The 144,179-nt window shown below is 39.9% G+C and overlaps 3 long non-coding RNA genes across 6 annotated transcripts; 1 reads left to right on the forward strand and 2 right to left on the reverse strand.

Annotated features, from left to right (window-relative positions):
• Positions 1-5,215: 5,215 nt before the first annotated feature.
• Positions 5,216-53,251, forward strand: LOC135579056 (uncharacterized). 3 transcript variants are annotated; one of them, XR_010471370.1, is made up of 5 exons: positions 5,216-5,414; positions 10,773-10,855; positions 19,740-19,841; positions 22,350-22,516; positions 48,419-53,251. It is a non-coding gene; the product is annotated as an uncharacterized LOC135579056 (long non-coding RNA). The 3 variants fall into 3 exon arrangements; XR_010471369.1 differs by lacking the exons at positions 10,773-10,855; positions 48,419-53,251 and adding an exon at positions 22,713-23,717 and having other exon boundaries at positions 5,224-5,414; XR_010471368.1 differs by lacking the exon at positions 10,773-10,855 and having other exon boundaries at positions 5,226-5,414.
• Positions 53,071-61,897, reverse strand: LOC135579057 (uncharacterized). Its single transcript, XR_010471371.1, has 3 exons — positions 61,601-61,897; positions 56,305-56,369; positions 53,071-53,197 (listed from the first exon to the last, which is right to left on the reverse strand). It is a non-coding gene; the product is annotated as an uncharacterized LOC135579057 (long non-coding RNA).
• An 8,624-nt stretch (positions 61,898-70,521) lies between these two features.
• LOC135579058 (uncharacterized) lies at positions 70,522-102,860 on the reverse strand. 2 transcript variants are annotated; one of them, XR_010471373.1, is made up of 4 exons: positions 101,728-102,860; positions 97,676-97,837; positions 93,008-93,129; positions 70,522-72,678 (listed from the first exon to the last, which is right to left on the reverse strand). It is a non-coding gene; the product is annotated as an uncharacterized LOC135579058 (long non-coding RNA). The 2 variants fall into 2 exon arrangements; XR_010471372.1 differs by lacking the exon at positions 70,522-72,678 and adding an exon at positions 87,970-91,098 and having other exon boundaries at positions 101,728-102,856.
• Between the last annotated feature and the right edge of the window lie 41,319 nt (positions 102,861-144,179).

Consider the following 144,179-nt stretch of genomic DNA (forward strand, 5'->3'; position numbering starts at 1 on the left):
AAGGATCATCTTCATGTTCAATGAAGACATGTAGAGTGTTTAATCACCACTCGTCTTTGAACAGTTCTTGAGTAAGACTGATACCAGCACACCACCCTTAGATTCAGGTCAAGTTGTATGTTTGCTGCAGTCACCGTTTTGTGAGGGCTGAGATGAAAACACCAGTTCCTCCCCTCTGTTGTTCATGCACTTACATATCCCCATCCTTTCCTTGTGCTGACATGGCAGGTCTTCCAGCCACGCAGTGCTGCAGGAGCAAGGTACAATGAAGTGGAGAGAAAGCTGTTTTTCAGCTGGATCCACTCCCTCATCTGGCTCCCTACAGAACTTAACAAATTACATACAGCCACAAAGGCACAAGTAGCTTTGGGTAGATGAGGAAGGGGAAAAGGCCCACCCAGCCCACCCCTTTTCAACACAGCTCAGACTTCTGGAATAACATAATCATGGAACTTCAGCCACAGTCAAGCAAGCAGAATTACCTGCTGAGGCTTGGGTTTTGGGGAAATAGAAACAATAAAAGTTGAAAGGGAGCTGTAGGGTCTGATGAGGTTTGTCTGTGTTTGGCAAAGACTTTTTCCTTTCTTAGAGTTTCTTGGAAATGTCTTCAAAACATTCCAGAGTTGGTTTTTCTCCTTAAATACTCTTCAGTGTTTTATTTAAACAGTGAAGAGCCAAATTCTTCCTTCAGATATGCATGCAAAATCTCCCACATAAATCAGAAGAATTGTCTGCACACATCCTAAGTGCAGGAGGTTTCTTTTTTGGTGTGTACTTTGTTTCCTATGGAGAAGTAAATTCTGAGCACAGGCTTCCTCCTGTTCACACAGATGAGAAGAAAATCTTGTGTGCTTCCAACATGTATTGGGGACCAGTTGCTCTCATCTGGCAAGGAGCACTAGCATATTTCATAAGAAGCCCCAGTGGCTACATAAAGACTGTGCACAGACTGCAGGGTATATCAGGACAGTTAAAATGCAGAGTCCTACCCTCTGTTTTGTGAGAAACAATGGACAGATAGGAAGAGCTGCATGCAAGAATAAGACATTAATTCGCTGAAGAGAAATTGGTATATCATACTTGATTTAAAATGCACTGACTGAAATACTAATGTAGGTCTTTAACCTCCTTGATAAAACACTAGTGGACTTAAAAATAGGTTTAAAAAACTGAGCTGCTGTTTTGATTTGTAAAACAAGTTAAACCAAACTTGACAATAAGGCATGTGCTTTAAATTTTCCTGGTTTGAGGCACTGTTTACTCTGGCAGATATACCCTTAAGTGAAGCTTTTTTTCCCCCCTCAAAGCTGTTACATGGTAGACTGATGTTGGCTGACCCTGAAGCAAAAATTTGAAAACAGCACATTTATTTTCCTCCTAATGCTAAACACACATGCCATGCAGCATTTTTTGGTCTAGCTGGAAAATCTTCAAATCTGGACTATTTGTCCCTTTTACCCTGACTTTAATGTTTTCATGAATATAAAAATAACATAAGGAACTTGGGGGACGGGAGTGTGTGTGTTTTACAGCAGGAGTGCAGTTGTAATTTGCAGGCTGCAGACTGGAATGGGCAGACGGGAAGAGCGGGCGGGTGAGCTCAGTCCCACACCGTGCCAGTGACAAGGGGCTTTCCCACGTACCTCAGCACCCAGCAAAGCTCTCTGAGTGCCACCGGCCAACTGGCAGAAACGTCAGAAGATCTGTAAATTTGCTTCTCGGTCATGAGCTTGTTTAGGACAGAGGCATACAAAAATAATTAACGCTTCCAGCACTTAACCGTTGGATTGTGGCAGGAGGGGCTGGAGGACTTACCACCCTTTACTTCAGCTCAGAGCATACAGAATCAAAGAATCATTTTGGTTGGGAAAGACCTTTAAGCTCATTGAGTCCATGTTTAGCCTGTGGCAAAATATTAGGTTGACAGTCATCTTTGCTGCTGCTTGGAAAATCCCTTGGGGGAAAAAAACACCTGGCAGATCACTGCGTGCAATACTGATGATATTTAAGGACAGCTCTGAAGGAGTTTTTGGGATGTAGGTATTGCTGCGCTAGTTTAGAGTATAAGCTATAGAGAACTTGTAGAGGCTGTATATGATTGCCTTTTTTAACAGCTTTCATGTAGGTGTAAATGAAGCCAACACACCAGTAGAGCCACAGTCAGCCTCAGAGGCACTGATTTCTCTCTCACTGGAAGCCCATTAACAAGGTTCCCAAAGTATTGCAGGTGTCAGACAAAGGTGTCAGGGTGGGTTTCCAGAAGAAGGAGCAACACGAATTTGTTGACTGAAGCTGCCATTCTTACTCTTCTTGCTAATGGAGCAGTGGTTTGGGTAAAACACTGAGGGTCTGTTCCATGCAATTCTTGAATGGATTTGACTGGATTGGACTTCAGCTAAATGGATTAAATTGTTAAACCAATTTAAGAATGTCCATGTTTAGAGATGAAAGGAGTTGCTTAAATTGGTGCCAATCCTCACATCAGTAAAAAGGGAAAAAAGATTTAAGAAAGAAAGACTTATAAGAGATCATTCCTCTTGATGAAATTTCTAACTCTTTGCCAATGCTAACTGGAAGGAATAAAAAAAAAAGAATCCTCTGGAGATCTTTTAGCAATTAGTTCCTGTTTGCAAAGAATCTGGGCCTGTGCTGCACTAGGGCACTCAGCCCAGCCATTTTTTTTCGTAAGCTGCACTGCATATCGTTAGAGATGCCCAGCTGTATTTTTCTCTCTCTTTCACTGCCGTACACATCACTTTTCATCCTGTCCTTTTCATCACCTACTGCTTCTACAGAAAGTAAAGCAAGTGAAAATGTGGCACAAAGAAATCTCTTATGTATTTAGCAGGTTTTTTGTGCTGTTAAGCAGCTGGAAACACACAGTTTAATGCAGCACCTTGAGACACAATGCTGTGACCATCACCCTTGCAGATATTCTGCAGCCATCAGTGGCGCATGGACCACAGCTCAAGCAGCTGTTACATGACCAGTGACCATGGCTCTGGTATACACAATCTATTACTGTATTGTAGAGGGCCAAGCTGACTTTGCTTCTTTCTGAGCTGATGTATAAGTTAGGTCTAGTCTAGCAATTATCCTCTTGCCTTCTTGCAAGCAGCAAAGATGAGGGGAATCACACACTACTATGTTGTTACAGCTTCTGAATGGAGTCAGTGCTACTGAGTTAAAACAAGATCTGCTAGTCCTCATCTAGGTAGAAATATCTCCAGCGGGTTATGCGTGAAACCTGGAAGAGCCATATGGATTGTTGTAGCTCTGAATAACATGCACACTAAAAGCTATGGGGCTGGTCGCATAACCATTTGGGGTGTGGGAGGGTTGCTGTAGCTGAGGGATATTCATGCATTACTGTTAAAACCATGGGTATCTCATGTTTTCCTCCTATGGGGCTGGCCAGTAGAGGTGCTGGTAGGGTAGGTGTGTGTTTCTGGTCCCCCTTGGAAGAGCTCGCAGGATGGTTGCAGTCCACTGGGTCAACCGTTCTGTAGGAGGGAACTACTGCAGAAGTACTCTGGGGAGATGAAAGAAGTACGACCAGTATGAAAGAACATTTTGCAAGTCTGTGTAGGAAAAAAACACATGGCAAAAGACACTTACAGTTTTCTACCTTTACATTTTGCAAGGACAAAATGATGTAATAGTCAATATACATTATAGATTGTGGATAATTTTTTTTTTTTTTTTTTTTTTTTTTTTTTTAATACCAAAATTCCCACTGCTGGGCCTGAACTTAAAAGGCTGTGGTGAAAGACTTGCTCTCAAGTGCAACAACTAAACCAATGAGTGCTGGTGTCCTTAAATGCAGAGATGTGGTCTCTGAAAACAAGATGTGCATAACAGTACCCTTCTGTTCTGTAGCTTAACAACTCAGGATGTAAATGGATACTCTTCAAAAGAAGATTTCTCATTTTAATTGGCAAGAAGAGAGATCCATGTTACAAAGTTGATATTGTGTTCTAAGCTGTCCAGTGTAGATGCAATTATATTTGTACTGAACTGCATTTTAGGGCTCAGTAAGAATTCAATGTTGGCTGCATTTTTATATATTTATTCTGTCACACATATATATAGACATATATATCTTCATGTGTATTTGGGGGTATGCGTACGTGTGCATACATATAAAAGGTATGTTGCTGTAAAAAGCTTGTTTTGTATTTTGCTATATTATGTGAAGTATTTCCACTCTGTATTTAGCTCCTGTCCAGATAAAATAACTTGTTTAATTTTAATATTGAGGTTATTTTTTTTCATTCACTACATTTACAAATCAAATGTGCCATACTAAAGATTTTTTACATTCATACAATCAAAATGGAGCCACCATTTCATTTGCTGCCAACATAAAATGAGCTCTTTGCCTATATTTACTGCCTAGTTGACTGATCTCTACACAGCAAAAGCAACAATCCCTCTGGCTCGTGCTCTTAATAACTCTCCCAGAGAGACCAAACCAAAAGACAACTTTAAATGTCTTTACTGCTATATCAGTTTCTAATTAAAATGTACATAGTCTTGATAGCTTATGCCTGAAAACAACCACCAAAAGAAGTTTTCCCCCTTGATATTGGCTTTTTAATCCATTTTGCTGTGTCACATTTCTACTTTGTATTTGGTGGTACCTTCCTGAAGAAACCATCTTACAAGAACTTTAGAGCTGCTGCCATCCTGGGCAGGGACTGCTTTTAGTAGCAATAAATTCTTTACCAGAAAAAGGTGTTTCAGTCACTCTGTCACTATTGGTCTGAGTTTGCTAAACAGTTTTATTTAAAGAAGTCTTTTGGTATCCAGCTTCATGGTACCAACAGTTGGAGAGGCGGTGATTTTTAAGGCAGTTTCCCTTAGCTATGGGGAGCTCCAGCACCCTCTGCCTATACACATGAGCAGGTGGGGTGGGAGATGTTGGTTCATGTTTCCTCAGGGAAGGGCCAGAATCAAGCCTGAGAATGCCACAGTGAGTGCCCTGGAGACAAGAGCTCACACCGTTTCCCTTGGCACCCTATTTCAAAGGGCTTCCAATCTCACCTGTAAGCTTTCCTAATACACTCTAGTTTGGAAGCTGCTGCCTTGATCTCTATGCTATTGAGTGAAAAAAAATAACACACTTATGTAAGGGTGCCAAAATATTGCCCTTTATTTCATTTGCTCTGTTTCTGTTCAAGAGCCCTTAAATGGAATGGAAATATTTTTAGTCTAGCAAGAACCTCCCCAAAATTTATTTCATTTGGAGCAAAATATTGCCCTTTCTCACTCTCCTCCCATTTTCAGCAGTGTTTTATTTAGGACTTCAGACAAACAAAACTTCAGTTAGTCACTCAGCTCTGTTGAATACCAGGAGACCTCTTCTACCAAGTGGCACAGCTTTCTGTCAGTCCTTTGGCTGGTTATCTAAGGTAAGTGTCACTCTATTACCAGTATTTCATGTTTAGTGCATATTTTATTCCAAGGATTTTTCCTTTCCAAAGTAAATTACTGATATTTAGTTACACTAAAAATCAGTGCATCACTACAGAGCTCAAGCTGGCTCTGAAGTGGAGCCTGGCAGACCCCTGAGAACCAAGACCAGCACAGCAGTTTAGGAGGAAAGACAAGGATTGTACCCAGAGGCTGCAGGAGGGAATGGACTGAAAACACCTAACGAGTTCAACACCTCATGGGGTCAAACATTCAGTTTCATGTGTTATTCTACCTTGTTTTGACTTGTAACCATGGGCGAATGACAGATCTAAGAGACTACTTAATTCAGATTTTGATTCCACTGTATGCACTGCCCCTTCTGTTGGAAGCTTGTATCAATAATCACCTCCATTATGTACAATAGCAGGAGCTTGCAGCAAACCCTGCATCTCAGGTACTCTTTGCACTGGATGCCACTCGTCAGATGGACTTTGGCTACTGCTCACCAGGAGAAGCACCTTGCCACAGCCTGGCAATTTCTTTATTAGGTTTGGCACAGGCTCCCCCAGGCTCCTGGCAGCCCTGAGCACCAGCCACTGTTTAGCATCCACAACTGGGAGACTGGCTTCTTCCTTCCCAAGGGAGATGACGGGAGAGCATGCATGCATGTGCAAGTGTGCAAGTGTGTGTGCATGCACGCGTGTGTGTGCCTGAAGAGGTAATGCCAGCTGTGTTGGTGCTTGACTGGGGTTGTGTTTGACAGTGATGATCCCCTTTAGTCAGTCAATTTTTTCAGTCAGCTTATGGATTTGGGAATATTTTAGTCACATCTTTCCTCCTATTGTTATTAAATGTGGAACAACCTGAAGCATCTGCTTTTATACCCCCTCTCTACATGAAGAGGAATGAAACAGCCTTTTTTGCTGACGAGTTTATTTGCAGGGGACTGGGCTATTTATTTCCCTCCTCCTGCTTGAGTGTGATTCACTTATTTATCGTGTTCTTTATGGCATGTTCCTGGCTTCTACCTTCCTTCTTCTGTTAAAAGCCACTGTGCTAAAACTTTGCATATCATACATTTTAGCAAGTCATAATCACACCTGGTTTAGTGTCATGGCTGGAATCAGCTATTCTTACTGACTTTAGAAGCTAAACATTGATCAGGGATTAAGGCACTGTTCAGTAGAGCCCAGACTGATTGGCACCTCTCTAGCACCTGGTAATTATAAGACATACAGCTAGAATTAAAGAACTATATTCTTATTTTTTAGGAGAATAATGGATTCACCCAATGGTATGAGAATGCACACATCCCTTGAAAACTAAAATAATGTTGATTATATTCATTGATTTATTTATAGAAATGACTCTTTGATCAACATGTAATTATAAAACACTAATTTTTACTGTTAAAGTGTGTTTTGCTGGAATGGATTAGAGAAAAAGGAGATTTGTGCAAAATCACTTAGCACTCCATTCTTGGGGGGAAGGAGCCTCAGACACAAAGTCTTGAACGATATCCAAACTACTCATGCGGGTGTTGTTCAGTAGCTTTCCTACGGTCAAGGGAACAAATTCTAAGTTCAGACCTTAGTTTCCCTAAGAGCCAAGGAAAGGGAAGCTTAGATTCCAGTCCTCTTTCTAGTATTGATGCACAGAAGACAAACGTTAACAAGGTGGAAAGTTTGCAGACAGCTTCTCTGGCAGGAAAGCTAAGTTTGAAGATCATCATTTGGAGTCTATCATCAGAGGTTATGATAGACCTCAGAAGATCAGTCCCACCTTGGTCTGCTAATGAAACTTTTGTGGAGCCATACTGGAGTTTAGATTTTTTTTTTTTTTTTTTTTTTTTTTTCTGTGAGCGGGATTAAAAGAGTGTAAAACAATGAAGAAAAACAAAGGACAGAGTTGCTTGTTGTTGTCTGAAATTGTTCCATGGTTTGTGGAATCACTTTATCTCTGCTGTGTAAGAGCTCACAGAGGATCGGTTGCCATTTTCATCTGTGTTTTGTGCCACAGCAATACAGGTATCTTGGACAATAAGCCCTCTCTACAGATTCAGGCATAGCAGGTTAGTATAATTTCAGAAGTCAGGTTTTGGTGTAGACAAATCCTTGGTCTGCTGCATGCAAAAAAAAACCCCAAAACATCCATCCAGGCAGAAAATTAGTTGGATTCTGTTACGGATAAATTAACATGACAATATTTCTTTTTTTGTTTATCTACAGTTTGTGTTAGTGTCTTCTGAAAAAAAAAAAACCAAACCAACAACAAAACCCAGTTTGATACTTCCCAGCAGAGAACTGCTGTGCTAGAGATTTCCTTTGTCTATTCCACCAGTTGCATCAGATAAAAATTAAGTGAAACATGACATACTGACAGTGAGACCAGCAGACAGAAATTTGGCTGGGTCTTCAGTTACACTTGAATTTCTGCTAAGCATGTAATGAATTGTGGCAGCTGGGGGAGGTTGGTAAAATATAAATAAAACCCCCTAACAAATACAAATCTCAGAGAATTAAAGCTCCTCAGTTCTGATTTCACTGGGAAAGCAGAGATGCTAATGGTGTCTTTAACTTTTCCTACTGAATATCGACCAAAAAAAGTGCTGTTTAAATGTTCTTGGTGTGACTGTTTGATTATTGGTATTTATTTTACCTTGTTTTATGAAAACACTTTAAAAACAATACATAAGATTAATCATTAAGCTCAATCTCTTTCCCATGGTACTGATTACTGTGGCATCCAATCTTAAACATATTTATGACTGAAAATAACTGAGTTCCATGGGCATTTTTGCGTGTGTCAAAATCCTTACAGGCAGATGATTTTGCAACACTGGCTTTTGTGGGCAGGATTTTCTAAGGCAGCATTGAAAGTCTGACTTTTCCCACAGTGAGCCCTACACCCTTCTGCCTATTGAGCCCTCCAAGTCCTCCCCTCTTCTGTCATCTCCTCTGCTTTGGTTGCAGTCCTGAGGCTGCTCTAGAATAAACACAGAGTGAAGGAACATATTAACTCTAATCCTATACTAGTATGTTACATGATAGATGCCTGTAGCAGTGTGGCATATCAGCTCTGCAGCATTGTGCCCTAGTCGAAGCCCGTCAGCTATTTCCCGGCAAACCGCCCTGTTTGGATGTGGCTGTGCCACTGAGAGCTGAGGGTCCCCCTGGAATGCATTTGAAAGGCATGTGGTTATGTTTTGTTTGACATTATGACAACTCCCAGCTGCACAGCTGGCTGTAGGGCTGTGCTGAAGGCAGAGGCTTTCCTGGCCTCTGGCTTTGCAGGCTACTGGGGAGGGCTATAGTAACAAAATTATACTTTGCTCCGTATTTTTCCCATATGTGAAAGAAAATCATATGGAAAAGTGTCCTGCCCACATGTATCAGGACTTTTGAACTCCTGCTGCGCTCAGGATAATTGTTCTCAACTTGTATTTAATTTTAAAGCTTGCTACTTCTATTTCAGACCAATGGTTTGTCAGCCATTTCCAACTAAGAAAATAAATATTTTTAAGTACAAACCTCACCTTGCCTGTGTATTTTTACTCATCCAAGCATACACAGGGCTGAGAACAAGTGGACAGCAATTGTTAAGGTATTGATTTTGTGAAGTTGTACAAAATGCACTGCATTTCATTCACGTAAGTCTCCGCATGAACTTACAAGCGGTTTCACAAGCCATATGCCTTGAAAGGCCTGTGCTTTGCAGGCAAATGTCACAGGATAATTCCTCCTAAACTCTGGTTTAGGGACTCGAAGAACATGTCTGTCTATGCAACAACAAGACAGCCTTATGCTTGGAGGCAAACTAATATGGAATGACATCTCTCTGACAGTAATTTCTTAACACAGAGAGAGGTGTGAAAATGAGATGGATGGTTCACCCATTTCCAGGTTAGAAGAGACAAGATGCACTGCTTGCATCCAAATGAGCACTTCTGACCCTGATTACTAATCCTAGATGAGATAAGGAAAAAAAATCCTATAATTTCTTAAGTTTTCTCTAGCTAGTGATATTAGAATACCTTCTACTGCTGATAGTAGTAGAGTCATTTTCAGACTTACCAGGCTGCAGAACAGTTTTCTGGCAAGTTCCCATTTTTGTCCTTCACAGCAGCATTCAAGCACCTAGGCAATAGCCAGTCTAACAAAGTCCACTTCAAGGCTCAGCTCAGCGACTAGCACAGAAGCAAGATAAGACAGTAAAGAATAAACCTCAGCAAGATTTGCATTTCGAGTGGAAAACCACTTTGGCTAACAAGCAGGAAATATCAAGCAGAGACTATTGGGAACTAAATGCATTTCTACACTCAGTTTGCATGGCAAGGAACGTTCTTGTGTAATTAATGCCAGAACACCTCCTTCCTCACAGAAGTATGGAGATACAGCAGATGGGCAACCCTTTCACAAGAGAACATAATGGTGAAAGCAAATAGAATCTTGGATTCTGGAGAATGGATTTGGATCCAGGTCCTCCATGTGTCTGAAGAGAGGTCCAGTCATTGGCCGTGACACACATGCCAGTGGGTGCATCTCCTCACAGTTTGCATAAGCCATTGTATAAGCCTCTTGGTCTGCAGAGAACATTAAGATGAAATAGGGCCCTAGGGAGGAAGGGCAGAGCATGTGTCTGCCAGTGGCAGCGCAGGCACCAAAGAGTTTAAAATTTGAGCCTCATCTTTCCAACATGAGGAGGCATCTGAACGTGACTGAGAGGCACTCCACCGTGAATGCAGTATTTCATGGACATTGTAAAATTCTTTAACATAAGTAGTTAAGAAGGATCCAAAAAAATAAACGAAATTTCTAGAGTTATTTGGAACATGCAGTTAAAATAGAAAATTTCAATGAAAGAGCTTTGCAAGGTTTATAAATACTTTGTACTTTCATCTATGCAGTCAAACTCCAGGAACTGGAGGAAATTTCTCCACTAGTTGGGCCACCCCACAGATGCCCATCCACGCTGGTACTGATCAGTACCACAAGAGAGACAAGAAATAGGATTTCCTGATCTCATGCACTCTGGCTGAATTGCTTTGTAGCAATTTGAAAAACAACCAAAAAGGTGACATATTTTCTGACAATTCTCTTCCTCTGTCCGAAGTAGAAACCAACTAGGAAAATATGTTTAACATCAGACATACTTTTTCCCTGCACATGAAGAAATCCAGAAGATGAGTGTTTCATTATAAAAATATTTCATACTTAAGAGATAATGTCTGTATGTCCCTGGTTGGGTACCAGAGTAAACAGTTGCATAAAAGTGAAAAGATTTAAGATGTGTTAAAAGGAGGTTCATTTTAGCCACACTATAACTACAATAACATACCTTTTTTTCTTCCTTAGCCATGCCAATCTTGTATGAACACTCTCCCTTCCTGTTACTCTCTCACGTTGCCTGAATAGGAAATCAAACACAATGGAAATGGGTGAGACCAGAAAAGTTTCATATTTTATTGAATTTTGAGGGGTTTTGTAGCTGGTGGCTTGCAGAGGTATCACTGTGGAGGATTTCACCTGTAGCTGGGTGATTAGCAGTTGAAGGATGGACCATGTGAATGGACGTGAATGAAGAAGAACTACATTTGGCCCTGGATTTGTCTGTTGTAACGCAGGAATAATTTGCAGTTTGAACCACTTTTGTTTGACTTGTGTGTAGCAAACATGGCATTTCTTTGAAAGAAATGTAGCTTTGCTGACTCCTGTGTTTGGAAATTACCTTTTTGGTTACTCAAACAGGAAAGGATAAACACTGGAAACGTTATTAATAAAACATTAAAACCCCCCAAAACCCCAGCTCTTAATTCAGCAGAGGTCAGACAATAAAGTTTACAATCACGCACTCCACGCTGCTCGGTGCTTGGAGCCAGCACACCAGTGACTGCCCAGATTAGTTAATCTTCCTCAGCTTCGTCTTGGGCCCTATAACTACTGCGACAGGTCATTAACCAGCTGGTGAAGCCCCGGCACATCGTACATTTATTCCCAAACCTTAGCAGCCGTTGTTGAGTCCAGGAGCCTTAAAGAGGTATTTCTGATGTTGGCTGACAGAATGATAATTTATGCTCGCTGTAATTCAAAGGGATTCCAAGGCAACTGTAAACTAATGAAACCTGAATAGCTTTCCTGGAGAAGGTTCCTAATTTAATCAGTTGAACAAAAATGGAAATATGTAAAATGGGCAGTTGTTCTGTATTTTAAAAATATGGCCCTTTTGTGAAAAGGGAGATAAATGAGATCATGTTGAGATAGAGGAAAGAAATGCAGGAAAATGTTTGATGCAAAACGCTTATTCTCCCTATGTTTCTTGATTTTTTTAACCTTGCTGTTTATCACTGCCAAAAGTAAAAAGTGAATACAATGATTAGCAGGTTGGGTAACCTAGTAGAGGAATTGCTTTCAGACAGGACTTTTTTTTCTTTCTTTTTTTTTTTTTTTTTTTTCTTTTTTAATCTGAAATGAAAGGCTCTCTTTAATCAGATAATTGACTGGCTGGTAATTTTAGCCTTTTGTGATACACAAGTTGGCAGGTACCATGGTACGTAACCATCAGCCTTTTCCTACAGCCTTCCCACCCTCTGGGACACTCACAGACGTGCCTCTGTCTTATCAGTCCCAGGGGATCATTGCCAAACATTTTGCAATGAAAATGCAAGGGAGGGGCCTTTTCCCTCCCACAAAGGAAGACCAGCTGTTGGAGGTAATGACTGCTGGTAGACACGCACATGGCACTAGAGCTGCTCCCTCAGCCCACCACACACCTGAAGAAAGGGGGTGTCCATTACAGGAGCCACACTCTGCCCTTCTTCCTGGGGCTCAGGGTCCTTACCAGGCTTGGGAGGTATGGGTGGCTATGGACATGGGTGTTCCCAGAGTGTGGCATACTGGTGAAGAACGCACAGCCCCAGGAGATCGTCCTTTGCAATTACTGCCTGCTGCTTGCTCCCATCCCTACTCTGCTCATTGCTTTCAGTGGCAGCCGGGAGTGAAACGTAACTTGCTGTGTGACTGACAGCCTTTCAAGCTCCTCGGCAAGCCTTGGGCCTTATTTTGAAAGGCCTCTGAAAGAAAAAGGATTGTATGCTCTCTGTATGTGAGGCTGCTGAACCGCTGCCAACCCCAGGCTGCTCCATTCAAAGGGCTGAGTGAATAAATGAGAATAACATCCTTGGGGACCTCGAGGATCGGTTTACTCTGAAAATGCTCAGCCTTACAAAGGGTCAGAGTCACAAGGTAAATGAAAATGGCTGGGAGGGGACTTTGATGGACGAAACACTGTAACTGTAGACATCTTGAAAGAAAACTGTATTTTTTAAAAAAGTGAGAGAAGGAAGGGAGCAAACAGGAGGAGAAGATGGTGGGGAGGGAGACTTTAGCCCGCCATCTCGCCAGAAGGGAAAGGGGGCAATGGGAAGAGGAGAAGAGAAAGAAACTTCTTCACTTTGTTAATCCACAGGAATCTAAAAAATACTGCTATTTAGGGTATATAGGCAGTGGTTGTAGTAAGGGAGAGCCTCTCCCCATGCCTGGCTGCCTCATTGCTGCTCTCAGGGCACAGAGGGCTGAGCAAGTGGCGCTGGGGACATTACTGCACCCTGCCCTGAGAAGCTGAAAAGCACAGCACTCAAATATTAAGACAGTTTGTGCAGTTCAGTTAAAAAAAAAAATGCCCACATAACTTAATTTGGAGACATTAAAAAAGGGCATTTGGAAATAGCCTTGCACTGCCACGTAGAGCAAATGATGTGAATGTGTGCACTTGCTTTGGATCTGTTTAAGATTTGCTGTGTGAATGTCAGTAAGTCATATAAGGCCAGATCCAAGTTAACATCTTGAGACCGGTGGGAATTAGACACCTAAACACTTCAGTCTTGAAATCTCTGGTTCTCATTGGTCTCATCTCTTTACCTTTAGATCTCTGAGCAGCTCCATTAATACTGACAGTAGTAAAGTTAAACACATTCCTAAACATTTGCAGGATCAGGATGTAAGTTACGCAGAGCAGCGGCCATTTCTTCTTAGATGTTTGTATAGTGCCTGGCATATGGGCCCCATCTCAGTTGGAATTACTGTAATTCATGCCCTAGTAATTACAAAAATAGGTTAAATACTGAATTATAAGTTTTCTGTCAGAACCTCTTCTGCTGGTTAAATATTTTTAAAAATCCTTTAAATTCAAGATGCTCAGCTGACAAGTGCATAGTTTTAGTCAGAGGGTGTTGCTTTCTTAATGATGTACCTCAACTAAAGGAGAAGCTGTATATGCTGAGCTAAACTCATCTTGACTCTCACATGCTACAGATGATACCTGTAGACCACTGGGAGAGATAGAGGTATTTATCCCCATTCTGCTGTTAGTAAAGACTCTGCTATCTATAGATAATTTTGTTTTGCAAATAGTTTTTCTTATCTGTAATGGAGGATGGGAAAAATAATATCCTACTGAAAACTAAGAGAATTTCAAGCTTGCTGCGTTTAGGCATTCAGATCAAGATCTATACTCCATCAAAAAGAATCTTGCCTTTAATTTCTACTAGGCTTCATGTAATCTTATAGAGTCTGTGCTTTGTAACTGAGTTAAATTCTGTTATTTACAACACAATTTTGGGGATAGGAATGTTAGTGCCCCCCATACCAGTGCACAAAATAATGGTGGGCACAGAACATGCAGAATCCTATTTTGTGTTTCCTATCTGTCAACTGCAATATTGTTCCTGCAATATTGGGATCCAAGTGGAGAAGGACTTGTCAGCCCCAGAGAGCATCATAGGCTCTTGTCCAAATCTGCTGGTGTTTTTTAGGGAGAAAACAAGAGGTTTTAACTCACCAGTAGTATAGGCTAGTAAGCAACTAGACCCTGCATCTGAAAGTAGAGATAAAACCTATTTCAAACAGTTCTGTTTTGTGGGTTGCTAATAGAGTTGGTGGGACTGAAGAGTAAGTAAAATAATGGCATCCACAAGGGCAAACACTCATAGGAGATTTTTGTAAACCAGAAACCTGGAGGCTTTTCTAAAGCTCCTTTTTTCCTTTTTTTTTTTTTTTTTTTTCCCCAGAAGGTCCACAAAACAACATTTATGCTGAAATCCTTGTACTGAGCAGAATAAAGATATTGCTGCCTTGTGATCCAGTTTTTGTGTAAACCACTAGAAGCTTCAGGGGGCCTCATTTAACCTTTCTGTGCCTCAGTTTCATCTTCATAGTGCAGAAACAGGAGCACTAGTTTAATCCTACATACTGTACAAAAGAGGTACAAATAAACTGTAGAAATCTTATTTTGACAGATAGATTAATGGAGGAAGAAATTACTTTGTTACAGAGCATATCAGTGAAGGAGGTGTTTGACCGTTTATGTTTAAATAAAAGCAGGTAGTTCACAAATCTCAATTCAAGTTTTCTAATAGGGCTGGGTGCCTAACTTGGCCTCAATCTCCCTCATGGATTCTCTGAAGTCTAGTAAGGAGCAAAGTTATGATGAAGCTTGCCCAGGGTGTGGGCATTAATGGGATTTCCTTTTAGCCTGCCACCTGTTTTCCCACACCAGTGGGAGCTTTGCTGTTGTTGAGATCTGTACCACCGTTGTCAAATTTAGCTGAAACGGGCCAAAGGGTTCAGAAGTTACTGGAGTATCTCATGTTGGTATAAGACTCATTTCCTTAGGAAATCAGGCTGAGAAAGCAGTTGGGTTCACAGTGTGCTCACAGCTATAACATGCCATAATTCACTGTAGCTGTGAGCATCATTGTGTAAATGAACACACATGCACACACATTTCCTAATGCCTAGCGGAAGCAATAAGCAGAACCAATCAAGTATATGTAGCTGTGTTTATTTTTCACAAACGTCTTTTTAAAATTGATTCTCTTAAACCAAACATTTGAGAAATGGCCCAAATTTGGATTTATCTCAATTATGTGTGTTTAGAATTGTATGACAGACATTTTTTTCCGAGAGAAGAAACTGAAATGGCACATGGAGTTCATTAAAATCGAGCTAATGGTTTCAATCACATTTCTAATAGTGTAGAATAGCTAGCTAGCAATATGGGCTGGGAATAAATCTGTGTGGTACCTTACTGAAATGTACATGCTTTTGTTTTCCCTCACCTCAGTGGACAAACTGTCTATTTCTGAAATGCTTTATTTTTACAAACATGAATAAGGAGAAACGTGAATGAGGAAAAATGTGAATGAACAGAAAGAATGAACATGATATGTCTATACAAAGTCTTGCTATAGATACGTTCAGATAGATAAGGACAAAGAGGCCTGTATCTGCTGTAGGATGGACAGTTCGTGGTTCTCTTAATGCAGTCATACATAAGACAGTGTCAGGGCAATACAGGTCATATTTCTTGTATAAAGTGCCAACTTGTTCTTAGACTCAGGAAGACAAAAAGTAAAGCGGCACAACTTATTAACACAGTCAGTGCCAACATTTACTTTAAAGTAGTCCTTACTTTCCCAATTCCTGCAATCATACTTTTTTAAAGCATACTTCAAACAATTTCCAATATTTCAGTTGTCTTTGGGACTGCGAGGTTTTTGTTAATATTGTTAATGTGAGGGCAGGGAGCAGTTGCCCTGCACACATCCCCCTTCAGGCTCTTTTTTTTTTTTTTTTGCTTGATAACTTTTGCAAATGCAGCTCTCTGTATTTTGCTTTCCCAGTGTTTCCCCGCAGCAAAACTTCGGAGTTCCCTCCAAATGATTTGCTCGGGAGGCTGAGAAACGCTTTTTCATCCAGCGCTGCGGATTTCAGTTCGGCCTTCAGAGGGCAGCCCCGGGCCGCCGGCAGCCCCGCACCGGAGCAGCCATGTGCCACCAGCACCGAAACCTCCTCTGGGGTGAAGTTTGCACCCTTTTGTCATGTTTTATTCTAAGCACTCTCCCAAGGTCAGTCTGGACGGGGCTCTGAGCCACCTGATCTAATTGAAGATGTCCCTGCCCATTGCAGGGATGTTGGATTAGATGACCTTTGAAGGTTCCGGTCAAACCAAACCATTCTATGATTCTCCACATGGTGTGCTTCTGAAAGATGGTACCCAAGCGTGGCTCTCTGCATAGACATAATGGCATGTCACAAAGCAAGGTCATGACTGTAGAGCTGCTGGGCAGGCTGTTGTGGGAGATCTGTGGGAGAGCCAAAGGAAGCACCTTTGCTGAGTTGTTTCTGCACAACAGGAACAACCTATGGACGTGGGCACCACACTTTTATTTTCAGAAGAGAAAACTGCAAGTCATTTCTTCAAGAATTAATGTAAGACCATCTCTTTCGTTTAGAGTTTAATTATTATTAGTTTTGCTGGCATTATAAGAAGAAGATGGAGATGATGAGTTCAGTGTGCATCCCCCAAAACAGAACATGACTTGTTTAATTTAATTCTAAAATCCCATAAAAGTAGTTTAAATGCATGTTGAAGGACCTATTGGCTACCACTGGGCAGACTACATAAGCAGCTAGTGTCCTATGTACTACGCTCATCTTGCTTTTAATTCTGTCTTTTCCCTCACTTTCTAATATCAGCTTTCACATAACTCTGTATTGCTGCAGGCCTGCATGTTCTATAGATCAAATCACTTTTAATAAGAAAAAGTGAGTTGATTTATAAGGGAAACATTTCCTCGATGGGCACTGGGGAAAAAAAAAAAAAAAGCCCAAAGAATTTTCTTGATAATCCATTTCACTTCCTAGTTACTGTTCCTACAAGATAACATTCCCAAAAAATCCTTGAGAAAATGCCCCTCTAAACTAATGCAGTGATTTCAGTTCCAGTTAAAATGATTCATTGGCTCCTGCTCAGTCACTTTTGCTGCAGTTTAGAGTGATCACAGAGCTTGCTTCTGCTGGAAAAACTCAATGTTTGGGCTTCTGAGCTGGCCTGCCATAGCACACAGTGCAGAGAAAAGGCTGGAATAAAAAGATGCTTTTATATCACTGTTTTCCCTCTATTATGAAAGCACTGCAGAGCCAGGAGGGAAAAGGAAGGTTTTACAATTGGGAGACTACAGTTTGGGGAAAAAAACTAAGTGTCCTTGAAAATATCTCCTGGGTTGTATCACATGTGCTCATGGATGCCAGCAACTGGAAATGGAACAGCACCAGCAAAACGGGATGGATTTCAAAACATAAAAATGCAAAAGTGCTGTAGCACTGTGCCAGGGAACATGATAAAAATGCCTGACTGCACACCTAGCTGTAGCAGAGAAGAATGTAGACAAAACCGTAAAGTCTGGACAATTCTCTGAGGGACAGAGGAACTGCTTTCCTGGAACAGGCTTGTGCTTCTCTCCAGACTGAAATCTGGCTCCAGGGCTGACCTCCTCCAGATGCTCCAGGAGAAGACAGAAAAATCTCTCTGAAAAGCATAAAACTCAAGGAAGACATTAAGGGAATAGTTCACCAATAAAGTAGAATTCTTCATAATTGCCTTCAGTTGGTCACTGTCTTACACTGAAAACAGGAAAGCTTAGTTCATTTCCAAACCACTTTTAATAAGTAAGACGCACTAGGATGCATTAATTCTGTAAGTTAACTGCTTCTGCGTGTATTTAAAGAGGACCTATTGCATGTAAAAGAACACATATGCAGAAACAAATTACGTATCTTTAAAAGCTGCAACAGCTCTGTTAAGCAGAGAAAAGCTGAAATAAGTGTGCATTGCCCTCATATTTTACACTGACTCCCATTCCCACATTGTTCCATTATGTTCCATTTGATATCCAGTTTTTAACCTGCAGACGTGCCTCTGCAGAACCCGGTATCTGTGTCAAGACTTCCCCAGCAGCAGGACAATTACCAGTGGACTAAGATTACAGCTTTAAACGTGCTCACAATTCCTCCTCCACATGATGGCCCAACTCTGGTCCTTGGCATGTGATGCTGATGTATCTGTGCTCACCTGTGCTGGGGGCTGCAACCAGCCTGCCAGGCTGCTTCAGGAGCCAGCACTGGCCACCAGCAGTGAAATAAAAGCACAGGAGAAAACTCTTTTGCTACATACACGTCTGCAATACATTTTGTCTGCTTTGCTGGCAGACAGGCCAAATGATACCTTTCATTTTAGGACAGCAAAATGAATCATACTTTGTGTCTTAGGAGTGACGTTTATGTGTCTCTGGGAATGTGATCCTTATTCTTTCCATTAAAAACATGAGCCAGATGCTTTCCTGGTGTTCAGATATATGCAAAATACCTCAATTTCTGTTTTTCTTTGTTTGTTTTGTTTTTTTTTTTTCCTTCTCTCATTCTTCCTTCCTTTTTTCTTTCCTCCTCTCACTTTTTTTTTTTTTTTCTCTTGGTGTGTGTGTATATGGGGTCCTTCCCAAACGAAAGGAGTTTTCTCTTTTTCATAGAAGGATGGGGAAAGTTGTTGCATGAGTGAAAAAGTGCTTCATTCTACAGTTTTGAGTGTGGATTGTTTCCACGTTGGTGTCTCAAAATGTGTTTTAAATGCCATTGTACTTCCAAGGGAATGACTTATGTTTGGGTAACTACAAATAGCACTACCTGAAAGAGATCTATCTTGTAGGGAGTTGTAGGCACCTACTGCCTGGGAAGTTACTACAAGCTGGATACAGTAAATCATTTGAGTAATCTTGACCTCATTTCTGCTTAAGCCTGGGGAGAAGCAGGAACACCCTTGGTTGTGTTTGTGACCAAAGCAAGACTTTGGCCTCAAGAATAGAGTGATGGACTACAGGAGAAAGCCAATGCAGAGGGAGAACCAGCAGAGGCAGTGTCTGTCAGCCAGACAAAGAGAGGTCTCAGCCCATCGGAAGTCTTACTGGTTTCTTTCCTGAGCATAACGGCAAAGGTGTTTTAATAAAAGGCCTGAAAAACAGCTGACTTTGTGGATGTTTACAGCAAACTCTTCCTAATGTGAGGAATCATACAGATGTGGTTGCTTACAAATATAAAAATTCAACACAGATGGATTAGGGGAGAGTTGAGCTCTTGGTGCTGACTCTGAGTCAAGAGTGGGCTGTGAAATGAAGCCTTCTAGCTTATGTTTGACATGGCAGAGGTGAGGCAAAGAGCAAAATGATCAAAACAGTGAGGTTGGGAAATGATATTTGGAGTGGCATTCTCAATCACCATGAGCAGGGAAAACTGTGTTTGTCAGGAAGAGAGGAAAAGCTGTGGCTTCCGTGGTCTACGTGCTTCATCCAGACCAGGACTGAACAAGGCTTTTAATCTATGCAGTACTCACTTTACTAGACAGATTTCTATAGTGTATATGTGTTTGGGAAAGGTTGCCCAGCCAGTATTTGTTCTAAATCCTTCTGTTTTTTTTTTTTTTTGTTTTTACAGTGCACACAAATGCCCATTAAAATCAGGATCTCATAGATCTAGTGGATACCCATTTTGTTACAACTACAGACTATGTGAGGAAACAGCAGACTCCTCATTCAGGTGAGTTCCCGTGAGCTGGTTCCTGTCACTGTTCAGCACTTGGGACACACTGGCAGGGAAAGGTGTCCCCATGCCCAGTTCCTTTGGCTGCTTGTGCTCAGTGCTCCCCTCATGCTGTCTCTAGAGACTGGGTGGTCTTCAGGTGAGCCAGAGTAGACCCCATGTCTGCCTGAACCATTTATAGGCAGCCATTCATGGTGTGGTTGTGTGGGCACAACAGCTGAGGTGGGATGGGCTGATGGATTTATTCCTTTTTCCAGCAGCCCAATCTGTGTTGGGTGAGCCTTCTTCACCCTGATGTTTATCTATTTCTGCTTTAAACACTTCTGAGAATTGTAAATAATAATGTTGAGATCCCGGAGGGTTTTTGTGATGAATCACAGTGGCATTCGAAGTGAGATGCACTCTGAAGTGACAGAATGAATTTTGAAATCTCACTGATGCCATTGGAGAAGCCCTTGATGGGATAGAAAATATAGCTTATCCAAATCAAATTATTTTCAGAGTGTCATCCTGCCTCCCATATTTCGGATGGGTGCTCTGTTTGCCTCCATCATGCAGCCACTCCCACACCACTGGTGCTGGCTCAACCCAACACTCCTCCATTCCTCAGCTGCCCTTCTGGCTTTCTCTTAACTGTTTGTTTTCTGAATACTTTGCAACTTGTTGGCATTTTTGTGGTATTCTCTCTAAGGTGAAAGAAATAGGCTAAATGAAGTAGGAAGGTTATAAAAAACCACTAGACATTAATAATTTAATACACAAGAGAGAAAAAAATGAAGTCTGGTTTTAGATAATCTGCATCTCAGATATTTAATGACATGGATGGAGGTGAAAAAGTGTGATACCCAGCTAGAAAAATTGGATATATGTCTTTCAATCCTTGTAATAAAGGATTTATCATACAGGAGAGGATAACTATTTAGGAGGATCAACACTTGGCTCAGAATCTCAGGCCTTCAAAAGAAGACCCGACAACTGTTCACAGGGAAGTCAATTCATTCTTGCCTTAGAGAGTGAGTGCTACAGTTCCCTTCTGTTCCTGTCTGAACAGGACATGAGTTGTTGGAGGCTCCACTTGAGTCCTCAGGTTGAGCTTCAGTAGGTCTTCTTTTCCAGTCTGGAAGAGCCTGTCTGATCCCTGCTGCATGTGACTCATAGCAAAAATAAAACAAGTATTCAGGGTAAAGGAATTAAAAAGAACGCGTTTATTCTATGTCATTACGTGCATTTTTGAGAAACAGTTATTCAGTTGTTGTATTTTAGATGAGAAAAAAAAGTGCATCTAAAATGTTATGTGCCTTAAGATAGAGCTGGTAAAGGCACATGCTGTGGAGTGTCCCTGTTGTCTTGAGCTCACTGGCCCCTTATTACACTCATTTGTTCTGCACAGCAAGGGCTGAGTTCCGCAGTTTGCTGTTGGCAGCTGAGAGCTATTATTGGGCTGCAACATCTGTTTCAACAACAGTGGGTCCCTGGTCAGCAAAACTAATTAAAAAAGAAGTTCAGAGTCAAATACCATGACCTATTTGGTGTGTCTATGTGTAAACATGGTAACTACTGGAATAATGAAAACTTTAAAATGCAGAGGATAATTTACAAAAATATGACAAGTGATGAAAAGTCTCAGAACTGTTCTTCGTATCAAACACAAACAGCACAGGCAAAGATTAGGATTCCTGCAAATGCTTAAATAAGTAGGGAACTTTATGCACATGGGCATTGGTAGTAAACTCACTGAGGCCAGTCAGCTGCGCAGCCCTTCTCACGTGGCTATTTACAGATTCAGATCACAGGTTCTCTCAGTACTTTGCCAGGGTTTTGTTAATTGGTAATAGTAGCTATCAGGGTGCTCAGGTGTATGTTTAATGGCTCCAAACATTCATGGGATTCCTCCTTTTTTCTCTTCTGTCAAGATTTCAGTCATCAAGACACAAGTAACTGGTGCTGGTGAGTTCCAGCATGTTAAATACTTCCCTCTGACCCAGTGAGGAGGAGTCATGTTTATATTGGGCTGATGAAATGAGATGACTTGTTTGAGGAAAAGGCAGTAGACAAAATATTCAGGAGAAACTGGAAGCTGTCAGAGCACGGACTGCTTGGTTGTCAAAGTGATGACTGACTTAACTCCACAGCATCCTAATTTTTTTCCAGGTTTGCAGAATAATTCCAAACTTTTAAAATCTAAACTGAGGCTGAAAACTGACCAAAAACTCCCTACTGCATACACACAGATAAAAAAGTGTGATTTGTTTTCTTTTTTATTTAGAAATAGGGTAGATTCTATGCTAAAAGTTGTGCTTAAAGAAAGCCCCTTCATAGTCCCTGCATGAGCTATATGGGAGGTGGGTCCAGATGAGTGATTAAAGAGAGGAGTGTAGTAGATAGTGCATTATGAAGCTGCTGCTTTCCAACACAGCAAATGGGCAGGAGATGACAGAGCTTCATTCTCCATCCCATCTTCAAAATATGGACCAGGAGAAAGTAACTGTGAGGTCCTTTTTCCAGGGCACAAAAGGAACCATAGCTCTCAAGATGGCAATTTCCAATCCATACAGCTCCCAATGCTGTTCAATATATCCCCTCTCTGGGTTCATGGTGCAGCTGCAGTCAAACTTATCATTACTATTAAATGAAGATATCAATGATTAATAGTGCCTCAGAGATTTCTCACAGTAAGTCTCTATATTCACAGTTCTTTCCTTTTTCAAATGTATTTTGAATATTTCCAGCCAACAGGAAAATTGCTAATGGATTCTTATGTCTGGTTTTAAAATACAAAAATTTGTCTTTATTTAGCTCTTTCCTGAGCAAACCTACCCTGGCCTATGATTTCCCATACTATGGAATAACAGAATCCTTTCTTTTCAGGGGCAACAGAGAGATTGAAATAGTGTACTGAAGATGGCACACCTGCATAGTGATTTTTTTTCTGCAATCCATTCTTTCTTTAGAAATGATGGGAAATCAATGTTTCTCTAGAGATTTTTATTGCCAGTCTGTTTATCTGCCAGAACCTCTTCAATATCCATCTTAGCTGGCTGAGAATTATCTTTACAGGGTGTTGAGATGAATGGTTTGTCAGACCTTCTGCCTGATGATTTTTACAAACATTTCTAATCTTTTCATTGAATAATAGGTTAGCAAAAAGTAAAATACATATTATGTGCCATTATGGACTGTCAAACTTGCTGTAAATCCTAATTAAATTATGAGATTGTACCCTTTAAAAGTATGGAAAAATACCATTAATTTTAATGTCTTATGTGTCCAAAATAATGAGTAGATTATGTTTTTGTCACACTCAGATTATTTGTCAAGAAGTATATCTTCCCCACAGGCTGACACTGTCTTTGATGAGAAAGAATGATATTCTTGTTGATGATTTTCTTAATATCACTGGCAAAATTTTGATTATCTACTGCTAATCCTGTTTGTTTAAGCTACAAATCCCGATCTGTTCTTTCTAGCTGATTTAACTCGCCATCCTGCCATGTAGTAGGTCAGATGGCAAGGTGTTTGATCCACTGTTCCACATCTCCTTGGACTTTTCCAGATTTTTTCCATCAGCTCTTGTAATCTCTTCTTAATGTTACTTGGTCATGCTTCAGATATAGCACCATTCTATGAGAAATGAGTAATTACATTATTTATCTTTTTACCATTCTGCCAGAAACCACATGCATCAAAACCAGATACTAGGAGTTCATATTTCTTAAAATAATTGAAAGAGCTCAGAAAAAAACACAAAGGAGCAAAGAAATCATCAGCATGCATTTTGCTAGAAAAACGTCATGAAGTTAAGACCTCGCTTGTAGTATTGGGAGCCTTTTTCTACATTGTGCCTCAGTTCTAAAGAAAGCCCAGAAAAATAACAGCATGTATCAAGCTGAACTTTTAAATTTTAAACTTAGTACCTTCCATCTCCTCTAACAGATGTGGACTCTGGGTTTTTGTCCATCTCTAATATAAAGGTTGCTACTGAATGAAATAAGAGGTGCTTTCAAGCCATGTAATCCAGTTTGTGACCATATGTTCCCCATTTCTGTTTCACACTGTGCTGTTTTCACTTCATGACACTAAGTTTTTGGGACACAATGTCAGTAATCGCCTTCCGCACAAAGACTGTGGTGAGGTGGACACGCTGCTGAGCTGCTGGAGGGTGTTTGGGGAGATGGTGGGGCCAGGAAGGCAGAGTTGCCTGGGCAAGATGTGGAGGTCTTTTGTCAGGGAAGGATGCTGGTGCTTCACAAACAGCGGGCAGGTTCTCATCACACCCGGTGTGCAGTGAGGTAAAATCACACATAGACATGACGTTAACATTTTTGGTGTGCTATTCTGGCTGGTGCTGGGCCAAAAGCAGTGGGGGTGACAGTTTGGGGGATCTGCCTGGGCTCACACAACCCTGCCCTGGGACCTGCCTGTCTGGGGCTGGCACGGGATGAGGGTGTGGGAGCAGCCAGCACCGGCTGTGGGGACAGGAAAGTCACTTCCGAAACAGCTCTGCCTATTCCTCTCTATTTCCTTGACTGCTGCAGGGGCAGCAGGAAGCCCAGCTGCCCACATTTCTCCGTCTTAAACATGCCTTTCTCCTCCTACTGCCTTTCCGTTGGCAGAAGGAGCTTGTCCCTGGACCCTTGTCCACTGGAGAGTGACATCCAATTTCTCCTACGCTGCTGAAAAACTTGGAGGCAGTTGTGGCTATGTTGATCTACTTAGTTTTACTGGATGAAAACTGTAATAATAATAGTGCTGATGCAGTGCAGAACAAGACTTTCAGCTGTTGCAGTCATCACAGTTCTGCCAGCTTTGAAGAAAATAATCTGTTCATGCCAGTCCAGTATCTGGCTGCCTTCTAAAGAAATCAAGTAACACTGAAATCACCAATGTCCCTCTTGAACAACATTGCCTTAACACAATTACTGTTTCTTGCAAGAATACCTTGCACCTCTTACCCTCAAATTTGAATCAAATTCTAACCACAAACCACAAATATATATATATTTTTTCTTTTTGCCTTATTTCCCTTGCTTGGATTATGCTATTCAGGGTTCTGAGTAGCTGATGAACCCAAATTCTTTCATGCACTGATTGCAAAGCTAATCAGCTAAATGAAATGGGACTGAAATACTGCTATTTGCTCTGATTTCCAGGAATAGAAATAGCAACCACAGCTTTAATTCTTGAGCTGAGTTATTCTCAGGATGCTTGCTTACACTCACCTGAGAGCCAGCAGGCATCTGGCTGCAAGACTTCATGGACTCACTTTTAAAAATCAGAAAGAAGGCAGGGAGGACAAGTACGACAGAGCTCTATGGGATTTCTCCTAAATTAGAACTCTCACCATGGGAGACTGAGCAGCTTGGGGCATTTGGTAAAGGGAAATTGAAGCCATGCACCTTGAGGCTGCCAATCTGTATCTGATCCAGGACAGTACTGTCTGGAAGCCTTTAGCATCCAACAGCTCTTCTCTTGCCTTTGTGAAGCTGCTAGTGGCCTCAGCCCCACTCCTGGTGGGTATACATCCACAGCACAAGGCCACCTTCACAGCTGGCATGAAGCTGCGGCCTTACTCATGGTCACAGCAGAAAGGTGAGGTGAGGATGAGGTGGAGACGAAGCACCTTCCTGGCCTTAGAAGAGTCCCCAGTGGTCAGGGACAAGGCGTGTAAGTGAAGGGGTGTGAGGAAGACACCATTACTGGTTAATGTGCATCGAGGAGAGGAGTTTGGCTCAGAGAGACCCTGGGCTGGAGGGGTGTGTGGTAAAGGGTGGTAGAGAATTGGTCAGAAAGCATTGGATGGGGCAGGGCAGAATAAGTAGTGCAAAAATGTCACCTTAGTAAGAAAGCTGTCTGCATACAGTGCACATCAACAGCAGTCATCTTCTGTCCCTATACAGCATTTCTCATGTGAGAATTGTGTGCAAGAGGAGCACGTTTCTGGTGCACAATTGGCTAATTTCTGTGAAAACTGGTGGGAAGGCAGGGGATGCTCCCTGTGTGCACTTTTGCAAGTCCTAGCATCCACTGGAAAAGTGCACACATAGTTACTTGTGCCCTTGGTTTCTCATGGTGCACAATTGCTTGTCCCTCACAATACACATTGATCTTCCGCAGCTCTCCAAATAAATGAAAAAGAAGCAATATCAGGACTAACAGCAGCTCCAAGATCATCACAGATTAGACTTGTTATTGGGCTAGAAGTGACAAAGAAGTAGAACAGCAAAAAGGAGATCACACACAGCAGCAGGAGGAGAAATAACTCATTGCAGCAGACCCCCATTTCCCAGAACAAACCGAAACATTCAGTTCTTACTTGCTACCTGGGGATAAGATTTAATTGAACCTTGGGGCTGGCCATCCAAACACAGGCAGGTGATCAGGTAACGTGAGCCACTTGATACCTACCCGAAAAAAGAATATGGGTTGGGTGTGCAGTGCCTAAACTAATTACTCCAAAATGATTGCCTGGATTTGGGCCAAGCATTATCTCACTTGTCCTCAGCGCTACTGCAATGGCATGAGGGGAGCAGAAAATGCAGTAACCTGAGAGGGAGATAAGAACAAGAGAGAGGGAGAATTGAGAATGCTCGTTAGCTGTGAAGGAGATGTTCTGTCTCTGCACCACTCTTTTGTCCAGCTTCAACAGCAGTGAAGCAGCCAAGCAGCCTTTGTATCTTGTCTCTTCCTTTTAAAATGGATTAGCAGCCAGAAGCATTGTCCACACATACATAGTTTAAACACCATGAATTATTTTTTTTAAATTTTTTAAAAATTTTTTAGGCCTTGCTCTCCGTAGAGCTAGGCTCATAGCCTCATCCTACTGAAGAAGAAAATGTAGAGATTCGAGATTAATTTTTACAATGGAGACCACAAATCCCTGGTCATAAAAAACCTGTCATCTTAACTTTTTAAGCAAGTCACTGGTTGTATAGTGAATATAATATTGGCTCATGCTGAGTAAAACAGAGAAGTTCTGATCCAAAGGATTATTTGGCTTGATGAAGAGTTCCCTTTCCTCTCATAGATTTAAAGCAGAGCTACAGATAATGGTTATTTTATTGCAGGTGGAGAAAAATATTCCTTCAGTTTCTGATATAGTAGAGATATATAAAGTATAGAGAAATATAGAGTCCCCTCTAGGAATGTAGGATGAACAAAGAAGACAAAATTAGAAAGCAAAAAAAAAAAAAAAAAGACAGCAGCAAGCACATCTTTTATCGTTCATTTACTGTCATCTGGAGAAAATGTTATTTTTCATCTAGGAATTGGGAACACAAGTATTGTGCTTAAAATGTGCCTGGAAAGTGTGGGGTCAGACACTAACACAGATGTATTTATGGGGAAAGAAGGCACCTGACACTTACCTTGCTAAGGGCTGTACTTCAGGTCGTTCAATGGATGCAGAACTTATTGTGTGAAGCCCACAACAAACACCAAGTAGGAGGTGAAATAATATTTAAAAGCTATAACTTTTCCTTCTGTTTGCTGTTCTGGTTTCAGTGACACTTCATATATGTGAATAAAGTAAATGAGTATTTTAGTAATAAATAAAACATCAGAAAAGAATAGGCAAGACTGTGAAATTGATAAATTAGTCTTTACAAGAAAGGACAAGTAGGACTCTCATTAAATGAATCTAATAATCCATCCCTAATCCACTTAGTCAATGCTTAGAAAGCCAGTAAATGCTCATTTTTAACTCTTGCTCCATAGTGACATACTCTTTCAACTTAATGTAGATTTGTTTAAACCTGCAGAAGAGCAGAGCCACGAAACGGCTTCATTGCTGCCCTAGAACCTGCAGGCCACATTTATCCTAAGAATAGGTAAACCCTGACCATTTATGTGTGGTTTGCCTGGCCTTCTGCAGGGTGTTGGGTGTGAGCTGGACACATCAGTGTTGTCTTTGTTCCAGACAAAGACAGAAGACATTCAGCTTTAACCAAGAGAGCACAGCTGAAGGCTGGAGGGCAGGACAGTTTCTGTTTCTGAACTTCAGTCTGGCTCTACCTAGGAGCTGTAGTTGACCTTAATACTGACATAGAATACCATGTTGTTTCTTGATCAAGTTATTTGCTTCCTCTTCCCCTGCTCTTGCTTATTTTTTTCCTTTTTCCTTTTCTTTTTTTTCCTTTTTCCTTTTCTTTTTTCCTTTTTCTTTTTTCTCTTTCTTTTTTCCTTTTTCTTTTTTCTTTTTCTTTTTCCTTTTTCTTTTTTCTTTTTCTTTTTATTTTTCTTTTTCTTTTTCATTTTCTTTCTTTTTTGTTTCTCTTTTTTCTTTCTCTTTTTCTCTTTCTTTTTTCTATCTCTTTTTCTCTTTCTTTCTCTTTCTTTTTCCATTTTCATCTTTTTCCCCGATCTTTTTTTCTCTGTCATCTTTGGTGGTCATCTATATTTATAGACAAAGGGCCCCAATGTGCTGTACATGCCTGCTGCTTTCAAGGGAACCCACAGCCAAAATCACCTGTGACCTTTCCCAGGAGCACAGGTAGAAAACTCTTCTTGAGTGAGATAAAGAAATTAGAATTTCATTCTTCTGTGGTTTACTCCTAGGAATGTGTTTTGGCAAGATGCTAAGAATAAACCAGTTATTGAAAGGGGGATCTGGGAAGTTGACAAGCATGGCTAAGTCCAGCAGGGAGGGAAATTTGATGAGGAAACAAGATGCTTTGTAGATCAGTGTGCAGTGATCAGTCTTTTGAATGCTGGTATTATTATATAAGCAAAAAAGGAGGGGGGTACTTATTGTATCTGACAGCTACCACCTATACAGGTATTCTTCAAACTAATGAAGAACATAATGGTGTGTCTGTTTATAAAACTTGAGTGAGACTCCTGCATTTTCCACAGGCCAATTAAATGTGATGGAAAAGTAAAGACAACTTTTATTTTTCTTTTCTCTTGAATTAGAATCACTACAGAAAGAACAGGTAAAAGCATCCAGTGAATATCCTGCCCTATCACTGACATACTGCCTTAAATCTTGGAGACTATGCTCATCTCTAAACAAAAAGTGTGTTACATATTTGAAATGCAGACACCACATTTTGTACACTGTAAACATGTTCTGAGAATACCAATACCCAAGGATCCAGAAATCATTGCACACTGGTATGACTGATATTACTTGCTATCACGCTATACAAAAGCAGACAAGTTAGGAAAAGCCAGTAGTAGAAAAATCAATTAAATTGACTTCTGAATCCATCACAAAGAAATGCAAAATTCTAAAATGTCCGATAAAAACAATAGACAAGCTTAGATGTAATAGTTCTGTTCATTTTTTTCCTTTTTCATAAACAACTAATTCTTGTTTTGAAAACTATGGTCTCTGTATATTTTAAAAATTGAATGATAAATATTATTTACCCCTCTACATCTTCCTCTCCTGTCATCATATGCAGATACAAACAAAAGTAACTCATTAAGCTTACTTAGAAGTTTGCACCAGGTTCTGGTAATAAGCATTATGTCTTGGTGTGTGCATGTGTGAAAAGAGAGAAAAAGTGAGGCAATGCTTTCAACTTCAGATAAATCTCTGGAATATTTTACAGAAGTTATTCACACATGACAGATAACACCCGACATTATTAATGCAGAAAATGCTTAGGGAAACAGAATCATTTACATACTTCCCTGAACAGCCTGTAGGTTTGATTCAAAAATAACCTATTTGCAATGTTATTTGATTATCCTGGACATTAATAGGCATTTTTGTTTCATTTTCTTTACTGTAGCTAATAAGTTGGCAAAGACCACCTGGAGCTAGCTGGAGATCAGTGTTTCCAGTCCTGTCTGCAGAGCCCTTTCCCTTACATATGGACTGATTTGTGTGCAAGCAAGATTTATCATGAGCCTAAGCCTCTCTTTCTCCCCAGGACATTATCTTAGGAAGTGTTTTTTTAAGTAGCAATTCCCAAGTTCAAGTGAAAAACACTTATGGAGTCAGCTTATTGAAGGGAAAGCTGAAGTATATTTATGAATGTTTACACATAACATACGCACATACTTATAGACATGCTATGGGATATAACACCACCTGGACTGAGGCCAGATCTCACTGTTTATACACACAGAATGTATGGCCTCATTTTGTTCAACTTTTTCTGAATTGCAGGGATAATCTAAGTGTAAATGAGTCCCTGCCTGAGTTATATCTTTATTGAATCAGTTGCAGGAGTAAGTACTTAGTTATGTTAACATTTTATAGGTGGAACTTCCAAACAGAAAACAAAGGGGCCATTTTTCCAAAAATTCACTGTTGCACTCATATATTAAGTGCAGAGTGTGGTTCTAGTAAACCCTATTTTGAAGAGTATATTCAGTGCTACCTGCCACTAGTGATCTTGCTTCTTAAGCCACAGTTGACTGAGTACTGCTAAGGAAGTCCTTGAGTTTTGGAGTCTCACATGAATTATTATCATAGAGCTAGTTTAGTCCAGGTAGCATTGCTTTACATATTTTTACTTTGCACAACAGTAAATAACTCTACAGAAGTTTTAAGGGTGTGGAAAACCTAAGTTGAATTTGCATGGATGCCCTGTCATTCTATTTTTCTGCAATTTCCCTTCATCTTTACTGTAAGCTTATTAGAAACAGTCTTGTATAAATTTTCCAGTGTACTGTGTTTTCCTCAAACAAATAATCCTACCTTGTTGGAGGACTGTTGGAAATTTTTAGAGTGCTTGCCACAGCCTATTCAAGCACTGTGTGATTTTAGGTAGAAGAAAATTTAGTTCCAATAGCATTCTGCATATTATTGTCATCTCAAACACTTGATTTGTTGTCCCTCTCTGCACACAAGTTTTTTGATCCTTTAGATTCTAGCTGAGAAATCAGTATCTATAGAGGACTTCAGATTATGCCCACAATTTACAGCCAGTGGTTTGGCTTCATGATTGCTGGTGCAAAGTATAAAGCATGTCTTTGAATTGGTTTCTATCATAATTTTAAAGCTGTTGGTTTTTTTTTGTCTTACAGTCACTGCTGAAAAACCTGGAGGTTGTCCAGATCCTAGACTTTTCATAAACATCTTTGATATAAATCTTTTATGACTCTTCTCCACTCGTCTGTGTTATACTGAATAGTGAATATAAAGGCAGACTCCCCAGATAGTGACTCACAGGAATGCAACATTCAATCTACACAAAAGAAATATAATACCCTAGCAGCTAATTAAAAAAGCATTACCTTCTACCAGTGCTGACCTACAACTATGCAGGGAATAAAGATGGGTGCCTGTCAATCAAGTTTACCTAACAAACCCTGGCACAATATTATGATGAATGGACAGATCTAAAAAAGGGTGATATTGCTCAGAACTCTAAGGTACTCTTAATACCACGTTTAAAGAAGCAGAAGGCCTCATCAGTAATTTGAAACCTCAGCCTGCATGCTAGGGATATACCAGTGCTAAATTTGCCCAGTACTACAGATACTAGACATGCAATATGTGGAAGGACCATTATAGACAGCCATGGGGATTTTGATATACTCAGCATCAGGGTGTTCAAACCACAACAGTATCTACAGACACCCTAAAGTCTGTGTACTAATATTTAACATTTTTTTCATCATTTCAACAGCAGAATAAGCACTAAATTTTAAGTGTTTTTTTTGTTCCAAAGATATTTTGTTGTATGTTTGCAACTTCGCGACTGCTGGTTTTGGGTCACTCTCCATTTCTACTTTATCATTAATTAAGACAAATACACCTGCCATATTTGATGTAGAAATAGCATCCATCCACACTGTTTCTGCAATGCATTTAATCCCTCTATCCTACTGACCATGTATTTCTTCATCTAGATTTGTATCAGGCAGCCTGTTGCCCCAGACTTCTGTGACAATCCAGCCACAGCACCCTTTGATACAGTGAGAAATGGCTTGTGGAAAGTGTACCTTTTGTTTTCCTTGAACCAGTTAAGAGATGAGAGAGTAAATTCCTAGTCATTTATATTAGTTCCAGAGTACTTACCTGAAGAGCAATATAAAAATACGGATTAAAATGTAATTTAACAATGCTTTAAGTGAGAATACAAGGAGCAATCACCTGCTCTGTTCTCATGAGACCTTTTCTTTGCACAAGTGTGTTCTCTCTAGATTCAGGGTGGTGTAAAGGGATCCTACCATGAGAGCAAGACAGTCAGGCATTTTGTGATGTTTCATCACCTTGTTTCTGGATTTCTTTTCCCGAGTTCCCTTTTGTATTGCTCAGTTCAGACTGGAAGAGGAAAGCCCTACAAAGCAGAATGATTGTCTTTTTGCTATTAGGACACAAAAATTTTTGAGTCACACAGATCTAGGAGTGTGTGTAGAGGCAAGGACAATAGTAGGGAGGGAGAGAGGATTTGGGGAACAGGATTTCTCTTCCTGCCCTGGTCCTACCATACTTCCTTGTTCAGCTATGGCCAACATCTATTGAACTTCTCCTGGAAAAGTGAAAAAGTCCACTCTTTGTCCCCACCAAGCAGGGCATCAGTATGGTCATACTGAAGGGCAGGCCTCTGTAATTATTTTGTCTGTCTTAGCCTATAGGATGGATACCTGGAGTATAAAATGAACAGCTGTAGCTGTTGCTCCATTAAATGCAATGCATTAATGAGATAGAGTTAGAGGCTCAATGGAAAACTTATCACATCCAGCAAGGGAGAGGAAGGCAGCAGGCTCCATATCACTGTTTCAGTGAAAATTAGTAAATCTTTCCAGCTGTATCAATCTCTGTGGGGCTTTTCATTCCCTTGAATTAAGATCTGTAACTGTATTAACACGCAATACTTAGTTCCATCGCTACTGATCTACATGTTTGGGATTATATTAGACCGGTGCTTGAGAGGATAACAAATGGACAAGCATGGCATGATGAACTGAGGAGAGGGATGAGGGAAAATGTAATTGCCACAAATGTAAAGCCCAATTAAAGCTGACTGGCTGTGAGACTTAGTTAATCACCTTAAGGAGGAGGAGATGACTTTTCAGGGTTACGTGATGTCACTGTTGAGGTTCTTGGTCTCCAGGACACAGTGGAAGTGACCACATATGGTGGCTAATGGTCAACAGCAGCACAAACAGGAAGGCATGGAACCAGGGGTAACCAGAAAACACAGCAAATGGAGTGAATGGTATCTGAAACCTGAAAGCAGGCAGATGAACACTGCTTCTTTATCCAGTCATACAACTTTCTGTTGAGTAAACGGAATTGTTCCAGATGAAATTTTCCATGTAAGAGCTGTTGTCAGGATGGGTGTTCCTGGGAAGCTGCAGTAAAAACAATTAAGCTTTCCTTCAGCTATTCTTCAGGCAGAATATACACCCACATATATGGCCTTCTCCTTGACCAATATATTGCCAGAGTTTGAAACTTGGTAAAGGTAAGGTTCTTTGTCCAAGCAGTGTGCTGACTTTTGGCATCCTTATGAAAATCTCCCCGAGTGATGCCAACTTGCAGACCTTTCACTTGCTGCACTCTGCACATGCTCAGCTGTGAACCCTTGAATTTTCCCAGTTGTATTTCCAGAATATTCCAGTTGCTCCACGCATGCTCCAGGACTCTCTGTGCAATTGCAGCTGTGGGTTCCTGTCTAAGGATACAGTTTCATGGTCAGCATAATTTGATCTAGCTGTGGGCTGCTACCCAAAAGGAATGGCCCCATTTTCTCTGGGATCCCCAACTGTGTTCTCTGAACTCTGCCTTTAAATCAGATCTAGCAACTGTACAACTGAACAGCTCATGGGGATGACAAAAAAAAAAAAAAAACCTTCCTATTTTTTCCTTCCCTCTGTTTTTTCACACTCAGTGCCAGTTCCAAGTATGTGAAACAAGGGCAATATGCCTGACTCTGGCTTTCTCTCATTGACTGCCCTGCTTGGGCATGCACTGCATGGAAGGAGAGAGCTGCTCACCAGGGTGTAGCAAGGGCACAGGCCAGAGCTAAGGAGCAGACAGTTGTGTAATATAGACTTATGAATTAATACATGTAAAAACTTCTGCTAAGTAAATGAGAGCAGTAAACTACATCTAGGGTACTGGATCTGCAAGTGCTTGTCTAGTACATAAGCCACCTGGGTACACAGTATCATACCTGTCTGTGTGCAAGCATTTTGATGGCCAGCAGTAAAGAGAAGGAATGAAAATATTACTATTATTAGTTCACCAGCACATACTGAAACAACATGAGATACTCTACAAATATCTCAGACAAACAAGCCTTCCAAGAAGAACTTACACAGTTGATGCAATGAGTATGGGCAATATATCTGCTGTCCTATACATGGTAAGAGGAACACAGCTCATGGTGCTGAAGGACCCACTCTTTCCCTGGGTTGGTGTTCTGGAGGTTAGCTATGTTTTTTTCCCTTTGATGTTCATGATCTGAAAAAGCCAACATTCTGTGATTTTGTGATTCTGTGATTCTGTGAATAGGGTGTCTTTATCTGAAACTGAAGCAAGATGAATCAGTGGTCTCCTCTGTGCTTGGAAGTACACTGTGCTGCCCTCTACTCAGCTGCTCGGAGTAGCGTGGGGACTGGCAGATATCACTAGCAAACTTTCCAGTGGTAAAGGAGAGATATCCCAAAGCTTTGATTTAATGTGGAGCTCTCAGCAGAGAAAGTAGTGCCCTGCTTGCCAACTTCTCACTTGGTGCTCTCTGTTGCATTAAAATGAAAGGGTTCCTTAACTCTTCCATAATACTTTCGGATTTTTACACACTAGTTCATGTATTCATCACAAGCTTTGTAGCAAAAGAATCCCAGGGAATGACCTTGATTTCTAGCAAAATGACTAGGAGAAGCAGCTTTTAGTTGTTTTATGCATATACAAACCCACGGTTATAAGGAAATAATGCACACACATGCACAAAACCCAAAGGCACTACAAGAAATATGGCTTTCAATATATTACCTAATCCAATTCAGAGCAACTCTCTGAGTACAAAGGCTGGGCTGGTGTGATATGATTCCAGCATATGGATGTAAAGAAATGCAAAAAGAAATGGAATTAGGTTGCTTATTTATGTTCTCTTCTACCCAGTGCACAGCATCGCTATCATTTTATCAGGATCCCCTGACACTCCTGATGAAGTGTGAGCAGATTGACTCACCAAAGCCACAGCCCAAATGAGTCTTTACTCTCTGATGTTCACGGACAGCTTGTGAAACTTTCCAGTTGATGCCAAGATGTCCTCTGGGAATACTACAAGGAGTTCAGGAAACCTTTTTTTTTTCCCTTTCTTTCTTCCTTTTCCTCTTTCTTTACCATGATGTCTTATTTTATAGCAGAAGGACTAAAATCTCACTATGGGAAATAGAAACTTGTGATAAGAGCAAGGGTCAAAAAACAAAAAAAAACAATTTTCAGAATTTTTCCAAATCTGATCTGTCACTAACAGCAGTGAATTTGGGTTCATTCAGATTCCATGCTCATTTTTGTCTAGGGGAAGGTGAGACACTTCAAAGAGTTAAATCCTTTGTCACAACACAGCTTGCCTCAGATCTGCACTCTAATATGAATGAGACCTACTTCAGTGTTATTTGATGGTTCAACAAGATATTTGTCAGTATTATCAGATATTTGTATGCTTTGTAACAGTTCTTTATATCAGCTAATGAGGAGTCATTTATTGAATTTCAGCAGTACTGAGGAAAAGAAAAAGGAGTTTTGAAAAAGGTGTTACAGTTTAAGCTTTACGTCCGGGCTGTGAGTTCGGTGTTTTACTGTTTCTCCTTTGTGGTCATCAAAACCTCACTCCTACTGAAAACAGCAGCAAAAATATTCAACCAGCATCAAATATTGTCAGAGACAAAAGGGATATCCATGCTGTAGGCTTCTGTCACCAAAGAACTTCACAACATATGGCACAGGAATCAAACCTGCTTGGTCTTTAAACAAGGACACCTGTATGTGTTAATGTGGCTGTTATATCTATAGTACAAATAAAACTTCAGTATTTTACTGTAACAGAGGCTTTCAACCACAGCCTCAAAGCTACAAACAGGTTAGGTCTCCTCTACAGTACAGTGCAAGAGCTATGTTTAAATAATCATTAAACCAAAGATATATCATAACTAGATCATCCAATATTGTTGGCTTTTCTGTCATTCTTTTTTTTTCAATGCAGATGAGTCCCAAAGAATAAATGTGGTTGATGAAGACTGAACCAAGGCCTGTATAGAACAGTAGAGAGAAAAGCCACTCTTTTTCTAAAGAAATGTGAACAGATTAAACTTGAAGGTTTGGGTTTGCTTGTTTGTGGCTTTTTTTTGTTTGGTTGTTTTTTTTTTTCCTTGTTTGTTTTTGTTGTTGCTGTTATTGTATGGGGTTTTTTGTGTTTTTTTTTGTTTTGTTTTGTTTTGTTTTGTTTTGTTTTCCCCTGAGTACCAGGGTGACTTAATTTGCCACCTGTTCATTTCCATCATTAATTCGTGAACAAAAACAAAGAAAACACTTTTCAGGAATGCTTTTCTGTCCAAATAATAAGCCATTATTTTGACTCAGAAGGCTCTCATGGAGGACAGGGGAAAATAAGTCTGCAAAATGCTGCACGACATTCAACTAATGAGTGTTGCTTCTCACGTCTAAGATGTGCTGAGGTTGTGATGAAAGACTGGTAAATGGTTTTTAGTCTGCTGAGGCCTGAACTCTCGTTTCTGGATTTCTTCTGTAGTTATGGATATTATTCATAGCTAGGAAATGCTGGGAGTTTTAATTCCTCTTATGCTTCTGGTCCAAATGCTTTTTAAGGGGAAACCTAAATGAAAAAACCTTCACCATCATCACCTTTTTCCAAACAAACCCCTGATTTTTAGGTCTTTGTCAAAAAGCAAGTTACAAAAGTTGTCAATATGTTGTTATATTTTTTAAGGTCACATAACTCCAACAACTAACAGAAACTGAAGACCAGATAAACCATTTATTAAACCAACCACAGGACCTATTGGGAAGTGTTGTTATCTATCCTTTGAAGAGTCACATCCTTGTCCCTTTAACTTTCTAAACAGCTGAGCTATGGATCATTTCCATGTTGCATTACCTAAGTCTGCTCTCCACAGTCTGACTTGCCTTATCTGCTTTCAAAGGCCAGGAGGACATCTGCTCCTCTCTGGGATGAGGGTCAGGAACTGGGAAGAAGGTGAGGAGTAACAGTCCTGCAGGATGGCACAGGCTCCCTATCAGCTGAGACCAGACCCTGCAACATGTCTCCCACCACCCTGACCAACCTGTCTCAGTATCCTCTCATGGCAGATGGGATTTAAGCTGGAGCTAATCATCCGCCACTGTTTTAATCAATCAGGCCACTGCAGAATTTGGGGCACAAAAAAACACTCAGGAGCTGCAGCAGATTTCCAGCCCCAGCTGTAACATTTTCCTTTGCAATTCAGGGCGGTTCTCAGCCTGGAGAATGCCGTGGAGCTCATGTGCCAGGAGAGAGCTGCTGGAAAGCCCCAGCCTTTCATGCTCACAGTCTCGTGGCAAGAGTAAATCAGAGCATTCAGTATCTCCTTCCGCAGAAGAGCAGGTTCCTGCTGCTCATTCACAAAAATGCTGTGAGTCCTGCTAGCATGAGCGAAGCCACCTTCCTCCGTCATCTGGCATCCCAGACTGGCACTGGTTACCCACAAGGAAGGCTGTAAGAGAAGTTCATCTGTTGCACCTGTTAGAAAAAAGTCCTGTAGGCAAGCAAAGATGTTGGAACGATCCCTTGTGTCACAGGCAGTGGCACTTCAGGAATGATTTCATATGCCAGCCAGACTCCAGCTTCCCTGATTCCTCAGAGTCTTGTCATGGCTCACATACGCCATGTGGCACTGAACATGAAAAACTGGAGACCACTGATTGCTCTAGAGAGCAGGTTTAGGGCATTGTGCGTTAACTTGGTTTTCCTTTGGTAGGCTTCTTGGATTGCTTATTAGCTTGTTTATTTGGGTCTTGTTCCATTCCCTCCTGTGTCCTTGACCACACCTTCACTATGTTTTTGGGCAACTTTACAGAGTTTGGGGCATATTGAAAATACTTATTAATTTATGGTTAGACTACAGCCTTGATTCTATTGTGGTAAAGGGCAGCACACAGCTTTCCTACATAAAGGAAAAACCCAAAGGACCAAGTGACTCCAGGGCTTCCTGAAGCTACAGGGGAGGTTGAACACCCATAAGCATGAGCAGCAGATCAGTTCCCACTCTGTTGTTGTGAATCTCTGCCTTTGTCTCCGCTAGAAGGAGGAGAAAAAGTCTGCCAGGGTTCCTAGTGATTCATATGGTGATTTAGGTAGCTTGTGCAGACAAGGAACGGAGCTCTGGGGTCCCTTATTCTATCACAGCCATTGTGTCTTTTCCACAGCTAGCTTCAGTAAAGAACTAGTCTGCAACCTGACTTGCATGCATACATTTTATGCCAGTGAAACCCAGCTCTCCATCTGTCTCTTTAACACCTTTTTGTAAATCATGTTAGAGTGATAGCCCTAACTCATATGTATCGGCATAAAGCACATCATTTCATCTTGAGGTAAATCCTTCTCTCCATGTCCCTTGCCCAGAACGGTTGCTGTGCTCTGCACAGAGCCTCATGGTTCACTTGCAGGGGGAAGCACTGCATGTTTATAGCCACTTACCACTTCAGTGCCTGGAAGCTAAACTATTTGGAAAATACACAAGTAAGACTTGGGATTAGGAAACCGAAGGCTTCTCACAAAAGCATCCAACAGATTAAGGCAGCAGCAAACACGAAGCAAACCCCAAGCAAAGTAAACAGTGCAAAGAGCAGACGAGATTGGGCCAGAAATGCTGAATGTGTTATGATCCTGAGCATCATAGGCCACTCCGGGACAGCAGTAAAAACATGTCCCTTTAAAGAATTATGGCCTAATAACCTCTTACTGTCCCATAAGTCAGCATATGCTGGCTCAAAAGACAGAACAACAGTGAAGTGTGATAACACTCAAGATGCAGGAACCTACATGAGATTTCAAAGGAGGAGCATGAGCTACCAGAAGAAAGAGTATGAAGGAGATAAGAAGAAGGCAGGCAGAACATGCACAGCTAAAGCACCACAGCACACACACACTATGTCTGCAAATAATTGTCCTCATAAGAAGAGATTTTATTTTTAGAAACTAGGAGCCTTCTCATTTTGTTATCCAGAATTTGTTTACTGAAATGGGATTATATAATGTATATGCAAAGCCTGGTTTGACACACCCTTGTTACTTGACTGGCTACATGTGCGTTATCACGAAAAATTAACATATCATAAGTAAAGCATATCCCCTCCAGGCATCATTTGTGTCGTCTACACATGTGACAGCTGTAAAGGATTTTCATTGCAGTGACCGTCGCAAAGGATATGCATCAGGTTTTAACACAACTACATTCATTTTGAAGCATGTTGACTGCTTGCTGATTCTGAGTAATGCAAATGTTTTGCTTAGTGGGCTGACCTCAACAAGAAAATAACTGGTTTTCCCAGTGGACATGGAAATTTTTTGCTTTGAATTCTGATGCTGCATCTCTTCTGTAGCACAGAATTCTGTAGTTTTAAACAAGAGTATTTCTGGATCAGGAAGAAAGCAGACTTTGTGTGTTTGTAATCGAAATTCTACCTATAGAGAATAAACAAATATTTCTACTTAGATAAAAGTACATATAGCTTCAGAAAAATGTAGATAATATCTATATTAGTAATCACTGTAAAGACACAGACACCATACTAATGACTAAGTATCAACATAGTATCACATCTTATACTCAGAGCCTCTGCAAAACTGAAGTTTTGTGCATGTGAAACTGTTACACGCTGGAGACTTTGGGCCAATAATGAGCTACTTCTTAGAAACTCTTGTGTTTTATTCTCTTATCATTTCTTTGCTGCCTGATCTCTTAGTGAGAATGAATGCATCCAGAGCAATTGAAAACATGAAATAAGAAACAAGTTAGACCATAAACAACGAAACAATTGTAAGAGTAATCAGGAGAGAATGCAGCCCTAGCATGAAGGGAAGAGACTATGTGACCGCGATCCATCACATGTTGTCAAAGCACCCACAGCATTAGCCCATGCTCTTGGCAGAGGGGAGAAAATGCTAAAGCACTCAATCCACATTTGGTATTGGTGTATTTCCTGGTATGCTTAACAAGTCTTCACAAAAGAGAAGGTAATGAGGGGTTCTGTATTTTGCCCCCGTCCCATGAACATATGAAATGATCCTGAACAGACTCTGGACAGGAGCTGGTTAAAGCTCCATTCCAAAAAAGCACCACTCTTTCCTGCTGCTACCTGTGAGGATGGACTAGAACCTGTCACTCTTGAAACACCAGTTAACTGGAGTTGATGGAGTTTTCCCTTCTGGAGCTGATGATCAAGAACATTGCTGCTAAAGCTTTGTCTTTTAGTTACTCATAAGTCACAAGTGCTATCCTGTAATTCAGGCTTCATTACTTAGACTGTCTCTGGGCTCAGCAATGCAGAGCTTATCTTCTGGTCCCTTGGCATATGCCCCATGGGCAATAATAAATAGGGTCTGAAGAGCGTCTGGAGGATTTAGGTGTGCAGAGAATTTAAAATCATCCCCTGAACCACTCATTACAAACCCTCTGATTTCCTGAACAAACGAATTTCCCTGTGTGTTTCCATCCACATTTAAAAACACCCAGAAACACTCAAATGCTTTCTTTGACAAGGTAATCATAGCAGACTGGGAGTGAGAATCAAGGACTGAGTCCTGAGGTCCCTGACAAAGGAATCCATGTTGCTTTCTGACTCATTTTCTCCTTTGCTAGGCCTGTTCTTCCCCTGGTTTTGAATGATTGAAAATTACTTTACAGGATGTCTTAAATGTTAATCAGTAAGGATAGCTGAATGAGCTGCGCGGGGTTAACCATAGTAGGTGCCTTATTCAACAGGTGGTAATTTTGGTATTTTAGAGACAATCCTAAAAACTGCACTATGAATTGTGTAGCTATCAACATGGTCATTAGCAGTGGTTAAAGATTCATTTTCCAACGGTGAAAATTACCTGATTAATGAACAAAATACTAATGGCATGGATGGATACTGAATCGTGAGTTTTAGTCCCATCAAAGACTTATCCTGGGTCAAACTTGCCTACTTCCGTTAGACGGGAAAGAATACAACAGTGCTTTTAGTCCTTTTTACTCCTTTCATCTGAAATTCACTCAAAATTTCTCCCTCACATTTTTACTTCTGTTCTAAAGTGGGCTTGAATGGGCCAGAGAATCGTGTTGTGTAAGAAAAGCAGAATCCCCCAAGGTGGTGAAGTGAGAGGTGTGGAGGACGAGGAGGTATCTGGATCAAGCTCTCCTCCGTTGTTCTGCTGTTCCTCACAGGCTTTCTTGAGAGACGTCTTTTAATGTCCTGCCCCCAGGTAGCTTTTCAGCACATCAGCTATCCTGTGCTGGGAGTGCTTCCTAACATCTGTTTCAGATTTGTTGCTCCTTTGTTTCCATTTATGTCCCTCCTCAAGCATTATTGTTTTTAGGCCAAAAATATTAAATTATATAGAAAATGTCCAGATAGTCTAAGACTGGCGTATGCATAAGGTAAATTTTATTTTAATTGTTGTTTTCTATCATATTAGGCACTGGAGGTCCAGCTGCTTTGTTGACAGGAGAGAGAATATTTTTATCTGTCTTCATTTAACAAAGCAAAGCCTGTAGAGGGTTTGTCTTTTATAGACCAGCTATTGCAGCCAGAAAAACACAACTAGGTTTTGAGCTTAGAGTCCTCATCACATCACACTTCTAGAATCAAATCAACACTACTACAGCAAAACGAACTGATTTAGAAATGAAGCAATTTGTTATCATAATAAGTCTCTTGATTACTGCAGTCTTCACAGGATGACAGTGCCGCAGAGACTGCACTGTTGTCCTAGTACACATCTTTGGGTCTGGTTTTTAGACTATAGCAGGGCTCCCATTAGTGCAGGGCTCATCAATGAGTACCCAGATGCTGAATGAAAACACTAGGGGGTTGTTATGGCTCCTCACGATTACCAAGCAACAGTACTATTTTGCAAGGTGTCAAAAAAATGAGATGGGAAGAGAAGTGCTTAGTTGTTACAGTATATGGAAGCAATTCCGTCATTGCAAAATGAGATCTTAATCTTGACCCAGTATGATAAACAAATAAAAAGTAAAGGTTTAAATACTATTCCTAACAGATAAACATTGTACTAAATAAGCCATATCATGCAAAGCAAGACGACAAAATAAATGTAGGTGTACAGCTAACAGATCTCTTCAGCTTCTGTTCATGTTCACACTTTATTGCTGATGATAATTTCATTTTTATTTTCACATCCTCTACCCTTCACGCACACATTTCTAGCTCAGTCACCTATACCTATTGAGAGGTAGGTGGCAGAAATTAAAAGTGAAATGGCTCTCTTTCCATTTCCCCGTCCAAAACATTTAATGTACCCTAAGATGGTGCATTAAAGTTTAGTATGTGGCTTATGCTTTGGGGATCCGGCAACCAAGAGAAATAAGCACCTCACTGTTTGCAAGATTGTACTGTTTTTTTCCAGTGTAGCATGTCTAGTATTTAAGCTTTGCCCTGATTCCATACATTGCTCCAAGCCACATCCCGTTCAATGGAGTTAGCAGAGCCTCTGTGTAACTTCTCTGTGGGTCCATTTTTATGTTCCATGCTGGTAGGACATCAATAGCTCTGTACCACAGACGTGGTTTTGGCTGGGGTGAGGAGTTTGGAGGCAGCCTCCAAAGCAACTTGCTGCATTCTTTGGCAATCAAACTACAGAAGCATATGGCACTGGGTTACTTACTGGATAATATTAAAAATAGTATAAGGCTCTGCATTTTAACCAAGCAACTATATTGCTGCTCATTAAACACTTCAGAAATGTCCATCTTCATAAATATAAAATATAAAATTACATATGCCAAAGAAAGGCATTATTACAATTCCTTAAAATTAAATCTTCCAGGTTTTAAAATGCTTAGTAATACTGGCCCACTGACATCCTTCTTGTGACCTCAAAACAATTTTTTTTTTGTTTCCTTTAAATAATTTAGTGAGTGATTGCTCAGTGATGATGTTTAAATAAAAACACAATGTGATAGTTAATCTGCAAGACAGATGCTATTAATATTGGATGGCTGCAGTTTCAGAAGTATTCTGCCTGAATCTGAAGTACTAAACTGGATATAAATAGTGGTGGATTTCCCTTATGTGGAAAATGTAATAGCCCCATTAAGCACGTCTTCACTGCAGAGCCAGCCAGTACATTGGCCCTTGGCTTTGAGCACCACCTTCAGCTGAGGCAAAGTGTGAGGAGCCAGGCTGCCAAGCTACACTGGGCTAATGAATCCTCATTGCTTGAGTGCTCCCTGCTCCCCTAGATATTTCTACTGGCCTTCACAGGGCATCTCCCCTAATCTTTTCTCATTGCAGTAAGTAGAGTTGTTCCAAACCTAATTCTTTGGGGGACTTTGTTGCTACAAATAGTGGATAATGATGTCCATGGCATGGCCTTGGAGAGGGGTCATCTGGCTTAAGGTCACTAACCAATGGCCTAGGAACAAGTGTGATGCCTTCAAGCTGCTTCCGAAAAGCCTCTGTGCGTGTGAGCCGTGTCTTCACCTGTAAACTGGGAAAACGAGAAAGTTGAAAGAAGGTGAAAATCTGCCTCTAACCTCTCTTTTCAACCCCATTATCCCACAGAGACTGACAGCATCAGAGTTTGTCTGTGGACCTGATGAACAGAGTAAAACGCAGAGCTGAAAGAAAAGTTGAAAAACAACTTTGCTTTGAAGACGTACTGTTACAGGGGGCTGCTATATGGTCAGGTCACTGTCCCAAAATGCCCACAATTTCAGCATAAAATAGAAGTGATATTTCTGCCTGTGTATGTGGCAACAAAATGTCAGCAGATATATATCATACTTCTTTCCTGCTGACCCTTCTTTCTACTCTACAGAGGAGTAATGTTATAACTGCTGTTACTTAACATCGTAAACTATACCCAGAGCTACACATTCAAATATTTTTAAACAGTTCCAGTTACACTTCCTGTAATGGGCTCCTTTTTTCCCTTTGTCCTTTGTTTTTGACTTTCACTAACAGAATAAAAGAAAGATCAGCTAAGGATCTTAGTTTAAATATTATTGGCATACAGTAAATTTAGTGATACTAGAGTTAGTCCCGGAAGGATATTAATAAGATTACCAATATTACCTGTGCACTTAATAAATTTTTGTTGACTACTGCTGCATGCTCTGCAGCTCTAGAAACTTGTACTTTGAGTTAGGAAGGTTCCCAGCTCAGAACTGAGAGGAAGGTTGATTAGTTACTGCCTCAAGTTTAGGAGGTGCAGCTGCAGTTGTTTCCTTGCTTTACCAGAGACATATTTCCACATCAAGCACATGGGCTTCAGTCTCACACAGGCTTTAGCACAGGTTTTTCCATGCTAAGGAGGTCCAGACCTGCCACCAAGAGAAGCAGTACAGTCAGCAGATGTGCCACACGGGGACCCAAGGCAGGACACACGTGCTGGAGATGCCCCAGCCATCTCCCTCTCAAACAATGAAATAATTTCATTTTTAACACAAGAAGGTATCTATCTTAGGATTTGATTGGTGGTGGTACAAATGCTTCTAGTGGCACACAGAGAAGGGTAATGCTGGGGTGGGATGAGATGAAGGAAGGACTGATGTGTTTATGTCAGTGGCAGTGTTTGTGAGCAATGAACCACTGTCCCCCTCTGACCCACCATCCCATCTGTAAAATGGGGCAGTAATACTCCACTTGCCAAAGGACGTTTGAGGATCGACACATTCCTGCTGCTGAGGCACTCAGGTATTAGAGATATACAAGTATAACCTAGATTAGGCCTCCATTTGGTATCATTTTCAGGATAATTTAATATTTTTTCTTCTTCCTTGCAGTTCCTTTCAAATATTTGGACAATTCTAAAAACAAAAATACTGTGCAGAAAAAAATTTTTCTGTACTTTAACATATTCTATTTTTCCCAACATTTTGGCCAAAAGCAGTCTCACAATTCAATACTAATCTTCTCCTCACCATACAAAAAATCTGACATTCACAGAATTTATTGTCTGCTGAAAAATATTCTCTGAGTCATATAGTATGGAGGCCAGTCTGAAAATCTCCATCTGAAGACTTCAAATTTTATAATTATGAATAATGATGGTGGTATTTATGATAGATATTTGCACTACTAAAAGTTGGGACAAGGCAGTTGTTTTTGGAAGCCAAGTCTGGAGTTAACACCTGGAGCATTTTTATTGGTGAAAGAAGCTGGGAATATTCCTACGGTGAAAAATTTTGGACTCTTCTAAAACAGCTATCAGTGTGTAGCATGTGTAGGTGACCATTAATGAAGGGACACAATGATACATTGCAAATGCTGGAAAAGTGATAACACTAAAGAATATGTGGATACCATGATGATGCAAGAGGGGACAACCAGGAAGAATAAGACTTAGAAAGGGATAGCATAATTCAGTTGGTAATGAAAATACCTTTGAGGTATATCACTTGGGAGAAAAGTCTGCAGAATTCTGTGGTAAAACTATCCATCTTGAGTTTCTAAAATTAATCTTGTATTTTCATTATAAACAGCACAATGATCTGGAAAATTTTCTGTCTTACTGATACAGAAATAGTAACCTTACTGTTTTCTGGTACTATGATCTCAAAAACTTTTAATACAGAACTTCTGCACAGTGATGTTAATTCTTCTGTCATTAGATTTCATTTTCTTAGGCTCTTTTGCAGTCTACCAAATCCTGGTCTGAAGATCACTGCTGTAGGGAAACAGACTGCATAAACCCACACGTTTCTACTGGAAGAGCTGAAACTTAAAATGGGTGAATCACATTTAGTGATTTGACAAAGAAAACTGAATGACAAATGTGTTATAAATCTTCATTTTCCCACAGAGTACATTTCATTGCTATATGTAAACATTAGCAATATACATTAATATTGAATAAGAACATGGTACAGCTGGTTGAATGATTCATTGCAAAGAATACCTGAAAATGTAACACGTCTTTCTGCCAGTAAGTCAGCCTAATTTCTACAAATACATCACTTGTTTATAATATCTACCAAAGAATTTCCAGCAATTGATTCTACATGGTATTTACATACTATTCAGTATGACTAATACCTTGCATTTTATTGTCATTCATTGCTGCTCAAATGGACGACCTGAAATTTCTAGCAAGTTGATGTAGGTAAAATACTTGGCATTTATTTTCCTACTGTAACTTTTGTAGCTAAAAATCTTTAATGTGGCAACAATATTCATTTATCACTTTATGTTGTTTCTAAACTGAATAGTCTGATAAACTTGTACATTTTTCTTATTAAAAGTTTTAGTTCTTCATGCACACACAGTCTTCTACCTTCATTTTGTAGCAGAAATATTTTTAAAATGTATGTACTACTTGTAGAGGTTTGTATTTGTGTCAGTCATACCACGAAAATTCAAATATTCACGGTTGGTTTCATTTTTTTCATAACTTGTTTGCCAAGAAGTACCATACTAGCATAAGCAACAAGTCAGACCCTTTAAATGCTTTTTCCCACTCCTATGATACATTTCGAAACCATTAGAAGCTAATCTGACAACGTTTTTATGTGACATGGTTGTCAGTAGGAAAAAAAGAAAAGCATGGGAAAGCAGTGGGAAAAACCTGAAAATAAGAGACTTCATATGTTTGGGAACAGCTGCTAGTGAGATACATGTGTGTAGAGGAAATACACTGCCTTAAAGGATCAGGATTTCAGTAGATGTTGGGTAACACTTTAAGGTAAACTGTACGTTGTCTACTTTTACTGTACTTGCAAAGAGAAACACAGAAGATGGCAGCTTGATGAAGCAGATTGCAAACTAAATGAAAATTACAACCTTCTCTAAGAAAGTTGAATTTGGAGTCCATGAACAATTAAGAAATTAAAGTCCTGTTTCAAGACAGTGATTAAGGGCATAAGTAACACCACGTATTCTGAAGCAACGGTTAGTATGTAGCCAAATCAGTGTGGAGGCCTGCACAGAGCTCTGAAAAGACATCTTGAAATTCCAGCATCCCCTTCGAGCACTTCCCTGGGTGGAAGCTAGTGACTGGGGTTGTATGATGGGCCAATGACAATGTTAAACACAAGATCACAAAAGCCTTTCCAGTTCTGGCCTAGTTACTATATCTACTATCTGGTTTTGCTTCTAATTTTCACTGAACTCTCCACTGTGGTAGAATTATTATTACTACAGTGAATTATTTAGTAGTATGGAGGAATTTTCTGAATTTAGTTACATGATCTTTGTAAGACTGATCAAAAGAGTTTGCAAATGCATCACAAATTGTCACACATTTTGGGTGAACTAGCGGCAAGATGTTGTCTTTCACAGTATTAGGGTTGCAGAAGCAGTACAGACTTCTGAATAGCATGGAGATCGTGCTCAATGTGACATGAAAAGCACCAAGAATTTGTGTACCAGGACTTGGTTACTTACAAAGCTGAAACTGCCAATAACTTCCTAAAAAAATTGTATTTTTGAATCAATAGGCTGAATTTAAGAAGGTTGTATGTCTCTTAATGCTACAAGGTATGTTTCGAAAATCCACTGAAGGCATTTAGTTGCTCTGCTCTGCAATGTTGATGACAGCGCACACCTCTTTTAAAAAACACTCACTGTGTTTTGCATACGTTAGAGTTGTCCAGCTCCGTAATCTCCCAGAGTATATTGCTATTGCATTTTTGACAGCTGGTTCACATACCAACAGTGATGTTACCCAGCTGACCTTATACCCTTTGCAGGTCATGCATGATTCTTGTCTACACAGTTTAATAAAGCTAGGAAACAAGACTTGCAGAGAAATACATCCTTTCTTGTGCAAAGCATGTTGCAGCAGCTCTAAATTGATTTAATGATATAGTGGAAACAGCAAAGTATCTGTGTAATTTTTTTTTTCATGGCAGTAAACTACCATGTGGACTTTTATTCCAAATCAGAAGAGAATATCTAGAGTGTCACAATGGATGTGGCAGGTAGAAAGTGAGTCTTTCACATTTCAACACTGGCTCATTTATTTTTACATCATTTAAAGTACCTGATTTTGTCATCTCCTTTACTTCCTATCTCCCAAAACACATTAACTCTCCAAGTCTGAAAATTACTGAACAGAATTGTTTTGCTGCTCTTAAATGTCTCCAAAGTGATAACAAATTCCTCTAGATAGTCCTCTTCATCATCTTTATTTTTTAAATTTCATTCATTCATTTCATTTTCTGTTGGCTATTTCTCAAAATTTCCTGTTACTGTTAATTAGGTTTGTAGAATGTTTGCACAGAGGATTATGTGAAGTCATGTACAAATGTGTTGCCTTACTTTGCTCTAAGTAAAAAAAAATATAGTTTCAGATGTGTCTTCATGCATACAAAATGTCATAGGAGGCTACACCTGCTCTAGACAGGGTTTTGAACAAATGGACTCTATGTAACTGAGATTTTCTTTTAGTTTTCTCTGCTGTATGACCATGGTTTTGTTCATCTACTTCAATGTCTAGGATGATGGAAGATGTTAAACATCTCAGTAGCACATCTGCAGTCTTTGAAGAAGCCTTTGCCTTGAGTTGCCCTGACTGTTGGAGTGGAAGGGAAGTTGGAAGACACAAAATAACAGTGACAAAGGAAAACAGAGAGGAACAAGAGCCACGAGACAACTTCTGACAGCTCAGTGCACTGCACTGACACGAGACACTGATGACTTCATTACTGACTAACTTTCTTCTAAGTGGAACTGATGTGCCTGCAGTTTCAGTGCAGGAAGGTAGTTTAAATGCCAAAATAATTCAGCAGGCTCTGCCTACTTTATTTTTCCTCAGCTATCTAGTTGTGAAGGTGTAAATATTGTAACCCCAAAGGGGTTTTAGGGATCATTAGTGGCACAGAAGGCTGAAGACATGAGTGACGCTTGGCTGAAAGCCTGTGACTGATTGGTAGCCACAAATATGGTTTTGAACTATGGAAGAGGAGTGAAATCATCATCATTAGGAAGGAAATGGAAGATGGAAGCAAGATGACTTTTTTCACAGGGAATTCAATGATTTTTACCTTTGCCTTCAGCTTGTGTTTCTGGAAGAAAATTTTAAAAGATAAGGGAGAGAAAATAACCGTGATAACATTTAAAAACCACAAAGACTAGAAAGATTAGCAAGGGCACAGGTAACACAGTGAAACATCACTACCCTTTAGTGAATTTGTTCTTATGTTCCTATTAGTGAAGCCAAAAAGATGTTGTTTTTCTTTTTCAAAAGTATTTATAAAGTATAACTTATAAAGTATAAATGAGAGCAGGAGGGAGAAAGTAGCTAGTAGTTGACTTCTAGAAACAATTTCCGGTCAAAACACAGTCACTTTATGAACTGTTTAAAAAAAGTAACCTTCCACCAGAATAGCAGTACATAAAATACCTGTCTATGTGCTGAAAAAATCCTCACTTTACGTTTCATTCTACAGTGTAATCTGCTTAAGTCCAACTTTAACCTTCAGAGCATGACAAACAGCTGTCCGTTAAAAAAAAATTAAAAGCACTCTAAAGTAAGCACAAAGAAGAAATAAGTAACTTATTTTATTTGATGAAAGAAGAAAAAGAGGGAGGTGGGAGAAAATGAAGTTTCTCTGAGGCCTTGTAAAGGTTGTCTTTCTTACTGTGCTTTATCTACAGCTTCATTCACTCTGTTTTCATGCATTTCACTGGTGAAAATTTGCAGGGGAAAAAAAAAAAAGTAACTCCTTTTTGACTTTTTTCCAAAATAATAGCTATAAAAAAGAGAACTATAGAAATAAATAGGTTATTACATCAAGAACAAGAGTCTTGCCTGAAGTGAAAGGAGAGTTGCACTAAATGAAACACAATTGACTACACTAGACACTGGACCAAGTACTGTGTGCTGTTGAGTTAAAATAATGTATTTTCATCATAAATCTGGAGCCTAACCTGACCTTTACAATACATTGGAAGGATTTAACAGACTGATCCTGAATAAGGTGTTTGGGGAAGACATCACTGAAAGCCAAGGTTTCTTTTATTTTATTCTCTTTTCTTGGCTTTTCCATTCCAGCCCCTAACAAAATTAAAGGGACACACAATGCAGATGAAGCCTACAGGTCACTTATCAACCCCTCAAAAACAAGCTCCTGTGTCTTGCCCTGTTCTGCTTAGCTGACCTCAGTAATGGGAGGGCAGTGAAACCAGCCACAGATCAGGCAGCGAGAGGGTTATGGGGAGCCAGGGAAGGGGAGGGATGCTATCTGCACCTAAGATCTTAGTGTTTTTGAAAAGTATGGAATCTTTTGTTGTGCAATTGGAAGCTGAGTTGAGGGTATACTGGGATGAAAAAATTACTTATTTTTTACCTTGGACAGTGTCCAGAACTTCAAAATAAAGCACAGAATAGTAAGCCATTCTAGAATTTACTAACGAAATTTGTAAGTGTTCTGAATTAGAGGAGGATGAGGTGCTCTTTATGTCTTTGTCTTGTAGTTTAATTAAATTTGCCCACTTTGGAAGTACTAATTCAGGCATGGCATAAGTTATTTACTCGTTCCATTCACCATAGCACATGAAGATAATAACACAACGCCAGTGACTTAAGAGAATGAGAAAGCAATAATGCCTTTCTGATTTTTTTTCTTTCCCAATTTAAATCATTAAACTCATTGGGAATCACCAGCACAAGCACAAGAGCTCCCTCCTTTTCAAAGGAGCAAAGAGACACCACAGACAAGTGGATGCATTTTGGGGCATATAAGTAGGGGAGGGAAAGCCAGCTTCACAGCGTGTATGTCTTTCCCTCTCATCGTGCCAAATTACCTCTGAACTACCTGAAGGAGTCTGGAAAGCCAAGGGGGGAGAGTATCTACTGCCACCTTCTCAGGTTAGAGGGGGTGATAATTAAGACATCCTCCCTGGATGATTGCAGCAGACTCTCTTGTCTCCTTTGCCGTCTGTGTGACACTGGTGGCATGACTGATCCTCTGGGCCGTGTACACAAAGTTTTGAGTGTCAGCAATGGGAAAACATTCAGAACAACTAAAAAACGCTTTAGCACATATGAGATTCAGACCAATGATGGCTAAATTGAATATCAGTCTTATCCGTCCAACTGACATGTATTTGGGTTGATCATCCCTGCTGCAAACCTCACCTATAAAAATGAGCCACAAAGAAATGTCTGCATAGCCCCCATCTTTGCACAACCTGCTGCTTCACAATATTGGCAAGCCAAAGATGCTCATCATCAGTGAGCTGGGTTGTCAAAACTGGCTAAATGGCAGTCCTTGCTGAGTGTCCACGCCCTGGTGAAAGGAAGCCTTCTAGCAATAAATTGCATCATTGCCTTAGATAACTGTTGGCACAGGCCTTCCTTGAAGCCATGGTCAAACACTAACATAAGGTCTCACTGTAACAAAATAGCAGGGCTACATGTTTCATTGCCTTGAAGTCAGCTAACAACTCTGTAACCTCTCCAGCCAGCAATAAAAAAAGGACTAAATGTATTTTGAACCTAACTGCAACTTTGCCTCAGAGAAGAAGCCAAGTTAATGACATGAAAAGCAGCAGGTAATTAATACTGAGTAAAGGGTAAAGGAAAAGGCTGTATAACAAGGGAAAGGCCACACTAAGACAGCAAAAAGCTACCATCTTCAGGAGTTGTCTTGGTCAAAAAACCCAGACATATAAATAATGAATTAATCCTGCAGGTGGGACTGTTGATGCTCTGGTATCATAAAGTTTTGTCATGTCTAGAACGGCCACTGTCAACACCTACAGTGAAGAGATTGATTTACATCCAGTGAATGCACTAGCAACCTAATAATAACAATATGTTTTCCAAATAGGTCACTCTGGAAAACCTGGCTTTATTATAATTATACATGTTGGACATACTGGCATCTTGAATTATGGGATCATAGGCTATACTCTCATCAATTACATTATGTTGCTGATTTTATACATATATTGTGGTTGTAATTTATGTGTCAATTTATATTTATTCCCCCACCTGACATTGTTCTTCAGTTTAAGAATGATTTGTTTTTTTTGTTCCAGTGTTATTTTGACCTTAATAAGGATTGTCTTACTGCAAAGTGAATTATTAGTATGTGGACCTCTTGGGCAAAGGTTGGTGCTCAGAGGAATACAAACCACTTTTTTCAGGTGTCCCCATTGTTTGGGGTCTTTGTTCTCTTAGTTCACCATGGAAGCCAAACTGTACAGATCAGATCCCATGGCCAAAGCTGTGTCAGGAAAGACGCCTTTGAGGAGGTTTAAACTTTGAGGTACTGCTTTCCTGAGAGGCACTGGGTACAGCCCTTTTGGGGTTTGTCCCCTAGACCAATGTGGTGCCTACCCCAGCCTTGTTCACACAAACCTCTCTGTCCACCTGCTGTTTTCTTTGTTTCCAATGGGGATCTCAGCAAGCAGCTTTGTAGCTCCTTACAGAAATCCTTCACTCTCTGGTATCCTGTGATTTCAAGACCTCTTCTACTGCTGCTGGCACTGAAGGGAACTGAGAAATCTGTCACTGATGATGATTCTTCTAATTAACTTAATCCATTTTAAAGTCTCCATTTTTAGACAGGGAGCTTGTGTGCCTGACTGTTGAAGATGACTTAATTCAGACAAGATCCAAACACCATTTTGGAGTTGTTGAATGCTACAATCTGAAGTCAGTGGGAAATTCCACAGGGTCAACTCACTTGAACAAGACCCGTGAAAATTGTCTTTAACTGTCCCACAAGAGGCTGAAAATGTATAAAAACACAGCTGAGAAAAAGATAGTATGTACTGTGGAAAGTAAATTCCACAGGTAGTCAAGTCTGTTATTCAAGAAGAATTTCTAATTTCTCTCTGCTCTCAGCAAGCAAATGCATGTTCAGCCATGTACAGAAACAAAAACTGCTGATATTCTGAAGGTTTAAATGAAAAATACAAAAATGATTGCTTAAAGTATTTTAGTCTATTTTGTATTTAAAATGGATTTTTGTGTTTTTATTTTAATTATATTTACTGCATAACTCACAAAGATCAGTTTATTCATACAAATTTTTCTTTTAAGGTAACGTAAAAAAGTCAATAAATATCTAAAACTATTACAATAGGCTTTGCAATGACATAACACCATTCAGTTATGCTGTGATCTTTTTAATATACCTCTTTCTTGTGTTACCGCCTTTTCAGGTTTCTCTGTACTTCATCATTTCCTTCTGGATTATTGTAGACTGCAATTGTTCTAGATGGTGTCTTGATGTTGCCTATGTCATGTGTAAAACACCTTTTTCTGTGTGGCAAAGAATATGACAAAATAATTAAAAATATTATTTACTATTCTCTATACGTCTTTAAGGGCAATATTCTCTTAAAGCTTGAGTATTTGCAATGACTTTCTCAATATTGTTCTGGAATCCAAATGTAATACCTGAGCTGGAAGCCTGGACCTATCAGTATTCTCACATATTAATCAGTATAAAAGATTGCATCTATTGTCTCAGACTTTTATCTTGAAATGCCTGGATATATGTGCATGAACATCAGTTATCGAGTGGGACAATTTTTTTTTCCCGGTTGTACTAATAAAGCAAATCCATTGATTTCATGAAATTCAATATAAATTTATATAATAATTATTGAGAGCATTGGAATTAGGTCCCACAAGCCTTCATGTTGAGGGATTTCCATTTTTACAATATGAGGGGTTTTTAAAAGTTTTTATTAAGACTCCAGCTTTCTTTTTCTAAAGCTCAGGTTATTTAATATGGATATATTTCTTCATAGAAATACTATACCGTATATCTGCATTCCATAGAAGCTTAATTGCTAGCATTATGCATTTTCTGTCTATAATCTCTGCTTAAATTTGTTTTATTCTATCACATTTACACCTTTTAATTTGACATGGTTAACTATATAGAATAGAGAGCTAAAGACTGCTGATCCAGAATGAAGAATAGCAATCTACCAAGTCATTGGAAAAAGAAATTGAGGCTAAGATTGTTGGAAACAGGAACCTAAATTAATCTTGTGTATGATTTTTGCAACACTGGTCAGCAGAGTCCTAAAGCAGGAGGTTCATCTCCACTCCAAAGTGTGAGAGGACTTAAGATACGCAATACAAATTCCTTTTTGATAGATATGAATCTATCTCTGTACAAAATTTTGATGTACGTTCTGCCAAGATGTTTAGTACATAGTTCATCTTCAGGGACAAACATTAGCCTGACATTACACAGGCTTTCTCCATCAATTGCTCCATGATGGCTGTCTAATGTGGATGGGCTCCTTCTTTGTGCTTACCAAGACATATATCATAATAGTCTCATTAGTATGCTCTGAAGTTAATTAAAAATATTTCTATTGACTCCATGCAGCCTTGGATCAAGACTTAATGGGGAAATTAAATGATCTTTAGCAAGCTACGCAAGCTTGGGCTAGAAGCACTGAGTAGCTCCAGCCACATTTACTCAGGAAATATAGCCATATACTATTAGTCTCTGCTTCCCATTCCCTGTTCATGACTATTAAAAGAATACATCTAGCCAGTAATGTAGTTGTAGTTGCTCAGGATGCCCAGTTTTCAGCTTTAGTGGCATGTGCTAAACACATGAGGGAAACTGGCAGACATGACATGTTAAATGTCTTACCTGGGTATACCACAGCCAAGATACAATTGGTCAGATTTAGACTTAATTCACATATATCAGCCTAACATCATTAACTGCTATTTCCTCTGCTGAAGATCATGACACACATCTGTTGCATTAATCATTTTCCTTTTCTTTTGTCTTCTCTGAAATATAGTGTCTGCAGGTTGATTTTGCTTTGTGAAGTACTTCCAGTAGGTACTGGAATATGTGCCAGCAAGACAGGCAAGTCTTCACACTTCCCCAGAAGACTGGTCTTGCTCTTTGCTCTGGCCCAGTTTGCTGAGGTACACACTGCGAATTGCTGCTTTCCCTTGTTTTTTGAGGTCTGCATGCCAGCCTGAAGCATGAACCTTGCCCTTGAATGAGGAACTCTGGTTTCTTTTTCACCAACAGCTGGGAAAAGTAGTTAAGCAAAACAATGTTTAATTCCAGTTCAGTAAACCAATGCTGAATTCAACTAGCTCCCATGGGGAGGAGTCACACAAGACAGTAGACGTACTTGAACGAGTCATGTGTGAGTTCACAGCCTCGTCTCAAGTAGCAGAAGAGGAAGCACAGTCTAAGACTTATACTACTCTTACCTTCTACTGGTGCCGAGGCATGCCCAGTCCATCAGGTAGCAGGAGACTAGGATGATCTGGTGTTTTTTCTATAATGTTCTATTTAATAGACTGTCACCAAATGGAAAGATGGGGACAGTACAGGTAACAGAGAACTATGCTAACTTGCATTTGAGGTGGTACAAACAGAAGCTGAAGAGCTTGCACAGAAACAATGCAAAAGGTGAGAATCTGTGAATATGACCATGGGAAAAAATAGAGGAAAAAATGAAGAAGAGAGATGCTTATTCACAGAAGTTAAAGTCTGTAAGTGGAGCCAGGCTGACCTGAAATGTTAGCCTGTGAACTACGTGGACTTTGGCCTCAAGAAATAATCCACTGCAGCTGTAAGCAAGACTTACAGAACTATTGCAAGGTGAGAAACACAGCACATTAGGAAATGTTAGCTCCTCAGTAAAAGCCTAAGGGCTGTTCTGCTTAGTTCACACTACCTTCTCAGTGGGGATCTGACAAACACAGGTCCCCTGTTCAAGGCAGTGTCAGGGACAGTCCAACTTGAAACTGGGAAAGCGATACCAAAGAAATAAGCCTAAGCAGTCAACATCCTGAAAACTTTTCCTGATTTAGGGTCTACAGTCCTATCATTTGCATAAGTTACCAATATGTATGCATTTTACTGATGTTTTATCATGTCGACTTTGATACCTGTAATTATGTTGATGCATTTATAAATTATAGCACTTGCAGCAATCCCAGTACAACTGAAAGGTGAGAATTTCCCGGCTGTAGAAGCAGAAAGTTTCCGGTGTTTTCAGAGACAGATATAAGTTTAAGCCTTTCAAAGAGCTGGCCAAATACCTTCCATGTTCCTGGTCATAGGTTTTGCATTTGAATCCAGATCTCTGGATGAAGTTGAGGAAAAGTAAAAGAATATATATATATAAATATATATATATATATATATTTTAAATCTATATTTCAGAAGTACTTGTGGGAACTGCAACAGCTTGCTGGAATAAATTTAGTCTCAAAAGTATCCATTTTGACACAAAATAAAACTCCTTAATTATCCCTCCCTACCCAAAGAAAGAAAGAGTTGCCATCCCAGCTGAACCTTGTTGCCACCTGAGTAAAGCTCAGCAAAGAAGTGTCATAGAAGCATCGTATAATCACTGTGTACTTACAGCTCTTTTGCTCTCCATGGAACTCAACACCTTATGCTGGAAAAAAGACACAGGATGGTTGTTGGCTGAAAAGAAAAAAAAAAAATATATGTATATATTTTTTTTTTTCTTGTTAAAATTAAAAACATCATGAAAGAAAGAGGAAAAATAGAATTGCCATAGCTTGGTGGCCCACAGCTCAGTGGTTTCCTGTCCAAGGCATTGAGCTTGACCTTCCAAACAGTTGCACACAAAGGTTCGTGGGCAACATTTGACCATGTGCTGCCATGTGAATGGAGGTGCAGGTACAGGCATGAGGGAGACGAAAAGCAGGACAAAACCTTGTTTGACTGTCCTTGGTGAACTGGTGGATCAGTAGGCTGACAGTGAGGGAAAGTGGGCAGAGAAGCAGAGCGTGGGAAAGGAGCTGCTGAAAGCTGTTTGATCTGTGAGCAGAGGTTCTGTATAGACTGCACTGATCTCTGCAGCTTTAGGAAAAGCTGGGGTTTGTATCATTACCTTTTGCCCTTTTCTGTGGGCAAATATACCAGGAAGATCACTCAAACTTGGTTTACTGTTTGATGTTCTTCAAACCTATCTGCTTTAGGGCATCCTTCCCTGACCCTGAGCATGAGCTCTTCCACACTGTGATGGACTCATGTTCACAGACTTGGGTCTTGTAAGTGCAATTCAGAGTCAGAGGAGACTGGTCCAAGACATCATCTTTCTGGTTTCCTAAAATAATATGGTTTCCATGTGAGATCTCACTGTAGATACTTTATCAGCTGAAGTAAGCATGGAAGTGGCATATTATAAACTATTTATGGCCCAACCTACCAACTATCTTTAATCAGGAGTTACATCTTACTTTGTGGTCAATCGTCAGTGCTTATCCTAAAATGTTAGACCTGACAGCCAACCTCAGGGCTCACCAGAGGTTCCTTATCTGAGAGTGCAACTTAATTTATGGGAATACCAACAAGACTGTTCAAAGACGCAGGGAAGGTGAGTACTTTCTTCATTCATCCAGAGTAGACTGCAATCTTAGAAATGTATTGTGAATCTATGCAGTGAAGAGGCCCACTCAAAATAAGGATCAAAAAGTTAAATAACTGGGCCAAAAACTGAATTCTAAGCTTTTACGGCTGAAAGATGTAGAAGAGCTATTTGGCAATAAGGTTTTCCTTGGCTATATTAGTCATTGTGTACATTTTCCATTTGAGGCTTCACAATAATAACCCATTGGTTTGCACACACACTAGGATGTGTAGAGCTGAGAATGACAGAGCAAAGATCTAGGGTTTTTTTTTACATTTTCTGGGGAAGAGGGGGAGGGAAAGGACCTGTTCATGCACTGGCTGTAACCAATCAAGTTTTGCATGATGCCAAAAAATTAAACACAGTAAAGCCAGACCCTGTCAGCAATGAGTTGATTGCTTTAAATAAGGGAGATTTCCTGAATGTTTAAATTGAAACTTCTACTATGATTAAAGCAAAGAGAAGTACCAGGATGCTTCCTAACTATTTAGTTCCTAAAATTCCTGTGAGGTCTGGAGATGACAAATTCAATTCTGATGTGCTGTGTTTTACACTCTGCAGGCTGTAGTAAAAGGTAAAACTAATCAAGCTTGGGTTTCCCATGGGCTGTGCTTTAAGATGTTTTCTTATTTAAAGTCATGGAAATATGTTAAAACCCACATAGACTGGCTGAAGTTTACACAAGGCAAAATGTATTCGACCATACTTCTGCACAGTGTGCATATTTTGACTTTTCATTATTTTTTGTTCGTTTAATCCTTCATCCTGCTTAAAACTGTACTCCAACCTTATTTGCAGACTGAACATGATGAAGAACAATTTATAACTCTCTCAAAATGTTGCTTAAGACTGTTTAGAGCAAAGAATACCTTGGTAGTGAACTGAATTTCTTCTATAAGATGCTAAATCCAGCAAGAGAGAGAACAGGCATGTACCCAACAAAAAACTTTTAATTACAGGGGGTGAAATATTCATGCTACTGTTACCTTTTTTTAGGAAAACCAGAATTTTATCCCCAAGGCTGTATTTTATGGGAAAGTTTAAGTTCACCTACAACAATCCTTCCCCACTGTTTCAGGCTACACAAAATGAATAGTCAGATGGAATGTGCCTAATTAATCATCATATGTACACATTCAACATTTTCTGTAGCAGGGAAAATGATGGAAATTGGCCTTTTCAGAAGACCTATATCCATCAGAAATTACTATGAATGTATTCCTCAAGTGGATATTTTTTGAAATGATAATTTCTAAATTTCCTGAATGAAATGATGTTTCCCACTGTGAATAAATGAAGCACTATTTTTGTGCAACCACATACTTCACCATATAAAATGATCTCATAAAGATTTCTATATCCCACCAGAAGGAATATTTATCTTCAAGTCTTCTGTATCTCAGAAGTTTTAAAGCTGGTTTGAATTGTTATACCGTTTACATTTCCAAAGTTTAGCAGTCTTCGTTATGGTTATTCATTGTGGAGATATTTTTTTCAGTTCATAATTAAAATCTCCACATGCAGCTTCTTTGATGTGATTTCTAAGTTTAAGTTGGAGAGAAAGAAAGGAGGAAGGTATTTTTATCATAATTTTTGTAGTGGTCCTTTACCAAATGAATGACAGCTGGATGATGAGTATTATTTAACCACCTGTGTCATCATTTTGCGTTCTGCTTGAAAGCTTAAAGTATGCTCATAACAAATAAAAAATACAGACAAAGAAAATTCACAATTACCTAGTCTTTGAGACTCTGTTTTGGTACGTATTTGGCTTTGGTAGGCCCAATGGAACTCCTGTGGCTATTAGCAGATACCTGTATGAAAATTACAGGAGCATTTCAGAGGCAAAAATTGCTGTCTCTTCTAAATGCAACAGTTTGAACACATTTGCATAGATGTGATTTGGTCCAGGTTTATATTTTCTCATTGTGGCCAGCTTTCACTGAGTGATGCTGCAACTTCTGAGAAACTGTCTCACTTTATTACTGCAGCCTACATGCTGGTTTTAAATAACATTTTCTATAAACAGGATTGTTTTGAGCAGTATACCCTGAAGAACACTTGTTGACAAGTTGGCTTTGTAATTCCTTTAAATTACACTCCAATTAGCTCATTTGGTAATTGACAGTAGGGTATTGCTGCAAGCTCCACCCGCACAGGTCTGTCCCACACAGCCAAGTGTGGGAGCTGAGATCACGCTCTCACTTGACAGTGTTTATGTATTGCTGCATTTGGGATTAGGGTGGTTTTCAGGTTTAAGTCCTCATAATCAGATTGTGCCCCTGTGGAAGCAAATTATGAAATGCCTTTCTTTCCAAAACAAACAGATACACATGGTTAATGAGGGAGCAAGTGGGTTTAAGCCTCCTTCATGTGAGCTCTGCTTGGCCACATGGAAATTTAATTTTTCATGTCCTGCTAGAGAGAGCTGTCAGTATCTATGGTGAAATGCAAACTGGTGTTGAAGGAGCAGCCAACAGAGGAAGGGTTAATGCCTGCTGTGCTCCCTGGCCTGGACACGATGGTGAGAAGACACCAGGAACACGGTTGGCTAGAAATGGCCTTGTGCTTCTCTCTGCCTGTGGTCACGGCATTGCAAGGAAAGAACCTATCAGACCTGTTACCTGACAATATCATGGTATTGATGTAGGTCTGCATGGTGAAGATGCCTTTGCGCTGGCCAAGGCTGACCTAAGATACCTGTGTTGCCAGCAGCAGCAAGCTGGGCTTGCCAGGATGGCCCCAGCTGCCCAGGCTTGCTGCCAGACCATACTGAAACACCAGTGAGCACCAGGATGCCAGAAAAAGCCTGGGATGCCTCTGTGGATCCACTATGCTGCAGCTGTACCTTTGAGCTACCCAAGGTAAGTGAGGAAGCACAAGTTGCAGCTGCAGACAATTACTGCCTGTATCCAGACTAAACAAGGGGAGGCTGCCACAGCTCCATGATCCCAGGGATAGGCAGCCCTGGCCAACAGAACTGGGAGGGAGACTGACCCCCTTCAGCCCAGATCCCTTGCCCAGGCGGGTGTTCTGCACGGCTAGGCATGTGAAGCCAGTGAGTTTTGGGTAATTGTTAGTGACAGAGAAAGACAAAGAAAGGGGAAAGAGCAAGTTCAGCATTGTAAAGGCATAAAAGTGGTTCTCCCCTGTGCGGCATTGTTTTATTCCCTCCTCAGAGGCAGGTCTCACTCTACCCGCATGGATTTCAGGCACTTCTTTTGGGGAGAAGAAAGGGGTTTCTGTGTTCTTTGAAGACCGTGTATTGCTGGTCAGACAGGAAGCCGGAGCTTCTGTCAGTCAACAGCACATGCAAAATTTATCAAGTATATTACTTGACAGAGGTTACTCTGTCATTACTAGCTAACAGGGCTCTGCCAGAGAATTTTTTTTATGGAAGCATGTGCTGTCAAAGGCAAAGTGTCCATTGATTGATTGCCACAGCTGACCTAAACATACAGAGATCACTGTGTAATAACCCCTTTATCATATATAAACCACCAAATGCTAAGTTAAATAAAACTAATGGCCTCACTTAAACCCCCAAAGCTGGGCAAATTCAGAGCAAGAGGAAAAAATGCCATCCTTTCTGTAACCACTGCAGTGTGATGTGGGGCTGCTGCCCAGGAAGGAGATGTGGGACTGCTCAGCAGGAGCACCAAGCGCTGTTGCCTGCAGTCAGCTCAAGGGAGAGCACCATCCAGCCCACGCGCTGAGATTGCCAAGGCAGAAAACATACTTATACATATGTATTGCTCAGTTCTGTATTTTCTGCTAAATAAGTAATTTAGAAATACTGTGCAACAGTCAGGGACAGTAGATCCTAAGTCTGAAAACTGCTTTAATTTTCTTAGAAGGCTCCCTCTTGAAGGAACTTCCTGGCGGTTAAATCTCCTTAAAAAAAAAAAAAGAAAAAAAACCCACCAAAACGAGTAGTATTTACCAAAGTGGGAGGAGAAAGATTTTCTAAACTACAGGCCAGGCCTTAAGATATCTATCAGCTGTATCATATATGTATCATATAATTTCCTTCAGAGATAGAAATATAGGTAGCAAAAAAAAAAGCCCAAATGTTACATGTGTTGTGGTTTTCTTAGGGAAGACAAACAGGCCTGAATGAGAGAGGGGAAGGAAACTGAATATAATGTTTGCATTGCAGAGTATTACAATACTAAGAGTTTGAGAAATACAAGGTTTGACGGGCAGGAAGTACTATTACTTGAAAAAGTCTGAAAACAACTCAGATACCATTATGATAAAAGTAAGTAAAGGCTCTTACTGTTCTTGTGAAAAGAAAGTATTATTTTTCTTTAAATGTTGCTACGAACTCTCTCTTCAGTTGTTCCATGGCTGTTAAAATCTTCTGCTTAGCTGTAAATGCAGCAGCTATTTAAACACAGATCAGTGGTAATTTCAATAGCCAGGAGCCAAGCCCTTGTCCCCCTGAGGTCAATGACATAGCTTACTATAATAAACACATGCATCAGGCTGAGAGTCATTTCTGGTGTGGAGGTCTAAGGTCCTTCTGTCACGGTGTTTCCTGGAAGGCTATGAAAGGACTGCAGCTGGGGATGCACAGAAAGATCCTACAAAAGGAAGGAGCACTGCAAAGAATTTCCCACACAAAATACTTGGTATTTGGATTAGGCTTATGAGTAGAATAGATTTTTGTTTTTCTTTTGGTTAAGCAGACAAGCCAAAATGATGCTTTGGTTCTGCTCAATCTGAGTGTTCATGTACCCTAAAACGAGTAGTTTCAGCCTCTCTTAGTATATGCAGAGAACTAGATGACCCTCACTGTATTACAAATCACCTTTTGGAAATCAAATGTAAAAATCAAGACCAGTCCTATATTATTAATAAGTACTTTATAATAACCCCAAAAAACAGAAGAAAAAAAAAAGCAGGACAGATGCTTTCTTGCTGCTGCACCTGTTGTTCTCTTGCCTGTTTAAGGGAAGCTCAGAGTAAGCGCTGCTGCTAGCAAAGTCACGGAGGGGGTGCAGAGGGCTCTCTAGGGATACTACAGCTCTCAGGGCAATTTACTTCAGGGGCAACTTACACCCATGTAACACTAGCTCAGCTCTGCAAGCCAGGCTCTACTTCAGTGCGAGTCACAGGGCACGAATGGGAGGTCCACAAGGGCTAAGCCTAGCTTTCCAAGAGGGTCGAACATGCAGAAATTTCACAGCTGTAAATTTGGGTTAACATCACCTGGGCAAAATTTCCAATGAACTGGAAAATATTACTGCTTCTAGTGGAAACTGTATACAAATAGATTTCCGTGAAAGCAGTTTCCTAGAGTTACAAGTTGAAAACAAAATGTAGTCAATGTGTTAATGTAATAATTTATTCAGAGTATGAGATTCATTTGAACCTGAAGTGAAATGCAGTAGTTGGAGACCCATGTGTAGTTTATTTGAACACTCCCTCATCAACCCCCATCCCCTCAATCCCCCAGTTTGTTCTACTAATTAGTACCAAGAGATGACATTACCCACCCTACCCTACTCTGTGTGTAATTTCTCTGCCAGTTGCTCTTGATGGTCACAAAAGATGGATTCAAATATCTAGCATGTCTTCTAAAAGCCTTCACTAGCTAGATTCATTTACCCATGGAAAAACTGAATTTTACCTGAGTGTCTTGTTACTAAAAGGTAATCCCTCCTCTCTAACATGCAAAGTATAAAACAGCAAAACATTTTATTCGGGGATACAGTGACAACTCCTCAGTAATTCAATGATATACAGATTAACACAGTACAAGTAAAAAGTCAACCACTAATAGCACAGTGACTTCAGCTATAATGAAGCACAATCACTCCAATACAATGACATTATTTTTATGTGGAAATGCTTCAGTGGGATCTGGATAAAAGGCCAATGCACACTGGGAAAATTTTGAAATGCTGGAGGACATTCTTCCTTCATTATGATGATAAGAAATTCCCCTTGGTCAGATCTATGGGATTTTGCATATGCTTTGCATGTCCCATATCCTGTTTTCTCCTGAAGCAATTAATACACTGCACCAGTTATGCTTGTCTGTTTTTATTCACTGCTTCCCTAAAGGATGCTTTCTCTTACAGTCTTAGAAAAAGAACTCAAGTTAAAATCAGCTTCAGATCCCCCTTCTCAAAATAGCCAGCTATTTCATTGCTGGTGCAAGTGCCCCATAGTACCTGGGAGGACAACAGAGTGGTCAGTGTTAACCAGCTCACACCTGTCACCTTTCTTAAAAATAGCTATTGAGTCAAGCTTTCTCATGGTTTCCCACTGGTGCCCAGTGACATTGTAAATAAACAGAAACTGATTCTGGTGATGTACTGCAAATTCCTGCAATGTCCATGGAGAATCCTATCCATCCAGTGGAAATGATTGATGCTCTCCTCTTTCAGTTTATTACATGCCATGTCAATTTCTACATTCAAGCGACAAACTGTTAAGAGTCTGTAGTCCTACATTTGTGTGTGACCCTAGTTCCTTCATAGTGGTGATGCCTACAGATAACACATATGGGAAACTCCTGACACGGGTACTTGCCCAGAACTCCACTGAGGAGCAGGTAAATGTATTGTACAGCATGACTTTGTGATGTGATGACATATGGAAATGTATTAAGTGACTTAACCTGTCATTTCCTTCCTCTCTCCTGCCCCTTTTTGTGAGAGTGTACTTTGCAAGAGATGCAGGTTCTTGTGATCAGTCTCTTACCACCAGAAAAAGATGCAATGAGGACCCTTCCATGTGGCTTTGGCCGCTGGGTCCTTCACTGCATTCAAGGACTTCTCAAGCCCAAGGGTGTCAGACTTTGACTGGAGGAGTTAGAAACAAGGGGTAAGCAATCTTCCAGGTGTGGGGAGAGAGCCCCAGTGGGAAAGGATGCATAACACACACTTGGAGAAGAGTCAACCAGTCTGAGTCAGTGAGCAGCTGAGGGAAACAAAATGATGAAGGACGCCTAAATTTGGAAGCAGAACAGTGTTTCAGGATCCAAAGTGCAGTGAATCAATATCATCACCATAAAGCAAAAGGTGGAAGGGAAGCCATGGAGAGAAAAAAAAAAAAAAAAAAGCCAAAAAACCTGGCTCACAGAGGTACCTGGCTCTGCTGCAGGTATTATAGTCAATTTGCACATCTTCTCTCTGAAAAGAGCTTTCTAAAAACATCTCTTTGAGAGATGGGCTTGCCAAAAATAACATTTTGTCAGCAGCACAGCTTGTCAAAACCAGCATTTTAGCTAGGGCAAGCACTCAGTGTGCAAATAATGTTTTTCCAGGAGCAAGGCTTCCCATATTGGAACGTAGAAACTGTTAGCACAGTACTTTGACTAAATCCATCCCTCCTCCTTTCTTTTTGATAAAATGTTATTTTCATCCATCTCTAACCCTCCTCCTCACCCCCAGTAACACATTATTTTTGGAAAGTTCCTGCCCTTCATGAAACACCATTTTCCTCAAGCAAAACTTCTGATAAAACTCCACTTTCAGCAAGCCTTTCTCCTCAAATTGCCGCGGTCCTCACTCTTGATAAAAAGGTGTTTTCTGTTAAGTCTCCACTTTTGATAAAATGTTACTTTTTCCAAACTTCTGCTCCTGATAAAACATTCATTTTGCCAAGATTGGCTCCTGAGAAAATGTTATGCTTGGCAAGGGCTGTTCCTGATAAAACATTTATTTTTGCCAAACCTCTACTTCTATTAATTTTTTTTCCTCTGAAAATTATTATTATTTCCCCTAAAGCCTCCTTAATGTAAGATATTGGATATGACACAACAGTGGGTGACAGAGTATCACTTGCCAAGCAGTCTTTTATCCACAGCCATGATCATTAACAGTGAACCCCCAAAACACTGACATTGAATGCCTCTTGCACAGTGTGATTCTTCTGGAAGCCTTGGAAGGAACAATGAAAAATATATTTGCACCCTTGAGCTGAAAATGGGCTTAGTTATCGTATTAGCTCCTCATATAAGCCAAACCTGTTCTTATTTAAAAGTGAATAAAATCAGACCCACCAACAGGTTACCGGCGAAACACTTACGGGGATGTTCAGAATTTTTCCACTTCTCTAATACTTCATGTTCCAGTGAGGTTAAATGAGGTTAAAGACAGGAGATTCCTGTTTGTTCACAACAAAACTTGAGACTGCCAGCAGTCCTGTGTCTATTCTGCCTCATCCTGCCCAAGTGCACATTGGCAACTGTGGTACTGTCCCATATATTACTCAAAAAATGTTTCTTGCATGAGCACATGCAAAAATCTGTTCCTACAGTTGTGAGGTGCTATAGGAAGGGGTGACAATGTAGAGGGCCCAGGTCTGATGATGTCATGGGACAAGAGAACTTGGGTAGCACGCTCCACCTTTGTACTGTCACATGTCCCTCTGTCTGGCAATGTTCAGCCTGAATCCAAGGCTCTTTACCTACTTCTGTGTCAAGTCTCATTCAAGAGCTAGTAATGAACCGCCTGATGTTTTTCACATGTTTGTGCCAAGTGCAGCTGATCACTTACATGTGTGATTAGGTGGCTGCGGCACACAATGTGTGAAGAAAATGTGAGGACCCGAACCTGCCTATCCTGGAGAACCCTCAGGTCTCTAAGTACTGCCTGCAGCTACCTCAAGGGGACATACAGAAGACAGACCCAGACTCTTCTCAGAAGATGACCTCTGCAAGGTCAAAAGCTAATGGACAGAAGCTGCAGTAAGGAATATTCCACTTAGATGAAAGGAATAATAAATATGACCGTGACAGTGGACGGGCTCTGGGACAGGTGCCCAGAAAGCCTGTGGACTCTCTGTTCTAGGAAACATTCAGAACAGAACTGGACGCAGCCCTGAGCAATCCAACTTCTACAACAGCCCTGGTTTTGGAAGGAGGTTAGATAAGATGAACAGACGACCCTTCCAACTTGGATATATGATTGTGCTGGTTTGACTGAAAATGAGCCAGTTTTCTTCATGCAGTTAGAAACCTTTCTTTTTCATAGCTAGCACAGTCATTATTTGGACTTAGTTTAAGTACAAGAAGACAACACCCTGGGACAGAGTTAGTGTTTTTAATTGCTCTGGTCTGAGAGCCAAGGACATTCTGAGCACTGTGCCCACAGGTGTGAGGCATCAAGGCAGAGTGGCATGGATGGGGCAGAGCTTGACTGACATCCAGACTGAACAATAACAGTATTCTATCCCATTAGCATCATGCTTCATATTTAAGGAGAACGAGGATCTTCCGGTCTCTCTTACTTGCTTCTTCATTTTCTTTGCTCTCTTTGTTGGAGCCAGGGTAGTTCTGTTCAGGATTTTCAGTAATTCAACCCGCGGCCATGCTGCCATTTTGCAGAGGCCTCTGGGCTTTTCTGCCTTTTTCCTCTTTTCTCTCTCTGGGATTGGTCCCCAAGCAGCGGCCAGGTGCTGCTTCCTGGGACTGGCTGCTCAGTGCAGACAGAGTTCCTGAGGAATTGCATTGGGTATCTTTTATTTTATATTCAATTTCTATTACATATATTTATTTACTAGTAGTGTACTAGTATTTTTAAATTTTATTAAACTGTGTTTATCTCAACCCAAGTTTCTCCCCTCCCTTTTGATTTTCTCCCCTATTTGGGAGGTGCGGAGGAGGGTAAGTGAGAAGCTCTCATGGTTGTATTGCTAGCTAGGGTTAAATCATGACAATGATTTTCAGTGTATGGTAATTTACATACTGAAGCTGGAATTCAGACAACGGAGAACATTTTCTTCACAGTGAATAAAAAATTTACCTTGAGCTGAGTTGAATGTTAGATTGTAGTTGGTGTGTTTTGTTTAGTCTTAATAGTTAATGTCTTATCTGAGTTGTACCTTCAATATATTAGCCTTCTGAAGGTTAAATGGAAGACAATAGATAATTCATGGGAACGCACATTAAAATTAGTCATCCTGATTAAACACCTCATTTATGAAGCTTCGAAGATGGGGTGGGAGTTAGAAATGCTAAATCTCAATGCAACCTCAGAGAGAATGTGGAGACAGCCCTTGCATGGAGGCCATGGAAAAACATGGACAGAGGCAGTCAACATGGCAGTAGAACCCTTTCCAACAGCAAAAGACACTTTGGTCAGTTTCAGCCAACTGAGAAATTGCATTTTCAGGAAGTGCCCACTGGATCTGATCTGAAGTTTCAGCAGCAATAGATGTTGCTCTCTCTTGCCTCTGTACCTCTGTTTCTAAACAAAAGAACTGTTTAAGAGTTTTTTTGGCTTGCAATATATAAAGTCATTCACTTCAGTGCTTGTGCTGTGAGAGCTCATTTAGGGTGAGACTGGCAAGCCACAAGCATCACATTCCTTTTCTGGTCTGTCCTTGCAGTTCCCGTTCCCAGGCTCAGGGACACCCAAGACCTAATGCAATGTGCAATTGTGTGACAATCTTCCCATCACACAGCTTTATTTAGGCACTAACAACGTGAGGCTCCAGCTGAGAGTGTCATCTGCGATGCTGAGCACAAGGCAACACATCTTTCACAAACAGCAGAGCAGTGTGGAGCAGGCTGGGTCCTTTACATTGTAACCATCTGCATCAGGAAGACCCACTGTTTATTCTGGACAACAAAGCTGAAAAGTAGCATATGAGTAAGGACCCATGGGCTGGCCTTGAATTCATCTCAGTTTACCAGCCACTGTGCTCAGCAACCAGTTAGCCCTAGTAGTAATGAGAAATGTAACAGAAAGAATGCTGGCTCAATATATTTCACTGTTCCCTTGCTCACCAGAGTGAGAAGGAGCCCTTTGTTTTTACAGTCTAGGAAAAGTTAGTAACTTTGCTTTACATTGTAAAATAAAATTTAAAATCAAAGGCACGTCTTACTACCAAGTTGAAGTAATTAATGAGCTCTCTTGTGCTTTCTTGCAGTCTGATTTTAACAAAGTGACACTGGACAAGACGTAGTGACATGCAAATCCTTAAGTCATTAAACTGAAAACATGACAGCACTACCTTTATTCCATAAAAGAGACTGGAAAATCGGTGTCGATCCTTTCCCTCTCTCTACACCTCAGCAAATGCAGGTGTTTTTCTGAAAATGGAGAAAAACCTTGCATTTTTTTTTAGAACTAGTCCAGAGTACAACATTAATCTCTCACTTCAGATTAGCAAATGTAATGATCCTTGTCTGGTTTCATTTGTGTTATCTTTTCATCCCAGAATGGGAGTGTTTTCTTGCCAAGGGAAGGAAAAAAATCCTAAAATGTTTTCCACGTTATGTCATAATAAGCCTTAGATCCACTGCAGTAGAAGTTGCATGAGAGAAACATTAACAAGTGAGTAATAATGATGAAAAGAACTATGTTCTAATGGCCCCTACACTGCAATGCATTTTCTGAAATAATAATAAGAACAAGATTCAAATTAAGCTGCTGCTTTGGGATGCCACTTACTGCAATGCTGAGCTTTGGGTACCAAGGTAATACTCTGAATATACCCCAAACCAATGGTCTCTTCTGAAAATGTTGGCCATAGATTTTACTCCACTGACATTTAAGCTAAAGCCTTGCTGACCTCAGAGCAAGTTGCCCCTTGTATCTTATTAATATTGGGCTTTTAGGGGAGTCATCTTATTTGTATTAGGCTTGTGTAAATCTTTTTTGTTTCTTTTTTCTGTAAGACCTGGCCTCAGGACAGGCAGCTCCCTGCTATGTTCTTGTAATATTTCCAAAATATAAACATGTGTTTAAGGGCATTTTTCAGGTTCCTCAAACTTACAATTTATTTCAGTGTCCACACTTTCACACAAAACAAAACTGTTCAAATATAGCATAGTTTCTCTGACTCTTCAAAATTTGTCCTGTCAAACATGAGGCACAAAAATAAATGTTTTTTACTGCATATACACAAAATATTTTCATATACTCTGATAAATCACAACCATGGAGAAAGTGCAAAGCCAGTTCCACTGACTTTTTCCAGTACTCATAACCTTGCAATTTTCTGGATTCAGACTTGGGACCCTACCTCACTGTCTAACAGTAGGAGTTTTCTACCTCACTGTCTAACAGTAGGAGTTAGAGTTTCCCTGGAATCTCTTTATGACTCATGTTGTTGATCTATTTTAAGATAGCCATCCCATTTCCAAAACTCAGTCACTTCTGACATCCCCTGCCATGTTCACCTGCCACTCCTGGCTGCTCTTCAGCAGCTAATTTGCACACCACATTTAAAAAATTGCAGTTAAACTAGGTATAAAATATCAGTACTAGCCATAGTTACTGCAGGTTCCAGTATAAGTTGGGGAATGACCTATTAGAGAGCAGCGTAGGGGAAAGGGACCTGGGGGTCCTGGTGGACAGCGGGATGACCATGAGCCAGCACTGTGCCCTTGTGACCAAGAAAGCTAATGGCATCCTGGGGTGTATGAGAAGGGGAGTGGTTAGTAGGTCGAGAGAGGTCCTCCTTCCCCTCTACTCTGCCCTGGTGAGACCGCACCTGGAATATTGTGTCCAGTTCCAGGCCCCTCAGTTCAAGAAGAACAGGGAACTACTGGAGAGAGTCCAGCACAGAGCCACAAAGATGATTAAGGGAGTGGAGCATATCCCTCATGAGGAAAGGCTGAGCGAGCTGGGTCTCTTTAGCTTGGAGGAGACCGAAAGGTAACCTCATTAATGTTTATAAATATGTAAACAGTGAGTGTCGCGAGGATGGAGCCAGGCTCTTCTCAGCGACAACCAATGATAGGACAAGGGGTAATGGGTTCAAACTGGAACACAGGATGTTTCACTTAAATATGAGAAAAAACTTCTTCTCAGTGAGGGTGACAGAGCACTGGAACAGGCTGCCCGGGGAGGTTGTGGAGTCCCCTACTCTGGAGACATTAAAAACCCACCTGGACACCTTCCTGTGTAACCTCATCTAAGTGTTCCTGCTCCAGCAGGGGGAATTGAACTAGATGATCTTTTGAGGTCACTTCCAATCCCTAGCATTCTGTGTGTGATTCTGTGTGTGATAGTTTATGACCTTTTTGTAAATGACATAAGCACAGTAAGAGGTAACCTTTTAAAGAGAGATAAAATGCAAACAAACCAACAAACACCAAGAAGACAATCTGTTGCATTTGTTTGTAGAAGTAATGCATCAGGCCCTGACTCATTTACTATTCTAAACAGCTGAAGTCAAAATTATGTTATGCTTAAAATATTAGTGCCATAAATAAGGCCACAAATGCTTATGTGGTTTTCTAGGAAGGCTTTACTAAGAGATTTCATTTTTGTATCAATCCCTGTAGTAGACACAAGTCTAGAGCCACCCAATCTCTGTCTAGACACTGCCTTCTTAATACCATACACATGAAGTTTGTATTGCATTTCTCTACAATAATATAACCAGTCCCCAAACAACATTACACTAGTAAGAAGATATGAAACGTTTAACTCCACACCTCAGGTCAAATATTTTCAACTTGTCAGAAAGATAAATAAAAGGATGTTAATGTTAAAACCAACAATCTTGGTTTAAGAAAGTAAGAGAGAATGAGAACCTATTGATATTCTTTGTAGTAAATAACCATGCAAGAGCAGTAATGTTGGAAATGTTTTTGAACAGTTAGGGCACAATCTGGATGCAATGTGTAGGTGATGTATTCTCCACCTGATGAAACCAACTGCCAAGTCATTTCTCTTGCTGGGAGGAAACAAAAAGTTGACACAAAAGAACAACCTTCTGTCACCTCTCCTACACTTTTCATGAAAGGACCAGGTAACAAGTATTTTAACCAATACACATTTACTGGTACTATTTAATAAATGAGAATTGTTACTTCACCAGAGAGAAGTATTTCTTTCCTTCCTTTGAAAAGCTGGGAAAAAAAGACTTTGTCCCTGGACATGCAAGTGAAGAGCAGAAGGAAACCAATGACTGGATTAACCATGGAGCATGAACATCAGCTCAAATGCTTGAGGGTCTGTCAGCTCAGCCACAGCCCTTGACTCAGGTCACTCTGCTGGCAGCATAGCTGGTTGCCTCCATGCCCTCAGGTCAGCTTGGCTCCAACCTTCCTAGAGCATGAATTTCCATGACTTACAAGCTGTGGGTTTAAGAAAGACTTATGATCGTATGGGTCAACAGCACTGTATTTTGTCTGTTGCCTGCAAATGTTAATTACCATGAAATTTGAAGCAATTGAAAGGACTCCCAGAACACAGGACAGCTGCTTGCAGCAAATACATTTTAACTAAGTCAAAAATATATCCCCAAACCAAAGTGAGTATTAGGTTGCTTTAGGAAATTCTGAGTTTCATTTCTTAATGCTTCTTATATTTTGCAGTGTACCATATGGAGTCTGTAATAATTTTATTTTTAGTTGGTGGTAACCATCAAAACACATTCTAGACTAGGGAGGAAGAAGGCAATGTGCACTGTCAAGAAGGAAGAGTGTCCTAGGATTGCATAGGAGCACAGATACCAATAAGGTGTATTAGTATCTTTTTATTGCAACAGAACTGCTGGGAGAGGATAGCCATGATAGCTATCCTGGTAAGATCCCCACCATAGTCCTTGCTGAAGTTTGAACCCATTTACTTATCTCATAGGAAAGTGTACAGGTTCTGCTCTGTAGGGTAGCAGAAGAGACAGCGACATGTGCCATAAGTATTCCTGTGGTAAAACACAAGCAGGAAAGTCCACTGTTGCCATGAAGCTATAACTTGTGTTCAGTAGAGATGTTGTCAAAGAATTAATTTGAAATCTACCTCTGGTAAAAAACACCAGTGAGTTACAGTGCTAACACCTGTGGTCAGCTGAAAGCTCCTACTATTCTAAAGAAACAGAAATCACAGGGATTTTGCTCTTACTAGAAGTGCTCAGGTAAGTTCCCTCATAATAGGAAGACTCTCAGATGGGTTTGACTGGAACCTCTATTGGTAAATATTAATAAAACCTTGAACTAACTGATGTCAGCACTGAGAAATTCACACAAAGCACGGGAGAACTGTGAGCAGATCCAGAAAAAGGATGGGAAAAGAGAGGAAAGGGTGTCTTCTGAGTAGTGTGATGCTGACAGTATGGTCAGGAAGAAGTGGTTCCCTTTCTTGATATGCTCTCTTATTACACTGAGGATCACTCTCAGAGTAAATCTGGAGATGCTGGAAAAAACTTTTCTTCTTATTAGTTCTTTTTTTTTTTCCCCTTCCTTCCCTTGGAAGTCCTTTCACCTGTGCTAATTTTTGTTGGGTTTACTGTTGCATGTATTATTCATGGTGGCTTGTCTGTACCTTCTCATTCTGCTGCTCATCTGAGCATTTTAAACCAGCCTTGTTTACTGACAAACCTTCCTGGACAATGTGAAGAAGTTGTTTGCAGCCTTCAAGAAGTCCTTTATTTGTGTTGCACCTGCAATAGTCACAAAAGAAAGTAATGAGCAATTTGTTCACATGATTTTCTACAAATATGCAGTCCATCAGTGTGCTTCTAAGAGAACAGACTTTCTAACAGCTTTAATTGTACAGCATAAAGAATTTACTGCAAAGAAAAAGGGACTCTCAGAAGGTTGTTTGTTCACCACAGAGTATTCAAGTTCTTCTGAAGACCACATATAACTTACTAAAAAGCTTAGCAATATTTTATTATTTTCTTTTCAGAAGTGTAAAAAAATACTTTAAAGTACATATATGGACTGACCACAGATTTACTGCCACTGGCTTTTTGTAAGTCAGCCGGAATGAGGCTGCTCATGTACATAAACGAGTCCAGCTGGTACATTTACTGGTAGGTTTATAAGAACACCTCCAGAACTGCTGAACACTTGTGAAAGGTAGGGTATCAAACAGACTGGACTGGACATGTGGGCCAGTTGATGGGCAAGGCACTATAAACCTATCCATAACTAGTGCAGCTGTGACTATAAAACTTTTCAGAAAGCCCCCCAAAAATCAGACACACAAACATTTAATGAATTTCAAATGACAAACCTGGAATGCTTAGAGAGACCACGTAATGATTTGGGGGAGTCCATTACAGGTCACACGTAAAAAGAGAAGTGAGGTTTAGTAGTCAATATATTTTGTTGCTTCCTTTAATCAGCTTCAGTTAAAATTTCCCAGCAACAATTAACTTTCTTTTTATTTTTAAAATCACATTTCAGAGTACAGCCTGGTATTAATATCCAACAAAACAAGGGGACCTCTTTAATATTGCTGCCAAGAGAGTGGTAGCATTGTGGTACAAAGGCAGGCTTTGCATATTTGTGTTAAAAAGAGAAAGTAAAGCGGTTTGCCTCATGTGTAATAAAAACCCATCTAAAATTTATTCTTCCTCTAGCAGTGAAGTGCCTACATCTGGCCAATGTATTGCCCCTCAATGGAAGTTTATGTCCTCAGGATCAATTGTTTCATTTATTTACTTATGTTTTTTAGCAAGTATCATCACTTGGTAGTCAAATCCTGAAACCTGGTTTCAATATGTTGTTATCCAAGCTTTTTCATTTACATGAATGGTTAAATGGGAAGTCATAAATTTACAGACTTAGTGAGGCATTTGTAGATGCGTGTTGTTAGTATACAGTAATAGTATCTCTTCAGGTAAACTTACCAATATGTTCTAAGGCATATTTGACCATAGCTCTCAAGTCAACTCAAAGATGATGTGCAAAATTGGAAATATCTCCCATCAAAGGTCAAGTGAAGATGTTTCAGATGTTCAGTAGCAGTGGACAAAGTAGAACTTTGTAACAGTGTTTTTGTTTCTAGAAACAGGTATGTTTCTAGCACAGTTCTTGGACGATGGCTCTGAAAACTATCACAATGATTACAACCTACATAAAAACTCCTGCTTAGCTTTACACAACTTCTTTAGGATGTTCCCACCCACTTTGGGTGTCTGGGGTGCTAAATGCCCCAGCCAAGACACTGCTGCAATCATGCCATTGATCATGAGATGCCATCCTCTGTACACAGTCTATCTGAGCGCTGAAAATCACTGATTGTGCAGCTGGAGATGTGTTATGTTTATAGCTCTTTGGAAAACTGCCAGAGCCTGTGTTTCTGAGGGACTCATGGCCTAATTCTCCACAAAATTTGGAAGCTCCTTTCACAATTCCCAAGGCAATGCTGCTGAGACAGCTGAAGTTACTCTGGGGACTGTCATAAAGATAAGAAACTCAGCAAATAGAACCTGGGTAAAGCAGCCAAGTCAAGTCTCTATAAAAAAGGGAGATAAACAAAAACTGCTTGGGGGCATCTTTCTGATCATGTTACATTACAGGAAATGGCTGTATTCCATCCTTAACTGAACTGGTCTCTTAAAACACCACACAGAGCATCCACTCCATGAGTAATTCAGCAGACCACACCTATTATAAGACCATTTTCTCATAATAAAATTATCCAGAAACAATGATGATGAGACTATAAAATCATATTAAGAATATCTGCTTCAGTAAGAACTGAGTACTTACTTTGAATTACACTGACACATTACAGTCATCAGGTTCCTAACTAGGGCAGTGAAGCCAGGGGATGGAATGAGAGATTGCTGCAGGATTTCTATTCTACGCAGATTCCGTGGAATAGGTGGAATATAAAGTAGTTGTCAGGATGTTTTGTAAAGAAACCCATTGAAAAACTACTCTCCAAAACACAGTATTAGATTAATTGATCCCATGCTGCAGATTCTTGGCTACTCAAACCTGACCTGAAAGGCTTCTACTATAACAAGAATGTACTAAGAAAACACAGAAACTCCATAAGCAACACTTTCTGTTTCCCAGGCTTTTTTATTGTAACTTTCCTCTGTTCCTGATAATCAGGGCTCTCTGTGGACTGGATCATCAGCAGAGCAAAGCAACGCAACTCTGAGGGAACTACGTCGATTTATGCTGGTTGTGAGGCTGGCCTCAAAGTGTACAAATATGAAGATATTTGACACAGTAATAAATATTACTGGTAAAGTCGTTCCCCTTCCTCAGATTCTGTACTCTGGCAGATAAAAAAAAATTAAAATTAGGAAAGTGCACTGTTTACCTCAAACTGTAGGCCAGATGTCAAATGTTCATTTCCTGCTGCTGAAGCATAAATTGTGGAGAAAGAATAGCTTAGTATAGGCTTGAAAAAGTTATCTCCAGCAGAACTCCTCCTCAGACACTGTCAAAGTCAGGCCATGCTCGTTACCTCCCTTTAGCATTTTGAGTTTGGATTACATTTTCTTCTGCTTCAGCTGATATAGCATCTCAAAGTCCCATGCTGTATTAGTAGTGATAATCCTCCCTTCTTTGGCTGAAGTCCACAACAGTGGAAACAGAGCCTATCTGTTATCTCACATAGTCCGTGTCTAACTTGTCCTCAATACAGACAACCATTTATTTCCTCTCAAAACCAGGAGTCAAAAGCTGTGACTGATCTTAAACACAGTAGATTTTTGGGAATTGTAAATGATCTGTACAGTTTTAAAGGCTACATATAAACTAGACGATGTGGTCACGAATTTCAGCCAGGTAATTACCAACTTCCAAATATCCACTTGTGCTATTTCTTCCGATCCTTTCTTTCAGCAATGGTTTTGTCTCTCCCTGTAAAACTTTCATTCACACAGTTGACACTGAAAGTAGCAAGCCTCTGATACACTAGCTTCTGACTACTGGATAATTTGTGACTTGGTCAAGATAAGCTCTGACTTTTTTTATCAACTTGAGTCTTAAAATGCTCTCATGTAATTACAAAGCACTCTGAAATCAGCATACAATGCTTCTGCTCCCCTCACTTCCTCCTGTCTTCTCACATCCTTAAGACTGCTAATGTGAAACACCTCTGTTCGGGTTGACATAAACTACAATAAAATAAGGACTTATTTTGGATGATATCTACTCCTTCCAGTAGTACTTTTGTTAATGTTTGCTCTCTAGGTATGATGGCCTCAAGGAGACTTTATCCCCTCTGGATTGCCCTCACTGTATTTAACTGTCGCTTCAGAAAAGCCTTCAGCCTGCCCTCCCGCTGATCACTCACTTCTGTAGAGATGCAGAGATACAATGAAGACACTGTGCTGTGGAGAATGAGAGCTGCAGTGTGAAGGAGAACTAACAGTGATGCTCAGCAGAAACGCTTTCCTGATTAGTAATGTTCCAGTTTTCAATTTGATCATATAGTGATGAGTACCATGGTCAAACTTCAAAAAAATCTGATTATGTACTGCGAAGTCTCCTAGGACTTCCACCAGGCTCTGCACCTCCCATCATCTCTGCAAAACTACACATTTGAGAAGATAATTTTCGTTGTCCCTTCAGGCACTGGACAAGGAAGACCAGTGAACACAACACGGCTACTTCACAACAAACAAATTAGCCCCTCACAGATACTATTTAAAAACAAAAATCAAACTCCAACAACAAAAATAAAACACAAACATAAAAACAAATCAAAACAAAATCAAACAACAACAACAAACCAAACATCTCCTTTGTCCTTTACTGGCACCAGAATACACTTATGGCTCATTGATTAAAGCTTTTTCTTCAAGTGCAGTTTTAGAGTGCACTGGGTTGGCTGTCCTCCGACAAGAATCTGCCCTGAGATCCCTTTCCAAGTTATAACCTGGTTGCATTTGTTCTGTGTACAATAAAAATTTAGATGCACAGTCTATTCATAGCACCCTGTAACAACAGCAACTTGCTTAAGAACATTATTGATTTTGTTGGTATCGTAAATATCTCAGCAAAATAACATTGCAAGCCAGACTATTACAATGTGGTTTGCTAATCCAGCAGTATATTTTTCAAACTCTATGATTTATGTCAAGGCTGTATCAGTCAAGGATTGTAAATGCATAAATCTAATTGTTTTTGTGATTTGCTTTTGTAGAGTGCACTGTGTACTAGCTGCAGTAACACGCTCCAGACTGTGCATTTCCAGAGGATTACTGAACTTATTACTCTTCTTGGGTGGTTAAAGTCAGTCAGCCAGCTCAATACCTTTATAACACTACACATAGAGGGCCATATTTTTATGGCATAGTATATGAAAGAGATAATTTCAATGGATAACGGCCTCCCACCACTTCATAAATGCTGAGGCAAAGCCAAGACTTTATTGTAAAAGGAAATTGATCTCAAGACAATGCTCTATTGCAGTTGCTGAAGATCACAGCTATTTTATTACAATAGCTGCAGCCTACTATACTGCAGACGAAGTGGAGTTCATTATTGTGAGCTTGAATCTGCAGAAAGAAGCCTGGAAGTCTGCATGTTCAAGTGAAACAAAAGTGCTTAGTGGGCACAGGGTGACAAAGACACTGGTTCTGTGTTAATGAATAGACAGCTGTGGGGCTACTGTATTACTCCTGTGTGCAGCTGAAGGAGGAAGGGCTAACAGAGCACTCATTTATGTGAGATAGGCAGTATGGAGTTAATGGATAAAGTGTGGGGTCTGGTGAAACAGTGGGAATTTTCCCCTTGGCTCTTAACTGATGTCCTTTGCTAGTTCCAATTCCTGCAGATCCCTTTTCATTCTGTTTCTCCAGAGATAATGATGGCACATCTGGCAAATGCAAAAGTCTGTTTACGCTCCTTGCAGGTGTAGTTGGGGTGCACAGCTCGTCTGAGGCTTTGTGCCTCAGGCAGCAGCAGCCATGCATGTGGCTGCGGGTGCTGGGCACGGGCGCTCTTGCTCACATACTGTCTTCAGCCTGGGCTGCCGTGCATGCTATTCAATTAGGGGCCAATCTGTCTTAGAAATACATATTTGATGACGTCCTGCCACTTGAGTAAGAGAAGGGAATATAGGAATTGCTGTACAGGATCTGTAGGGTGGATCTGATCGTGACCCCCACCAGGTGCTCGGCAGATGCCGGCGTACCACGGTTGGCAGATGTGGGATAATCTCCACTCCACACGCATTAGGCCTCATCCTGATCTCAGGCTTAAATTCTGAATCAGGAGGTTTAACGGCTGGATGGCTTCCAATGGGCCAGTATTATTTATGTAACCAAATCAGGATTTGTCTGCACGGTGAGATAAAAGTGGGAGGACAGCATGTTTTGGGAGCACTAGGTTAGCATGGGAGCTGCAGCCAGGTCAAAAGTGTGACTTCTTTATACCAAGGGGACTGAATGGTCAAGTCAGACCCACATCCTGCACAATAAAGTTTTTAAAGTATTCCATAGAGTTTCCCCAAGGAACTGGAGGGTGTCCATGGTATTTCCAGTGAGTTTTAACACTCCAAACAGCTCAGACCGTGATGCACACAAACAAAGGGACGAGTCCTTCCAGCACCAGGTGCCAGGAATCTCCCTGGCCCCATGCCCCTGCCTCCCCAATGCTGTGGAGAGGATTAGGGCAGCTGTGGTCCCAAAACCTCTTGCCTTGCAGTGAGCTTCCCTCTTGATCCAGCTCTTGGGAAGAGATGGGAACTGCCAGCTCTCCATGACCCAAAAACCCATGTCTGGAGTTTGTAAGGACTCCAGCATGAGTTTTGGAGCAAGTTCAGACTGACCTTGTAATGCATACAGTGATGGGGCTTAAGAGATTGTTTTGCCAGGTTTAGGTGATTAATTATCTTGCTGGGAGAAGTCCAATAGGTACAGTAATACCAGACAGGTGTTTATTAATTTTACAACCATACTTCCTCACAGTGTTTGATCCTGCCAGCTCCTGACTTTGCCTCCTTAGCAGACACAATTGTTGGCTGACACCTGATCTGTCCTTTGTTTGACACATGAATATCTTCTATTTCACCTCCCCCTTCACAGGTGCTAAAATAAAAACAAAAATGGAGAAGGAGGGCTTAAAAAGGTGTGCGTGCTAGGCAGTGGGAAAACTCATCACAGGGGCACAGTTGGGGTGGGTACCTGGAGCTGGCAGATACTAGTGGGGAGGCAGGTGAGAGGACCCCTAACATCAAGCTGCCATACCAGGATTACAGCCCTTGGAGGCTTCTTTTCAACCTCTTGTTGCAGTTCACAGAAGTGTCTTTTAAAGTATGCAAAGGCCCATGGAAAGAGATTAAAGCTATTAGATACAGGGTGGAGCAGGAAACGTAGTTATTTACAACCCAATCTGGTAAAGATTTATCTGTGTCTTTAATTTTACACACATGATCCAGAGGCTGGGGAGAGACTGGTTTTAGAGGACTTTGAATCAGAGGCATGAATGTTTCAATAATAGAAATGTGACAAGTGACAAGCATGGACTTATAAATATATGTCTTCATTATTTTTTTTTATTTTTGCAGAACTGGGTACGAGCAAATTAAATTCTCACGCCTGTATCTATTTTACCCAAATTACCCTTCATGGATCTTTTTGTAGTGTCTTTTCTCCAGCAATAAAACTGTCCTGCTGTCAATATGTATTCAGACACAACTCTTTCAGACTGCCCAAATTGGTTTTTATTTTTGAAACATACCATAGTGTAAGATATAATCCTTAACATACGTGCTATATATTAAACATATGGAACAGTGAGGAATTTGTCCTTATGTCTTCTTTCCTGTCTACTTGAGGTATTGATGAATGCTTACAGCCCACGTTAGTTGGGGTAATTAACTGGAATTTCAAGTAAGTCCTCACGGTGATTAATGGTAGAGGTAGATGTTTTGGCAGTGCAAAAGGAATGTATTGGAATATTAGAGTGTTGTTTTTTTTTTTTTTTTCATTATGGCATTCAGTTTGGCAAAATTTAAAAGTTATTTCCAGAGGGATGGAATGGGGTAAGGAACAGAAGTACGCTTTGTGCCTTTAGAGGAAAAACTAATTTTAGTCATAATGGAATAGCTTAATGAAACTCCATCGTGGCTGAAGGTCTGAGGAGAGGTAAGCATTCTCTGGAAGGATAAACAACACCCAGGTACTGTGCATTGTTGCACACTACTGAAGGCACCTCAGTCCTCTTACCACCTGGTCATCAATGCAAAGCCCACCTGGGCTTGGTGAAGCCAGATGTTTCATTATGGGATGGTTACTTGGTGTGTGGCATTAAAGGACTTTCAACAATGCTGGTTCCTTGCAGTAGCTGTCTGAGTCACCAAGTCCATGTGTGTTATTGGCATGTTTGGTAAAGGCCTTAGGGGCCTTAGGCTAGACCCTAATGGACGGAGCAAGTGAGCCCCTCATCTTCCAAATAACAGGCAATGCCTGAGTTACCAGAGGTGTGATGAAGGTAGGAAACAAAGTAAAAAAGAATCACTGCATTCAGTGAGCCCCTTACTTCTATGAAACTTATCCTAAGTGCACAACCATAGGGAACAACTTATCCTTGGTACCATCTCAAGGCATATCAAGGATAAGATGGTCATTAGGGGCAGTCAACATGGCTTCACCAAGGGGAAGTCATGCTTGACCAACCTCATAGCCTTTTATGAGGACATAACGATGCAGCTAGATGATGGCAAAGCGGTGGACGTGGTCTACCTGGACTTCGGTAAAGCATTTGACACAGTCTCCCACAGCATCCTTGCTGCTAAACTGAGGGAGTGTGGTCTGGATGATTGGGTAGTTAGGCGGACTGTGAACTGGCTGAAGGAAAGAAGCCAGAGAGTCATGGTCAATGGGGTAGAGTCTAACTGGAGGCCTGTATTTAGTGGAGTGCCTCAGGGGTCAGTACTGGGACCAGTATTATCCAATATATTCATCAAGTACTTGGATGAGGGAATAGAGTGCACTGTCAGCAAGTTTACTGATGACACCAAGCTGGGAGGAGTGGCTGACACACCAGAAGGCTGTGCTGCCATCCAGTGAGACCTGGACAGGCTGGAGAGTTGGGCAGGGAAAAATTTAATGAAATATAACAAGGGAAAGTGTAGAGTCCTGCATCTGGGTAGGAACAACCCCAGGTTCCAGTATAAGTTGAGGAATAACGTATCAGAGAGCAGTGTAGGGGAAAGGGACCTGGGGGTCCTGGTGGACAGTGGGATGACCGTGAGCCAGAACTGTGCCCTTGTGGCCAAGAAGGCCAATGGCATCCTGGGGTGTATGAGAAGGGGAGTGGTTAGTAGGTGAAGAGAGGTTCTCATTCTCCTCTACTCTGCCCTGGTGAGACTGCACTTGGAATATTGTGTCCAGTTCTGGGCCCCTCAGTTCAAGAAGAACAGGGAACTGCTGGAGAGAGTCCAGCACAGAGCCACAAAGATGATTAAGGGAGTGGAGCAGATTCTACATGAGGAAAGGCTGAGCGAGCTGGGTCTCTTTAGCTTGGAGAAGAGGAGACGAAGGGGTGACCTCATTAATGTTTATAAATAAGTAAAGGGTGAGTGTCACGAAGATGGAGCCAGGCTCTTCTCGGTGACAATCAGTGATAGGACAAGGGGTAATGGGTTCAAACTGGAACACAAGAGGTTCCACTTAAAATTGAGAGGAAACTTCTTCTCAGTGAGGGTGACGGAACACTGGAACAGGCTGCCCAGGGGGGTTGTGGAGTCTCCTTCTCTGGAGAATTTCAAAACCCACCTGGATGCCTTCCTGTGTAACCTCACCTAGGTGTTCCTGCTCCGGCAGGGGGATTGGACTAGATGATCTTTTGAGATCCCTTCCAATCCCTAACATTCTGTGATACTGTGATATACCTGCAGGAGCTTGTATAGCACAGTAAGTCCCTCTTTTCAAGTGCCTGTTCCACAGCCTTGGTTCAAGAGGAGACTAGTTCTGTGACCTAGTGTCTGCAGCCATTAATCTGTTCTGCAAACCCTAGAAGATCGTGAATATTTTCTCTCTTCTTTGGCTGTAAATAGAGCATACAGTTGTTTCATTGTGTAAAAGCTCTTTTGGAACTATTTTGCTAGGTAATGCAAAATGTAAGTAGACACCACTGTCAGGACTTCACATGGTATGCTTTTCCAGGAATGGAAAATGATTTGAAAAGCACTGTTTTGGGCATCATCACAATCAAACTCATTGGTATACCCTGATTTTTCTGTATCAGTATTAGTAATCTATGGACTACCAAAGAACTCAACATGTATTTTTCTTTAAATACAGACTCAATGGTCTTGGAATGCTACACCCCAATACCGTAAGATGTTGCTTTTTTGAGAGCTAGAACCCTCTCCCTTTGAGAGGAACATTGCTATTTAACATACTCTACTAAGGTGACTTTTATAACTACTAGAGCCCCCAAAGTGAAAGGAAATCATGTACAGAAGCTGTAAGAAAAAGAATGGCTGGGATTACAGTTTACAAGAGAATTCAGAGTCTATATAGTTTTTTTATTCTGCTCTTAAAACATAGACAAGAAAAGACAAGAATATTATATGCATAATCATCTGTTCCTTGTGCTGTTATTGTTCTCATTTCTTCTAGATGTCATCTTATCAATGGTATCTGGTTCACCTGCCATGATATATCTGCTTTGGTAGCTACCATATTTGATATGCTGGATACTTTCTAATGTTTTTTGCTTGTAAATCTCTCACAATTTGACTCCATTATAGTATAAAAATAAAAAAAACAAGTCTAAAACATTTTCAGTAACACAGGAAACTTCCATAAGACCTTTTATAAACAGGGAGATAAATTAGTTGTAATTTTTAAGCATGGGCCTTATGTGGGATCACTTTTTTTCTGACTTCTTTCTGACCGTGCTTCTAAAGTTGCTCATTTATCACTAACCAGGTAGAAGTATTATTTTTGTGTGTGTGTGATTTTAAAATTATATATCTACAGACATAAATAATTACAGGAGCCAAAAAAGTGCCAGGGAAATTATTACTTCCAGCGCTAGTGCTGAAACAGTGCCAAGCCCAAAGTTTTGTAAATTATGCTATAAGTGTGAAATCCCTCCAGCTGTTAAAACTATTCCATATCTAATTATATTCACAGTTTTTCAGACTAGTCCCTCCATTTGGACAATCCTGAAACTACATACCGTGTGCCTGGAAGTGAGGACCACATGCGTTCTGTGAAAACCTCCAAAACATAAAGAACGCAAATAGTCAAAATAGATAAGCCACATATTTGTATGGTTTTGTCAGTGTTTTCCTATGTGGCTTTCTTTGTTTTCACACAATTTCTTTCTAAACACCATTTACTGTAATGTGCCCACCCTATCATTCCAGATGCCATGAGTTATATGTAAGGAAGTGCCTATTTTTTTAGTCTATTTCTACCAAAGGCTAAAACAACAGCTGCATGAGAGCAATGAACCCCCAAAAGGAGAAGCTTGTTTGTAGTCACTGCTCCAACCTTCAGAACCCAACTGTAAAAGCTCTTTGTGAGCACTGTCAGAAAGTGGAGGGGCTGCCCATTTAGGGAATAACTTAATGTCATGCTGATGGGAATTGTGTTTTTTAAAAACTGGTACTAAACTTCCTGACTATATCTGATTCTCTGCATGTTCATATTGCAACAAAACTGATTAGTTAACATCCTTGACACTCAGTAGTAAAGATACTCAAGGCAGACATTCTCCTGAATGGGAGCCTAGTGATGTCAGCATTAAATAAAAACTGAGTAAGTCCTGTGCCTAAAGAGCTGCAAAACATCAGCAAGAGTAGGATGAGGTGAAAACCATTTGCCATTAAAAAAAAAAAGCCACCAGACTTTCCTTGTTCTCCTCAGGCTGAATTACAATTCTATATATTCCCTATGTACGAACTTATATGGTGATACATATATATCCATCTATCTATCTATCTATCTATCTATCTATCTATCTATCTATCTATCTATTTATCTATCTATCTATCTATCTATCTGTCTATCTATATCTATCTATCTATCTATCTATATCTATATCTATATCTATATCTATATCTATATCTATATCTATATCTATATCTATATCTATATCTATATCTATATCTATATCAATGTAGATTTATTACTTTGTTATACATCCAAAACTTTATGAAACCAATAGATGTTCTTTAGGATGAAGCTTCCTATTAAAGACTGTCTATTTGTCATTTTTTGTTTGAACATACCCACATTGGGTAAATATTCTAGCCATTTAAACTCAAAAAAAGTAAGCAATTTACCTTAGCTATTGTTCTACACACAAATATGAGAAATATGATTTTCCACTTAAAGGCCCTTTGAACAATGACCTGAGGTACTTAATGACACATACAGCTGGCAGCCTGGACAGTCTCACTCATTCTGCAATTTAAATGGCTCAGAAGTTAAATGCATTGAAACCAAATACTGAATAAAGACTAATTAGGTCACCCAAGTAAATTTATGCTGCCTTGCCTAAACTGCTTTATCAAAAGTATATTATACCTAGCAGAGGTGGCACCCCCGACATCAAACATATGGAAAATCCCACCAAAAAAAAGCAACAAAAAAACACACCCCCCCCCCAAAAAAACACAAAAAAAACAAAACCAAAAACAAACAAACAAACAAACAAACAAACAAACAAACAAAAAAAAAAACCAAAAACACAAACCAAACAGCTCAAGCTTTTTTCCTCCTTTTCCATCTCTTTTTTTTTTCTCCAGGAGAGAGTGACAGCCCATATCTGACAAGGACATGTGTGTCACTGCCATTTCTTCAGCCTTTCTGTGCCCCAGGATATGTCCCCTCTGCACCACTCATGGACTTGGAGATGAGAGACCCCCAGTAGCATCAAGCTGCTGGTGGGTCCCGACTTTGTGATTCCCCAAGCCAGTCTGACCTTCTGCTGCTCTTAGTTTTGCCTAGTGGGAGAAAATGAGCAAAGAGAGCAGAGGCAGATTTTGGCAAGATAAAAAACAGTGTATGGGGAAAGGGCACATGTAGGAGACACCCCATGGTGTTAGTGGCGACTTGAGGGGCACAAGGGCAGGAGAATATATACTTTGGGGAATGTACTTGAGAACACAAGAGTGCTGCATTTGATTTTATTTTATTTGATATAAATTTGGTTTGAAAAGACTTTGAAAATCAAGGAAGGTACTAAGAAGAAATTATGAGATTTTCAAGGTGCCAAACAGAAGTGCTCTGCACACCAGATAACACATCTTTCCACACTGTGATCCACTGTGGAGTCGCTGCACTGTTCCCAGGGGTGCTGCTCTCCCCCTCACTGGTGTCTGTGCTGCCCATAGCCATGCCAGACAAACCCTAGGATATTCTGAAGCTCAGTGCAAAGTGTAGTGGCTATCCACACCCCTGGTATGTGTTAAGCAGAGCTGGAAAGAGCTTAATAATACATTTTGAGTTTTCCAGAACTTTCTGCTTCTGGCGAGGCCCGGAAATGTCGTGACTAATATTCTTTGGAAATCCCTGATCTGCAAAGGCAGGGCCCACCACAACCAGAAAGCAGAGCAGTGTTAACAGCTGTAGGAGCAGAAAATACTTTTACAGCCTTCCATAACACATCTAAGGGTTTGCACATAGCCAAGGATGTAGCTAAGGCAGAATTACTGATCTGACTAAAGTCAGGACAAGTGGAAAAGTCTTGAAGGCTGAAATGCTCTGAAGTAAAAACATTTACCTGGCTGCCAATTTATTATTTGTCTGCTTCTATTCTACTGTATGAGATATTAACTTTAAAATAAAAGTTTGGATAGTGTGTTCCATCCTAATTTTTGTTTTATTTTATGCTGAATCATAGTAACTTGTGAACAATTCTGTTGATGAGTCATTTTAACACTAAAATTAGCAAACTGATCCAGCTATTTTCTCAACAAGTTTTCATGGTAGTTGGCACATTTTTGTGAGGGATCACATTGTTGATAAATCGTTTCCAGATAGAAAATATTCAAGCAGTCAATTAAAAGAACTGGAGGTAGAGAAGTTGTTCTTATTTTAATGATCTTACTCAAGAATCTCCCAGTTGTGCTTTTACACACAGATTCAGAATATTTATTTTGCTTTCCCTGCTCCCCATTCATTTAAAAAAAAAAAAAAAAAAGGAAAGAAAAGAAAAAATCCCCAAACCACTAGCACCATATACATCTGGACTGCAAAACCACAGCATTCCAGGCAAAGCCGAGTGAGCACACAAGCAGCGCACCCAGGCAAGACACCATATATTCCTGCCAAAGGGCCTCAGGAGTGCACACATACGCTGCACAGTCAACATAAAACCACTTCAGAGTTCATGCCAATGAAATCTGTTTGATTGCTGACTATCAGCTCAATCAAACTCATGGTATATTTAGTAGTTTTGGTTACTAACCTATGAAAAAGATCATTGGAAGGTTTTCTTTTATCTTTCTTTTTATTTTTTCCTTTTCCTTTTCCTTTTCCTTTTCCTTTTCCTTTTCCTTTTCCTTTTCCTTTTCCTTTTCCTTTTCCTTTTCCTTTTCCTTTTCCTTTTCCTTCTCCTTCTCCTTCTCCTTCTCCTTCTCCTTTTCCTTTTCCCTTTCCTTTTCCTTTTCCTTCTCCTCTCCCTTTTCCCTTTTCCCTTTCCTTTTCATTTTCCTTTTTTTTTTTTAAATTTTAAAATTCCAATACATACAAACAGATTCACTTTGCTGCTGCTGTGGTTAATCATTGTCAGATTGCAGAGTTGCCTTGATTGGTTTATATGTATTACATTTCAGTTTCCTAATTCTAAAAGGGTGTTTTATTTATTTGCTTGCCACAAACTATAAACACCCATTAAAAGTGTAGATAAGGAGAAATGTACAAGACAATACCCTCCTATAAAACAGCAGTGAAGTAAAAGTACATAGAGATGCTGTGCCTAGTAAAATAAGCTGATGCCCTAAGGTTTCAAGCACAGTAGCTGGAGCAGTTAGGTAGATCAATGCTTTAATCTGCTCAAGCTCCTGTCTGAAAACTGTTCACATCCTGGCCAAGATAAGTCAGGGTTTTTTTCCTAGGGACAGGCATCAGGCCTCCAGCATTGAAATGAACCTGCCACTTATAGCATGTCATTTTCCAAGAGACCTAAAAACCAGGGATTTCTGCAGGAGCAGGAGGCATATGAAGACTTCTAGCTACTCTGAGCAGCAGGGAAGTTTGAAATTCGTTAGCTCTCTCTTCACCCATTCACTGCCATTAATGGAAATTAAAAGTTATTACTTGGCTTTGATTAATTACTTCCTTTGATTAATTTACATATCTATCTCTTTTGAACATAGGGAAAGCATGGATCTCTAGAAGAGCGTGAAAAGCAAAACATAAGCTAAGAGTTGCAGGGCAGTCCCTCTCTGATGGAAGCCACAGTTTCTCCTTCTGATTTCACAAATATTTTCTAAATTCAGCTTGTTTTCCAGCCTTGTGTGCTGAGCTTTGCAGAAGCTGGACTCTGTGTTAGGAGCTGAAGAGTCAAGTTTGCATTTCCAAAAGGGTAAAGGAGAGCTGGAATTCTTAAGTCAGTGCTATCTGGCTCCTAAACCACCCAGGTCAGATCTGACCGTGTATTTCAGCAGCTTCCATTGAAGGCCTTATGATCTCCAGGAGGCAATCTGTAAGATGGTTCTTGCCACAGGAACACAATAGGGATATGCCCACACTCTAAATCTAGTCCTTTGCTAGTGCAATCTCCCTGCTGCTGATGCCATGTCCTGAAAGATCTCTTCATGGCCTGACCAAACTCCCTCCCTCAGAGGCTGGTGCTGCTTTGGCTACAGATATTCTCAGTCACCAGCAGCTCCGCTCAGTGGAAATGAAGATGAGTTCAAATCATGGCATTAAAACACACTATATGCATATAGCTTCTCGGGATCTTCCCTTTTTTTCTGACAGTAACAATATTTATTTATCTGTGCAGTCAATAATCAGGGAGATATTTGTCAAAGACAAATACTGTAAATATACTCATAGATAACAGTATCTAAAAAGAAACACTTTCAAAAATGAAGAAGTGCAAATATTGATCACTTATGCAGACTATGTTATTGAACAGGAAATCAATATGGATTTTGGAGCCCTAGTGTTTTAATTAATTTCATCTATTTTGAAATTGTTTCGCCTCAGGCCAGAAAGGGTAATGTCAAGGTTCATGAAAGCTGTGCTGTTAGCCGAAGCTACTAAATCTCACTGTCCTCACCATGATCCTCCTTTTGCATGGGCAAACAACACATTGTGTTGGCCACACCAACACGCTTCATGTTACTGCAAGAGTAATTCACTTTTCTGCTTTTCACCCTGAGTGCAAAGGTGAAAGGATCATGCAATTCTCAGTGCTCAGGACCCTAGATTAAATGGAGTTCAAGAAATGATAGAAAGTATTTTAACAGCAAAGTATTAAAAAATGCAGGAGACCAAGCAACAATGTGAACAGGAAGAATTTAATTTTCAAGCATGTAAATATTTTCCCTAGAACAATGCACGATTTAATGATTAGGCCACTCTGTCATATCTGATATTATGTTTGTGAGTTAGAATAGTACCATGTACACTTTAAAATTGTATTTTATAGCACATAAACTCCCATGACAGAGAAGAAAGTATAATCGTCATGTATGCTGCGTATTGCAGTTGGAAACAAAATGCTATCACCTAGGCCAATGCTTCCTTATTTTGCTTGCTCACCACACATCACCTGGGGATGATGAAAAGACATTATTAAAATAGAAATGCTTCAATGCCTGTGTGACTAAACCTGTCAATATTAAAATCTTCTGCAACATTTGAATATAATGAAATTAATTTTGACTGAAGTCAGAATGAGAACAAAAGTATGTTCTGTAAACCAACCTGTTAAAAATGGCTTTAGGTCAGGGAAACTGTAGATTTCAGTTCCTTTTATTTCAGATATTAATCTTTATATTCCAATATATAAAGTGTCAAATCCAATATAATTTTTTGTGGCAAAACTCAAAAGTGCATGTATCTTGTCATTCACTTTGGAAACAAAATGTTTTTAAAATCAGCACATTCCTCAGAAACTTTTGATCTTGACAGAGCAGTATATCTATTAAAAAATTTATAGCCAGAACTGGTATGCAGCTACGCATAGCCAGAACACAAATTCGGTTGACTTTGCGTTTTGCCATGCATGTATATTTCTCCTTTCTGTAGCATATGTTTATGCCACTTTCTTTACATTTGCAAGTGTTATGTCCCAGTCCTGCCACTTGTTCTGTGTGAACGGGTTATTGCACCTACGTATCCTTTGAAGTCATGCCTGTTTAATAGATTAGTCAAGCATATGTGACAAAAAGGTTTTCTTTGTGAAATACAGTATCTAATAAATCTTTGATAGATGACGAAATCATTGATGTATTTCTGGTTGGCTTCAGTCTTCCTCTGAGAACAGAAAATGAATGTTTTTTATAAAATAATCAATCAAATATCTAATATCTTTTTAATATTAAACTTTAATATTTAGAGTGTATATTAACCACTACTATAGTAAGGGATAACAACAATTATTTTCCCGGATTTTTAAAAATACTTTCAGCACGAAAGAACTGCATCCATTCAAAACCTTACGAGGCCATTTTTCATGGGCAGTGAAAGTGTAATTGCTGCAACATTTACATATTTGGCAACTGCTACAGTGAGTTCTTGGAGCTATAGAAAATGGATAATGTAAAAGTTCTCAAACAGAATACAACTAGTCATAGGAGAAATAAAACTATAAAACTACTTCACTCAACTTGAAACACAGCAGTAAACTTTAAAGGGAAGAGAAAAGACAAATTTTATTCTGTCTGTTATTATGATATTCATATAGAATAATTTCTATTTAGTTTCTATAAAATAAGTTATATTGAAGCAGTTAGGTACTATATGTTCTTAATTAGATAAAAAACTTTGTTTCTTCGAGGGATTTTTTTGTTTGTTTTTTTTTGAGTAGAATGTAGAGAGCTGTAGGGAACTTGGAGAGAGAAGTGCAGCACTCCCTCTGAGGCTTCCAGGGGTTGAATTTGCAGGAGGCATCACTAATGGGCAGATCCTTTACCATGCTAGAAACTGGGAAGTCCTTTCTTGTTCCCAGGTACATTCTGTTCTACAAGTCCTGCCTAAAGCTTGTGACACAGTTGTGTGTGGGGTCCCAAGATGAGACCCTGAGCACAGGTTCCCCTGAGGGTCATGTCCCCTCCTGCCACATAAGGCTGCAGCATTGTTCCTTCTTCATTGTTCCTTCATGCAACGAGTCTGCAGCTGGTTGCTCAGTTATTGCTGAGTACATCTAGAACTGTGCATGTGGGATGGAGATTGACTGTCTTCACTCAGGATACCATATTTCGTTGTGTACATCTAAGCTAGTTTCCCTTTCCATTTATCTTTTCCTGGGATAGCTATCTCAACTAAGGAAGATGATTTATCTTCACTTCCTTACTACCACTGCCCATAAAGGAGCATTTGAGGTGGTCAGCCAAGAGCTGGGCTGTATCAGCATTTGCAAGTGTCTCGATGCAACAGGAACAGAACAGGAGACCAAAGCAACTTTGGTGGTCAGGGCCCAACACTGGCACTGCATGCAGTTCAGGGGGCTTGCTTGAGCTCCTACTTGTGGTTCAGAGGTGTCCAAAGGACAGTCCAGGATTAGCACTTTTATGTCCCCAGGAGGGGCTGGAAAGCACTTGGTCTTGGAAGGAGAGCTTCTGGTCTCATTTCCCTCTGAAGGAATCCAGCTTCAGCCCACTGAAACTGCTCTGGAAACAAAACCAGTGTGCACTAAGGGATGATGATCAGAGGATTCACTTCAAAACCATGCTGCTGCCCATCACCAAAATGCTGGTGTAGGCACAGCCTTAGCCAACCAGCTTCCACACGTCTAAAGTCATGAGGTAAATCCTGACCAATGAATGCAAGTTTGAACATTCCCTAAACACTGTCCTCTCATAGATGCATTTTGAGGCAATCAAAACTAAAGCGAAAGAGCATCACCTTTTTCAGCTTTAATTTCACCTGTTACTGTGGCCTGTTCTTGCCACGATCAGCTGAGGGGATCCAAAAGCCAGATACATTTGGGTGAGCCTTCAGGACCAGCAATATAATTTTCTGAGAGTGAAATAAAAGCAACCAGTAACTGAACAGACCATGCAAAGATAGGTATATATTAAAAATGCCCCATTATGCTTCGAAGTACCTGTTTTCATAAACCATTTGAGGGGAGAGGGAAAATTTACATTTCACAAATATGTATAGCACACAGGCTCTTAATTTAAGGCACAGAGGACTCTTTGAGCCAAACACAGATTTGAGATGAAGTTACATAAAGCCTTAAGTAGCAGTTTCTCATTCATCCTTCTCCACCAAATAAAACATCTAATGTAATTACAGTGGAGCTGTGAAAATAGTTTGTTGGATGAGATATACAGTTAAGGTACTGATCTGTAGCCTTTATCTAGGCAAACTGTATTTTCTAAGCCTTTGCTACCAGAGGCTTTCTTGGAAACTGTGCATACATTTGCGTGTACGCATGCATTGCTGTGTGTAACATAGCCCTGGATATTAGATTACATCTGTATATCCTTATCTATCTGCTATGGTCTCTGCATCTTTAGAGTAGGAAGATGTATTCTTGTATCTCTTTCTAGTATAATTTGCAGGGCTACTCAGGCATAGAAGAAGGACTTTGGTTCCATTTGAATCCTATTTTCTTTAATTAGAAAAGAAATATCTGAGCATGATTTCATCTTGTCTAGCAAGCAGATCAGCTATTTATACACACATATACATTTTCCTTTATCTAAGAAGTATGTCGTGTTGTGGTCTCTGGCTGCATGGCACAGACCTTTATTCTTTGAAGCCAAGAAAAATTATTTAATTTGGCAGCATCAGGACCAAGCTAAGACATAAAAAGTAGGGAAAAAAGGCCTTTCCTGTAGAATTCCTGGTCTTGTCTACAGAAAGCGGTGCTAAATATTTCACAAGAAAGCCTGATCCTGCAATCTAATTTTAGACATGATGTAATAGGAGTGTGTACTAAACAACAGGAGAGAAGAGGGGGAATTAAGGACAAGGATAAAAGTAATTAGTGCATGCATTTCTCCAGCCCTGTTACTTGTGCGTATTGGTAGCTCTGATGAACATGAAGACGTAGTTATTTATTTATTTATTTAGTACTTACTTTGTCGCTTATGTTAATAACCCATTGAGGCTTTGCTGGCTGTTGTGAAATGTATTTTCTCCTTCCCTAAAGGACAGTTTATTTGCAGATATAAGGAAGTAGATACGTAAGGTTTGCAGGACTTTTGTGCTGGCTTCCTCTGCCAGGTCCCATCCAGCACCCACCATCCAACATCTGATACATGCACATGGCAGATGGGAAGCAGGACGCAGAGCTGGACCAAGCCTTGAGGAGAGCCTTTTTCTCCTCTTGCTCACTAGGTTACAAAGCACAGCCTTCAGTTTAGTCCTGGAGGTGGGTACTGGGAGCAGTGGTTGCAGAGGACTTTGTGATGGGCTTTGCCATCATGTGCTGTCAAAGAAATGGACAGGAAGTGGAGACTGCAGGTATTTGGGGTGCAACAGCAGAGTGGCACTAGCATCTTTAATGACCACTGTTTCCATGGCAGATCAAAATCTGCTCCCACTCCCCGCGGTGAATGACACCAGTTTCCTTGTGTAAAATAAACCAGCTCTTCCTTCAAATAGGCTTGTGTTCCCTGCCCACACCTACAGCAAGTGTGCACGCTGGATTAAGGGCTCAGCGTGGCTCTTGCAATGTGGGAGATGCTGCTTTGTACAGAAATCCATGAAACAGGGTTCTTTTTTCAAGTGGATTTTGCAGTTCTCTTCAAGCCAAATCAAACATTAATAATGTTCAATCAACATTTCCATATGTAGATCTTTTTATCAAACCACATTCTCTTTCATTGTTATTTTTCAGTACTGCTTTGGTCTCTCGCACGTATACATATTCAGTAAAGTAAATAGCAGTGTAGCTTTATGAAATGTTACTTACATTTATGAGTGTTTTTTAAAGTTTCTGATTTTGTTACTCTTGCCATGCAATGTGTTTGAAGTCCTTCACATGTTGCTTTGTTTATAGTAGAAGCACCAGGTTTTCCTAAGACACACATCTCCCTATTAAAAAAAAAAAAAAAAAGCTGAAATTTTATTAAATAAAAGCCTTCAGAAGAGTCAGTTGCTCCATAACAGTTATGTGCAAGAAAAAAAAAAAAGTGTCCATTTTCGTTAATGACCTCATAAGTTTTGCTAGTTAAAACTGAAAGCAAAGAAACCAGGACTGATGCTTAACTGGCAAGAAGCCATACAATGAAATTAATAACATATGTTGAAGAATCCATTTGTAACAATTTTTCCATTTAAAAAAAAAAAAAGTGGCAGCTTAAAACCACTGACAGGACTGTCTTTTCTTTTTTCTCTTCTTCCCTCCCCCCTTCCCCTTTACTATATGGGACACTTTGGCTTATATCCAATTGTGCGGTACCAAACTTGTCTCAGAGTTCAGATTAATGCTTTATGCAATTTTAAGTGATCCTCTCGCAGCTGCTGCTCAAGGGAATGTTATAGCGAATGTGTTTGCTCCGAGGAGCTGGTGGCAAAACCACAGATGCAGCAGCCTCCCCTTGGCACAAAACAGATGTGGCATGTGCTACGTCCAGCCCATCCTCAGCACTTACCTTACTGCTGAGAAATGCGTGGGGCACTGCCCCAGCTCACTGCCACCCAAACACAAAATTCGGCTGTAAAGTACTGGGCTTGTGAGTTTTTTTGGCTTGATTGTTCTCTGGCCACATGCAAGTTAATCTTTTTTATTGATATTTGCAGTTCACGTGGAGAATTGAGGACCTTGACCCCAGGAAGGTTGTCTCTCTCATTACCCTCTGGGATTTGTCACCTCCCTGTATTTTGATCTTCCTTCTCATTGTCTTGTTTTTGTTGTTGGAATTTGACTTTTTTTTTTTCTTTTTCCCCACCCCCATTTAGAGACAGTACTGTCTGTCCTTTGGGGCAAAGCACTCTCTCTTGCAAAGTTCCCCATCAGATTTTCTCTCCATGTGAAACTCCAGGCGCACTGAGCCTTCCTGGCACTGCTGGGATTCTCATCCTAAGAAGGTTAAGTGCTTGCAATGCACAATGCAGAAATGGTGTTGGTCATTTGAGCTGATGAGAAGAGAGCATTGTATTTTGAGAAATCACTTCTTAGGATACAGGTGACATCTTGGGCTTTGAGAGTGATGCATGACTTGGAGAGGCACTTTAAGGACACCTCAGTAGTTTTCACCTGGGCATAGGAACAACAAAGAGGAGGATTCCAAGTTTTGTGAATGCAGTGAGATGCCCGGTGTGGAGATGCTGCCTGGAGGTAACTAGATTATGTTTGGGGAAGGGAAGGGAAGGGAAGGGAAGGGAAGGGAAGGGAAGGGAAGGGAAGGGAAGGGAAGGGAAGGGAAGGGAAGGGAAGGGAAGGGAAGGGAAGGGAAGGGAAGGGAAGGGAAGGGAAGGGAAGGGAAGGGAAGGGAAGGGAAGGGAAGGGAAGGGAAGGGAAGGGAATGAAGCTGTGGGTGTCCAACAGGTTGCAGGTGTTGAATGACACTAAAGATGATTCTGAAGTGAAGCAGCTCTGCACAGCGAGCAGAAACACCAAACAGGCAAAATAAGCAAAAAGAGAGTTAAAGTTGCCAGATACTACAAATACAATGAAAGTTTTCTAGACAATCAGTGCTCATAGTGAGCTGGGAAAACAAGCTAAAGCCTTTGTAATAGTGGACTGTATTCCTCTTTGTGTAATCTCACTGACTTCAGTAGATTGTACAGGGTGGTACTATGCTGAATTTGGCTCAAAAATCAAAATACAGTTATGTGCAGTTATCATGCTGTGCCCTGACTTGGAAAGAAATTGCAAGGATTGTGGATAGGAAAATCTTCAGTCATCAGTTCATTGTATGACTTCAGTGGAAAAGGAAAACAGGTGGAGCAGAGTGGGGGGAGAAGACTGAGTGTATGAATGAGGAGAGAAATCCAAATTAGTTCCAGTGTTTGGAGACTCTATGAGGTGCTAGCTCCATTTCCTCTGCAAAACTGGACACTTTGGGTCTCCTAACAGAAAGTATACCATTGCTCTGGAGATGGGACAATGCTTGGGAAACATTTGAGAGACTAAAGCTGTTTTCCACCCGAGAAGGAAAAACAAGATAACATTGTGCAGTATTTTTATAACTGGTGGCCTGCACAGGCTTGGTTGACACCTACAAATAAAATTTCTGATAGAAGAGAATAGGCACGGCAATTGTTTAAAATATACTTAACACCAAAAAGAATGGAAACATTTTAAATGTTTGGACAGTGAGAAGGTGTCTAGATCACAAGACAACCACAGGAATGGGTAACCCAGCCATCTAATATTGTTTAGTATTTGCATTGCACCCTGGTCAAGGTGCCAGTCCCCTATAAGAACACCAGTATGCTGAGCCCTGCATTCAGAATTACAGAACATGTCTGCTATAAGCTGTACACTACATTTTATTAAACGGTGGCTGCAAAATATTACAATACAGAAAAGAAAAAAGGTGCTTAGATGAATCTTTGGAGCACAAGGTGCAGTCTGGGTTGCGGATATTTTGAAAAGGTGACACTTTTCAAAAGGCGTAGGTAAGCTAACTCTGGGGGTTTAGGTATGATGTTATATTTATGAGGGCACATGCTATAAAAACTCACCTCTTTACTGTGACTTATTGTGCATATTCAGGCTTAAGCCACATACCTATTAACTTTGGACCTCATTTTTATTGTTATTTCATAGTTTTATTATTGAATATTTGTTGTTCTGTCTTATTCAAATGTCTGACTTCAGGAGTCAGTTTTTGGAACTTTGAGCAGTAAGTTGAAAAAATGTATTTCCAAGTGCAAATATGTGATTATGAAGTTATATGAAGCTCTGTAAAAAATGGGCTTCTCAGTCTTCCCATCAAAAAGAATAGGCAGTTGACAATTTTTGTCAAACTGAAACAGAAATTTTTGGGGAAAACGACAAATGGGGAAATGAAAAAATTGATCATTTGTAAACACAAAGTCTTCACAAACCAAAGTGAAACATCTCATCTTCAGATGAGTAAGCAAATTCAACATTTTTTTTTTTTTGGCAAAACCCTGTTTTCCAGTCACAACTGTTCATAGAGTTAAACCTTGATTTGCAAATAAACTCAGCCCTCCAAAACTTGGTATTTTTGTTTGTTTGTTTGTTTTCTGACAATTACTTAGATTTCTTTTCTCACAGATTTGACTTGAGTTTTTTAAGATAAACATGAAATACTGACCTTATTATAGCCAATAGCCAAAAACCCCATTGACTGCAACAGAGTAAAAATTTTGTGTATACGGCGAACTACTCGTGGGAGTTCTGCTCCATCATTGTGTCTGTTCTCTGTTCCTTCAGCTGGTCATGGAAAGTGCAGGCACAGCACTTGATTCCCATTACTTGACTTCCAAAGTTAAATTAATCCAAGTATTAAAAGGAACTCTGCAGAACAGCCTTTTCATTTTCGAGGTAGTTAATTGGATGAAAGTGAAACTGAGACTCCATTATTCTGCATTTTACTTTGGCAATTTCTAGACCCTCTTTTTTTTTGCTTTTACTTGAAAAATGCATAATGTTAACTCATATTCACAGATTTGCAAATCTCTCTTTTATATAACCATTAAAACAGTTTTTCTTAGACTTCTGCACATTACATAAAACTGTTTTTATAACAGTAATTTATTAGGTTAAGTTGGAGAGCTTTTACTGCTCTTTATATAAAAAGACTGGGCTGATTTTGGAGCTCTTTAATGTGGCCCTTTAGATGTAGTAGCTCTGACATTCGAACTTACTTGGAATGTACACCCAGTAGCTTGGTAAGGTGCAAAATATGGCAAAGATGCACCATTCCCTTCAGAAAAAGGGCATTGTGCACTCCTACACTCTTGCACTATGCAAAGACCAAGGAATAAAAAAGTCAGGTGAGTGTCCATGGATAAAGTGTCTGATACCCCAAAAGACAGTTTTTGTGGCCTTCTGTTCTGAGATAGATCTACAGGTTACAGTAAAAAGGCTGGGTGACATAGGCAATGTATCTGCTAAGAAAAAGGGCTGAATTATATTATATGCTTTAAAAGACTAAGATGCAAAAATGTAATCAGCTGTTAGAGAGCTAGTGGCAGGAGAAAAGTTTACTTAAATGCATTTTGCCACCTTCCCATAGGAATCCCCTATGCCTAGACATGTCTTTTCCACCTGACCTACAGGATATCCTGCAAGAGAGAGCTCTATTTCACCATGTAATCAGTCTCACTAGACCTGTAAGAAATTATACATTGATCAGGTTAGGAAAGTAATTTAGATCTAACAAGTCGATGGCAAGTACTGTGTATAGTGATTTAGTCTTCCTTTCTTTGCATGTATAATTTTAAGGACAGAGTCCCCTCTTTGCCTCATACAATTCAGCCTGGTTTCATAATGACTTTGTAAATCCAGAATGAGGAGACATTTCCAAATCTTATTTTATTATTATTAATTGAAGTAAAGCAGCAATGCAATATGACACTTTATCCCACAGCCAAGTCTGAAATGAAACATTGTGAAAAAAACATAATCATATCCAGTTATCCAAGACAACAAAAATCTTACTTTGTGTCTTCAGGCAGGTGGTTCAGCATAGAAGGTATTCTTTTCTTTCTTCATTTCCTTCCTTTCAGGATGGGAGAGCGCTGAGGAGACTATCACTCAGCCCAGAGTGAGTGAGTAAAGCTCAGAGCAAGACTGTCACAGGAATGAGATGTCATCCTGGGGCTGAATGAAAATCCTTGTATGATTAGAGCTGATTAGGTTGCCTTTAACAGTGAAGCTGGCATAAGACTTTTTCCCTTCTTGAGTGTCTACCATTTTCCAGTTCCCAGCTTCCCTTTGTCCTCTTTCAGTTGTTCATGGGGCTGTGCTTTAAAGTTGGATCAGTGAGGTGATATTAGTTTAAAAGAAGCCCTCAATTTTAATGTTAACTTAGCAGTACTTGACTGTAGTCAGCCCCTGCTCTTACATTTTTTTGGGATCTGTTTGACCTGGATTTCAAAGACACAATGTGCCATCACTTCCTCTGGTGGAAAGCCATTTCAGAGCTAAAATTGTACAGGAAGATGGAAAATGTAAGCGTCTAATCATATTTTCAGCTTTTGATATCATGCGTTGAATGATTTAATGAGATGTTTGTGGGTTACTTTAACTGGAGTTGAATTCTGGATTGCACTTCTTTGTGGTCTGTGTTGTAAATATGGAACCAAGATCTCCAAAAGTGAAAGTCTGTGCTGTACAGAATGCATGATCTAACATTAGGCTTAAGTCACTTTAACTTTTGCTGAACTCTGCTAACTAGTCATTTTAGGGCAAAACTGCTATAAATATGATTTTCAAGATGTAAATCAAAGTTGCAAATACTCACTCTAACCATTCAGCCTAACAAGGAATCAACACTGCATACTGTAGCTGAGATGAATATCTAAATTAATAGGAATGCCCCTACAGTTCAGCCTTGCAGATCAAGTTACCTGGCAGGAACTGTAAAGCAAAGTGAAAGACTGAGATAAAGTATAAGTATATTCATTCTAGTTGGCTTTTGAAATTGCTGAAAATATGAAAAGTGATAATGAACTTTATAAGCACTTCCTGCTGTATTTCACAGTCTGTATTTCATCTTTGTGCCATAGTAAGTCCTTTCAGTACCAAATACTTGATTATTTTTCACTGTTGATTTATTCAATTTATTCCTTTATAACATGAAATTCAGGACTTGACTAATACACCTCACCACATTTTTTAAAAAGGAGAGCTATTCTCTAAAGAATCACAGCAAGATTTATCATAGAAGTTGTGAATTTTGCCACCTTTTAAAACTGAAGGTGTGGGGTGAGAGTTTTTTTACTAGACTGAAATTAAAAATATGCTGCATAAAAATATGGCTACTAAAGTAGAAATAAACAAAAGCAACAACAACAACAACAAAAAACACACAAAAAACAAACAAAACAAACAAACAAACAAACAAAACCAACCAAAAACCACAGCACATACTGAAAAGGAGGCCCACTTTTTGTTTTTTGTTTGTTTCCTTTTTTTTTTTTTATCAGGAAATCCTTACATTAAATATCATTTTGCATCATCTGAATTCCTGTTGAACTGCTACAGTGAAGAACCAAACTGTGTGAATGATGATATTATAATATTATGATTTTAGTACTTCAAATGTTGACTACCATTGCTGGTGGAAAAGTCCACTACAGTCATGGAATATAGCACTGATTTGGTTTGATTCAGTCTCTTACAGTTTACACTAATAAAAGCTATAGCTTTGTCAATATTTTGTTCAAGTTGATAGGCAGAGCTAATCACATCTCCTAAAGCAGTGCGTTGCTTCCCAGAAGGTCTCTTTCCCCCTTCATGGAAATGACCTGTCCATATAACCCTAATGTACCTGGATGACTTCTGCTGTTTCGTATAAGATTCAGTCTTGTCCTTAAATCATAGAGCAGGAAAATGAGCCAGAAAGAGGCAGTGCCACTTGGCAGCTCTGATACACAGTACACAACCATGTATATGGGGAAAAAAAAATGTAAGCAAAAGAGTAGCTTCTGAATTTAAAACTACGAAAAAAGTAAAAATCAACAAACGTGAGGGATTTTCTCATTTGCACTTTGATAACTTACAAAGACTTGCGGCACCATTTCAACAAAGCAGTTTGGCACATGGTTATCAGTTATCAGAGGGCACGTCCCCCTCAGCAAAGCACTTGAACACATGCTTAACTGTAACCGTGTTAAATGACTCCACTGAAGTCAATGAATGTGAAATGATTTAGAGTGAGACTTAAAGTTAAATCCATGTTTCACAGATTGATAACACGTAAGGCCAGGAAGAATGATAATAGTCATGTAGTCTGATCTCCATAATGTAAGAACAAAGAATTTTGCAAAGTGTTCCCAGCATGAAATCAACTGCTGCTGCCTAAACTGTAACCGCGCTTTCAGAAAGACTTTGATTGAGACTTCACAGGAGAGAGAATCCATTGTATTCCTAGATAATACTGGTTTTTTAGCAGTTAAGATCATTTGTTGAAAGGAACTGTGAGCTTGAATGCTAATCTGAATTAGCTGAGATTCAGCTTCCATCCATACTGACCTTGTCTGTTAAGTTAAAAAGTCAGATTCTCCACTTTTCTTTTACAAAAGTATCCTCAGTCCATCATTCAATCACATGTTAATCTGCATTTTTAGTGACTAAATTTATTCCTCTCACTTCTGTTACTGAAGTTGCATTCGTAGCTCTTTTCTGAACATTTTCCAAATTGACAACAACCTACTTACATGTGCACATCAGAAGTGGACAGAGACATCACAGTAATGATCGTACTAGTTGTCAGTAATCTGCAGTAGTAAAACTCTTGGTTTCTATTTGGTAGTCCTCTCCCATACATACATCTAGGACAGCATTTGCTGGCTCAGCTTCTGTGTTGCCCTGGTAGCTCTTGCTTGTCTGTTTGCACAGCAAAGCCACTAAACCCTTTCCCAAGTCCCTTTGTGCCTAAAGACCATCACCAATTCTGTAAAACTAATCTGTGTTTTTTTATTTTTAATGAAAGGTCTTAATGAAACATCTCATGTGGCATTTAACAGTGATACAGGTGAGACCAACTTACAAATCAGCCCAGATTTCTTCTGTTCAGTACTGGTACATCGTCATCATTACTCATAGCTACCAATTTTGGTGTCATTTGCCATGATTTTTTTTTGTCTTACATACTCTTTTAAAGGACTGAATCCTATTCAGCAACAAATTATGCTAGAAATGTGCCTATTTAATAATTGCTTATTATCTATATTCACTTTTCTGAGATGTATGGCCAACCAGATGGAAGAGAGAATAACGGATGGTATGCTTTTTTGCATAGAAATAAAATTCACTAGTCCCCAGTGTAAAAGAAATTACACAATGAAAAGTAAAACAGACCATAAAATCTTTTTCTTATTAATTAATAGTGTTGGTGGTAAATTTTTTATCCTGAAGTTAGTTACTAATGTGAACTGCTTTACCAGTAACTGTTTCCTATGGCTTTCATCACATAATTTTCCATAAGAAAGTGAATTCTGTGATTGTGAGTTTTCTAGATTTAGGGGCTTTAGTTAATATAATGCAGAAAGGCTTTTAAAAACGTGTGGAGATTTGAGAATCAACTGATTTCACTTCAGATCACCAATTGAAAATAGACAATGTAACAGTGAGAGATTAACTTTAGCTGAATAATTATATCACAAGTGGTTAGGTTTTTAATAGACTTCCTTAACTGCGATTATTTCCCAGCTGGCTGTTTTCGCCTTTTATTTTCTTTCTAAATTAGAATTATATGCAAGAGAAATGAAATGGACTTTTACATCATATGTGAAAAACAGGCTCAAGTCTGACTGACTCAAGCCTATTTATGCAATCTTCCTTTAACTGCTGAATCTCATCGGCTTCGATGTATGAAGAGTAAAAGCTCATTACTGGATGAGACATTAAGTAGAGCACCACCTAAATACAACCCTGACACTTGAGAAAAAGGAGTTTTATAGTCCCCAAGTCACTTGCCTCCTTGCACAATTTGCTTTTCCTTGTGCCTGAGTTTTCAATTTATAAAACAAGAATAACAATCTTACCTTCTTTTAGAAAGTGTTTTGAGCTCTGTCATGGAAAAGTGCTTTGTCAGAAGCGGAGTTATTATGCAGACCCTCTGCAGCTTCAGTCTTTTCAGAAGGTGGGTTTACTTTGGATAAGGACACCTATTTGGAGACAGGTCAATCCGTCCTCTTTTATCAGGAAACTTCTGCATGCTCCTGGGCATGTACCTCAGCCATGCAGAGGAAAGCTGGTCTAGGAGACTGACGGATCAGTCTGTAATCTAAAAGAAGAATGAAAACAAAGAAACAGCCATTTGTTTCCTTTTCCAGAGAGTCCAAAGGTGAGAGCGAGGGACTATGACACGCTCGGCTTAGTTTTTGTACAAAACCTCCTCCATCTCTAAGCAGCTCTGTTTTCAAATAGCAATAATTATTCACCATGAGGGGAGGAAGTGGTATGAAGTAGATGAATACTGGAGACTCACACAACATCCAGAAAACTTTTATTGCTGGAGGAGTGCAGGGTGGAAAGCAATAAAGATTGAAATCCTCAACTCTTACACAAACTGTAACTTACCAAGCAATAGCTTCATCATAACCACATTACCCCAAACTCCCTCCCTGCTTCCTGCTGTTCCTACAGCCTCCAGAGCTTCAGTGTGCTTCAGGCTCCTCTTTTTTTTTTTCTCTTTTTTTTGTCTTTTTTTTTTTTTTTTTTCCCCAGAAACATATATCATAAGTGTTTTCTTTCTTTTTTAATAAAAATATCAAAGGGATACTTATCAATGACCGAGGAGGGAGAGCTGTGGTGCAGTCTATTTTTTGACTGGAACATACACCATGCTGTGACACACTCATCCAGGAGCAGGAGAAGATTGATGGCTAGACATGTGGAGAGAACTGCCACTGATTGAAATCAGACAACTGCAAGCTGTGAGAGAGATCCAGGGGAAACCATTTTAACCACAGTAGTCCAGCCTTAGCACACTTGGAAAGGGTCTTTCTTCTGTCTGAAGTCTGCACTGTGGGACACAAAGAAACTAGGCAGTACAGTGAGGCCAAAAGCAAAATATTAAACTGTGACAACTGGGAAGATATATGTATACGTCTCTATCTATCTCACCTCTGTAAATTATTTCCTTCACTAACAGATAATAGATCAGAAATTTCATTCCTCAAGTACCAGTCATCTTCTTACACCCTACACATTCTTTCACAAAGACCAGAAAAAAAGAAGGAAAGCAAAAAAAAAGCTTTCAAGTAGGGAAAAAAAAGAACTGGAACAGTACTAGAAACCTGATTTTCAGAAGTGCTGAGCACCTGGAGTGTCAATTACAGTTACTGGGAACTGGAGCTATTCACCATGTCTAAAGACATCAGACTTTCTGCAGCATTAAATTGTGAAGTATTTACTTAATTCCATTTTGGAAAAGTAGCTTTTGTTTGCTGAAAAACAGACAGAAGTGAATAAAAGTGATGTGGAAGGGCGTGTTCCCCAGCACCCATCACTGGGGCTGCCAGGGTGGGTGTTGGTAGCAATTGCACAGCCATGCACTTGCATCGAGACATTTTTATTTCATTACGGGTGTCAGCTTACAGCCATTAGCTAAGCAGATTGGCCTGGACCAAAATGCCTCCTTTTTGTGTGCGTGCATGTGTCTTATCACTAGATCTCACTTCCATTATTCAAGTCTTAAAAAAAAAAAAAAAAAAAAAGGGAAGGGAAAAAAAAAAAAAGAAAGAAAAGAGGAGAAAAGAAAGGCTTTAAGTGCATTATATTTTGTGGCTTGTCTCTGTCCTCTAGCCAGAACAGTCTGAAATAGGTTTTATTGGAAATCATTACTTAAATTCCAGCGCTGAGGAGAATATTGATCTCTTGTGCATAATAGTTACCAGACTGCGGAAAGTAGCAGAGAAGGCTCCAAGTGGGCCGACATAATGTCAGTGACAATTCATTTTTTTTACCAGTTAGGATGCTGGGTTAATATCCTGCAAAAGGCACTTAATGCCAACCCTTTCATAGCATCTGTCCGGCCCCGGCGGCGGCAGTGGGGGGCTGCTGCTAGGGCGGTGGGCCGGCCGGCGTCTTGGAGCCCTGCATTCCCCAGCGCCCCGCATGCCCCCACCAGCTGTCCCAGCTTTCCAAGGCGCTCCTCAATTTTCTAAATATCTGCCACATAAAAATAAAATTTCGGACAGCGATGCGCTGAGGAGCCCCGTGCCTGCAGTGCATAATTCATTCATAGTGTCCGTAGCCCATTATTCCCACATTCCTCCTGCAGAGCTATCAATTTCATCTCCGGCCAAACTGGAATCTGAATCTTGGGAGAGGAGCAAAGTGGCGGTGATGTGGGCACTCTGCTTTCCTTTTATTTTTCCCTGACTCCTTCTTGGTTATCCTTTTTTTTTTACTTCCCACCCTGCAAGAAACATTACATTCATTTTGTGTTTGCAGGCATGAGCTGCTTGAAAGAGCCACATGAGTAACTCCAGATTCCCAGATTTGGAAGATTTCAGGGGAATAAAAATTTGCGACTGTCAGTTAGATGCTGAACCACACAGAGAAAACTACAATTTCCATCTTTCCAAAATAAAACTGCCAGTTGTTCGATGCATCTCTCACCCACCACCTCTCATGGGAAAACAGGGGAAATTGCTGTTTTCCTAATGAGGTTCCTGGTCATTTCATGAAATGTGTGATGATTTCTATAAGTTCCTTTGTGTTTGTCATTTCAGTAACCAGAGGCACAAAACTTTCCACAGATATCAGTGGCATTTAATTAACATAGCAACTTGGACACGTGCCCCAGTGCTGCAATAAGCTGTGGAGAACGGTTTGTACTGCGTTTAATCAAGCCAGAAGCCAGCATGCTGAGAGCACACTCAGAAGGGTACCAACTACAGCAGAAATTTGGCTCAAATCTCCTAGACCTTTTTTCCTCTCTGAGTCATTTTGAAGATACCCTCAAAAAACTGTTAGAGAAAAGGTTAATCCCTTGCAGTGCAACAACAAAAGGCTGCTCATATGAAGAAAATTGTGAGCGATAAAACGAGTTTTTAAGGACTAATGAAAGAGCTGGCAAAGCAATGTCATCATGGACTTCAAATCTGTTATCTGTATCCAGATCTACTATCTGCTTGCTATATTTAGCAAATCCTCCGCCCCCCCCAAAAAAAATGTTCTCAACTGAAGTTTTTGTACCCTTTTTTTTTAAAAAAAAGGAGAAAAGTCTGGGTAACTTAAATAAATATTAAGTGAACAACTGTGTTTAACCAGTAATAGGAAAATCAATAGCAGTAGATCTCAGATATTCAAAGCCCATCCGCACACAGTGCATGGCAACCAGCTGCAGGTGGCCCTGCTTGTGCAGGGGAGTTGGACCAGATGACCTCCAGAAGTACCTTCCAACCTCAACTATTCTACAGTTCTGTGATTCAGATTAAAAATATGTAAACTTTTATTTAATTGGTATTAATGTGGTCACACTGAACTGCACATTTCTAACACAGAAGCACTTAAAGGTCAGTGAATGCTAAGAATTCGAGACAGACAAAAGCTTATTGTGATTCTAATTTTACAATGTGAGAAGCATGTAGAGACCCAGTCTTAATATCAATCACATCTAATAGCTATTTCAAAGTTAAGCATTTAGTAGTAGCCTAAGACAGGGATCTAGACTCTTCTGTAATGATGTCTCCACAAAATAGCACATGTTACTGGTGTGGCCCATACCTCTTGCATGGAGTGGACCTTGAGGCAAAGCTCTGTCTTTGTTCATGCTCAAGGTTTGTCTTGGAAGGAAACTGAGAGAAAATTAGCACCCATGCAGAACAGCTTATCAGAGACATACAGCTAGAGGAGATATACTCCATGCAGAATCTAGAAAGGGGAGTGAAATGTCTTCTTGCTGTAGCATGATGAAGGACAGAGCCTAAGCAACAAGCTCAGAGCAAAAATTCCCCTTCCAGATGGTAAAGTTAGGTGAGATGGAACTGGGTCATTAATGAAGTCCATTGCAAAGAATGTCCAGGGCAGAAACAGAACCATGATCCATGTTTTCCAAATTCCTGTCTGGCAAGACAGACATTTGCTAACAATGATCCTCCACTGTGAATATCTATAGGTACTTGTTTATCATTTTCCAAAGCAGAAATTCGGTGATTTAACTCAGTCTTTCCTGTTTTTCTCCAGATTTTCTTAATTTTATTTCTGAAATTGAGAGGCGTATGGAACATGTAAATGATACAGTAATCTTGTGAGTATTCATATGCTGTTTCCAGGAACAGACATGTTACAGAACCATTACACTATTAGTGTCTATCTGTAGTCCTCTAAAAAATCATTACAGCTTTTAAAGAATTCTAATTAGGCATGTCTGAAGAGTCAAATCCAGGTGGATTTTCACCCACTTCCAGTAACATGGCCACTCTGAGCCCTGCTGAAATAGATCGTATCTCTGGAATCTAGCTGTAACAGAGATCAGGTTCTGACTTATCCCATAACCTCCCAAAATAAAGTTAAGTTGCTCTGATGCAGCCTGTTTTAAAGCTCTGTGGGGCTTACAGCTGTGTGTCTGGTAATGTACCTTCCAGTCGCTTTCATTCAGTAGTTACGAAACACAGCATTAAAGCAGAGAGGAGAACAAGTAGATGGGTCATTCTTCTACTCTTTTTCCCAGCAACTATTTTATTTAAGAGTTTCTGGTTTTGTTTTGTATTAATATGGTACTGTCCTGCAAAAACCTATGGAACAATGCTATATCATCAGCATCTGCTTCTCAACTGATGCAGTATGGGACCTCAACACTAAGGGGAAAAACCTCTGTTTCTATCTGTAATTTTTAACACACGGTGATTGTTTTTTTAACAACTGTTCCAATATATATATATTTTAAGGTGAGCAAAGTAACCTGAATCTCCCTTTTATCAACAAATCTCTGATCCTATTAAATCTTTTTACTGAGCTAAACTAACGTAATCTATGTATATCATTTTAACATGACCAGGGTGAAATAAATTCAACCAAACAAGCTCACTGTTTGTTTGGGGTTTTTTGTACAGATCACATCTCTGCACTCAATGTAAAGAAGAAAAGATTTGGTGGAAATACATAAAGTAATATAGCCGCACCAACTTTAAGCTTTCAAATTTATACACCTCCTCCTCAGTTTTAAGACTGGACTGTAGGTTTATAGTAGCCTTAAATGACTTAAAAGGAAGAAGCTGGTATGAGGACTCATTGTGTTGTATAGATCCATGTAAATGTATATCACCTACATAATAAGACAGACTATTCTTAGAAAGCAGTAGATAAAAACCCAAATAACATTGAAGTCAGTGAGATCTACAGGACTGGGCTTTCACACAACACATTCCTGATCCTCCCAATTCAATAGATTTCAAACAAAGACAGTAGGATAGTTTCATAGATGAAGTAATTGTTTTTTTTAAGCTTGGGTCATTTAAAAATTGACATCACTGCTCATGGCCTTAAACCTAGGAAAATGTAAATACACTGCTGGTCAACCACAGCCTGTAATGTTAAACATGCCCTCACTCAAAACAAAACAAAACAAAACTAAACTAAACTAAACTAATCTAAACTAAACTAAAATAAACTAAAATAAACTAAACCTGTGACTACAAATTGAGTCAATCAAGACTCAATTTGAAATATTATTATTATTATTATTAATTATTAAATAATGTGAAATCTGTTAAGTTTTGGGTTCTGCAACACCTTTATATAGAAGTCCTCTCAGGTAGATAAGATGATATAGGGGATTTTTAAAAAAATACCACTGTCTGATTTGATCCTGCTGTTGCCTTGTCATGAAAGGAACTGAGTGTTTGCAGAAACAAGTTCAGTTTCTCAGTTCACCAAGGATTTTGCAGTTTAGAAGAAGCCATAGTGGTTCTTCCAGATGCCTTCCCAAATCCCTTTCCTAGATTTAGAGGACACACATTTTTAAAGCCTATATATATTAAAATTGGTGATAAATCTGCAAAGTTATTCTCAAAGAAGCCATAAAAAATCATAGTATACTCATAGATATACTATAGTCGTCATTGCCTAGTAAAAGCAATTCAAAGTCAGGAAAAATTATCTTAGTTCCTAATAATTTTGGTCAGGCCTTATAACCACAGATATGATCATAGCTCTTTTTTTTTTTTCTTTTGTAAACTATCCAGTATGTTGATATATGACCCTCATTGGAGGTGAATCTTAAAAATGAAATCTTCACTGATGAAATCATTCAAAGGAATGAGAGCTTATAAATTTTTTCTTGTAGCAGAACTGCACAAAAACTGGCAAAGGCTGCATGATTGTTCACATGTGCCATTCACAGTGCTTTAATGAGGAACTGTAAGTGTTTGGAGGTTGTCAAAACACCTGTTTATGGGTCAGGAATAGACTGGCCAGTCTGGAGACATATGAGCCTTTCCAAAACAATGCTTGCACGACAAAGGACAGTATAGGGAAATATGTCTGTTCTAACAACTAGTGAGATATTAAAATGTAGAGGGAAAACAAACAAACAAAAAAAAACCCCATGGAACTCATAGCCACCTGTATGGTCTTAAAATGGCCCAGTAATATACACAACTTATCTGGGGATATATTTTGGTAAAATGGATGTATAATTAAAGGCAATAACAATGATGACGATCATCACCAGATCATAATATACTAATGTTCTTGTTTCTATATTGTACAAGATATATATATTGAGCTAGCCCCTGGTGCAGAGAGAATGAGTGCTCTCATTTGCCTTTGTGTGACAAGCAGGGAAAACGGGGTTGCACTGCTGTGGGAACAGTCTGTTTCACTGGAGGTGGTGTAATATATTCCATGCATACCTGTGCAAACCGAGACTGGAAATAATTTCAATGGCAGTAATTGCAACAGGAGGAAGAGTTCCCCAGTGATATGCTAAAAGGAAAGTCTATGTAAACGCAATTTAATTAGCATTTCCTGAAGAAAAGGCTCAAGGAGCGAGAAGAAGATAGTCTCCAAAGGGTAAGTGCTTGAATAGGTAGAAACAAGCCTGGTGACATACGAGCTGTTTTTTTTCAGCTGAAATAGGTAATGATTGTTACGGCTGTAATGTTGTCATTCTCTATTGCTCCAAATACTATTAACCATTTGATACAAAAAGGTCAAAGCAGCTGATAAAATATTACTTTTAATGTCTCTAAATATCCAGCTTCATAGCTGCTTTTTTATTACCATGTAACAACCATCAGCTGAACTGGCAGCATTGTGTGCATGAATCTAATGAGCATCTCATGTTCCCTTTGCTGGACATAAAAGTGGCTTAGCAATTTTTAGAAGATCCATTGGACAGGATCAGACTGATGGATTTCGCTAATGAAGAGTATCAGGATGCAATAACCTATTGGATCTGCTGTGGTTTAAAAGTGTTAGCCAGTGAACTGTGCCAACATGGCAGCTCAGTATGAGAATTTTGCAACATGTTTCTAATGGTTTTGCAAATTAATGAAAAAGGACGTTGATGAAGGTTATGTTGATTGCCATTTGCACCTGTCCACCTCCTGGTTTCTCCTTTATACTTCTGATCCATTCAGGATCAACAGCACCTTTAAGCCCAAGAGGAAAAAGGAAATGGTGATAAGAGGTTAAAAATTATACAGTTATGAAATTATTATATGAAGGAAATGTTATCTCTTTTAGTCTCCCAAGATGTTGTTTCTTCAGTGTTAAACACCTTGATGCTTAGTTTTACTTCCATGTTTCCAGTGGCTTTTTAAAACCTACCATCTCTCTTAAAGTGCAATGATAGTTCAACAGTATAAAAGGAATCTTAATGTTATATTTATATTAAGTTGTGTGAGTAGTGTTCAAATTCCAACCACTAATATAACTTCAAGGATTATATATAAGTAATTAACATTATTAAGGGACTTATTTTCAAAAATAGCTTCTAAATTTGAACCAGTATAGAATGTGCATGCAACTCCTTTCGTGTCTCTGAAACAGTAAATCCCAGATCCCAGAAAGCCATTCCATCCACCTGAACTTCTCCTGGGGCACACATCCAACTAACTCCTGCATCTTCCCATGTGTGGAAGCTTCCACTCGTATAAATCTCATTGCAGCTTGGACTTTCTTCTGGCAGAAAAGCAGAGAATAGTGTGTAGAATGATCCTCTCTTTGGGTCCCTTTTTTGTGGGAAAAAAAAAACCCAAACAAACAAAAAACAACACAGAATAAGCACCTGCACAAAATTCTTGTTGATCAGAGAGCTCAGCACACAGAACTGCTAAAGATGACAGAGATGAATCCAGGCTAAGATGACTGCCTAAGGTGGGACTCTGTATTTGCCAGTTGTATCTCCATCTCCCTGCACAGAAAGAGAGAGGTCCATCCTTGCAAGGACAACCAGCCATCAGAATGCCACTCACTGTTTTCTCATCACCATGACACACAGGAGAGACAAACATGACAGAAAAGTGCCATGAGAGGAACTTGATTTCGATGTTGTTTTTGAAATATTTCTCTTCTGTTTGATTTCCTTTCTGGTCCCTGGTCTGAACAAGTGCAAAAAAAATGCCTGTTTCTTTCCTGAAATTCACATAGGCTTGTGCTTATATCTCTCCAGTGCATGGTTTATTTTACAGTTATCATTACGAGATGTCTATCTCTTCTTCTGAAGTGTTGGTGCCACATTTCTTGAGCATTTGGTGTTAGAAATCCAAGGTAGTCTGACCTTACTTATGCGCAGAGTCTCAAATCTGATGGGAAATGATCATTTGTGATGTGTTCAGGATTGCATACTCCAAAGCAGCTGGTCATGTCACAGCCACAATCTTTGGAAACCATTGTGTCAATTACTGCTTAATACTACTGCAGACTAAATTATTCAGTGGTTCAATAGAAGGACAATCCTGATGTTCCTGCCATTGTTTCATATAATACTATTTTTAGTTAGGAAACTGGCCTACGTGGAAACTCTTTATGAAATTGATTTGTTTAGTATTTTGAATGCAGAAAACAGATGCAGTAATTAAAAAGTGGTCCTGAATGAAATCTCTGTTCTGCCTCTCCATCTCTTTCTCTCCAAATATATATAAAGGGCATCTATATCCATATATATGGATACATGTATACATATCTGTATTTAGCAAGAGATAGGCAGAGATATAAAGAGATAAAAAAGCTGTGTTAACAGGAAGAGATACCAGGTGAACTCCAGCTATCTGTTCTGAAATCATGCAACTCCTTGTATAATAAATTCCTCCCACAGATAAATGAAAGAAAGAGAATGTCAAATGCTATACACACACACCCCTAGAAGAGCAGGTCACATATCATCATGTTTGTAAAACATCTATAGCTTGATGCAAATCTTAAGGTTAGCCTTTTTTCTTTTCCAGATTTCCAGTTCCTTGAATTTGATCTAACAAGTGTAGCTTCTGCTTATGTGGCTGGAGTTTTAATGCTGTCCAGCACAGTTCTCATTGCTGTCTTGCCATCTCTTTGTAAGTAATCATTACAGGCTACTTCTCACAGGTTCAATCACAAACAGTATGGCAGCTTCAAGTTAAGCCCCATGTTCTCCCAGCTTATGTCACTGCCTCTGCATTGTTAACTGTTTTATAGAATCTAATGGGGAGAAATAAGCCAAGATCTATATTTACAAGTCTTGTAAATGGTAGAACTCTATTTTATTGCAGAGAATTTCTGACTCAAAACCATCTTGTTTAAAGAGTTTAATCTATAGGGAGCAATTAAATAGTCTGGACATCCATAAATCCATGGGTCCAGATGGGATGCATCCGCGGGTGCTGAGGAAGCTGGCTGAAGTCATTGCTGGACCGCTCTCCATCATCTTTGCCAAGTCTTGGGAAATGGGGGAGGTGCCCGAGGATTGGAGGAAAGCAAATGTCACTCCAGTCTTCAAAAAGGGCAAGAAGGAGGACCTGGGTAATTATAGACCGGTCAGCCTCACCTCTGTCCCTGGGAAAGTAACAGAACAGCTTATCCTTGGTGCCATCTCAAGGCATATCAAGAATAAGAGGGTTATTAGGGGCAGTCAGCATGGCTTTACCAAGGGTAAGTCATGCTTGACCAACCTCATAGCCTTTTATGAGAATGTAACAAGGTGGATGGATGATGGCAGAGCGGTGGATGCGGTCTACCTTGACTTCAGTAAAGCCTTTGACACAGTCTCCCACAGCATCCTCACAGCTAAGTTGAGGAGGTGTGGTCTAGACAATAGAGTAATGAGGTGGGCTGCAAACTGGCTTAAGGAGAGAAGCCAGAGAGTGGTAGTCAATGGTGCGGAGTCTAGTTGGAGGCCAGTATCTAGTGGAGTGCCTCAGGGGTCAGTACTGGGGCCAATATTACTCAATATATTCATTAACGATTTAGACGAGGGAATAGAGTGTACTATCAGCAAGTTTTCTGATGACACTAAGCTGGGAGGGGTGGCTGACACGCCAGAAGGCTGTGCTGCCATACAGTGGGACCTGGACAGGCTGGAGAGTTGGGTGGGGAATAACCTAATGAAATTTAACAAGGGCAAGTGTAGAGTCCTGCATCTGGGCAGGAACAACCCCAGGTTCCAGTATAGGTTGGGAAATTACATATTAGAGAGCAGTGTAGGGGAAAGGGACCTGGGGGTCCTGGTGGACAACAGGATGACCATGAGCCAGCACTGTGCCCTTGTGGCCGGGAAGGCCAATGGCATCCTGGGGTGTATTAGAAGGGGGGTGGTTAGTAGATCAAGAGAGTTCCTCCTTCCCCTCTACTCTGCCCTGGTGAGACCACATCTGGAATACTGTTTCCAGTTCTGGGCCCCTCAGTTCCAGAAGGACAGGGAACTGCTGGAGAGGGTCCAGTGTAGGGCAACAAAGATGATTAAGGGAGTGGAGCACCTCCCTTATGAAGAAAGGCTGAGGGAGCTGGGTCTCTTTAGTTTGGAGAAGAGGAGACTGAGGGGTAACCTTATTAATGCTTATAAATATATAAAGGGTGAGTGCCATGAGGATGGAGCCAGGCTGTTCTCGGTGGCAAACAATGATAGGACAAGGGGTAATGGGATCAAGCTGGAACACAAGAGGTTCCGCTTAAATTTGAGAAAAAACTTCTTCTCAGTGAGGGTGACAGAACACTGGAACAGGCTGCCCAGGGAGGTTGTGGAGTCTCCTTCTCTGGAGACATTCAAAACCCGCCTGGACATGTTCCTGTGTGACCTCACCTAGGCGTTCCTGCTCCAGCAGGGGGATTGGACTAGATGATCTTTTGAGTTCCCTTCCAATCCCAAACATACTGTGATACTGTGATATGCCAAACAGCCATTTGACAAACATTTTTTCTTCCTCTAAATGGTCCCTTCTGCAAGGAATGGCAAGCAAATAAGTTAGAAATTATTACATCAATTACACAGCCTTGAAGCTACTATCATAAATTGATACATTTGAGTGCTTGATTCAGATTCAAAAATGCAACAGCAATGCATACAATAAATTTTAAAAATCATGTTCTGAGCTACTTAAACAGCCATCAGTGACAAAAAGAGGTTCTTTCCCAAATTAACTTTGAATGCAAAATTGCCTAAGGATTTATATAAGTCATTAATTTCCTTCTCCTTGTTCACTGGTGGGCAAAATAGGAAAACATGAGCTGTCACCAGAGCTGGAGGTGTCCAGAAGAACCAACATGGGCATGTCATCCAGCACCACGAGATTAAGTAGTCAGGTCAAGATCCCGATCAACCATAAAAACATACATGTATGAAAGGACCCTTTCTATTCAGGGAACAGGCTGATCCAAAGCCTGTGGAAATCCACCTGTCTTCAACAGGCTTCAGAGCAAGTTCTCATGAGCTTCCCAAGACATTGCCTTATAAAGCCTGTCTTGCAGGTGAGACTCTTGAGGGAAAGATACTAGGAGATTTGATCAGCAACAGCTTTCATCAGATTTCCTGGCTGCCAAAATGTTTTTGTGTGTGAAATGGAATATAAAATATTACAGATTTGAAGAGCTCCCATTGACATCCTTGTCTACTTCACTATACACTACATATTTCCCATCACATGAGCTCTCAGGAGAACAAATCAACATCCTTGGCATCAGCAAAATACAGATAGCCTCTTATAAAATGTGGATTGAACACAAGCAGTGAATACTCTCAGGTGTAAGATGGCACATGACAAATACTTATAATTTCCTTGTTCTTACGTAAGTCAGAATAGTTTACTCTAGTTTGCCTTTAAGGTGTATTTTGTATTCAAGTCAGAAAAATGTTTCAGTTTCTAGCACTGCCATTCTAGTGTTTTTTGTGTTTTTTTAATCTTGTGGATTTAAAACTACTTTTTTTTTTTTTTCAAGTGAAGTTCTTTATGTTTAAAAGTACTACATTTGGAAGAGATTTTTTTAGACATGTGAATTGACATGCAAGTCAAAAAGTAGCTCTGTCTGTTTTTAAATGGGCTCCAGGTTGGAGAAAGTATTCCACTGCCTGCCCATGAACAGAGCAGTGAAAGAATAAAAATACAGTACTTTCTGGCTCAGTTTCATAAACCAAATCTTGGGTGTTTCTCTGTTGCACACAGCACTGCAGCAGAAAAAGGAATAGAGAGTCTCTGCATATCAGAAAACATTTTTCATGTCCTACATCACTGTAATTTGGTGCTGTGATTCTAGAAAGTCAGCTAATCTTCTTCTACATTCATATCAACACAAATAATGTAAAATAATAATTTGATGTGTTGCGACTTTTTATAATTTGTCTCCCTCACAGCTTCTTTTGCCCCTCCTTCCCTCCACAATAGATTGATAAAGCAGATGTGTCAGTAGTGAGCAATTTTAGCCAAATGCCGTGTTGAGTTCAGCCCAAGTTTCTGCCTAACAACAAGCAGAGCATTCCTTGTAGTGGCCTTGGTGAAACAATTTACTGTCACCACTTTCCAAGTCGTACAAAAAATCTTTATAAAATATTGTAGCAAATAATAAAGAGACTGTCTTGCACACACCTCAGCTCAAAAGCAACCATACAAAAGAAAGCAGAATGACTGAAAAAGGAAGAGCCAATATTGTCTGAGATTCTTTTAAAACACCAACCAATGTCCACTTGTCATGCATAAACTGCTTCTTCTGGAGGTCACTGGAAGAAGAAAGTTAAAATAAGAGCTATTGGCAAGATTAGTAGAGAAACAACTGGTGGACACAGAAACCTGCTTAGCACTCTGAAAACAAAAGGCTGGCATCTGTCCGATTCATGTAGTCAAGCAGAGAGCAAAGAGGAAAGAGTGGTTCTGTGTACATGGCGAAAGAAAGACTGAAGACCTGCCAGTAGGTAAGAGCATTCCTGGGTAATTTATAGCTGAGAGAGGAGCTGTATGCTTAGGGGTATGAACAGCATCAGGTCTGGCAAGCAGGCAAAGAAGAACCTGGATGCTTGTAAGCAGAAGTTTAGAAGATTTTTGTAGCTGGTGAGTCAATGATCTCAGCTGGGGAGGTTTAGGCAGTGAAGAGCTGGAGGAGGTGATAGAGGGATTCAGCAGTTCTGACAGTGGCAATTTTTTCTGTGAAGACTGTGGGAAGGTAAAACAGAGAGGTCTCCAATCAGGCACTCAGTGGAATTATAGGAAGATAGAAAAAATACGAGTGGACCCCACTTAAGTAGAGTCCTCTGGGCTAAGTGATGCTTAAAACACAGCATCTGATTCCCAGGATACTGGTGTTTTTCTTTGAAAACTGCATGCATTGCTACATGGCACAAGTTAAAAATGAAAGCTGAAACTTTTAAAGGGGCAGTTAATTTCATACAGTCATAGAATGTCCTGAGTTGGAAGGGACCAACAAGGATCATCGAGTCCAACTCCTGTCCCTGCACAGGACAACGCCACAGTTCACACCGTGTGTCTGAGGGCATTGTCCAGTCTCTTATTGAACACTGTCAGTCTTGGGGCCGTGACAACTCCCTGGGGAGCCTGTTCCAGTGCTCCACCACCCTCTGGGTGAAGAACCTTCTTCTAATGTCCAACCTAAACCTCCCCTGGCACATCTTCCTGCCATTTAAACCTTTCAGGTAAAGGGAACCCCAAAAAAATAGGGATAAAGGGCTTCACACTTGGAGATGGTGAGTCTCCACCATTGCTGCCCTACAAGCCATGGTGTCTTTCAGGGTTAGCTTTCTGCTTCCACTGCTGCTCTTTTGTACAGCTCTTTTGCACTTCAGAGCATGACGGGACTCCATGGCATATCTAACTCAGGGACGCCTAATTCAGTCCGTGGCAGAGTGACCTGAACTGACACTGTGATGATTAGTGAGGTTCATATGACTGAACTCCTCAAGTGCACACTGCGGGCTGCAGGCAGTAGGGAGCATTAGGACTGCACACATCTGTCTATGTGATCAGGACAACCAATTTACTTTTATGAGATTCTTTTAAAACAAAGAATGATCTTTGTTAGGCCCTGGGGGGCCCTTACCAGCAGTGTGAAGAGTACTTATTAACAATAAAACCATATTTAAACTGATAATATTCAATCCTCCTGCAGAGAAATGAAATTTACCAGGCTTGCTTGGGTAAAGGTAACTCTGTGATACATGAAGAACAGACAGAGCAGACAACCAGAGGCTGTGGCCCCAGACTTTCCAGACATGACTGCTACTCCTATTTTGCTAGACTGGCTGCATCAGGAGTGGCCTCTCCACGTAGTTTAGGTTGAATGTGGGTTCTGGACGTTCGGTGAGTTAATTTTGTGACTTCATGCCTGCAAGAACTACACTAGAGGTATAGCTGAGTTCAAAATCACTTCCATATTTCTATGCAGCCTCCACACAGATAATTATAGTTGTGTTGTATCTCTAGGGCTGTTTCCCCCATATAAGAGTGGAGGAGGCTTGGTCATGTTGCACAAATATCTGGTTGTTTTGTTTTGTTTTGTTGTTTTATAATCTTTAATTCTCACTAGTTTCAGTGTTGAAACAAAGGACTAAGACATTTTTGAAAGTTACACAAAAATTTCAGGCTTTCCTTCACAAGTTTGGAACATCAGTCCCTTTGTTTCCATGTGATCAGAATATTAATTTTTAGCTTAGAAAGGAGTGATCTTCCAGAGCAGGGTGGGGGACATTGGGGAAAAAATGGAGAAGAAACATGGAGAAGAAATGCAAACATGAGAAAAGTAAGCCAGAAAGGAAATAGAGAGCATGGAGTCAGATGGAATTATTTCCAAAACCTTTCTAATTGTGTATGTCTTTATGTCATGCCAGTGTCAGTGTGTGTTGACACTGCTGTCAGAATCATCTCTCTGGGACAACTTGAAATTTCACCAGGTGCCTAGGCTAGAAATGCCACAGAGGGCACGCTTGTGTCTGTCTCACTCTGCACTTCTTCAAAGAGTGATATGAACAACAAGGCATAAACTTGGGCTGGGTTTAGAGGGAAGGAATGTGAAACAAGGTGCAGAAAATTATTTCACCCACCCCACTTAATTTCTGATTATCAAGCCTCAAATTCTTGCTCTTGAGGAAGTCTCATTTTAGTCCTCCTACTCAATACAAGAAGCCCCTGGGAGACATTAAGGACCAGGGTCCAGAAAAAACACATGATTGATCTGTACAAATAGGAACTAGAGAGAGTCCTCAGTAGCCATCCTCCCCAAATCTACACGCAAAATGGTACAACTCTTCTTTTTCATAATCTCAGAATCAGAAGCCTCATGATATCATTTTACAGCATCTGGGAAAATTTTGTACATAATTATTCCATTTAAATGGAAGCAAACTTCACTTATGGGTTGACAGTCCCATAGTAGATTTCTCTGGGAGTTTGAGCTGACTCTGACATTTTGAATTTTCTTTCTTCACTGAGGTCACATGAAGGAAGGCAAGACATAATGCCTACAAATTCCTAGCATGGAAGGGAAATGATAGCGAAACTTCCCTTATTGCATAACACTAGTACTGAAGAAGCACAGATGTATGGATATCTGTTAGTCCTTCCTGACAAACAAAGAATTTAATCTGTACCACAATAACTAGCAACTTGCTTTTCTGTGAGACCATAATGCGTCACAGTCATAGTTGGAGGTTGAATGTACAGGTTTCATAGCCTATCTACATAGTTTAAAGGGCTATTGAAGATACTTGGCAGTCTACAGTACATTTTAAAGTATTATTGGAAGTTGAGCAGAAGTGCAGAATAAAATAAAACAGTTAATACTTAAGGCACATGTTTGTATATGGGAAAGAGCATCTACACAGTCTGATTATGCAAGATAGTGCAGTGATTATCAAATGTAAAATTACATATCATCATAAAATCTAAGGTCAGATATTGAAAGGGAACCACAACAGAGGTCAGAAGTGAGTCATTGCTAGCTAAAAAAAATGACTTAAATAACCCTGGGATATCTCATTTAGTTGTCTTTGTGCTACTAGAAGATAGTCATTTCAGTCTCTGATATACAGGCTACTCATATAGCAAATTTCTGCATCAGAACTTCTTCAAAATGTGGACAATGCCTGCTATTGTGCAGTGATGACACAAAGCACACAGGAGAGTGAAGGTGCACTTTTTGTGTAACTGCCAAACAAAGCCAATGGCAGTGAAGCAGCATAAACTAAAGCTATGAAATACCAAGAATGGCAAATACAAGAACTGGGACTGCAAGTGAAAACATCTATTAGTAATCACCATACTTATAAATAGATTGGTGATGTAGATTTCTCACAGGGGCTGCTGGGGGTAGAAAAAAAAATCCCTTCACGTCTAGCTGTGACTGGAATACAGTTTGACAATGACTGAAGTCTGTCATGTCATTAGCCATTTATAATCCTAACTATAGGTTTCCTCTCCTAGCTCCATCACAAAAATTACAACTACGATAAGTATTAACTACCTCCTTCCTTCACTTGCAGATGCTTCAAAGAATTAAGTCTGAAAGCAGCATCCGCACTGCATTTTCCTTGAGCTGCTGGGGCTGGAAACTGAAATGCATTAGTATGAGATGCCACCACTAGGGAAGACTAGAAGGTCCCCTAAAGATTTGTGGGATTTGTTTGGAAGAGTATAGGAACAACCGTAAAACCCTCAACACTTGGCACTGTTGGCAGAAGTGTTGGACTGAGCTTCACCATGCTGGAGACCTGACTTTGGTGGGGTCATGTGGCTGTGATGCCTCTGTTAGGGTACAAGCCATGGGGTGGGACAGGGTGGCCCTGGGTGAGGGGCTGGGCCAGCCCCTGCCACCATGGGGACCTCATGCTGGCAAGGAACGACCCTGGGGCAGAGCGTGGATCACCTTGGCACAACACCACTCCTCATGGCTGCTGTTTAGCAGACAGAAAGGGAACTCAGGAAACGTGCTCCTCAGAAAGAATGGAGAATCCAAATGTACCTTAACTGCTGAGTTTCTTTTGCATTTAATTTCATTTCAAAGAGACAGAATTCAGGTGAGTCCATCATCCCCAAATGTTCCTGAAATCCTTTCCACAGACCTCCCTTTCCCTCTAAAGTTAGTCTCACCTCACTTGTGTCCACATGACATGACACCTCACCTTCCCAAGTGCAGTATTTTCAGACACCCGAAAGGAACTTTTTACATGTAAAAGCCTGGCATTTGTGTTAAAAATAATGAGGATTAATAATTTTATTCCTAAAGCACTCCCCCTGCTGATAGACTCGGAGAGAACTGTATTACATATTTGAGTATATGATAAAATGTAGGAAAACGTAAGAATGGTCACTAAACAAACCTTGATAATCTGTAAGAGGGATAAAATAAGACAAAGAAAGGGGACTGAATACCAAGAAAAAAAAAAAAAGAGCAAAGAACACAGCAGGAAGACATAAATTCAGAACAATCATATTAACAATTTGCTAAGAGAGAAGTTTTTCGCATTCCTCAGTTAGGAGAAAAAGAGACCTGTAACTTTGGTACAGAGCAGCTTTTGCAGCTGAGGTCCCCTGCAACACACTGCTAGCTGTCGGAGCATAGCATTCCCCAAAAGAGCAGTGCTTGGTAAAGGTTACTGCATGGGAAGGTTTCAGTATGTGCTGAGTTAATTCAATGGGTACAAGCCTCAGAGAGGACACCTTGAACGCTGCCAGGGCTCGTACTGTTCCCAGCTCCTAAAAGCCATTCCCTGCCTCCTCAAATCAAGTTGCTGCTTCTTAGGCAGGCCATGTAAAACAATCCCGTAACAAACGAACGGCCAGAAATGGAGGCTTGAGGAAGCATGGATGTTGACAGCTCTGAAATGCAGGGGAAGGAGTGGAGAGCATGCAGAGAGGTGCAGAAGGGGGCCTTACTGACAATCATGATAAATGTTTGTGGCTTTGCCTTCACACTTGGAAGTGTAACAAACACCAGGCTAAGCATTCGCAGGTAGGAATTTGGGAAATCTTTATTTAATGTGTAATACTATTGTGTGGCTTTATTATTACAATCTGTTCCTACCTCTCCCTCTCCTTGCCCCTGCTCCCCCCAACTCCCAGTACAGTAAGACACTGAAACCATGGATGCCCTGTTTCTACTGAAACCCTTCTCTCAAATCTTTAGAAACAATCATACATTTTTAAAGAGTTATAAAAAATAGTCTGGAAATGTTGCTGAAAAATTTGTTCAGCTTTTATTTTCTAGGAACTATTTTTCATTATATGAAATAGTCCTTCCTGTTGGTAGCCTTTCCAAAAGATGGAAAAGTGTCATGATGGCAAGTCATCAGAGAAAACAAAAAATCAAGAAGATTTTACAGGGCATTAAACAGATAATCCTGTCTGCCTGTAGCTCTGTGCATGAGTGAGCAATTCCATGGACTGGAGCAGGTCTATGCACATCTGTAAATTGAGGCAGAATCATTCTCTTTGGAAGATCTGAGCTCTGCTTCAATTCTGAAACAAAGAGTCAGATGGTTATGATTCACATTGAGTTTGAGCCTCAAATTTGAACATGCCAGCTTGTCATCAAGCTAGCTGCCTTTTCTTTATTTCGTTTTTGGATTTTTCTTTGTCAGTGCAAACTTCTTATATTTCAGACATATATACATTTTGTGAGGCAGCTCAGCTTGCTGAGCTAGGATCTTTCATCAAGGAAAGAAAAGTGCATTGCCTGGTTCTTAGAGAAAGAAGAAAACATTGCTTGCTTTCTGGATCACATCCAAACTGTCTTTGACACCTTTAAATACCATACAAGTAGTGCAATTGGTCATAAATTAAGCTATAAATGGGCCTTAAAATACGCAGTCTGATTAGCATGTGACCAATTATACCAGTCAATAACATAGCCTTACTTGACTCTACAGCTCTAGTGGTCTCTATGTAATCTGTTCCTGAATCTTCTGTATTTTAAGAAGTATTGGATTCACTATGTTTTACAGCATAATTCACATTTTGAGTGCAATGCCCCTTCAAATTCTGTCCCCAAAACTCTTGAGAAACTACAGTTTGATGCTTTTTCAGCTTTGATTCTCAGATCTTTCACAGTATCACAGTACCACAGTATGTTTGGGATTGGAAGGGACCTCAAAAGATCATATAGTCCAATCCCCCTGCTGGAGCAGGAACACCTAGGTGAGGTCGCACAGGAACATGTCCGGGCGGGTTTTGAATGTCTCCAGAGAAGGAGACTCCACAACCTCCCTGGGCAGCCTGTTCCAGTGTTCTGTCACCCTCACTGAGAAGAAGTTTTTTCTCAAATTTAAGTGGAACCTCTTGTGCTTGATCCCATTATCCCTTGTCCTATCATTGTTTGCCACCGAGAAGAGCCTGGCTCCGTCCTCATGGCACTCACCCTTTATATATTTATAAGCATTAATAAGGTTACCCCTCAGTCTCCTCTTCTCCAAACTAAAGAGACCCAGCTCCCTCAGCCTTTCTTCATAAGGGAGGTGCTCCACTCCCTTAATCATCTTTGTTGCCCTACACTGGACCCTCTCCAGCAGTTCCCTGTCCTTCTGGAACTGAGGGGCCCAGAACTGGACACAATATTCCAGATGTGGTCTCACCAGGGCGGACTAGAGGGGAAGGAGGACCTCTCTTGATCTGCTAACCACCCCCCTTGTAATACACCCCAACCCCATCACCTCCAAAAAAACTCCCTAACTCAAAACTTTGACTCTGTCATTACAATATTAAAACAACAACAAGTCAATCAATTAATATTTTCTCATAAGAAAGTCAAAACAGCTCGGGTATTTTCCCAGTGATGGGTGAGTAGAAAGAAAGGCAATTCCCCTTTCCAACTCTGCATCACTTCTACAATTTACCCTGTCACCATGGGCCAAATGCTGTGGCAGAGTTTATTGATTCAGGCACCATGCCACACTGTCATGATTGCGTGGCTTGAGGACAAGAGTAGGACCACATCTGGACAACCATATTTCAAAGCTGAGAAACTCTCTACCATCTGTGATGGCTGTGAAGACATGACCAGTAAAGGAAGCCGTATTTCTACTTCTCTCCTCACATGTATGACAGCCTTGTGGAACTAAATTTCAATTAAAGGATGTGAACAGAATGTGTGGCCTTGCTATATTCCAGAGCTCCAACCTCTGCTAAAAGGAGCTGGCCCAGTTTCTTCCAGGTGGGTTCCCCCCCCAGATCCATACTGATCATGCAGGATTAGCCCTGGGGACCATTTCATTGAATAAAAGTTATATAATAGGATTCAAAGACACATTTTTCTTTTTAAAATCACTTAAAATGTGAGTGAGGAAAACTGAAAATTCCATCATGAAGATGCAAACTGCTTTTCTGCAGAGCTGCTTCTATTAAATTTGTCCATTTATCACGATTACAGTAGAAATAAAGATCATTACCACTATGCTTTGTTTTATTTTACTTGAAATCTCATTAACATTTTTTATTATCATTAGCACACAAAGAACTAAGATCTTCTTTAGGATACACTAATGTGTTGATGGCCATGGAAAGAATGAAGAGTCAAGAGCAGAATTTGACCTCTGTGTCTCCTTGTCAACAAAAATAATCTAGTAGGTACACATTAAAACCATAGCACTTGGCTAATTTAATAATATCTGTGTGAAATATTATATGTGGCCAGCATACTCTGAACTATAAAGTATTTTTACGTGTTTAAAGGATACAACTGTACAAGGCATTTCTTGTAGCATTTTATAGCATACCAAATGTGTCTTTAAATACATATGCCAGAGAATCAAAGAGCTCTCGTGACTTCATACTATATGATCTTTTCATTAGATACTTTTATAACGTGGCAGTGATATTAGAACTTATCTCCCTATACTATAGTCTATCACCTGTCTCTTTTTCTCAACAGCATCCTTGCAGCTAGGTGATGGTTTGAAAGCTTGGTATTACTTGGGAAACCAAGAGCACAAGTGAGTTTTTCCAACAGAAAACAATTTCACTAAATAAAAAAGAATGTTTCTATAAATATATGTTAACTGCAGACCTCCACAATTTATTTGTGTGTAGATTCATTCTGTTTGTGTGTAGTGGATACTGTAGTATAATGGACAAAAATCAGCCCCTTCGTATAACTGCATTGAAATCAATGCACTGGAATAACTGAGAAGAGTTTTCAGCAAATGGTATCAGGTTAAATTTATTTTAAAAATAACGGGATAAATTCAGCCCCCAATTAGATAGTCCAAACTCTCTTTCCCCTTTTTTTGTCTTTCCCCTCCCTCCCTTCCCTTCCCTTCCCTTCCCTTCCCTTCCCTTCCCTTCCCTTCCCTTCCCTTCCCTTCCCTTCCCTTCCCTTCCCTTCCCTTCCCTTCCCTTCCCTTCCCTTCCCTTCCCTTCCCTTCCCTTCCCTACAATAAAGGTTTTTCTCTGATGTGAAATGTCTGTTTCAGTGAAGAAATGTCGAATAACACTGGGGATTTTAAATCAAATTGGGTACCTCTGTCATGGGTGAAACAGCTTTCATATTTATTGGTACTCCAAATCAACAAAGTACACATTTGCACATCTGTTTAAACTACCAAAACAAAAGTTCTGCCTTTTGTTTGCTGACAGACTAAGGCTCTGTGCTTGAACTGTGTCAAAGCCTGTAAAAGTGTTTCTGATGGTAAACTGAGAAAAGGTTTATAGACATGAAATAATAGGACACTATTTTGGTCAAGCTTGTGCTTCAGGAAGCAGAAATCTACTATATACAGCCTGGCATATGGGCTTAAATGATTGTTATTCAGTTACAATGTTCACAGTTTTGGCATCTCTGTATTTCATTTTTCCTTACAAGTTTATAAGGTATAGGTTATAGCCTTTCCTGGTCAGCTCTTGAAGCCCTTTGCTATAAGAAGGCTGTTCATCATTGTATCTTTGGGCAGTTTGGGGTCTCTAACTTCAGTACCTAGAGCTGCCCTTTGAGCAAAACAGAGTGCACACTGCTAACTATTTAGCTGTTACCCAAATGAAACTCATATATTACAATCTTAGGGTATAAAGAAAACAGAATAACACAGTTTTAATTGCTATTTCTACAATAAAATTGTGACTTATTTATAAGTTGGGATTTTATTACCTACTGCAATTTATGCCCACTTTATCTGGAAATTCATGGTGGGAAACAAATAACCGTTCTTTTTTTTTGTGTGTGATTTTTCCATGAAAATGTAACTGCATCTTAAAATATGGAAAAGCAATTCATAAGTGAAATGAAAAAAGCTTACATGGAAGATTACATAAAATACATCTGTCTTTTCAAACCATTGAGATATATAAACAACTCATCAAAAACTGAAAAAGCCAAAGAAAAGGACAAAAGACCTTTTAATGAGAAGACATTTCGAACAGATACTTTTCTGCTTTAAATAAGACAGGATGTTGCTTCATTCCTAGGGAGACAATCTCAAATGAGCAGGGAAAATACCAGAAATTTCAGCAAGTACTGTCCCTGAGAGGGCTTATGTTAAAGTTTGAAAAAGAAAAAAAGGTCACAAGTGAAGATGTCATTTTAAATAGAATCCAGGCTCTTATTTTTCCATTGCAAAGAATTTTCTTTTATGTCAAATGAAATTTTAAGATCACCTATTAATTTGCAACTGAACCCTTTACTGCCAAATCTGATTCCAATCCTTAAAAAGTCTGTTTCTGTAATATGGCCAGCAATGCACTAACTTCTAAAAGGTAGCCAGACATATTGGCAAAAAATATATGTGGTTAATCAACTAAAGCTATGTAGTAGTTTGGGAACAATCAATCAACTTCCAGAACCTCTAAGGCATGAAGTTGCTATGAGGATATCCATGAATGATGGTAATACTAATGACTAATGTACACAGATGTTTTTGAGATGGTCTTGTCTTTTATTTTTGAGATGCTTCTACACAGTATAGGCTTTACCATTAAGCAAAAATAAGCCCACCACAAATAAATTCCAGATAATAATACAAATATAGTGGGACAGTAGGTGTCACTTTGCTCTAAGTTAAAATAAGCACGGTCAAAAATTAAGTTTGTGTTCAGCCAGTGGTCTTGTCTTGATTGGTGCTCATCCACAGAAGGACTTGCAGACTTCAGAAGGGACTTAGGCAAAAATGTAGATAACTGCCTGTAATACCAGGATCCTGAAAACTCCGAGTTACTTCCTAAGGCATCATAGCGGGTATCTCAAAAGATGCCTATGCACTTGAAAACATTCCTTCTGTCTATATGCAGAAAATGTCTCATTCTTAATAAGCAAAGCTGAGCTGCTCACTTCCACCTTCACACTTAAGCCCACCTGGCATCCAGGAACTCTTTGCTAAATTCCTTGAGGGGCTCATTAAAATATATTGCATAAACTCACCCCTAAAGAACAGCAGTGAGGAACAGTCACCCATAAAATGTAGTAGCAATTTCTGTACTTTAGAATAGCTAGAGGAGCACTCCCACCACTCTCATGTTCCCTTTATACCATAACACTGTGGTCTGAGCACTGACTGAAGAAATCTGGGACGGAGGTTCAGTTCCTGGCTTTACCTCACAGGATTTTTAACCTCTGTTTCCCACTTCCTAACTTGCCTCTTTATCCATCAGGTTGCTGGCTTCTACCGTGAGAGAGGTTTATGAATGTACATTACATTAAACTCTTATTGGATAAATTAGCAGTCTGAGCACAGGAACCAAGAGAAACACAATAGCAGCATCCATGTGGGGACAGTGTTTAATTCACTGTGTGTTCTGCTGAAAATTATGGAATTGCCTTTATCTCCTTAAAAATGCTTTCAGAAATCTGTGATCAAAGCAGATGTAATAGCCCTGTCTTGTGAAATGGAAGCCCACGTTTTGTACTTAAACTACTGTAGTCCCATTTAGGTCATCTGAGAATGAAAATAGTGACTGGATTTCACAGTTTTGAAGGCCCGGATGAAACTAGCTGCTTTTCAAATCTAGAATCCTGATTCTGATGGGGGGCTACTTCCTCCATTGCCCAGAAGCACCTCAAAGATGGTCTTATCTTGAATTGGTATCATCTAGGGAGTTTTTTGTTTGGTTTAGTTTGGGCTTTATGTCTCATTCTTTTGGTTGGTTGGTTTGGTTTGGCTTAGTTTTTTTATCAGGATCAATGGGTACTGGATTTTGTCCTGCAGGCAGAAGAACTGAAGACGAACTAAGTGTTTTTGTGAATAATCTGTAAAGCAAGTATGCCAAATTAATAGCTTTAATTTAGTCTATAAATGTCAGGAGATAGCATAATTCTTAATACAATGGGATCCCAAATCATTAACAGAACCTGTGTCTAGACTAAATACAACATTTTAAAGCAAAATATTTCAAAAACCAGGTACTCCTCAGTTTACATACCAAGGCTTAAATTTTAGGGGTTTATTTCCGCTACAGCAGATGATGATGTCATTGACACCTAAACCAGGACAAAAAAAATGCCCATTTTTAGGTGTCAGTGACATCATAACTGATGCAGGGAGAACACTGCACCCAGAACTCCTAGGCCCGGTAAAAGAAAGAACTGATGTCAAAACACACTTACTTGTGCAAAATGTATTAATCTCTAAGATAAAAACTACCCAGGATATCTCTGTGGATCTCTTAAAAACTTAAAAACACAGGGGAGAGGGGCGGGGGGGAAGGGAAAATAAGATTTTGCTGCTCACAGAGAAGAAAGTTGAAAAGATGCGTAAAACGTATGTTTTGGTATTTTGAAGTGGTTTGCTTCTAACAATAGAACTGCACACTCATCACTGGTCATGGGATAAGTGTGGTTTAGGGATCTGCGTTATGCCAAGACTCAAAGCATTTAATATGAGCTTTGTTTTGGAGGAACGGCAACAGCAAAAGGGAACTGACATGCAGACGGTGGTGACTTCAGGCTTCTGAAAGTTAGAATCTGACAATTCCAGAAGTCCCGTGTGACACAAAAACATCTGACCCACTAACCAGTTGCAAGACTTTCCCAGATTCTCACCAGCAGATGTACCTTCACAAGTTCTGGTAGAGCCCAGAGGGTAGTAAACTCCCTTCCTGCCTAAGTCTTTCGCAACTGTCACTGGGCCGTGCTTCATCTCTTTGCATACCAACAAAGTTTATGTTCATTACTGGCTTTGAACAGCATCTCCAGGGAGGGAAAAACTCAGGGACTGCTGGTGTATACAATGGTTAGCTGGGATAGTGTGCCGAGAGGCAAACCAGCAACAACAAAGCAAAGACACTACTCTTTCACTGCTTTTCCATCACTGAATCAGCAGGTTTCATCTTTCTCACTATATTGCTATTTAAGATCCTTCCAAATTTAGAATCCAAATTCCTCATGTCTTAAGGCTTTGTATGGGTTTAGGCATTCACCATGCATGGTCCTTTCAGCTCACCATGACAAGGTTGTATCTTCCCAGCTGGGATGTAGCATGATAGTTAAAAACTAAGGGTAGTAGGTAATTACTTTGTAAATGCAATGTACGTTTTACACAGACTTAAATATTTGATGGTTATGGTTACAAATCCAAATATTTAAGGTTTTATATTACGTATATTCTATCCATTAATTAATATATATTATCTCTTTTGTGTGCACATGCATATATTCATATACTTGCAGAGCACATACGTTATGTGCACATGGGTGGCTGCTGCTTTCCCTGTTCAGTTTTACCCTGTCAAGCCCCACTTTCAATTTGTAATGGGAGATGATCTTCTACACAGACTTGAAGCCCTCAAGATGGCTTGATATCTCTTAATCCAGCCACATCTCTTCCTCTTTAAGACTCCATGCCCCTCACCCCTATGCCTCACAATGCTGAACAATCCTACTGTACAGCTACAAAGGTCAGAATAAACGAAGTAGAATAAATTTAGGGACATACAAGAAAAACAAATTAAGAGATCCAAGAGCCTTTGAGTATTTCTACTACTGTCCTGTGCCACTCCTTGAATGTAAGGAAATGATTTTGCATGAGACTCATGTTTCTCTTTGCATGAAATTCAGATGAAAACAGTAGGACTGACAAGACCAGCAAAAGCAGATCATCAGCACAGTTTCAACTTGCTTGCCTTACACAGGCAAGTAGATACCACTATGTTAACACACATTAAAAACACATGTTTCATATACTTGTAGTAGTTGCAGGAACAGGTTTCCCATCAGAGACCCAAGTACTTCACAGGTAAATAGTGAGGAGAGACGAGGAAGGAGAGGAAAAGTTCTGATGAAGCATGAATGGAAAAAGAGTGGCAATAACATCAGTTCTGAAGTGCCAGTTATTTTCCTGATACAAGGTCTCATCCATCTGTCATTTCATTTAATGGCGGAAGGTGGGGGCTGACCCTCCATGTCCAGTTCTCTAGCCTGCATATTTCTGTAACATTTAAAACCACTTCCGCAATTTCTTATAAACATGGATTACCAAACTGGCAACAAACTGTAAAAGTAAATGCATTTACAACATGCCCTCTAGATAGCTTTACTGCCACGGAAATAGTTTTGCCGTGACCGTGGGCTGTAGGAGCATAAGGCTGAGGAAACTACACACTTTGTAATGATAAAATCCAGTTGATTTTAGCGGAACTGTTTGCTTCTAACCTACAGCCATCTCACCTGTGAAGTGTGCTTATTAAGTGCCTTTCATGACCACAGGACCTGCAATTTATAAATGCTGCAGGTGTGAAGGCATTGTGTGGCACTTCTAGGTTAGTGAAAGAACATTGTTATTCATGGGTGAAATATTCCATTTATTCAGTAGAAGAGGAGTAATGTGTGCGCGGGTGGAGAGTGCAAAGCTGATGATAGAAAGACATAAATAGAAACAGACATCTATGGAGCACCTCAGCAATTCCATTGTATTGCTGACCCAAGTGTTTGAATCTCCCAGTAATGGCCGGGTGCTGGTATCTTTCCTCTAATTATGTAAGCTTCCTATATCTCCTGCTGCTAAACCATTTTTAAAAGTTTACCTAATCTTGCTTAATTTTTATGAAGTAACAGTGATGGTGCCAGATCATACTAAAACAGTGGCTGCTTTTAGTTATAGACCAAAGTTCCTGTCAACATAGATCCATAGATCAGTCCTGTATCAGCCCAGCCTTTTGCCGTGTTTGTGCACAGCACTTTGCTCTGGTCATCGTAGCTGTCTGTCCCAGAAACAAATGTACTTCAGAAGTGGGACACTGGGAGTCCTTGAAGTTAAATGCAAGGCTTAAACTAGTTAGTGACCTTTTGTTTTGTTTTGTTGTTGATTTTGGTTTTGGTTTGGTTCGTTTTTTGTTTGGTTGGTTGGTTTTGTTTTTTTTTTTTAAGGATTTAGAACAATTGCTGTACACTATTGCTACTGGAGAAAACTATGTCTTAGTTTATCTTCATTCGCTGGACTGCTTCCCATTTGCTATTCCCATTTTAGTTTTAAAGGGCTGAAAAGGAACAATTTGAGCACAACATGATTTTAATGCAATTAACAGACTTCGGAATTTTGTGATAAAGATTTTTTTTAAGGATGTGCTTAGTTAATGACTTTCACATCGAAGGAAGTCTGATAAAGAGTTGAATCTAAGCTAATGCATTAGTGTGCCTATAACATTTTATAGCTAAAGCTACCATGATCAGATAACAGAGAAGTTAAGGTAACTGTCTGGCAGGAACTACGATTTCATCTAAAAACATCTGCAACATCAACTTTCATCACTGGTTTACTTGCGTGTCTATATCTTCTATACATTTTAGTATTATTAGACTGGCAGCTGCTCTTATTCACATAGGAATACATCCCCAGAAAATTGTTATACAAATGGCTCTGTCAATAAATTATTATTTTTGAGGTATATACCCAGCGGTTTGTGCAGGACTTTTGATGGGCAAATGTATTGTTCCTCTTTCAATGAGATACTGACAGTGTCTCTGTCACATCAGTCTCAAGCTGATTAGCTAGACCATGTGGGTGTTTGCTGAATTTTTTGTCAGACCAGCAATGTACAAAATATATTACACATAGTAAAGGATATAGACTCAGTACTGTCAAGAACAGTGAAAAGTGATTTTTTTTTTTTTAATATACTTAATCCCTCATTTTTCTATTTTCTTTTCTAATTTGTCTACAGGTATTTGGGAGTCTCAATTTTGCAGCTCCAAGTGTGCTGCATTTTTAACTCAACTGGAGGCGAGGGGGAAGCAAACATTTGTAGTTGTAATAATGGCTGACACACTGGAGTATTCACACACACCCCTCTAAAAACAAAAACAAGCAAACCACATGCATCTAACATGATTTAAGCTCCAAGAGAATTTTTCATTTATATTGAAGTTCATAAAAGTTATGGGTTAACACTGAAACTGCTTACAAACTGAATAACACAGAAGATTCTCTCACTTACATCTCTTGTACACTACTGGCATCTGCTTTCTCATTAAGAACATTTAATATTTTATCCATGTAAAGCTAAGAGAAACTTGAGCAACATTTGAATTCACCTAGAACTGAAACTAAAGGAGGCCTTGAGTTGGCCACGGCACCAGCATATTTTCAGCTACATCATGAAATCTTTACAATTGTCAGAGCCTCAACACCTCATTCACGAGACACAGACATGATTAAGTACCAGCTCAGAGAGACTAATACCTCCCATCCAGTCACCAGCACACCCCCCTGCAGCATTTGCAAAATCCTTAGCATTGGAGGGAGGAAATACTGATTAGCTTGCAAGATTTCAGCAAATCATCCACAACAGAAGTAAAGTTAGAAGTTAATAGCTATAATAACAGCAACAATGGCACATACATCTGTTTTCTAACGAAGGTTTTCTGAGCATTTCAATATATTATGGTACATTGCAAGCCTGAGTCAAAAGACAAGTGGAAGAGGATTTTGAACCCACGTTTCTTTCAGACACACATTACTTCAGGCATTTGAAGAAAGTGTCGAACAGCTTCCCCACCCACTTTCTCAAAGTGGAAGAGAAATTGCTCTCAAATGTTGGTTATAAACGTGTAATCTGAACTCCAGCCACTCGGCAGGGCTGCAGAAGAATTTACGATGTGCTAAATATTTCCTTTGTTCTTCCCAGTGGTAGCCTGCTGTAGCAATTAGAAAGCAACTGGCTGCACATGTAAACTGTGGCTGTTTTCTGAAGAATTGTTGATAACTCTTGAAAGCCTTCCTAAGCAGGACTTGCTCTGCCAATACTGCAATACTTTATTTTTAAATGTATATCTATATTAATTCTGCACATTTTTCTTCTCGTCTTGTAATCTTAGTTGTGTCCTCTAGGTAACCTATTACTGGGATAGAAAGCAGACACAACTGTCGACCATTGCTGTAATTTAGCCATTAATAACCTTAAAATACAGCCTCCCGAATCACTTTCTTTTTATTGGGCAACTATGTAGCTTGCATAGGAATGATGTGATCATGCAAATGATCCAAGTCACTACAACAACACTTATTTCTATTCCTGCATGAAAATAATACAAAATAAAATCCAATGTCAGTCCAGTTCTTCTCACTTTCAACAAAGAAAGCAGCGTCCTCAGTCATTCTGCAACATGCTGAGAGCACAAGGCATCAAGCCCCATGGTGGTGAATTTGAAGTAAGCTTGCTATGAAGGAAATTGCAAAGAAATGTGCCTCAGGAAGACTGCAGGTTTTGCAAATGGGAAAGAGAGCTTTATGAGATGTCCCCCCACCAACCTCCATTGCTTTAGCCACAGCCACATAGAAGGCAACAAGCAGGCAAAGTAGACAAATCAGAATAGGTGCCACATGGAGGAGCATGGGCCACGCTGAAGGTGAAGCCCGCAGCAAGAGGCATCAATAAACAAATACACTAAGTGGCGAGACCACTGATCTAATGGAAATGAAAGTTCAGAGTGAAGGACACATTAGTTATGCTGGGAGCAGCTTTAGAAAGCCTTTTGTGGTCTGTCACCTCCAGCCCAGGGTTCAGTGTGCAGGTGCTGGCCAGGAGCCAAGGGCAGCCCAAAACCTTGCTGCCTCTGCAAGAGGTTGAGAGCAGCAAGCAAACTGTAGGGAAAGCTTCCTCTTCGTGCCAGCACCAGGATCCATGGGATTTGGCATTGGAATTCCTGTGGAGTCCTAACCAGTACATCAAAGTCAGCTCCTTGGCACTTGTGTACTATTGCTTAGCCCGCTGGCTTCCCTAATCCTTGGAAGGGTGTATCATTGTTTCCCTCCAAAGCCTGAGGGAAACACAGTTCCCTAGTCAAAAAAACAGCCAGTGTCCATTAGCACATCAGCAAATCACCACCTCTGGCTGGTGGCCTTCAAGGTAAACCACTAGATGTGCAAGTTTCAGATATAGGCTTTGAGGAGAGCACATTTCTTCTGTAGTGGCCTTCACCCTGTTGCACCATCTGGCAATGTCTGGAATGAAGTTATTTATAGTCTATACAATAAGAAGTCAAGTGAATTGGATGGTTCGGGGTTTTGGTAATGGGATACAGAGCATTCTGCTTTGGGCTTGCTGGGTCAGCCTTAGGCCAGGCTGGTGCTAATGAATGGAAGTCATTTCTATCCAGTTGTTTCTCAGCAATATGTGTGAAATGGGCTTTGTCTGGACACCCTTCCTTTGAAGGCTCTGCAGACAAACCAAGGAGGATGGCAGACTTTCTTCCCTAGTTCTGAACCTTACCAGGCAGAGCAGAGATAATCTACAGCCAGTGCTTTAACACCTTTCTAAATCTTTGGTGAGACATATTTTCCAGAGTAGACCCAAACTGTGCTGAAGTTGGTGGAATGAAACCAAATTTCTGCTACTGCATCCTACACTACTACATTTTAAATCTAATCATGCCAAAGAGACTCTCCAGACTGATATTTGCATTCACAGCTATATTTAACTGCCACAAGAACAATACATGGTTTTACTCTGTGCTATAGCATTGGCTCCAGTATTTCAAACACAGCCCTACCATCCATTCTTTCATTCAGGACAATCACCTTCTTCAACTGGCCAGCTTCTCATCATTGTTATGAACGGGCATTTCTTTGGATTTTCAGGGCAAAGCAATAATCTCTGAGACCAAATCATCACCCATGCCTGCGTGAATACTGAATATTTTTGTGGTTAGTTCCTCACAGGACTAAATGATTCACCATCCTGACGCTTCAATCTCATAAGATGCCTTGAAACACAACCCATCCCCAGCTGCCATGTTACATGGAAAATCCTGATGATCCCATCTTTTGCAATTATAGTAGAGAAATGAACAAGAACTCACTATTTGCCTCCTTTTGTGTTATCAGCCAAATATTGGTATGTGTGCCCTGGATTGATTTTAAAATTTAGCAATGTTGCTTACTCTTGTATTATAGATATGAAAAAAAGATACAGCATTGTTCATTTGTTGTGTTCATTCATTGTGTTAATTTATTAGTTGTTTCTTGGAGATGTATGCTTCTGTCTCAGCTTCATATTGCAGCAGCACTGACATCACACATTCCCTCACTTTTTTTTTGTTGCTTTGACCTACTGAGAGGAACACTTTTCTGCAGGCTCTGCCAGTGTAAGAGGATATCACTTGTCTCCTGGACTGTAAGTTTCCATCAGACCGTAGTTGTAAATCTAAACACTAAATTGATTAATTTTAGCACTATGTGCTATGGCAGAGCCAACAGGGCCAAAGTAAGGTTGACTCATTATGTACCACGTACACCTTACAATAGTCCTTGCTACAAAGAGCTTCCAATACAAATAGATAAGACAGACTAGTGAAGCAAGGAAAAACAGAAGCAAAGTGAACAAAGATAACATGTCTAAATTCTAAAAAGAGCTCAGACTAACATAATAACCTCTCAGGATATATATTTGTAACAAAAAACTAAACAACATCAACAACATTCTACATTTGTGTGTTTTTTTGTTGTTGTTGTTTTGTTTTGTTTTGCTTTGTTTTCCCAGCGGGACTACATTATGATGTTTGAAAGACATTGAGATTAAAATAAAATAAGAAAATAAAATCACTGTGCTTCATATTTTTTTTATTCCTCTTATAAATGGACTATCTGTGTCTTAGCATTATATAAGCACTTTCTTACCCAAGGATTTCAGACAAGTGCCACTTTCTGTAGCCTCCTTGTTCTCCAATGCTATGGATAAATACTGTTTTCAATTTACAGACTCAAACACAGAAAGCCAAGGGACTGGCTTAGCCTTCTCCTACCAAATCCAAGCTGAGGCAAGATTCCAGGAGCAAAGACGTGCAGTCTTGACTATTAGGTAGGTGACATTTACCTTGCATTCTACTGACCTATTTTGCAGTTTGACTGTGTTGGGGTCATCACGCTCAAGACTTAACACACATTGCTGTAGGCTCAAAGGAGCAGCAAGAGTGGATAGAGACAGAGGAATAAGTCATTGTCAAGACAGAGCAGTGGAGAGATGGCAGAGACAGCACAAGTTAATATGACAGCAGTAATTTAACAGTTTGTGCAATCAAATAAAAATCCTCCTCATTAGCATTTTGAGGCAGCTCTGATCAAATACACACTGTATATTTTTACCTTACTGATCACTGCATTTAGAATGTTAGCAAGAAGCACTGCAACAATGAAATTAAAGTCATCAAAGTGCTGTTAAATTTCACCCACTTGTACATCAGCTAGAGTGTCAGTAACTTGTGCCATCAGTCTCTGATTATTTTTATACTTTGTTTGACAGACACTTCTGGAAATGTCTTCTTGTTTTACGTCGTCAGCAGAGCTCCCAGGCTAAGTTCCTTACGTATCTTTCAATGCCGCTAAGCTGATTGGCATTTACTTGTACCCCCCTCACTATAAGAATCACGGGGTCTGACTTGGCAAGAATCACCTCTGTTTTTTCTTTTTTTTTTTTTTTTTTGTTTTTGAACAGAACAGCTGCCCTACCAACTTAAGCCCATCTGGTCGTATTTGAAAAATGAAGGGGGAAAAATAAGATCAGTTCTCACTAATTAGAGGAAAATTGTATGTAAACAATTGAAAGGTCTTTTCATACTTACGGCCTGACATTTCCACAAAGAGCTTAATTGCTTGCATGGACCTAAAGGGTTATGTTCTTTTTTTAAGTTGCATATGCTCTCTGCCAAATACTAGCTTGGACATGCTGTGAGTGATTTTTGGATCAGCAGCAGCTCTTTCTATTTTAGACTCCGTCACAGCTTGAAGTTGTAATTAATTTTGAGGATCCTGACAATCATAATTATGACAGTCTTGGTTTCTGATAAGGCTCATTTACCTTTTTTTTTTTTTTTTTTTTTTTTAGGGAAAACTTTGGCTTTAGTATTAGGAAAATAATGTCATACTGCAGACTATCACACTGCAATAAATCCCTAATTTAAAGAATAAACACCTGCCGTAGAGTTGGGCAGGAAACATACTTCTTATCCCATAAAACTTGTCAAATTTTCATGAATGTTCCCACCAGGAAATCAAGATTCTTTGAAGCTGATTTGTAAAATCAGATAAAGGAAAAGCCAGTCAAAAGAAACCCATCCTAGCAGTAAATTGTTTTGGCTGCTTGAAATGCATATGAGAGACAATTTCAGGTCCTTTTGTGCCTTTCTCTTTATCTGAAAGTGAACAGCACTAAAAATATAGCCCACTACCTATTCCATAAGAAGCCTTTCCTGCTGGAACCATCTAGGTTTATGCAATAAGTGAATCCAAAGTGGAACAGAGCCTTTAATCAGCTTCTTTCTCTGTACAAGTCAGTGTTTAATTAAGTTGCTCTTTGCTATTCTGGGGCTCCTATCACTTTCTCTTCCCATCACTCCCTTCAATTTCTCTCTCGTTTTGATTAAGAAATCAAGTTTTGGACTAGAGAGATCCCCAAAGCATTGTACTGAACTCATGTGTTCTAATGGAAAGTTTTCATTCTCCTGAATGTACTTCTGTGGGATAAAAAAAAAAAATTTGTTTCAAAAATTTCTCATTTGTTCCCTGAAACTTAAAACCAATCGAATCCTTTTGTTGCAGGTGAAGAAGCATGATGTATACAACTTTCAGTGTGGCTTATCTTCTGCCTTCACATCACTGGTAATTTGTAATAACAATAATGACAGGAGTATTTTCTCTATCAGGTTTTTAGAGACACTGAATTTAAAATGCACTGGAGTTGGTAGTGAGACAAATATACAGTGAAAAGAAAATGTTTGCTGGACCTTTGGATTCAGTTCTGATAGCCCTGGGATATAGTACCTTCTCCTTCAACTGTTTTATGGCCCCTGAAGAGAGAAAAAGCATACTGCATTCTTTTCACACCCCAAGCTAAGCACATGCATCATGCTATAGTTACTGTTTTCTGAGATTTATCCACCCTCTTTAGGAGCTGCCATTAATAGCAGAAGGAACTACATGGTTACAGAAAGGAGGATGTCCCCTCTGAAATAACATTGTTGTGCGTTTTTTGTAAGACAACACTCAAGGCCAGCTTGTACCTTACAGGCTTTGGCTGCTTTAGGGTAGTGCAAGGCCTCCACGTAAGCAGGGAAGCAGCTCAAGGAGTTTCCTAGGGCACGTATACCTAAGTCCTGGAGCAACCCAGGTAAGTAAGAGAAGACACAGGGTTCTGTGCCATCCACTGCTCTGGGAATCACAGCTCGGCTGGCCCAATGTCCCAGAAAGGAAGAAGAGCGTTGCCTGCCTCCTTACCTGCTCCACGCTGATTTCTTCTATCCCTGGGATCAGGAGAAAGCCTTCTCTGTGCTTCCCCAGCACAGCAATGGCAATTTTACCTGCATTCGTAGCATCCTTTTACTCTCCCTTGAGAAATAACTGCCAGCCTTAACCCTCAGGAGATAAAATACAGGACTGCATCACTAGTGGTACCATATTCAGAGAGTACTTCCAGGAACCCTAAGCCCTAAAATTATGCAAGTTTCAGAGGATGTCTTTTTTTAAAATCAATGTCATGAGTTTCTAGCTCCTCCTTCTTCTCCAATAAGAGTCTGATAGTGTAAACCAAACAGGTACTAAATGCTGTGGAAAATTAAAAAAAAAAAAAGGCAATTAAAAGATCCCATTACTTTTTATCTTTTTCTTTTTCTTGATTAAGTGTTTCTAAAAGAACTTTTTGATTTTGTTTGCTTGAATCTAGGTTTTTTCAATGCCCAGAATTGGTAATCCTGGCTAAATATTTACTAAATGATCTAAGCATGGATGTGAGAAACTCACAGATCCAATTTAGAGCTACAGTCACATTCATGAAGCAGTACACGGCTAACTGTACCCACCAGGACCTCAGTCTGCCAGAGATTCTCAACCTCCTTCTCAGTTTTTGCCTAATCCCATTTACCAAAAATCTGCTCTTCAATATACCCAGAAACTTTTTTATAGGACTAAGCAATTTGTTAATTTACTCATTTGTGAAGTCCAATGGGATTTGTAAATCAGTCATTGCTTCATTGAGGTCTCAAATGAGCTTTGCTCTGGTAGCCAGTTTTTTAATACCACTAAATATTCAAGCCCAGCACAACTATGCCCACCAAAGAGGTTAAAATATTTATGCAACTTCAGTTCTTTCCTTTAACTGCCTATCTCAGACAACAAGGCTATTTGCTATCCTTCAATATCTAATTCCCTCCTATTGAAACAGCACTGGTCTTTCAAATGAAGTCATCAATAGTAGTAAGACTGGAATCCACAGCTTCCTTCCTTATCTCAGATGGCCTGCCTCCATGTATGATTGTACTTACACTGCCCCTTTCTTTAGACTAGTAAATTAGAATATCTGTTTTTCTTTCCCGCTACAGCTTTTGGTTTGGCTGTTGTAACATTTTCTGAGGATGCAAAGCAAGATCCTGAACCCGGAGTGGGGAGTGCTCAAACCATTGAGTCACTAATAACCAAGAAGGAATGACATGTACGATAACCATCAGCCTGAAGCCTGTATCTACTGAAAAGCCTCTTTAGTTATTCCAGTTTATTTCACCAATAATTTTTATAGTGTGTACTTGGTTAAGGAGTAAGACAGTGAAGTTTCACAGATGTGCTTCTGGGTCAAGTCTGGGTACTTGTTTTCTTCTTCTGACCCTCCTCACAGCTGTCCAGGTTCACTCAGTGTAAAGGTGGTATCAGCAACTCTCACTTCACTGTTGTATTTTGATTTCAGCGTTAAATTACCCCACTTCAGAAAGCCTAATACACATTCTTAAATCTTCGAGAAGTTTATAGTGCACTAAATATCATACATTGTGGTTCTTCCTTTGCATATATGCTTTGTCAAGTCTGCAGATTCTGCCGCATACAGCCTCTGAACGTGACTGTGCAAAGCCTTTGGGGTCACCTCACCAGTAACAGCAATACAAGTACAAAAGAAGCTCCTGCTCAAACACGGCTCTCAGAGCAAACTTCTTTCTCCTTGCTCTTTTCAGTATCTTGTCAGGTTCTGGTATTCTTGAAACACAGGGAGTACCACCAACTCCTTCTATGAAGTCTTCAGGAAGGATGAAATAACTAATCCTTAGCTGTAAAACAAAAGAAAAAATAAAATAGGCATAAACACCTCACTCCAAGAGGGGAAGACTATGAATCCTGCTGCGCCTGTGCCCTGGACAGCACTGACACCAAGGATACAGCCCATCTCTGAGGCTTGTCCCAGTCCCTGTGCAGCGTGGCGGCTGCTGGGGTTTCATCCAGGTGCGTTGCGCTGCACGAGTGAGGTGCTGGCCTTGCAGGCACTGCTATGGAAAGAATGACAAGGCCAAAGTTTCTTTTTTGGCTTTGGCTCTAGGATGCTTGAGATTAGGCACAGCAGCGGCCAATGTCATCAAAGAGCCCTTTGCAGGCTTAACCTTTAGAGTACAACTTCCTTCCAGATGTGAACAGATAGCAGGCCACTTCAGAGGTAACAGCCTGTCACTGTTAGTAACCATCTGTCCTGATCACTAAGACATTTTATGAACTATTCAGGGTCTTTACATTGTAGTAGCAATTATACCGAAGTAGATAAAATAAAACAGACTGATAAACATGATTGTTCATTTTCCCTTAGTTTTCTTTCCAAACCTGCTATAATTGTTTGTAACAACAGAAAGAGTAACAATAATGCTGGTTAATAGGATTGTCATTAAGCCACAGAGTAGATTCTGCTCATAGCTTATTACTGAATTCCCGTGTGTCCTGGGACAAGGCTCTAGGTGCTTCTGCTCCCCTTTTGCAAAGGGAGAAGAACATTCCATATTCTACCTATTTTATGCATGTCTTGTCCTTTGAGAGGTATTGTGTTAGGGATTCATCTTTAGACCTGCCATGAAAATCTTCCTTAGAATGTTATCTGATCATTGCAAGGTCTGTTTGGGTTCAGAACTTTATTTTACACCAAAACCCCATCAGTACTCAACGGTGGTTGCATTGCGTGTCTGAAACCCAGGTGTTTCAGACCCAGGCATAAAGCCTTCCCTCCTCTTTAGAAAGATTCTAGTATGTACATCCTACACCCAGTAACTGGGTATCATTTCTATCTAAATTATGTTCAGGTTACTTGCAAAGTTGTGGAGAAATGCTAGGCTGAGTAAATACCATAAAAGCATTAAAAACAATACCTATTTATTTTATTTAGAAAAAAAAAAAAAGTTTAATAAGTGGTGCCTCTAATAAAACAAAACAAAACTAGACCAAATCATGCCCAAAATCTCAGTTGTATATTTTAATTCTCACAGGAATCTAACCATTCAGTAAACCATCAAATTATTGTTATCCACATATCACAAATGTGCAAGATTTATAGACTTTAAATCTAAAAGGAACTAAGAGGGATGATAACCCCAAAAGGACATAAATTATATAATTACATGTATCTATAATTCATAATCAAAATAATGGTTTTGACTACAGCATCCAGATTCATTTAGAAAGAGTAAGCAGATGGTGAAGGTATTATTTCCTGTGGGAATTTATTCAAGTTACAAACTCCCCTTACATTCAAAAATATATGAATTTCGACTTGAATGGATTTAAATTTTACCCATTTGTTCTTCCTACTTTTTTTTTTTTTTCTTCCTAATAGATGCAGAAGGTATCTAGTACTTCTTATATCTCCCTGTTAAAGCGCCCAGGCGATGAACGTTGGCAGTATGAAGCACACCATCAGTGGTCTCCACAAATGCTACTAATCAGTTGGGATTTCTGCTGTGTATCTGCAAGCAGATCTGTTTCCAACCAATTCAGACTGTGTTGAAGTCCAAGACTCTTGCAGAAAATGCTTCGCATGCAGTCAAGGATAACAAAACAGTTCTAAGATTTGAAAATCAAGCAATCAGGAGAGCCCCAAAGCCACTACTAAATGGAAATTCATAACTTGAATTTTATGCAAAAGAAAAAATAAAGAGTAGAAAAATATTGCAAAAGAGCCTGTGAAATCATTATTAAGCTCCATTTCCCATTTATTCCTAAATAAATAAATAAATGCTGTTGCCCTAACTAGAATTGGCCAAGTATCCTTGAATATTTGGGAAGAAAATGAAAAACTTATTCATAACATAAAGTTGACACCAGAAGGCATTCAGTTGTTCTATGAAGAAGGATCATTTACATGTTTATTTATAGCTTGTGAACTGGGTTTACAAAATGTGGGCCCATGACTTGCATGGGCTCCCAGTGCTTGCCATTGGAGCATTGCACAACGCTCATGCATATATATAGCATGTGGTCACTACGCTTTCAGGGTATGACTGTAACTCCTTCTGTGTGGCTGCCCCCAACAACAAAAGTGTCCCAGCAAGCCTCGCATAACAGAGCACTTCAACTTCTCTCATATTCTGAGAGCTGAAGTTAAAGCTCTAATGCAGCAGTTATTTTTTCTATTTATTCAATTGGCTTTAGCTTTTTAACTGACCTGTGGGGTTTTTTTATCTCCTTCTGTTTCCTGCTAATACATTTTTCTTTTGTTGGGCCATATAACAGCTTCTATTTTCTGAACCACCTATATATCATGCACAGAGCAGCATGGGAGAACCCCTCTGGCTCCAAGACCCATGTTCGTGACACTCCTGCCTGGCTTTCAGCTTTGATTTGCTTCTTATTTGCACTTGGGAAAAAGGGTCATGGAGAAGATGAAAGGCTGTGGCATAGTAGGGTCACAGCACCTAGATGAGATCCTGTACTAAAAAAAGGGTCTTGACAAAGGCAAATTCCCAAACAGCATCATGAGCCCTCCTTTTCATGTAATTTGATGTGACAAGGAGTACCTGAAGAAACCCCAAATGGAGTTTATTTCTCTCATCACCTGATGCTACCTCACTTGGTGCCTAGGCTCTTGTCATCTCTGTGGTCTTGGGAACAGAGTCAGGGCTCATCCAGCTAATGTAAAGCAATGGCCCTACTGAAGCTGCTGTTTTCCAAGGGGAAAAGATTTGAGGTGTCACTATGTGTTTGTAGGAACACTGTTTTGCTCAGCTATGGTTTACCTAATTGAATGAGGAACTAAATGAACTGCTCATTTAGTAGTCCTTACATCAGCAAAAGCCATATATTGACAACATATTTAAACGTATTTACATACACATATTTAAACATCTACACAGCAGCAAGTAAATACATAATGAAAATACAACTGTCAAATATCATAGAAGGAACATCCTCTTAAAAACAAAACAAAACAAAACAAAACAACAACAAAAGAAACCATAACGACCAAAACAAAACCCCAAAAATAAATAACAACAACAAACAATAGAAAAACAACCTTGGAGTATGAACTTTGAATGAGCTTATGATGTTTTCTAACCTGAGCATGAAAAAAAATGTATAGTAATGAATGACCTTTGTATTCAGCCATGAAATCCTACACCATCATAGATGTTTTTTTAGCTCCTTTAGTCAACTCAAACAATCCTTCTAGAGGGAAAAATGTGAAGGTCGTAAAAAAGTGCATACCAGAATATTACATGTAGGTATTTAGAGCTGAATGAACTAAAGGCTTTCCCACTGGATTCATTTACTCTCCAAAGTAGCCCCTCCTAAAAGATGGGTTTGTATGATTAAAATATGGCCAGCATTTCATAGTAAGTCTTTACCATTTTACAGTGGCTAGCTCTAGGGCATATTTCAACTCACATTCAAATGAGTCTGTTGACTTTAAGGGGAGAGGGATTGAACCTTTTAACAACAGTCTTCTGGCCCCATGTGTACTTATGTAAATCTACACTTATTGGATTAGATGAATTAATGAAGTCTCTTCTAGCATAATTTTAAATTTCTTCTGTATTAAAATGAGGTAGCTTAATTCTCATTACAACATTTGATTTCTCAAATCTGAAATTTCTGTTATGTAGAGCAAAATTTTATTTGGAAAGTGGTTTTTTGGGAAAATGTATAAAATCTTGTTCTTTATTGAAATAGCTCTGCATGAAATGGAAATTTTATTTCCTACTTGAATCCAGTGCTTATTTACATTTTGTTTTCCAAGTCTATAGCAATTGAATAGCCTGAGTGCCCACAAGAACATTAGGCTATTTTTTGATGCCCATAAATGCTATCAGTAATGTAGAATATTTGTCCTGAAGGTTATATCAAATTCAAGCAAGAAAGGTGAACATAGCCCTATGCTTGCTTGAATCTTATTTTGACATTAATAAAGAGTTTGAGATAGTGCATTTTAGAGCAATATATTTTTAAAATTATTTTGAATGAGATTCAAATGAATTCTTTACCTGCATGTTGATAGATTTTTAATTGGCTTTTGATACATTAATCCATTCCATTTTATTTATTTTAAATGCCAAATTGTATTAAGCAGCACAAATTGCACACATCACAGACAGCATATCAAGAAAGATATTATTATCATTATCATCACATTTTACACCCAGGGCCTGACTTCGTGATTTTTAGTGCCCTCAGGTATAATATGCCATCTAAAACAGTCATATGCTATCATCAACAAATTTTGACTGTACAAGCAACTTAGGCAGTGCTAAAGACAGTTTAGCGATTAGTATAAACCATACTAAGCCATTTTCAACAGTATATCAAAACGTGATGTGGAGGTGATTCTTTCCATGAAACTTCTTCCAAGAATAAACTCACAAGGTACCACCCTGAGGGGATCTGAGTACCCTGCAGAAGTCAGCCAAGCCACCTCTGGGCAGCCAGGCTCTAGGGCTTGACAGCAGAGAGCAATCATTGTGTGTTGGTTTTGCGGGACATCTAACACAATGAGCTGGAGCTCAGTAGCTACATCTGTGTGAAGCAGAGTACGGGCCTAAGCATTGCCCAGCCATTGCTCAGTTCTAGCAGGCTACTTGGTGTGGGTTTGATCTATAGTAGCTCACTCCTGGATTATGTCAGGGCATGTTTGGAGAGAACGTGGGCATTTTTGGGGAGAACATCATGGTATCCATAGAACAGCTGCTTTCCCCGCAGCTTCATGAAAACCTGTATTTTCAAAACCATTTGGTTGTACTGAAATGTTCAGTAGATGCAGATTAGCCTGGAAAAGGGATGTCAAAGGGGTTTTACTCTTGTACTCATGTTAGCACTGGTTGCCTTTGCTTTGTAATGTGCTTGCTGTAATACATCTGTACAGCCCTCCAGTCAGACTGGATCATTGTGGTTGCTGTTGAGTATTATTTTCCTAAACATTTCTGCTCCTATAAAAGTTGAAGAAGTTTCTGACAGGCTGTGTTTTCAGCAGTAGGAGGAGTATTCAGAACTGATTATAGTACTTAATTTTTAAAGAAAAGGGGAAGAAAAGAGCACATAGATTTTTTTTTAAATAAGAAGTGGGCAGAACTTGTGATGGGCCCCAGCCAGGTCCTTAATAAAACGAATGATGTCTGTGTTCCCCAGAGGGTTCATGACGCCACTTTGGAGTTTGCAGTCAGCAAGAAGCAGCTCATATTGCACACCGCATGACACTGGAATATGACTAATAAACATCAGGAAGTCCCCAACGGCTGCAAATTTGGCAGCGCTGTCTGAATTGGCCCGTCATGATGTTCGTGAACCTTGTGAGCATACTTGGGCCCAGTTTCAAGTGGATATAGATCCCTGGTTTTTGATTTAAGGCACCTCGATGTTTAAAAGAACCTGGCAACTGAAATAACAGAGGTGTTGCCTGTGAAGCCCGAGGTGCACCAGCTAAGCAACAGGCAGCTGAAACTT

This window comes from Columba livia, chromosome 3, assembly GCF_036013475.1.
Source record: "Columba livia isolate bColLiv1 breed racing homer chromosome 3, bColLiv1.pat.W.v2, whole genome shotgun sequence".
Taxonomy (NCBI): Eukaryota; Metazoa; Chordata; class Aves; order Columbiformes; family Columbidae; genus Columba; species Columba livia.